The following is a 131,445-nucleotide window of genomic DNA, read 5'->3' as shown; positions in this document are numbered from 1 at the left end:
TATGAATGTAGAACAGAGATCCGCTCTGCAGACAGGAGGGATAACTTGAGGAGAGGCTGGCCATGGAAACGTGATTTCTATGCTGCTTCTGAAGCATATTTAATAAAGGACAGTAAAACCATGCAGCCTCTGAAATATCATAGCAAAATAGCCTCAGATAGTTGCCCTCTCACAGCTGCACCATCAAAGGAATTACATTTAAATGTTTTGTTTGGACTCTTCCCCCTTCCCCCCTCCCTTCCCAAATCCCTGAGCACTCACTCCCACGCACATGGAATATATAAACCATGCAGCAAGAGTGTAAGGGTCCTGTTGCGTGAGCTTTGCAATTGCAAAGAAAGAAGGTAAGAAGCTTTCACTCTACTCCAAGTCACTTTCGTTGCAATCTGAACAAAACTGTTTACTTGTTGACTTAACCAACTTTTTTCCGGAAAGTCTTGGGCATCCTGTGAAGCAGCGGTGCTTTGTTTGTAGAGGTCTGTTTGCTTTACCAGGCTGCCTGCACAGGGAACATGGAAGCAAAGGGGACCCCTTGCTAGACCCCATTGGCTGAGATCACAGTACAACATACATCCTTGCTCTATTTTTTGCAGAGTCATTTATTTCCACCTCTTCTGGTTTTTAGCTCCGTTGCTTTTTGTGTTCTTTTAAAGAGAGTATGTTGTGTGGCTTGAGAATGACAACTGGTGATGGGAGAGCGCAGAGTGCAGAAGGGAAGAGCACTTTGCAACATTAGGACAGAAATTGCAAGACCTACCAGGTATTTCTAGTAAAAGAGAGTAATGCACAATACATGACAGATATTTAAGGAGAAGATGCTGGTTGCTGGAGAGGTTCTTGGGGTAGAAAGTAAATCCAGGCTTCTCCTTTGGACAGCAGTATCTCAATTAATGTGCTTGCCCTGCGCTGCTGCTAGTTTGCAAGTGATATAACGTGGCATGTCTGCTAGGTTGGTATATTGCCTAGCAGGGTGTAGCGTGCCTTTGTTAATGTCAAATTCCTCCCATTTTGGCAGGTGATCATTTTTCTGATCACCGTGGATATGTAGGACTGTGGTTAACTGTAGAATTGGCTCAAACTGTAGGTATCGTCAAGGATTTGAATGCATTCAGATGTAAAGCCCGTGGAGTAAGGTGGTGGCTTACATATGAGTCAGCTGGGCCATTATCAGGGTTTGGCTGTGGATTAGTGCATCTCATCAGCTCAATGTTTTATATTGATAAACAACCCAGTGCTATTTTGTTGGGGTTTTTTCTCATTTTGCTTGCAGAAGACAAACCAGCTTCAAAAGGCAAAAATTCACTGTGCCTGAAGAAAGCAACAGCTCCGTAGTTCTGTAATATTAATATTGTTTAAATACCTGATTTCTCCCCTTCCATGGGGAAAAGGCAGAATTGTACCAACCAGGGCCAAATAATGAGAACCGGCATGCTTCCCTTCACCATTCACACGTACATGACTGGAATAGCTCCGCACAAGGCTAGTCTGGAGTAAAGGTTCTTTCACTCCGTAGACAAAAATTACTGTTCTCGGAATAAGTCACTTATATTCTGGGACAGAGCCTAGATTCTTCTACGGAAAAGGTTTTTTTGCTGTTGCTGCAATAGCAACAGCCACAAACAGATGTACCCAGAACCAGTTGCACCAGCCAAGCCTTCTTGCCTTGATTAGTGGGCAGAATGTGGGTGAAATGATAAGGAGCGCGTGGCAAATTGAAAATAAAACTAATGCATTGTTCTGTAATTCAGAGGCTTCACTTTCTGCATACGTGCCCTTCGTGCTGTTGTCTTTTCAGGGGAAAAACATTCTCATTCTCTTAAAATGCTGGTGGTCACTCAACCATGGTGAATGGACTTGAATCTTAAGATTTATGATCACAATCCTGTTATCTGCAGTGTCAGGATGATTATCCCAGCAGTCCTACGGGATCAACCTAAAAATTGTTGGACAAGAAAATTATTTGTCAGGAATTACAGCAAGAAGATGATTTGTTCTGAATTTGAAACAGACATAGTTATTTGCAGCTGCTCTGGCTGTTCCCCCCCATCTTTCCCATGCTGTCCAAAGAAGATGAGATACAGGTTCTTGTTTCTTCTGTCAGCATGTGGAGGCTGACTGGAAGAAACTGTTTATATTCTCACTTGTTTTCTTCATTTTACAGCTGTGAGTATGCAATAACTGCACCACATGTTAAATACAATCAAAAAATATTTTATCTTCTGTGTCCAAAGATTTAATCTCTTGTATTGGGGTGGGTATATTTAATGGAGCAGACATAAAATATTGAGAGGTCTCTTGTGTGTAGCAATCTGAAGAAAAGTGTCTCTTCACCATCAAAAGCTTAACCACTGCCTGAGTTCTAATCTCTTTAACCAAACAAAAGACAAGCCCAGCGACAACTGTGCTGCCCATTTCAGTGTAATTTCTTAAAGCCTCTGTCAACTTTCTGCAGCACTTTCTGAGCAAATAGCAACTGGCCTTCAGACCAATGCAGTATGAAAATCATGATGTTTCCCTGGCAATAGGAGGATCACTTTTATACTTTATAAAAGAATTTCATTAAGATTCTTTCTCTAAGCACCCTCTCTGCTCAACTACGCCTAGGCCTCATACTAAAAAATAATTTCAGCACTTGTACCAATTTGAGCAGCTAGCTAATTCAATGGACTTTGGGGGCTGAAAGATACTCATATATAAATGCTTTACAGATAATTTGATACAAGATCTGCTGCAGTAAATGGAAACCTCCCACTGATTTCAAATGGCTCCCAGATGAGGTGTTTGGGAAGGCCACAAGCACCACCTGTGACAGAGAAGTAATTCAAGTTGTATTGTATCAGGTTTTCTGCTTCCATCTCATTTGTTATTCTAGGCGACAGCAGTGTGTTAATTGTGCTGGGCTTCTTCTCTTGCGGACTTGTTGAATATGGCTCCTGAACGTAGGGCCTTCACCGGGCACCCAGCTGGGCCATCTGGGTGGTCAGATTTGAATTCTTGCATCTACAGTTGTAAATGGATTGTCTTTAGCATCTTCCATGAACAGCTAGGGGCAAGATTAGGGTAAGCTCTGTGAGATCTCTGGGAACTTGCTCCTCCATCCTTTGCAAGAGGTAACGGGCACAAATGAGCGTAGGAAGTTCCACCTAAACATGAGGAGGAACTTCTTTAGTTTGAGGGTGGCAGAGCACTGGAACAGGCTGCCCAGAGAGGTGGTGAAGTCTCCGTCTCTGGAGACATTCACAACCCGCCTGGACGCGTTCCTGTGCAACCTGCTGTAGGTGATCCTGCTCTGGCAGGGGGCTTGGACTAGATGATCTCCAGAGGTCCCTTCCAACCCTGTGATTCTATCATTCTATGATATTGTATTGTCAAAGAAATGCATCAGAGCAGACTCGTTTTCTGTTCATGTTGCACAGCCACTTAGGACTGTGCTGTGCTGAAGGTCACAGCCACTTGAAAATTGTTTACATAAGTCACAACCCAACCGAGTTTAAAATCTGTTAGTTGTCCTTGCATTCTTACACTCTACTGATCCTCCTAATCTGGCTATCATTTATAACCACATCTGTTTTGTGGAGTGAGGTGGAAAAGGTGAGTCAAATTCAGCAGCTGAAACAAGGTCTAGGAAACGCCCAACATCATTTAAGATTGGAAGAGACCTCAAGACAATGCCCTTGCCCAAGGTAGGATCAACTTCACCCATCACATTGCCAGAACTTTCCCTAACCCCAGATGCATCACTGACGTTCTGAAACCTCTCCAGGGAATCATTTCCAGTGCTTCAGTATCTTTACTATTAAGAAAACTCTTCCTAAAGATGCTTTTTTTTCTTGTGGTACATTAAACCAATTACTTCTCCTTCAATCCACCGTGGTCATGGAACATTGGAAAACACTGTAAGCTCCTTACTGTGTGGGAGTTGTACTGAGACCATGAACTCATCTAACAGATGCTCCAAACAGACGATTTTGCATGTTAAGTCTGCAAGCTATTTATTAATAACCTATTTCTGCTGCTTTGCCCCTTGGAACCTCTGTGCAGTAAATATTATACAAAGAAATGTTTTTCTTCTTTTCTTGACGGAGCCATGGCTTAGGTTCTTGCAAGTGTAGCAGTTCGAAAGTATTAAGGTTGGCAATGCTGCTATGATTTAATGTCCATTTGTGAGGCATCAGCCCCTCCATGGTGCATGTCATCTCTTCTGTGGCACAGCTTCCCCCAACCGGACCAAATGAGAAAGTGTTAAATGGTACTCAAACCCGCCTTGTGCCTGGAGGAGGTACACGTGGCCTCTCTTCTCCAGCTTGTGTGAGAAATTTTCAAGCCTGGAAGATCTGATGCAGTTTTGTGGTAAAGACTGGTGCTGCTTTGTTAATGGTAAGGGATCTGGGGGCTGTTGTGCTAAGATCCTGGCCCTTGTAAGAGGAAAATACTCAAAAGACCGATTGTCGCGGGCGGAGCGATTAACTTCACTTGTAAGAGAGAAGTAGTGAAATGTTTATTAACATAAAACAGAGATTTAACAAAGTTAGTAGTGAACGCGACAGTGTTTTACGAGATTCGATGCCAGGGTACACTTGATTATTTACTGCATAGAGGCCAGGGTCAGACGAGCTGTCAGGGAGACCCTCCCATGGAGTCACGAGGTTCAGAAAGGACCCCGTTGCTTTCTAAACTCCTTCTCAGAGAGGAGTCTAGGTGCGGTTGGATCCAATCCCAGTCCCAGACTTGGTCTGCTGGTGAAAAGAAGGACCTTGTTTTCTCCTACTCTTCCCCCTCTCCTTTTATCTCCAGCCAACCACATGGTCCTCCTACCTATTTTGTACCATCTCTTGTAGTTGTCAGGCTCCTTTGTAAGCCAAATAATTGGTGGACCAGTCGGTTGATTTAGTTCAGTGAAGGTCACAAAACCAGCCACGGCCAGTGCAAAAATTTAGAAGGACCAGGAGGCTGAGAAAGTAGACTGGAGATGCGCTGAAGATCTTCAGGTCGGGTGGAGCTGTGCCTGAAGGCAGAAGTTCTGTTACGGCAAAAGCAAATTTAACAGCTTGTCATGGTGAGGGAAGATCTTGCCTTCTTCCTCCTGCTGCCAGCTGTGCTTTCCCTTCCTCTCCCTTGGGCCAGCTCTGGCACACGTTGAATCAACTCATTAAGCAGGCAGAAAACCACACGGGGAGTGAAAGAGAGTTTGCATCTCGAAGGGATCTGAATCAACGCAGCAGAGGGTCAGTGTGAGGGAGGGGTGGGGGGGAGAAAGGGGAAGGTTGTACCCTCAGTCTGTGTGAGTTGAAGGTTCTGCAATATGGACAAACTGCAAGAGTCAATCCCTAGGGCGAGCGGATGCGTGAAATTGAGGGTAGCCATCTTCACTTCCCTCTGACCAAAGATGTACGGAGCTGGTTACGAACGTGAGGATAGCTCGTAGCCAGTACCCTGTCTCTGCTGGATGCTACAAAAGAAGGTAAGGACAGAAGTATATTCTGAGATTTCTCTGGTACGCTCTCCTAGCTTCCAGCTATCTGTGGCTTAAAGGCTTCCTGAGTTAGAGATCGTGCTTTTGTGTTTCATGGCCCTTGGCATACTTTGCTCCTGCAAATGTATTTCATCGTGTCTTTGAATCCATGAAAACTTTGGCATAATAATTTGAGATCCTTGGATGAAAAGAACCATAGTAATATAAGAACAGATCTAGCAGAAAACACCAGGATTTCTCCACTATGCTGAAAATTTTGTATAAACAAAAGTTTCAAGTGTTTTTCCTGAAATATGTATCTATATCTCGAAACAAAACCAAAAAAGGAAAAACCATTCAAATATTGGTAAAATCCGTGTATCTTTTGCAAAACCATTCCTTCTTTTATCTCTTCTTCCCCTTAAATAATGAGAACCTTGTTATATTTACGTCGCCCCTACCTACGCATGCCCATAGTCACAGTGACCCTGTTTCTCTTCCTGCCTTGGATGCTCGCGATGATGGGAATTCAGGAGCCGTGGCCGCTGCTAGAGGTCTATGCACCGTGGTGTGGTGCTGCTCAGAGCGCGTCTCGCTGGCATAGCTTTGAAGTGCCAGAACCAGCCAGCAGCCACCTACACCCAGACTCCCAGCACCTACCAACGCAAGGCAAAGCCAACTGATATTATCAGCAAACATTTCAGCAACTTCCCTGGCCTAGATGGGGCCCCCGGAGCCAAGACATCTCAGTGTGGCCCGCTCAGCAGGTAGGTAGCTGCTGAGGAGCTTTTCACTGTAGCCTTCCACTTTCCCACTTGCACCTTGATGGAAAATCTGTGTTACTGTATGGAATTGGACTGCAGCGATTGGCACCATTTTGCAGACATTTGGCTGTCTTAATTGTCTTTTTGCCTTCTCTCTTCAGGAAGAGAACACCTGGGTAAAATTCCCAGTCCTTGGAATGGGGGAAGCTGGCTTCAGACACGCAACTTCTGCCTTATTTTCCTTGAATAAAACAGAATAATTTAGGTCAGCAGGGACGTAAGAAAAACCATCACGTCACACTTCCTCCTCACTCAAAAGATGGATAGCTTCAACATTAGATCAGGTTGTTCAGGGACTCAGCTGGTTTAGTTTTGAGTATCTCCATGGATGGAGATATCACCATCTCTCTGGCCTCGTGTTTAATCACTCATTGTGAAGTATTTTTTTCTTAATATCTATTGGAATTTCATTGATGCAGCTTGGATCTATTGCCTCTCATCCTCTCACTAGGCACCTGTAAGAGCAGTCTGGCTTCATGTTCCCTATGATCCTCATTAGATATTGACAACAGGTGCTTTAGTCCTTTCCAACCACTGAAAAAAGGGCAGAGCTGGATAGCAGAAATGCTCCAGTCCTATCCCTCCCCTCTTTCATTTTTGGGATTGTTTTCATTGAATAGTGACTTTGCTTGGGACTTTGGGGTGGTGTTTCTTGCACTTCTTTCCTTTTTTTTGGCTCCTGCTGACATCACATTTTTTTCAGGTGAGCTATACTCTACCTGGCTTCTTATTTAGCCCCCATTACCGTGGTTTGGAAACACTATTATGACTTTATTACTACCTGCAGGGACACTGGCCATGAAATCAAGACCTGAAACAGAGCCCCTGGGTTGGGTAAGAGGTGTGAGACCTCCACAACGCTCTCCAATGCAAGAGAGAGACCGTATGTTGGAGGCTCCTGGCCATTTTTTCTGTGGTTCCAGATCTCCGTCGAATAGCTGAGCTTGAGGCCAGGATCAAGGGCACAGATAGATCTGATGAACTTTGCTGGGGTGGCACGAGAAGCTTCTGCTCCTGACTTGCCTGCTGGTTGTGCGGAAGGTCACGGCACTTGCAGCAAAGTTTGTGTGCTGACTTTCCAACCAACTTCCTGCGCAACCTCAGTTCCCGCCCGGTCCTTGGCAGTTTGTGGGAAGGCTCCGGGCTGTGACCCGAGCAGCCCAGGAGGCGGTTTCCCCCCTGCCTGCTCTCCGGCAGCTGTGCTGCCTGCCGGGAGCTGCTGGGGTGGGCAGCGGGGAGCAGCAGCGCTTTTCAGATCTGCTGGTGCTTGTCCACTGAAGCGGGTTTATCCGAATGCCCCGAAGAATCATCTCCAAAGCATTGAGATGGAGGCAGACTGCTTCTCTTCTGCAAGAAAGGGGAGCAAGTCTTGCACCAGAGGCAACGGGCTGGAGTGGAAGGCATTCGTTTCAAGTCAGGGCTTGGTCCCTGCAGGTGAATGAACAGCAGAGCTGTGCTGAGTGAGAACTCCCTGGTGTGATTTGCATTGCTTTTTTCCATGTGTTCCGTAAAACCAGAGCAAACCTGTCCATGGGCGCTCCTTACTTTGGTCTAGTTTCTCACCAGATTAAAGCAAACCGATAGCAGTCTGGTTTTAATACGGTGCAGGAGCGTCCATCCCTCCGCTCGCTCCGGGGTTTGTATTAGTTTAATGAATTGGTTACATTAGCATCTAGTTGAATGGGTGCAACTCTTTCATGTAGATGAGGCCTGCGGCTACTAGATAAACAAGAGATGAGGTGAAAGGACCTTTAAATTCTTCACAGCCCAACAGAAACCTGTATGAATGAACTGAGATCTATTTTTGTCTTTACTCTCCTACCTTTTAAAAGAAACCATGAAATGGCTGGAACAACTCTTAGCAGAAAGACGGGGCCAGGGAGTGGGTGGAGAAAAACGCCAGGAGGTTACGGGTGCAACTTTTGGAGCTGGTACCTGGGAGTGGCTCATCCCAAAGCCGGGGGAGCTGCCAGCAAGCTGCACATGTGCAGCACAGGAATGGGCGAAAAGAGGAAATACAGGGGAAGGCTGCGGGGCTAAACCCCAATCCCATTTAAAGTCGGTGGCAAAGCTCCACCGCCTAAGGTTGGCCCTTGGCCCTGAATTCATTTGTTCCGAGGGTTTGCTTGTGCAATTGTTCGTCTGTGCTGATGAGCAATAATTGCTACAGGAAGGGAAAAGTGAAGCGGAGGCAGCGGCGGCAGCACAGGAGCCGTGGAATCTGCCCCGACCCTGCCTGGACTCGGCGTTTCACTGTGTGGTTTCACTCTGCCCGTTGCTGGAGGGGAACATCCTCCCTCTGCCAATGCCACATCAAAGTGCAGCGTGTGGTACAAGATTTCAGCATCCCAGGATAGCAGACAGGAACAGCCTGAGCTGCCTGTGAAATGAACTGGGATATGGGACCGCAGCCGGACAGAGGCTCACGTTCCTTTTGAAGATGTTTGGGGAAACGTAAGATGTAATCAGTCATACGGAGCGATTCAAGGGAACTCTTACTGCACAGAGAAAATGCACGTGAGACGGTCCAATATGGGTTTTACATACCGGTGCTTCCCCAAGAAGGTGGTTAACATCAGCCCTAATTACAGATGGGGAAGCCGAAGCACAGAGGAGAGAGGACTTGCCCCATGTCGCACAGGCGGTTAGAGGCACGGCGGGGACTGCTCCCCTTGCTGCACTTCGGTCTTGTACTTCATCTATATGACAAAAATGACCTGCTGCTTTAGGCAGTAAATATTTAACTAATACAGAGGCTTCTTTTTAATACCACAGTATAACTAAAAAAAAAAAAAAAATGTAACTTGCACCACAGACCAAGGGTTGTTTTCTCTGCCAGACGTAAACAACGTGGTTCTGGTGTGGCTGGAGCAGTGTTGGTTTTGTCCTTGCAGTTCATGTTGCAATGGGGCATTTATAATGACTCTTCCTAATACGTCTGTTTTCATGAATCCAGTCATCTGGGAAACATTTCAGATAACGTTTCTTTTAAAGATAGTTGAAGAAACAAGATGAAGCATCAGGTGTCCATAGCCCTGTTAAATAATATCAGGATATAAGGTTTGTTTTTTTTGGAGCTCTTATTGAGGTCTAGCCAGTGCTGCAATTGAAACTCTTCTTAAGAAAAGGAAATCGAGCAAGGCTGGAACACTCTGAGGAGGTTAATACTAGCTCACTTTGCTGCTCTCAGTGGCTTGTACCCTTAATTTAAAGGAGATATAAATCTCATATTTGTAAATGAACAGACATCTGCAGTTGTGTTACGCTCATCCTCCTTGGTTACTCGCCTGTTGATCGGAAGCACCTAACACTTGCAGCTATTAGGGGACAATCCACAAGACAAATTCAACATGGCTCTTCGGTCTGCAAGTCAACATCCGTGCCAAGGCGTGGAGATGTCCATGGCAGCTGAACCAACTATCTGGTGGGTCCACAGACAGGAGATGCTATCTGTCTCACTCACTCACCTTCTCCAGCCTTATGAGCTTTCAGGCAAGCCCTGTAGTAATTATCCCTATCAACAAATAATGCATCAGTCAGTATTAAGACAGGGCTTGAAAGACAGGCGTTTTGCTCTTCAGTGAATGTTTTCCCAATTTTATTGGCAAATGCCAGCAATTTTTTGTCAGCGGAGTCAAAATATTCAAAGTCTCTCAATGTCTCCATTGTTTGACATAAGACTGTCCTTCCTGTCCTGCTCCGTCTCTCTCCTGAGCTCTTAGTCAGTCGTCCAAGAAAGTATTGAATCTGTCGGCCTTCTGGCTGGCCTATCCCAACTACAAACAACTTTTTTTCAGTTTTCCCTCTGTCTTGTGTAACGTGAATTATAACTGAAATAGGACACAACTAAGGCATTTGCAAAAATGGTACCGAAGACCAGAGGCTGCAGAAATTCCCCTTTCTCTGTTCAGCCCGGAGATCCCGTGACTTGACTTTAACCGTAAGTAAGTTGCTTTTCTGCAGCGCCTCCCTCCTGTGGTCCGCAATGCCCTGTAAAGGTGTTTATTTCAGAACTTCCCCAACCATATATTGGTCCCTACAGCTGGGCGATATTAGCAAATTAAAAGTTAAGGCACAGACTGGTGACAGTGGTGGCTACCCCTGACAGTAGTTTATCAAGATACGTGCTAAATTCCTTGGAGTCTATAAATGAAAATAAAGTGTCTCTTATCAAAGCAACAATGGCGATATGAAACCCTGTGTCTCGTGTCACTCAGGAGGTGAAGCTGGGTGATTTTTGGTAGCCCCAGGTCTCTGAAACGCAGTGGAAGTCTTAAATGCAGGGTCCTCTTTCTCCCATCCTGGCATTTCATCCCCATAGGTATAAATTATGCCAGTAATTTCCACCCCACATTTCTTCCCTTTCCCATAGTTAACATTTGTATTACATAAATTGCAAGGGAAAATTAGTGGAAGCTTTGTACAAGGACCTGAAAATTTAGTGTTAATGGTTATTTCTTTAGCTTGGGGCACTGAATTAGACCTTATAGACCTTCTAGCAGCCTTCTAGTTCCTGAAGGGGACCTACAGGAAAGACGGAGAGGGGCTCTGTATCAGGGAGTGTAGCGATAGGATGAGAGGTAATGGTTTTAAACTGAAAGAGGGGAGATTTAATTTAGATATTAGGAAGAAATTCTTTAGTCTGAGAGTGGTGAGACGCTGGAACAGGTTGCCCAGGGAAGTTGTGGATGCCCCATCCCTGGAAGTTTTTAAGGCAAGGCTGGATGGGGCTTTGAGCAGCCTGGTCTGGTGGGAGGTGTCCCTGCCCATGGCAGGGGGGGTTGGAACTAGATGAGCTTCAATGTCCCTTCCAACTCAAACATTTTATGATTCTACAGTTCTAAGAATTCAACAGTCCACTATGGAAGAAGTATAAGTGAGCCTCCAAGGCAGGCAGTCCAGTTTCTGCTACAGAGAGAGAAGCCCTGCAGCATTTCTCAGTACCTAGAGTTTCCTTCTTAGCAGGCTTTGGGCACAGTATTGAGCCCCCGCTGACATTTGATGGGGAGCACAACCTTTCTGGCGTGGGTTCTGTGTGCCTCGTCCATCACTGCTGACTGTTTTCAAGGTTGTTTCCCAAAGTTTCTAACTACATGACCTGCTCTTTGCTCCAGATGAAGGATGTGGGTGTAACAGGAGCCCAGCTGTCATTAGGGTCAGCTGTAGTCTGGTAGTCAGTGATGTTTCTCCTGGATGACATGACAAGATTGTTTTATGTCACCTCTAACTCCACCAGCTAGCCGGATTTCCCTATTGAGGATCCTTCTCCATCTCTAGCTGTGGTGGGCCAGTGGCACAACCTCCATGGCCTGGGAGGTTGCACAGGACAACAGCAGCTGTTTTCCACTTTCAAACCTCCATCCCATATGTGGAAGAGCTGGCGAGCTCCCATCTTTTACAAATGCCTAAGACTGCATAACTTCTAATCTTGGATATCTGGTGCATTTTCTTCTGCATATCTTCCCTTCCGCCCTCCAGCTAGCCAGACTGAACATCTGGAGTTGGGTTGGGAAGATTATCAAAGTGCAAAGGCTTAAGATTGCTCTAAACCAGGCCAGTAAGCAGGCTGGTTCCTGGTGCTTCCCCTTTTGTCTGAAAAATATCCCATCAAGTGTTTGCTGCAAATAGGAGGTAGTTACTTTTGGCCTCTAATGTGCTTCCTCATTTGGCTTTTTTTCCCAAGCTGGAATGAAAATATCAGCATTGCTTTAATTTGCACCAATAATCTTAGAAAGCAGCAAAAAGACTGGGCAGAACTGCAATTGTTTGTTCAAAATGTGTTTTCAGACTTATGGTTCTTCAGGGTAAACACCCAGAATGAGTTTTTTCTCACATTTTCTCTCCTTCTTATCTCAAGCACTGAAAACATAATTAATATATAACTAAAAAATAAAAAAATAGAATTAAACATTAACTCCTTATTAAACCTACAGCCTTCTGGTTTGCTCAGAAGAGATCTGCCCACTAAAGTAAATGTACCTGCATAGTATGTATCGCGCACATTGGCAATTAATACTAAACAGCTACACAGAAGTGTACCAGAGATTAAAAATGTAAGGTTTTGCTTATGAATTACTTAAAATCTTTACAGTCTGTTATTTACTTTTTTGCTTCTGGCAGGCTTATCCACAGCATAAACATTTGCTAGATCCAGAGATTAAGAGCAACATTTGAGTGAGGGTTCAGCACTTCACCTATGAGTCTCCAGGTTAAGTCCAGCCCAGATGATTGAAGTCCTAATGGCCACTTTAAAATATCAAACACCCTCACCGCTTGTTACTTGCAGCAGGGATCACACGCCACCTCACAGACCTGGGATCTGTCATTTTTGCCTGCTTCTGATAAAGCTTAGTGATTTCAATCCGGTATGTGAGGAGGCAAAAGCCCAGCTACTTAGTGCCAGTTCGACCCTCAGGGCTGGCTGCCTTGGGAAAGGGCATGAGAAGACGGAAACTGAGTTAGATTCCTACTGCCGGAACAACCTACAGCCGCATGGGATATCTGTTCTACTCTGATGCGGGGTAACTGTCCTGTAACACTTCAGACTCCCAGGCTTGGTGGTTCATCGCTTCCGTCAGTGAGGGTGCTGCAGTTGGTTTATTTGGCAGTATTATTAAGGATTTAGAGGAGCGGAGACAAGATCTGTTTATGATATTTCTGGGTAAAACAAAAAGGTGGGGCAGCAGGGATATTTGTGTGGGTAGAAAAATAAGACTGTATGAGCTTCCAACAGCCATGGACTGTGGGGCAAGGAGGAAGGTGACAGTCATTTGGAAAACTGCCGGCTGGAGAAAGAGTGGGGAGCTGGGTGCAGCTGCTGGGCGTCCCTGCAGAGGCTGCCAGCCTTTTAAAAAATGGGAAAATGGTGGCAGTTCCCCTTTTACCAAACACTTCATCTTCTCTGGAAAGAGAATTGTCATTTATAAATATTCATGAAAAGACCAAGGAGTCCACGCTGTCACCGCTGTCCAGCCTGGTGACTCCAGCAGAGGACAGCCACGCCATCGTATCTGAGCAACACGCAGTGCCTTCCCAATACCCCTGCCCTCTGTCACTATCAGACACGCTACAGCAGAACTCCTCACTGCTCCCCCCTCATCCTGGTTCCTGCAGGTCAGCTTCGGAGGGCAACATCTTTCTCTTTTCCTGCATGAATCCAGCAGTATTGAGGATGGAGCCAAAGGTGGTTGCAAAGAAATGCTAATTAACGTTTCCGTGCAATACTGAAACACCCTTTCCTCATTGTTTTACTGCCTTTCGCTCCCACCTCCTCCTACTTTTGTGCAGTAGGAACTGTTTTTCACTGAAGGCACCAACCAAAAATAAGCACTTTTCTCAGATACCTTGTTTTAAAACCTGTCCCAGCATGACTCAGGTTCTTCTTGCTCTTAGGAGTATGTAACCTAGTAAGGTTGACCCACTCAGTTGTTGAGGTATTCCTTTTACTATATAGAACAGAACAATCCTGCAGGAATTTCAATGGTTCTGCAGCAATTTCAACAACTCTTAGTTATAAGAAAAAAAACCCAAAACGAACAAACAGAGCAAAACAAACAAAGCAAAAATACCCCAACCCTAGAGCTCAGGATGCCAAGGTGTGCTTAGCTTCCATTTGTTCTCCAATGTGTTCTTTCCTTCTTTGTGGACCTCTTTCAAACCTCATCAAAAGGTCACCTCCCTCTCCGTGCAGTCAAATATTTCAGTGGACAGTGTTGTCTTCAGTCAGATGATGGCTCCTTTTCAAGATCCTCTGTAATAGAGCAAAAAAGCAAATCAAAATGTGAGGACCTGTGGTATCTTGCTTGTCTGGGTGATTTTGCAACTTTTACTCCTTTGCACACTTTATCTTTCCCTACTTAGTTACAGCTGAGGGGCAAAATCCATGCAATGCCCAACTACATGCAAAGGAAGCCAGTGTGATTAGAGATAGATAAAGATTACGATTCATCTCTAGACGGATCCATCTCTGGATGGATGAAGATCCTCCCTCTAATAGTAAGTATGAGATGCATTAGTGTCCTACTGGCTCTCTTTCATTTAGTAACACCATTATAAAATATTTTTTCTTTATTTCTCCATTCATCCCAGACTATTTTTCTGGCATCTGTCATTCCCTGTGGTCTTCTAACCTCCTTGTCCTCACTGCCTAAACAAACAGAAGAGACCAAGTCTTCTACGGTGTTTTTCAGTGTTTCAGAGTCGGGGTTAAACTCACAACAGAGTTTATAGTATAAGTTTTTACCCCCTGGAAAGTCCAAGGAGGTGGAAATGTTCCTTTCCTTGGTGACATCTGTGCTGCTAAATAGAACAGGAACAGGTGTTGTTTTCTGGCCCGAAGAAAAGTGGCACAGCCTGGCTACGGTGCTGTGTGGTCTTCGGTGGGCCCATGTGGTGACTTTGTAGGCCTAAGACATCACACTTTGAGGTTCAAAGTGTCAAAAGCAACACAACGGCCGTGCTGCATCCCATCAAGATGGTGTCTTCACGGTAGGAACGCGAGGGTGTGGATGTTTGGTGAGCCCTGGGGTGCAGCATGAGGAGGGGCCAGACATCCTGGAGGATGCAGAGCCTGCTGAGATAATGCTGGAGGACCATGGAGGGAGCCAGAGTTGGCTCTGGACTGTCCGTACTATCTTTTAGGAATGCCTGCTGTCCCCCAAGCCACGCCAAGCATTCCCTGGGGAGATACTTATGGGCACAGGACACAGCTATATGGGCAAAGGTACTGACAATTTAGCAGGGTGCACAATTAATAGTCCAGAGCCTGAGTTTGATTCAACTCTGGAATTAAACAGACGCGATCTGTCTTCAGTATATGTATTTTTACATCAGTCAGGCAGACTTTGTATCCCTCCACACGTTCACATGGGCTGACGCACTGGTTATTTTCTGTGTCATGGCTCTGGGTTGTCTTCATCACGTGCAATATTTTTGTTAATGGCACAGAATGACCCAGAGCACACAGCAAAACTGCTCGTCTCGGGTGTTGTGACATTTCTTTGGTCGGCTTGTGTTGAAAGAAAGGTTTGATGGGGGGGGATTTTTTCAGGTTGCTAAATATCTCCAGCTGCTCTAAAAATCACTGCAGTTGGGTCTGAAGAAATTATTGTTAAGCATTCTGCTGTGCAAGGGAAGAAAAAGGGAGGGGATGGGAAAAGTGAGATAAGGTTTGTCATTTAAACCTAAACACAGAATAGCCTCACCTTATATCTTTAAATCTGCATCAATTATAATGCCTTGTTCACTTGCAAATTTCACTTTAAGATAAAGAATCATGCCTGGTTTGTTTGCCATTCCTACAGCCAAAGACAAGCTTCACTTACTCCTCTTTTATTTTCAATGACTAAGACTGAAAGACCTAAATTACATTTCCTCCCCCCTACGGAAACCTGATGAACCAGTGTGAACCTGCACCTGAGAACCCCCGGGAACACCGAGGATTTGGCCACACAGATCGGACAGTTGGATGCTTAATTGCGTTCTGGGCACAAAGCCTGCTTGAATGTGCGTCTTTTGTTAAGTGCTTGGGAGGCCAGCACAAAAATTAGACCCCATCAAGGTGCCAGAAGGAGGAGAGTGGTGCAAAGGCTTTGCAGTGCCTGTCTCCACTGCGCTGGAGGGTGTCAAGCTGCCCATGTCAGAAGCTCTCTGAAAAATGTACCCTGAGAATCTGCCTGGAACTCATAAGCGATGCAAAGATTTGCTGGGGGTGGTAGTAGAGACCGGAATGAATAGTTATTTAAAGAGCTGATGGATAAGGTCAGTGCCGGGAGCAAAAGCAGAACGAGAGCTAAGGGAAAGAGAACCCAAGAGGACGCGAGGGGACCAGCAGAGCTTGAGCAGGGCAGCAGGAAGAGCTGAGGTGTGCTGGCAGCACGTAAGCCCTGCAAGGGAGATACTTTGAAAAAAAGGGCTCAGATAGAGATGGGGTGTGAAAAATGGGATTTCAGTCAAGACAGGGAAGTTGTATAATAGGATGAGTCCAGGAAGTGAGAATTTTGTTAGATAAAAGGGTCATGATTTTTCAGTCTGTTAAAAGATTAAATTAGCGGTGTGGCACTCACTCCAGATCTGTGATTGAACTTTCCCAGGCTTTGCAAAGTAGATGATTTGGAGCCTTTTTCTGGATGGGGGCCTCTTTACTATTCTATGCATCTGCGCATGAATTGCTATGGATGATGAAATCATCCTTGTGGCAGGAGTAAGATCTGGGCCTGCCTTGGAAGTAAAGTAGCCACTTATGTTTTCCCCCCTCCTATCATCTTGGTCACCTAGTGAAGATGCCTTGTAGTGCTGGCATACAAATGCTTCCAGCTTGCATCAGTCGTGAAAAAGCATACTTATAAACATGACATTTTAATATTTTGAGTATCAAGGCCTTTTCAATCATCTCCTCGTTATATTTTGTAGTTGCAACCCAACCAAAGCACAATAAGCCGGTATAGTTAGCGTCCAATATATCTCGCGGTGTTCACTTAGGATTTGTAACTCGGGTCTGTCCTTGGACTCTAAATCAGAACATGAGCAAAATGCATTGAATGATCCCATTAATATAAATAGCACTAAAGTTAAAAGCAAGGCTCTGTGAAAGGACTTTTGATACACTGGCTACTGTCGCCCTCGAGTCAGCAGGTGGCATTATAGAACAATCAGAAATCACCAAACCTTCGCCGCCTCCCGCTCGCAGCCCTAGACCTGAGCCTACAGGGGAATGAGCATGAAACCCGCCTGTTCAAAACACATGAAAACGCACAATGAGCTGTTGCCAATTAGGGCCGGGGCTATTGTCTGCTAAAGGTCAAGTGTTGGCCTTGCTGAAATCTTTCAACACCGGCTCCAGCGAGATTGGAATTTAATATATTTTATACAGCTGAAAAGTTGCTTGGCCCTATGCAGGGCAGAGCCAGCCTTTCCTCTCCCCTTCCCCCTTATTCCCCAGGCCGGCAATACGTGCTGGGAAACCTCGGGGAGGGAGGAACCCGGCTTTTTAATCTGCTACCACCTCCCTCCCTGTAGGTATTGTGGAAGAATTGAGCTGTTGGCAGGGCTGTAGACAAGGAGGTGGTTTGGCACCGTGGGCAAGGGGAGGGTGTTGGGACTGGGTTTGTTTTACCATCTCCCAAGAGATTTTCTTTATAACTCTGGTGGTACATGTTTTTACAGCTTACTACTTTTAGTATCTGTCACTTGAAAAGAATAGATGGTCTAGATACAGAGGAAAAAAACACGTGCAAGCAGCAACATGTAACCAACAAAAAGAAAACTTTCCCATGAAATACCCTAGTGATGCAGATGTTGCAGGGTGCTTAACGAATTGCAGGTTAGGAAAATACTCAAGACCTTCTGGCTAGCTTCTGGATCCAGAGGCTGCAGATGAGAGCCTTCAAGCTTCCTCAGGTCCGATGCCAGACGATCCATCAATCTAATGACCATGCCAAGACACCGTACCTTCCAGCAGCTGCAGCTGGCAAGGATCTCTTCCCAGACTCCGAACCAAAAATTAGAAGTCCATGTTTTTCTATAGCTCCCATGCTGTAATTGCTGCTGCACAGCGGAGCGGAGCGCGGTGGGGCTCTCGGTGGTGCAAGGGGTCTGACTTGAACAAAGGCAGAGGTGAATCCCCTCCCTCAATTCCCAGTGTACGATGAGCTTCTGATGTTGCCCCTTTTGCCCCTCCATTTGGGGGCCGGTGTTTATTAAATTGGATGGTGACTCTGCTTCCTAGGCCACAGTGATTAGCGACTGCGGTGTCCCTAAGGGCTCTGGGTTACAGTGTCCCTAAGGGCTCTGGGTTACAGTGTCCCCTTGGGACTACTAAATCCCTGCACAAGGGCTGACCTTTGTTTCCACCAGTGGCACAATTAGGATGAGCTCAGGGTGGTCCTGGAGAAGACTTCAATCGCCCTTTAACTGCTGGTGACAACAGCCACAGGCTGGCACTGGGCATTGCCCATGTACTTGTGTAGTCACCAGTGCGCTACCTGACTTTGTGAGGATGTTTTCCCATGGGCATTGGCATGGAGCTGGGCCACAGCCCAAGTTACTGGTTAAACCCACGGTTTTAACGTGCTAATCCCGGAGTCTGAACTACCTGTACCCTGCGTGTGTGTGTGTGGTCTTGAAAACTTACCAGTCTACTTGCAAAAAAAAAAAAAATTATTTATAATATTTGCCCATTTGTTGCCATGGTGATGAAGGAGTGTGGGACAAAAGAAAGATATTCCGGTTGCCCCGGGCCTGTGAACAAGAAGAATCAGAGAGAGTTGGTGAGAATGTGCTGTTAATTGTAACCAGAAACACAGTAGTCAGCCACCATCGCTGCAAAGTGTTCTTCAAACCCCCTTTCATGTCCTGCCATTGCAAAATGGCATCCTCTAAAGGATGACAAAGAACACCGACAGCTGGACCTCCATTGTACCAGGCTAGACTTGGCCCATAAATTAAGCAAACTGAAAATCTAGCCTTCCTCCCTCAAGGTATTCGTTTTCCTAACTTTATCGATAACCTGGCATGAGCAGATCTTGAATGAAATGTTATCTCGGCGCTGCCAGGACTTGCAGGGAAGCTGGAGGGGGAAGGCAGTGCTGCTGACTCCCAGAGATAACAGGTGGAATGCAACAGTCACCACTTTCCTCTGCGGTAACTTTTAGTTAAAAGCTCTCAAATGCTGCCGGACCCTTTGGCGTCCCAGCCTGCAGACCTTGCTAGATAGAGCACCTTCTTGCCAGCCTGGACAAATGACATGCAAAAGAAACCCGAGACATTTCGCAACTTCCCCGTTCTAACAGCACTGAAAAAAAAATGCATAAAACCCCTACAAAAACCCTTCCCCCATGCATTTGTAGTGATAAGGAGACACCTTGCTGCTGCCTGGGTACAGAGTATGGGCTCAGAAATTAATTGTAATTGTTGCTTCTCATTCTGTACATGCACAACATTTGGCATGAAAAGCGTCTGCATCTTCTGTAAATCCCTCTTCAATTATGTGGAAATGATGGGTTTAATTTAAACCATGGCTGCTCCTAGCTAGCTTAAAAATAAAGTAACATAAAAATAGAACCACCCAAATCAGTCATAGTATCTTGGCCCTGTTGATGTTACGTACATGTTTTTAAATTGGCTGCTATAGAGATGGAAATGTGAAGCCCACTGTCAGAGCTACCTCCTCTATAAGGTTTCAAGAGGCTGTTGGGTCCATGTGTACCTGGCTCTTCTGAAAAAATATTTTCCCTGTGTCAACCTCTGTTACTCTATTTGCAAGAACCCAGAAGATGATGCAACCTTCAGATCCAGTCTGTAATCATGAAAAAGCTAATATGCTCGGTTCATGGCCATAAAGATGCCTAAGCACAGTATTTTTGAGGCAGTATCATACAGCTCTTGCTTGGTAAAATGGATTTTTCAGGAAGTGAAAGGGCAGTGGGATAAAAATGCGCCCAAATTAAATGCGGTCTTATTGATGTAGTTTTGAATACAAAGCTGGTCAATATAAAGATCACAGGATCTGGCTTATAGTCGTCAGAGATGGAAAAATACTTATCAGATAAAGCTCTGCAAGGGCAGAATATAGTCCCTCCTAACAGAGGACTGGCTCTCATCTTTCATTTCTCCTTCTTCCATTAACTTGATCTTTGATCTCAGTTCCTGTTAGAAATAACTGTAAACAATGATGATGTTCTAGGCCATTAACCAGACATACAACACAGCAAGAACCCTGCCACTAACAGACCATCTGAAAAAAAAGACACATACAAGAGTAATGCTTAATAATAATAATAATAATAATAATAATAATAATAATAATAATTTTCAGGAAAGAAGACACAGCGTTTTCATTTCCTGCAGGATCTGTCTGTCACGTCTGAAGCTGCTAGAAATGTGGTTCACAACAGCCCTTTCAGAATCATCACGCCCAAGCATCCAAAGCCAAGCTAACATTTTAGTTTCTCAAATACAGGTGTGCAGTTTGCCTACATTAATAATTTGGTACCCATTCCACCGGCAAGTTCTTGACAGAAAAGATACTTGAATAACAGATATTACAGAAACTGACCTCATAACGGGGTGTCGTCATGATTTAAGTTTAGCCTCGATGTATGCAGAGTTTAAATCCTTAAAGCTTCCAGCTCCATACAGGTGACAAGCTGGGTAGGTCCTGGACCATGGCTAGTGCTGTGGAAGGACGGCGTTCTCACACAGACCTGCCCTGGAAATCCATCCCAGACAAGATCAGGCTGAGCCCAGGCTGATGGTGTTCAGATAAAACTGCAAAGTGCATCTTTTAATTCATAAAGTCTTCCGCTGATCTAACTGAGAAATAAACCCACATAGGTATTCTTCTTCACTGAGGAGGGAACATCAGGAAAAAGCCAACAGTTTTACTTTAAGCTTTTATAGGCTAGTAGTTTTGTATAGCATGATAGGCAATATATAAAGGAAAGATGTGTGGAACAATCAGGTTAGAGATTTAAATTGTATGTATTATGCATCCATTATTTATAGGCTTTTCCTAAAGCATTATTTGGTCCCATTCACAATCCTGAGTATTTAAAAGTTGAATGTAAAGCCTGTCACTGGAAAACATTATGCAGAGAAGGAGATCTGCTTTAAATGTACTCCTAAGTACTGTTAGAGAGCTTTTATGAATAACAGACTGCAGCACTTCCTATTGTTTTATATTTTGTCCCGTTTTAGACTTAAGAGTGATGTCATAACAGGGGGAAACTTGTCATGGACACACATTAAAACGTGAACACAAGGAGAAGACCTTTGATAACAGATTTGGATGGATAGATGGGTAATTCAATAAGGGGAGAAAATCCCGAATTAAAGACATTTTTAGAGCTACTTATATGCATGTCTTAGAAGTTCTACCTCTGTTCAGAGGCACATGCTGAACTGCAATCAAATTACTATGTCCAGCTCTGCAATTTCAATCATTCATCCCATTTATAGGGGTCTTTTTGTCTTGAATTAGGCAAAATGTGAGCCCAACAGGAAATTAAGCAACCAAGCAAAATCAGGAAATTCACTCAAGTGGCTTAGCCAGTGGAATGCCACTGCTATCTTCAAACTAAAACTCCAAAGAGACGAGGTTGAAATGCAGTCAGATTTATTTTCAAAGTGGCTAATGTGCTTTAAATTTGTACAAGGATTGGTAACCAGGAAAAAAACAGGGAGAGCCTTGCATTGCTGTTGTGAAGTTTGCTTTTAATTTTTTAGTTAAAAAATTATTTTTTTTACAAGTGGTGCATTTTTAAACATTACATATATGTATGCCTGTATGCTTTAGCATACGTATATATAATGTTTAAAAATGCATCACTTGTAAAAAAATCAGAACAGCTATCTTGATGACAAAGTTAGAGATGCTTGTTATAAATGAAGTACCCACTGGCTTTAGAACATTAAAAATGAACTGAAACAGGAAACATACACTCAGAGATTGCACTTCTTCCTCAAAAAACATATTTCATGATAGCTCTTGGGGCAGGGGGGAGGGAAATTCTTTTAGCTGTTTACCGTGGCCTCTCTGCATCTGGGATCTGCAGATCTGTATGCGGAATATTTTAACTGATTTGTGGGGAGGCAAACTGCAATTTTTGCTTCACAGAAAACACCCCACTCCACCGCCAAATGCTCGAAGCAATTTCTTGCTTGCAGATTACCGTTATTATTTATCTACGCAAAGTACCTAGGAACTCTAGTGATGGTCCAGGTCCCTGTTATGCTGGGCACTGCACCAACACAGAACAAGTATACAAGTCCTTGCCTGAAGAATTGCCAAAGGAAGGATGAGGCAAGAGGAGAGAAGCAGGCAGACACCAGAGTTACGGGAAAAGAGGGTGCGTGGTGATCAGCCTGGTTGGCAGCATCTTCAGCACACCACTGGCAGGTTTTGTCAAGCTTCTGTAGATCTCGGAGCAAAGTCAGACCTTGTGAGGGAATATGAGAAGAGATAACGACATCACCTTGCAGATAGCTAGAGCGAGCTTCTCCAAAGCCTGAAGACTGTCACAGGAGAAAGACAAGAGGTGTCCATTGGTAGTTTAATAAGACAGGGGTTCCATGGATGATCTTTATTATGGATTCTGGTGGCCCTCATTGTGTTAGATACTGTGTTTCAAACTGCAGTTTGAAATCACATACACTTTTTAAATTGTGATTTTAAATATGCATTGCTGCTTACTTAGCAATGCACTGCATTTGCCATTGATTTAAACTAAACCATGAGAGGCTTCATTAGCTTCGAGAAGAAACCATGGAACCTCTGTGGGTGCTAGGGTAGGGGCTGGAGGGTCTCACTGGTTCTTCCTGAACCCAGTACCTGTATCATAGTCTTCCTGCTCGGTTCCTTCTTTCTGGGAGTAAGGCTTTGTGCACAGCCTTTGACATACTTGTAACAATCCCGGTTCAGTGTTAAAATAGTGGCTGTAATCAAATCTCCTGTCTTTAGCTAATAGTATCAGAGATGAGGGAGAAATTATTGCTCCCCCACTTTCCTTTTCCCAACACATAGCCACCAGTGCGCGTCATCCATGCTTGTCCGTGCATAGCTGTATACAATGTAATACACTTAAAACCAGTTGGACAACTTCAACTTAATTTGGTAAAGGTTTAGAGGCCTTTTGGAGGTTGCACACAATTTATGCAAGTAGTCAACTGAATAGAAGACACCCTACAAGTGTGTCTGAAGACAAAGCCACTTAATCAGCCCCTGCAGTCTTAGACAACAGAGAACAGAGGAAAAAAAACAACAAATTTGTGAGGCTTTCACCTACCCCAACTACAGAAAAAGATTCAGTCAAGACTTGCATCTTAGTCAGTCAGCCCTGAAACACATCCAAAAGACACCAGGTTTCATCAAAACAGATTTTTTAAAATTTATTAGCTCAAATATTATCTCCACCCTTCTTCAGAGATGTTCTAGGTGTCTCATAGCTCAAAACACAGAACAGTTTAAGTGGGTACTTTGACATGATGAGGGAACCTCTCTTTCTACAGGACTGATGGATGTCTCTTGCACAGGGTTGATTAGGGGTCAGGAAGACATTTCCCTCCCAGTCAGGGGAGCAGGGACATGAAGGTTCATTTTTCTTTTTTTATCCCCTTCCGCTACAGCCAACGGCTTAGTTGACCTCCTGAATCATTTGGGCCATCGTAAAAGCCTCAGGCCATGGTGATCACTCTTGTTTTCTGCTTGTGAAACACAGGTTAGTCTCCTGAGAACTAAAATGCTTTAGTTTAATTGAAACCTTTGGGCTTAATATACGAGTATCTTTGCTAAATGTAAAGGCCTGGGGTAAGCACAGGTCACACTAGGTGATCTTATGGTGCAGTTCAGAGTGTCTGAGGGGCTCGAGAGGCAGAAGCTCTAGTGAAAGGCAGATAGAGGTGGAATAGGCTACGAAGGGCTTTGAATGGAAAGACAGGAAGAGAGTGGTTGACACAACAAAAATAAAGCCAGTGCAGCGTTAGAAGGAGGAGGCTAGTGTGGCTAAAGGACATGGCTAGACAGCCTTTGCAGCAGTGGTTTGAATGGATATGAATGAGATGAGATTGTATTAGTTGAGGAGAAAACTGAGAGAAAATTAAAAGTTCTATTTGAGTCACAATGGGCTTGATCTGTCAGTTACGTACCTGGGACAGGATTTCTGAGAGACAGGCTGCAATTTTAGTTTGAGCAGAGGAGGCAGGTCTGCGAGCATGAGTAGAAACATGGCATTTGAATTGCCTTCTGCAGGGGCAATTATCTAGAAATACAAGATGTAAAAGAAAACCCTTCAATATATGAATATACCTGATGATTAGTATGCACAAATCTATGTGAAGAATTAATGTTTAAAATCTTGGGTATATATCACTCTGCCTGGCTGAAATGCAAATGAAAATTCATCCTTAAATCCCTGTTTTGATTTGATGATTTAAATAGTTCCTTCTTTATCTAACCACAGTCAATTTAGGAATGAGACAAAATGAAATACAGATATTTCTGTTTTTCAACCACTTTTTGTTTTCCAGTAAAGTTTCATGTTTGAAAGATCTTTGTTTCCTGGAAACTGGTAAAAGATACTAAGGTCTGACATAATGCTACTGCCCACTGCACATCTTCCACCACTTCTCATCAGCAGAATAAAAGAAAATAATATCTATGTAGGTATAAACAATTCTTACGCTAACAAAGTACTTATCCAGTGTGTTTCCACAGAAAAATTAATTTTTTTCTTGCTCCCTCAGATTTCTGGATAAGTAATAACAGGTAAGTACAGAACAGGGCTAATTACTATCTCCTTAAAACAAAAAAACCCAACAAAACAAAAAAAAAACCCAAACCAAAACAAAATGAAAAAAAAAAACCAATGAAAACCAGACAAACCCCCAACTCAAAAAATGAGAAGCAGATGAAATGGCTCATACAGAAATTCTGTATTAAGGATGGTGAAACATAACCGGTGTGATATGTTGTGCAGAGCATGCTTTAAGTGCTTATGAATCAAATTTATTTCTTAGTGATCTGTCCTCGCTATACCTTGTATTGCAAATCACTAGAGGAATTTGCAAGAGTTCTATAGGCCCTGTACTGGCAGAAAAAATGGGAACTTGAGAATTCAAGCAGCCCTTCTGGCTGCAGCAGGATGCAGGTAACTGATGTGCCTTTGCTATCCCTGGCTTTTTTCAAGGAGAGAAAAGTTGGGGAAAAGTTCTGGGCTGAGAAAAGGCTCACTCAGGACGCGAATAAGCCATTTTTTTGTAAAGCAGGCAAGCATAGGGAAGGTCTAGGAAGGGAGCGCTGTATATCGCAAAAAGAACAAGGCACTTGGAAACGCATGTAGGAAGGACTGGAAACTTGAGTAGGCAGAAGATGCTTTGGCTGAACTCTTAGCAATTTAGAGTTCTCATGAGTGGGACTGTTCCTAGGGGACTGCAGTGAAAAGCAGAACAATGCTGTACTGGCTCAGCACTTGGAACTTGATTTGCCCTTTTTGAAATCCTGTGGCTAATTCATACCCTGAAAAATCAAGTGTACCCTGGCCAGATGGCTCAATTTAAGAAGAAGCAGGCAACTGCGTAGCTGGAATAGCAGGTAATGGAGGTGAAAGGCTGGATGCAGGAAAAGTCAGCTGTGTACAGGAGGCACGGGACGGAGTCACCCTTCCATGAAATCCAATAAAACCTGATCTGGTCATGATTAACTCAACATTTTCAAAATCCTTTTAAGAGTTCGCAAAGTACATAATGCCTAGCCAACTTGTAGTGGTGTATGACAGACCCCTGACTCTAATATCCCAGGATGTCAGCCCTCTGCGTGTTTCAGATTTTGATGCTGAACATGGCTTTGCTTCTCAATTCCAGCTTATTTATTTAGCATTCTTACTGCTTTATCTCATTTATAACAAGCCCTTGAAGATAAATAAGTACCTTATACAGAAAACTCACCTGTATAAGGTACTCAGAGCAGTCCGAGCAAGGTTTACATTAAAACCACAACTGATACATATAATTAGTGGCAGAACTTCCTCTTGTGCCCAGAACTCATATGCTCAGCTGTGAAACTACTAAACAGAGAGAATGGAGAAGTGTGAAAAACATTTTTGATGAGTCTCAGCCATGCTCAAACATGCCCGCAAAACACGCAGGATATCACAGGACCCCTCAATACCTCAGCGGTGTTTCTTGTACCTGCTCTGTGTTGGACTCCAAAGCCCGTCCAGTTTCTTTCTTCACCCCCTTGCACGGGGACTGCCTGGGCCTGGAGATGGAATCCACATTGTCCCCTTGCTCCTGAGGGCGAGCACAAAGTGACCCCGAGAGAAACAGGATCAGTGAAGGATTTTATTGGCTCTGGAACCTTTCTGACAGGCCTTCATAAATTTGTCTTTTAAAACAGAGGCCCCGTTTCCATTATATGTATTTTGTGGGGAAACAGATGAATGACTAACAATGACTGCTACAAGAAGACAAATACCATGATTTAGGGTAAATTTACTGGAGACTTGCTATCAATATCCCAACTCGCTTACTTGTCTTCCTTCTGTAACTTACTGTAAGAGGACCACAGTACATAGTAAATACACAACTTTTGGCTTACTAATGCTGTGCTAAGTAAAAAGTGATCAGTGTACACAGCAAAATACCTTTCAACCAATTTGAAATAGCGTTGGAAACGCTCATCTGAACCTTATGAGCAGCTGTGAACGCTACAGAGCGTCTGAACTATTTTTGCACTTCATTTCTTTAACTACATCAAATAGCTGCTGGGCTCCTTATCTACAAGCAGTATGAAAATAATAACAAAAAAAGAACTGAGTTGCATAGTCTCCTCTGTTTCCTTTCCTGATCTTAGGTGGTAATTTGCCTAAATTGGCAACAACTTAGTAGTAACACACACGTAGCGTGAAGGTCTATTTGTTGTTTTTGCGTGAGAGGCAAAGCCAGCATGTCACTCACGCCTATCTGCCTTGTTCTGACTAAGGAGGGGAAAACATTCCCTTTCTTGAATAACTGGATCTAGGAGCTAGGTGTTGGGACGGGATGCAAGAGGAACTGCTACTCCTTTATGGAAAATACATGTGAAGACGGACCAAACCAAACATACCATCTGTGTATGTAGTGAAGACTTCTCGATGCATACTCCAGTAGTTTAGGTGCATAAAATAATCCCCAGGAGGGTATCTTAGGGCAATCAGGCCATGCATCAGTTCCTCTAGGTGAAAACGTTCTCCTGAGGTTCATTCTGATTGTACTTATTTCAGCCTGTGCTTTATTGTAAAGACAGCTTTGTGTCTCTCTTGAGGACTTTTTTTTGGTCTTTTTTTTTTTTTTTTTTTTAATTTAGAAACCTGTCTACATTCATGTCTCACTGTTTTGTTGGAAACAGATGGCCCTTCCTGGAGACACACAGTTGAGTGAGCAGACACCGACCACTTTAACACGTGGTAGCATGTTTGTAATTAGATATTTAAAGTGCTAGACAATTACTATCGAACCTTGTCATGAGGGAAATTTAGGTCTGTGTTTACCAAGATCTGAATTATAAACTGGATCCCCGCCAGAGCTTTACTCTTGGGTATAAAATAAAAGAAGACGATGGTTGAATACTGAATAACATCGATTAAAGCTGCCACCTGCCCTGTCTCAGCTATGATCGCTCACTCCTATCTCCCACCCCAGGCCCTTAGTTTTTGTTGACCGTTGTATGTGATTTGACCACGGGATAAGTTTTGGGATGCAGCCAGCTGATCACAGGAGGTACCACCTCTGTAACATCACACGTTTAGAGCTCAGCATCCCACTTGTTTTTGGACTACAGACAGTTGAAGGCAGCTCCACCCCAAAAGAAGAGAGTATCAGCCATTGTCGCAATGGAAAAAATGCTGATAAAGCTGGAGAAAAGAATGGAAAGTGATAAAAGAAGTCAGGGGAGGAATCACAGGGGAGCATTACAGAAGAAGAGAAAGAAGATTGAAGAGTTATCTAATCCTTAAGATAATTTAATTACTGTGAAGTTTTTACCCTAGTTGGAAATACCGTGCCTGTGGAAGTTGAGAGCAGAAGCACTGACTGCTGTGGGAGTGTGGCTGTAGCTTCTTCCACACACCTCCCCCATCACTGTAGCCATGGCTGAAATTAAACAGCTGCAATCGAGAGGCAGTTCAGTTTCAGAAACACAAAGTTCCCCCTGGTTTTACCTTTACTTGCAGCAGAAATAGCACAGGAGGTTGGAGGAAAGTATTGTGGCGGAACTCAGAAAAACATTAATGTTTCAAAGCTATGAAAATTGTTGAACTTGTAGGTGAGGGAAAACCAGTTTTACATCAAAATTTCACACCTGAGCTGCTAAACTGCAGTGCAATACTTAGATATAATGGTTGTGAAAAATAAAATTACATTATGACTTCATTTTTTGAAAAACCTAAATTGTTAATTCTAGGTTTGGATAAGGATTTAGCAATGAAATGCTTCAGGGATAACTTGTTTTCAATGGGGAATTCTGTGTACGAAACTGATTACAGGATGGAGGCAAGTCCCTGCCAAAGATATGGGTAGGATCATGAAAGCAGATGAACTACAATTTCCCATGCACTAGAATTCACAATAAGGCCAGGAGCAAAATGAGCACAACCAGAAAGTATTTCAAGAGCCAGGACTGAACTATGGGAGAAAGCTGTGTGCTTTTCTCTGTGTACCTTTAATCGCTTGCAAGATCTTTCTAAAGAGAGGTGGGTGTTGATCTTACAGAGAAGTAGTACGCTAATTTAAATATTCATTGTATAATTTGGGAAAGATATCTTAGAAAACTATTTGAAAAGATTTCAGCCCAAGGCTTATCAAAATAAAACAAACATGCAAACTTTTTCAAGGAACTGGGTACTGCAGGGTGTAAAAGCTGAGAGGACAGTGATGAAGGACAAGCAGCAAAACCTGGTAATGCTGCCTGAATTAAAATTGGTTTTAAGTTATCAGTCTCCTAAGGTTAAAATTTGTAAGCCTGTAAAATAAGCAAGGCGCAGTAAGGATGTCCCAGGAACAGAGTTTTGATTTGGGCTCTGCATTCCAAGGTTAACTAACTCAGGTATCTACTGCAACATTTTCTTGTAATTCAGAAAAAATCTTACAGGATAATACGGCAAAGTCAGATGAAAAACTTCTGGGGCAAAGGAAAGGTGAGGGAGCGAAATACAACTCCATGCACAAACACTGAAGAACAGGTTGCAGAAGGCTGAAATAACAGATGCTTGTTAAAGGGATGAGAAGAGCTTGCTAATAGTTACCATTAATAAAAAATACCTGTACCTCAGTAATGTTAGGCCTGTAGGCAACAGTAAATCAGGGTTTGGTTTCTCATGATGTTAAGGATTATGCATCCACATAAAGCAGTCTCTGCCCTGACAAGTGTATAATGTAATTGTTGTCCAAACACATCCCACTTCCTCACTATGGTTGACTCATAACTGCTTTTGAAAAACTCCCATAGGAACATTTCTTGCAGAGTAAGAAGCAGATCTTGGGATTTGGGTTTGGGGTTGTTTTGTGTGTGTTTTGTGTTTCTTTTTTTTTTTTTCAGGGGCCTCCATTTTCAAAGACAAGAGAAGGTGGCACCAGTTCAGGTCCACTCGGGACCGCTGTGGGAGATGAAGTTGAGCATTTCCAGCAGGTTGGTCTGGAAGCTGCCAGCTGAGGGAGGCAGGGAGCAGGCAAGCAGAGGGCAGTGTAACCACACCGCTACACAGCGCGGGTCTGCAGAGCAAACTGGGAAGAACCAGCTAAGAAGGAAGGTAACTTAAGCAGCAGGGGCTGGTTAGGGCAAGCCACAGCAATGGCTTCTGGGGGAAGTCCCTGGTGCCATTGCTGCTGCCTCTGGGAGTGCCACAAGCCAGATGCCTGCACCTCAGCCGCTCTGCAGAGAGGCTCTGCCACCGCTGACATGCTGGGTGCAATCAGCTGGGCCCGGCCAGGCCTTGACAGAGGTCACCCACAGACTGACAAGGCCAAGGACCAGGCCCAGGACTAGCAGGACGTCCTTGACGGGCATTCCTGGACCCCGCTGTGGGCGAGGGGCAGCACCCCCACCCGGGCAGGCCCCAGCCGCACCGCCCTGAGGAGCGCCACCACGGCCACCCTCCATTCCCGCCCTCCTGAGGTGCCACACACACGCTCCGCCAGCCATTGCGCACGCGCCGTGCGTCCGGGTGGCGCTGCGCCCGCTCGCTGCGCCACGCGCGCGCCCGCGTCCTTCTTGCGGCTCCATCCGGGGACGCGATGACGTAATCGCCCCTCCAGGAGAAAAAGCGCAGCTTCCGCGCCCCCCCGCACGCTCCCCGGCCGGCCAATGGGAGAAGGGCGCCGCCCCCTCCGCAATGCCTCCTGGGGGATGTAGTCCGGCGCCTTCCTCCCCGCCCCACCCAGCACCACAGCGGCGCGTCCCTGCCGGCAACGGGCCCGCCCCCTGTGGGGCGGGGCCAGCGCCCCCCACCGCCCTATGGCCGAGCGGGTCAAAGTTCGGCGGGCGGGCCGGCCGGCCAATGGGAGCGGGCGGTCGCCGGGAGGGGGCGGAGCCGGCTGTGTTTTGTTCAATTGCCGTTGGGGAGCCCGGTCCACAGACGGAGGGAGGCGGCCCCGGCGGGCGCAGGTACCGGTGCGCGGTGAGGGAGGCCGGGACAGGCCGCGGGGGGGTGGGCAGCGCCCGGCGGCAGAGGGCGAGCGCAGCTGGCTGGGGGTAGCCGTTGAGGCAGTGCCGGGCGGAGCGCGGTGGGGGGCGGCCGGGCCTGCACCCCTCGGCGGAGCCCCGGCGGCCGTGGGGACCGGACAGCGCTCGGCCGGCGGTGGAGGGGGGATCTGCGGAGCGGCGGTGTCACCCCGGCGCTGCCCTTCCCCGCGGCAGCGGCCTCCTGCTGCCCCAAAGCCGCGGGCTGCTTGTCTCTTTAATTATATAGATGGATAAATAGGTATAGATATTATAATAATTATTGGTATTCAGGCGGGGGGCCGCGCTCCTTCATCCCAGCTGGAGGTAAAGGTTGCCTCCCCTTCGCTCGGCTGTTAGCTGGAGACTTCGTGTGGGAGCGAAGCGGCGGCTGCCCGCAGCCCTGCCAGGGCGAAAAACAAAAGCAAAAAAAAACCAAAAACCAACTTATTGGCATTAATAATTGCCTCTCGGGACGGGGATTGGGTTGGCTGCGCGGCGGTGCCGTGTCTCCGTGCTCCGGGCGAGGGCCCTGGCCTTGCCGGGGTGTGTGTGTGTGGGGGGACAGCGGAGGTGCCGGGCCCGGCCGGGCCCCGCGGTGTCGCCTTTGTGCCGCCGCCCCGCCGGGCACATGTGTCCGGGGGCACATTCATCCCCTGGGGCTTCCAGGCCATTCCCCACCTCGGGTGCTCAAGGGTAGGGTTACGTCAGGGGAGGTGTGCGGTTTTTCCACAATAACTCCCACTGCGATTCCTGGGTGAACAACATGATTATTTTCTCCCCCCGCCACCCTTTCTTTACCCCCTCAGTAATAAGAAAGTTGATTTCTCATTTATGGCTTATAAGTGTAAGGACCAAAAGTCTGAGACGGACAAGTGAATAGACTCTTTGTGTTATTCGGGCTTTTCTAAAGGCAGTAACGTGGCTTTGTTCTGATTATTTGGGTTATTAAACGTCATCTTGCCTGCAAGAAGGCTAAATAGACTTGTTGTTGAAATTTGGGATGCTATTTAAGGAGGTCGCCATGGGGTTGGTGAGGCAGAGAGGTTGGCAGTTGCAGACGATCCTCTGGTTTAGCGTCAGTTATCAGGACTCTTCTGGTAGAGACCTGAAAGTTAAGGCGTTTTCTCTTTAGGTAAGCGATATATCCTTCATAACCGTCCAGCAAACAGCCGTTACAGAAATGGTGCCGTGTAGTAGCACTCTTAACTTTCAGGTTGAGAGTGGCTTGGTGAGTCAGACCAGATAAGACACTGGCTTTTAATGTGCATGCCGAGTTCTAGGCCTGGGGATGAGTTGAGCCAGCTGGTCAGATCTATTTTCTGGTTCACTGTGCTTACATTAAAATTAGCTCCCGAGAACAGTTATTACAGCCTTCACTGTTTCATTGCCTCCCATTCATATGTCTGACTGCTAGAAAATATTCTCATCAAAGCCATTTTTGGCAAGAAACAGTAAGTTTGTGTATCTTGTGGCAAGCTGAAATGTTTCGGGATGTGTTCTAATTGTGAATGGTCTGTTTGCTTTGAGTCGGGCTTATGAAATCTGGAGTAGTGTTTGCCGAATAGCAAAAACTTTGCTAATGAAGCATGTGACTTGAATCTGGTTCTATCGGAGATGCAATGTACATGATCGAGCCCAAAGAGCTTGTATCCTTACAATTATTGTGCTTCTGAAAATGCCTGGAAGAATTGCACTCAGAGGCAGGACGTCAGTATGTGTAGGGTAGGGAGCTAAAACATACATTCCAAGTAGTTCTGTGTAAGCTGGTGGAACCCCTAACTAGAAAATGGGTTTACTACCCATTTATTTTGAATTTCTGGGAAATACCGTTCATGTTAATATGTCTGTTATTTTTAATCCTCCCTGGTTTTTTTTGTCAGTAACAAGATTCTATTCTTCATTATATGGAAGTATGTGCTGCCTATTAGACATAAACTTAAAATACTGATCTGCAAGATCATCCCCCTAATGATATCCTTTCAGGATGCTCCATGCTGTGGTAATCTGGCTGTCCTCTAGCGGCCTTTACCTGCCAGTGTGTAACCCATAGTTATTGTTTCTTTAACTTGAGAATTAAAGTCGATTAAATGATTGTAAAGGGATGTTTTGAATTTGGCATAGTTAACTTTCCTACTTCCTGTTGAAAAGCTGTTTTTCTGCAGGGTACTATGATTCAGAAGAATGAGGAGGCTGAAAGAAGAAATATTATTTGTATTTGCAGCCATTGTCTTGAGCTTTGGAAGTTTTAGTGTATGGTATAAAACTATATTTATGAAAATATGGTGGGCAGATAAACCAAAAGCTTAACATTACTGGGATGACTGCAATTTATTGCATGGATTGCTTTATTTTAAAATGGTATGAAGGATTTATTCTTTCCTATAGGAATTCCTTGAGAGTCTGGTAGCCATTACTGTAGCTCCCTTTTTTTAGTTCCTTCTCCCTTGCCTGTTCTTTCTCCCCCTTCCTCTGTTGCCTCCCCCCAATCTACATTCCTTTGTGTTAGCAGTGATGATGGCAGTTCTAGTCACCTCCTGTGGTTTGATAGATTATTCCCTTTAGAAACATGGTGTACTTAAAACTTTCCAAACATGATTCTTTCTTTGCATCTACGCTTTTTTTGATGCTGGGTTTGAGTTTTGTTCTAAGAATTTGTCCTTTCTGGTTGTGCTTTGAGTTTACTTAAACAGTAATAAGACGACTTGTTAAACCTTTAGAAAATATTAGTGCTTATATTGTGATTTACACTTCTTCTAGTGTGTTTTGAAGGTCATAATATAAACAGAAGTTCGTTCTTTTGCCAACAGTGAATTTCTTTCTCCCCTGCAAAACTCACAGGTTTTGTGCTGTATTTAGTTTGCTTTAAACTTTCATTTTTATTTCTGCAAAACAAACTTGTTGGACTATGTTTAGATTACTACATTCTTGAGATCTGATGTTAATGATCTTGCAGGCAAATATTCATAGGACCTTGTCTTTAGTCTTACATATTTACATATAAACTTAAATTTTGAAATATATTACGGTAGAACATGTAAGAGATTCCTGTCCATTGCGGAAGTAGCTGTAACTTTTATTCTAGATATTGTAAGTAACATAAGCTTACTGGCGGAGTGAAACTGCACACAGAAACCTGTGAAGGGCTTTATAAGCGTTCCTCAAGGAAGGGTTAATGAGCAGAAAGCAGCCCTGTTCATTACTTCCAGGGAAGAAATTCATGGCTGGGAAAACAGCTACTTAAACTCAGCATAGTGGCTGATATTCTTTTGGTAGTTGTTTTAATCTATTGACTGTGTATACCTGAGAGGTAGCCGTTTATGTTGACGACATGTTTTTTGGTGTGTCATGAAGTTTGTGTGGTTAACAAGATCTTAAGTGACAGTGAAATATTGCAATCCAGTGATGAAAGAGAATCTGTATATAAAAAAAATAATCTGTGCTTTGTTGGTGTCTCTTAACTGTAAACACTCTGCTAGGGGGATTGAGACAGTCATATTTTCAGAAAATGGTTTTCTTTGAGGATTTTCTTTGCCTCTCAAAAGGAGGCCTATAAAAAAAGGCGTATTTTTAACTCCTGTCTAGGCTGTTTTACAAACTTGTCTGTGACCCAACAGGATGTTGCTGTACTGTTGAGTATAGAAAAACCAGAAGTCGAGGTAATTGTCAGCTCTTTAATATTGCCGTTTCTACATTTTGTGCTGTTTTGGCTTCTCTGTTTGGTCAGTTTGGGAAATAATGTCATCAACAAGCTAGCAAGAAACTCCTCAGCTAACTTCTAATGTTTTGTAGTGGGCACAAATGACTTCTGAAGGCTGTGTTTTGGCTAATTTTTAGGTTGAGGTGAGGAAGTAGGCAGGGTTGTTACTAAATGCATTATCTGGGTTATGGCTCTCAGTTTACTGACAGCGCTTTTTTTTTTAAGCAAGCAGTTGAATATCATGCTTTAGAAAATATGAAATGTTTCAGTTAGGAAACTTTACAAGTTATAAAAACAAAACTAATATAATTGGCTTTCCACTGTTTGAAGTTGGTTATATTTTAGTCAAAAGCAGGCCATCACTTGTGTTTTGCTTGTTGGGTGTTCACAGTAAAATCAAGGATTCTGATTACCTAATGTTAGCATCATTGCTTGAATTTGGTGTGGCAACATTGCTTTAAGTTCCTGTGAAAATTAAACTCTAGTAAAGTACAGGGAAGAATACTGTCAATGGTATATCAAATTGCAGGCCTAGAGCTTTGAACATGTGGTGCCAGTGATGGCAATTGCTCTTCAGTGTGTCTAAGTCTGTCTGTATAGATAGAGCTAAGAGTGTGAAATAAAACAATGTTTTGCCTAGAGCTGTCATTAGGAGTGTCATTTACAAAACTGACTCAGTGTACCAAGACCTACCTACGTGTCATTCTGCGAAAGGCATTTGAGATGGAAGAAAGCGGTTTCTGCATTTGCTGAACTTTAAAATTGGGACCCAGCTGCTACAGGAAATAGTTGAAGAAATGCAGCTACCAGTGTCTGTGCCTTTACTTTTGTGCCTCATGCCGAGATCTGTGATGCTGGAAGACAGGATCTGAATTCCTTTTTTCTGAAGAATACTTGTTTCTCCTTAACACCCCCCTCAGCCAGCCAGCCTTGGCAGCTGGCTTGTTGGTTGTTGGTTAACGTGCTTAAGTTTTCTGGTTTTATGGAAGATCACATTTACAATTTGGCGATTTCTATACTGAACTTAAGGTGGGTTAACTTAAAAAATGGTGGAAAAACCTCTACTGTACTAGTAAGACCTCATACAACAAGGCTGTGGCTTCTCTTCTACTGTCGCCTCCCCTTGAGCCATGAATGGGAATAATAGGAACTTCTGTTGGTGTTATATTAACTTTAGGTCTCTAATTTGCATCTCAAATAACATTGTGAACAGCTTTAATGCCTTTGAGGGGTTTAGGAGGTTTTTTAATTTGTAGGGTAAAAGTATTTTTTTAACCTAATTGAGCAGTTCAAATTATTATTGCAGCATGTTTAATTTTTGTTCTGTGCAGTTTGTGTTTAGTGGCACTGAATCATTCCTTCAGTGCTTTTCACATGTATTGTGTTTCACCTTCTGAACTGTGGCTTTAGATTTTGTTGTGGTAAAATATTCCTCCATTTCATACAGTTACTACTTGATACTGTGTGATGTTTGTGTTCTTTATTCTACCCTCCAAAGTTTGTTTATAGGGAAAAATTCTTGTTTTAAAGGTACTGCTTCCTTTAACTCCCTCTGCTTTTCCAATGAAAAATGCACTTTTTTTGTGTCTTCCTTCAAGGTTTCTATTGATTTGATCTGTTCTGGTTTTAGAGGGATGAAAATTTACCATATTTAAGGAAGCATGCAAGTGACAAAAGCTGTCTGTCATTTGGATCTGCCAAACCCCGTTGCTTCATCAACTTCCACAGTCCAAAAGCAGCATGCGGAATATGAAAAAGGTTAAAGTTTGGAGCCTCAGGTGTGACATAGATTATGAATCAACAGAGAGTTGTAGAAACATGCTCGAGGCTGGATGGGTCTGGATCTGCTGGGTTCTGTCTCTTGCAGCTCAGCATTTCTTAGTCAACATGTAGATGGCCACTGAGGTTGAAGGTGATTTTTGTATCATGGTATGAACCATCTTTGGTTTTGTAACATAGGAAACTTCTGTTCTATGGACAGTTTGAGGGTGTGGAGGTTTTTAAGTGATGGTTTTTAAGATATCTAGGATTTATTTGTATGGCTTTATAGTTTTTTGATGAACTGACAGAATTACAATCCTAGTTTAGGAAAAAAAAGCAACCTTTTTGCTTAATTATCCCAGTTAAATAGTAGTGGCAAATAATTATTCATTATGTCCTGTTTGGAGTGGAGTGGTGTGTAAGCATGCCTCAAGACTGCTGCTGTGCTCCAGAGTGTAATTTGATGCAGTATTTAGTAAGTGAGGAGGAGAGAGCAGTAATGAAAACAGCATTCAATAACTATTTACTTGAACTGGCTAAAATATGGTATATATTTCTTCTACTGGAAAAGGGGAAAGGAGTGGGCACCTAGGACTTCATCTTTTCATTTTTTGAGTTATGAAATAGAACAACAAATTGGAAACTTGATGAGTTTGAGAAACATGAGTTACTTGGACTCTGAAGTGCCGTTGCCTGCCATAGGGGGCTACTGAAGGTTAAGATATAATAGCAGAGTTTCTAGTTAGAAGATACTGCTGGCACTGGAATGTGTGTGAAGCCTGTTCACTTCTCAGTACATATGGTAGTCCACTTGGACTTGGCTACATGTGTGCTTGCTTGTCTCATTTTCTTCCGTTAGCACTTTATCCTTACCAGACCTGTCTGGTTCAATATTTGATAAGAAATTGCTGAACTCCTGGAGGGTAAGATGGACTGTTGCTGCTCTCAATTTCATGTTTCTCAAATCAGGAAGATGGTATTTAAACAAAGCAGGCGAGTACCTGGATAAATACTTGTAGTACTGAAACTGTTACAGAGGATGAAAAAGGATAGTATTTGGTCTTTGTTGTATGCTTTTTAGGTGTCCTCTTTGTGCTTGAGCTCTTCTAAGTTAATTCTGACTTTGATTCACTTTAGATTCTGCTGTTTAGCTGTGAATGTGTAACTTACTTCAGGCATAGACTTCTCCTGACTGGCTGTAACTAATGCTGTCTGCTTCAACTCCCCATCTGTAAAATCCTGTATATCTTATTTTTTTATTTTGGGAGTATTTGGTTTGCGTGCAGCATTTTCCATCCTCGGAAAGTCGTAACCAAGCCTAAGGCTATCCTTGTAGTAAAAGGTGTGTGCATATGTTTGTGTGATGGTGCTTTGTGATGCTACGTTGATGAAATGTATTACATCACTGTTCTAGGTTGTTAGAAGGCTAAACGTGTACATCTTAAGTAATTGGCTTATGGTTTCTGCTGGTCGGAGGAGAAAAATACAGCAGGATACTGCAATAAGGATGAGACTTGCATACTGCCATGGGACATGACTGGAGTTGATCTATTTCTGTGTGAAGAAAGTATGAGGCAGGTGTGACTGTTCTTTTGCTGTGTAGTAAAACAACCTGAACATGCAAATCCTGAAGCTTTAATTTGAAACTCAGAAAAATAACTTCTATTGCAACTGAACGTTCACTGTAGGAGAAGTGAAGATATTTTAGTGGCTTGAAACTGATGTTGTCATTTAAAAAAAAAAAAGTAGGGCTGAAAGTGTAGGTTGGCTGTGAGAGTCCCCTGCCCCATAACAGTATTGCACATCTAATGTGATTCATAAAAGAAGCTGGAGCAGCTCTTACTTTCTCCTCAGTCCAGCACTTTGCCGTCCTCAGCATTAAAACTTGTTCTGAAGATGGAACCAGATATCTTCCTTACTGCAGGTCAAGCTTATGGCCTAATTCACCGGGCATGAGGAACAGCTATTCTTTTCCCTGTAGTAAGTGATCTTTTAAAAATATTTGAACTGTTCTTTGTCACGTTCCTGTTTCCTTGTGTCTTGCCCTCCACCTTGCAGCCTTGTGATACTTTTGGCCTAAATAAAACTAGTGTATTCAGTTCATCCTGAGAAGTCACGTTTTTTTCAGGTCTAATCATTCTTGTTCTTCGCTCAAGTTAGTTCACCTTGGTCTTGAGTGTGGTGCTTAAAGCCCAACTTTGTACTTCAGCTGAAGCTTTCCTGTGCTGAGTGGAGTAAAAGGACCGTTTCATGTGCTCTGGAGCTGATTCCTGTTCATGCATCCCCATATGTTTGACTTTCTTACAACAGCTTAACACTTGTTTCAGGGTCAGCTTGTTGATCCAACATAGCCCACAGCTTGTTTCTGAAGAACTCGCCTTCCTGTTTGCTCAGTTAATCCTGCCTGAGTGTATCGTTCAGCACTGAATTGTATCTTAAAACTGCAGAATAGTTTTCCAATTTGTTAGAGTTATGTGGAATTTTAATGCTGTCTTGCAGTTCTTCCTGCCTTTCTCCTTGTAACAAGCCTACTCTGCCAACAACAGATGACAGGGAAACCAAGAAATCGGTGAACTGAGCTGGGTTCCTGTTTGGTGTGTTCTGCCGTGCACCACTCATAACTGCTTGCTGGTATGGTTATCCACCAACTGTTGCATTCACTGTACAGCCTTTGCTTACCTTCCAACAGCAGGAGTCTTTAAACCTAGGTGTATGACCTCAATAAGTTCTCTTCTGTCCCTAAATTGTGTTACTCTGATGCTAAAGTGAACCTGGTAGGTGTTACTTGCCTCCTTGTTGCCTTTTAGTGTTCATAAAAGGCTTCCCTCCCTCCCCTGGGATTCTACTGGAATGTGGGGAGTTGGAGGCCAGTCACATGAATTTTGACCTTTTTCTGAAGGCAGGCCTAACTTCAGAAACTGATGCCCAAAACTTTTCTTTAAAAAAAACAACAACATGGCTTGTTCCTGTCTGTACTCAAATATAACAGATAACAGCCTTGCAAATGATTCCAGGTGTTGTGGAGTGACTGCAGTTATCTGTACTTAGGGTTGTTTAAGCTCTTGATTCTTGAGATGGAATTTCTCTTGCATTGCAAGTTAGGGATTGAAGAATAAGCCCCACTTCTTGGGGCTAACTTTTCTTTATGGTACTTTTATTGGGTTTGTATTTGGCAGTATTTGTTGATATCTCTGTGGGTGCAACTTTCTCTTTGAAACCTTAGTTCTCATGATATCTCCCCTGATGAACCTGACTCACGTAATGAATCTTGCAGTTTATAGAAATGAATCTTGCTCTGAGCCCTGTCTCTGTTAGGATTGTTTGACACAGTTCTGTAAATACTCCTCATTCTTTCTTCTCCAGCATCTCTCCCTGTAAACTTTCAAACTACTTTGCATCTCCACCTTCCAGTAATTTCCTTAGTCTTGCTCTAGTCAGTGCGCTGTTTATAGCCCTACATATGCGGCAGTTTATTCTCATAATCCAGGTATATTTGAGTGTGGTTAAAGTTTTGATGCAGTTGGCTACAAGCTGGAATAATTCGTGTTCTAACTGTTCTTTCCATTGTGTGCTCTAAGGAAACTGACATCTGTCCTTTGAAATCATGCTGTGATCTTGAATTGAGCTGAGGTTCAGAAAGTCTGATCATCCTTCTCTAAAGATGTTGAATGTTTGCTAGCTGAGGTTACTTCAGTGATCACTTTTAACCCACAATATATTGCCAAGAACGTCAAGCAGTATCTCCTGGTGTTCAGAAGTTAAAGGCAGTGTGGATGGTGAAATGTGTATTAAGTGGACCATAGGATGTTATACTTGTTTGTATTTTGATACAGAAGATGAAGTATAGCTGATTATTTAATGTTATGAAAAAATAAAAGGGCCTTTTGACATATTTGCATAAGGTGATAAAATCACTACACTTCTTCAAACTGTTAAAATATAAGTAGCTATGTGCTGTTATCCCAAAACTTTGATTTTTTTTTTTTTTTGCTGTGGAATAGTAGGACTGAGAATTATCCTCCACCACCTCCATATTATCCTTCAAGATGTATGTGGTAGCTGGCATGGATTGGGGGTGTGTGTAAAGTGGGGAATAACGCTGTGCTGCTCATGTGCAGCATTTGTGTGCACACTTGTACAGCAAGGCATATCCCAGTTCCTGCCCTCAGGTTAGATATTCAGGGTAGGATTTATTTACTTGCTTAGCTTCTAATGCCTTCAGCTGAATTAAGTGTTCCAAGCTGCTTAACAGTCAACTGAAATAGGGATTTTGTTGATAGGATGCTTTTCTTGGGCTTGTTGAGTTAGGTGCGTCCTGCTTTTGGTGATGCTGCTAGGCTGGGGGAACTGCAGCTGAGGGTGGTACAGAGGGAACTGTGTTCAGAAAGCCTCTTTCAAGGTGGGTTAATACTTGGTTGTGGGAGGTTTTTCTATATTAAGTGTGATGCTCAAATTTTAGCAATATAATCAGTTGCAAAATACCATGTATCCTTGAGACTAAACTTTATAGTCCTGTTAAATATACAGTCTTAAACCTTGGAACTGGTTCAAGGGGACCTTCCCTTCCCCTCACCCTCTTCTCAGTTTAGCAGAAGATCTGAGAGGGCCAAATAAAACCAAACCTATTTCTCAATTCTGAACCAGTTATTGAACTAATTGTTAAACTGAAATGAAGTAAATGCCTCTTGCACCTGCAGAAGAGGCTGCAGCTGTCAAAAGCTTGTTTATCACTTCATTACTTCTTGGGTCCAGGTGCTCAGCCAGTGACTTCCCTCAATGCAGTGGTTTGTTTTAGATCTTCAGCAGAAGAGATGTTACAGCTTTATGGAGACTATAGTATGCTTAACCTTTGCATGAGTGAAGATGCCAGAAACCTAGATGTAATTTCAGAGGCTTATCTTAGTGTGTTTGGATAAAGCACACTTTTCATCAGTATTGGAAGATCATTTGAAAGATTGAGAGTTTACAGGTGAAGAGCTGAAAGCACATGCTTGCATCTCCTTGACTTTATCTGATAAAACTTGACTGTTTTGTCCTTCAGCTTGGTTACCAGAAGCTGATCTTCTCAGAATGCAGTCATCTGTAAACATAATTGCCCAAGTGGGAGGACACGGATTTCCCTTCTGAACACACATGGTCCTGTTCTTGCTTGCACTGTTGTTGTCTGCAGATGTTAGATGCTTGACTTGCTAGTCAAGTGACTCACCCGCCACCATTTAAAGCTGCTAAATTTCTGTCCTGATCAGTGAAGATTAAAACTAAAGTTTCTTCCCCTTCCTCAACTTTCACTTTTTACCTGGCATTTTATGACTCTAATAAAATTGAATTATTCTGGCTTATACTAACTGAAGTGTGGTCCATAAGACTTATGTACTGATCAGCACCTTGTGTCCACCTGCTTCCCATACAGGAACATGGTTTTGCATTAAGGCTTCATAGCCTGTACTTCATGATTTGGAATCCTAGAGACTTGTATGAATCCACTTTGGCAAATGAATTGCTCCACAGAACCTGTTTTTAGAATTAATGACTCATTCATTAAACATCTGATAGTGTTGAGGTAGTACACAGTGAAAATAGTGAGCTTTTCCATGAAGCAGAAGGTCTTCTTTCAGTATTTAAAGAAAAAAACACCCCAAACACTGCTCTAGTTAAGAGTTCACTGTTTTTTCCTGTCTTAACATAGTCATCTTGTCTTACATGGTGTAGCTTTGCTTGTCTCATGAGATTTTTTTAGTTCAAGTAATTGTTATAAATGCTTTCTCTAAATACCTACTGCAATTGTGTACCCTTTGGTTGGTGTCTTGACCTAGAGGTTTCCTGAATCCAGCTGTTCAGTGTGCTGTTGAAGGTGGAATGCATAGACAAAGAAAGTAGTTATCTTACTTTTGGAATGGTCTAGTGAACTAGGAAGGCTTAAGCTGCAGAGCTCAATGGAACTAATTTTGATTGAAGTACCTTAAGTCTGGCAAGAGGGGTGTCCCTGGTGACACTTGAGGTAAGATCTGAATCAAATGCTGAAAGTACACCCAATATTGACATATGTACTGCTTTTGTCTTTGCAGTCCATTCCATTATTTTAATGGACTTTCGTGTGTGGTCTGCTTGTACTTGGAGCATTTGTGGACTGTTACTGAGGGCTCATGTATAGTAGAGCAGTATATATGTAGTGCAGATCTTTTCAGGGACTTTATCATTTGAAAACTCATGGGATGTGCAAAACAGAAGTTGGAAGCCAACAAGTAATTAAGTTGATAAGAACTGTATTTTAGCAAAGTGAGGAGCAACAACAACAAATTCTTCAAATTAGCATTTATTTTTTGTATCTGTAGTAAAATATCTGCGACCTCTTTATGTTAAAGAAAATTCTTGCTGCTTGAAAGCTGTGTGGTGTTTAGACTTTTTTTTCTGAATTCTAATGGATCACGTACCTATATGGGTGTTGTAAAACTTGAGGTCTTCCAGCGTGCCACCTCTTGAGGTGGTATCTCCTGACAGATGAATTCAAGTTGCTTGAGTAACAAATGGCAGATGGTCAGCCACGATTGAAAACGAGTTTGGACCACGAGAGAGAACTTGGTTGTCTGTTACGCACCATATCTCGTATCTGCTCAATGCATTTCCATGCTCTTTCAAGATAGATAATACAGCAGAAAGCTTTAGCTACTGCATGCAAGCCTGCATAGAAGTTTACTCTTGCGTAGCGCTTTCTGTAATTTGCTTTCTGTTTTAGACTCTTGGGTTTTATATGAAAATATATAAATGTATATTTGTCATAAACTGCTAAAATAAGGATGTGCACATACATGTGCTCACTTAGTTACAGTTACACAATGATCTTCTGGAGAGTTATAATTTTGAGACAAACACTGAAGCTTTTCTTACCCCACTAAATTGGGCATAGTACTTTGTCATGAGAGGGAAATATTACTTGTAGTCTAAAGAATTAGGACAGTAAGGCTTGGAGAGAAGTGTATTTCATGTTACTGTAAGCATTGAGACGTATGGATATTTACAGAACACTGTGAAGCACTTGAGTTCTAAATTTAGCAGTATCTGCAGTTCACCAGCTGTACTACTTACTGGAAAATATTTGGACTACCATAGGTTCCTTGTTTTTAATTTCCATAGTTGTACACAAGCTAATGTTAGGGAGACTTCCCAGTGTGCAGATTATATAGCTCATTAGATCCCTGAAATGCTGTGAAGTAGCATCTTAACACAAGTGTTGTTCACCTGGCCTGAGGCCTCCAACAAGAACATTTCACACTTGGGATCATAAAAACAAATCTACTAGCTGGGCTTTTTATTTTAAACAAGCCAACCAGATGTCTAAAACTCTTCAGAATGAACCTGAAGGCAAATAGGAGGAGGTTTATTAGCTGTGTGTGTTTTGGGAGCAGGATGTATGGAAGAGATTTGTATAATCCCTCAGCTCCAAGCCCATAGGGTTTGGTAATACAACAGTGCTTCAGAACTGATATTATTTCAGTTGGTTATGGAGGAGCCGGTTGTGTGTGGAGTAATCACTGTCACTGCCATACAAGTTAAGGGGCAGTGCTATGTGTTTTTCATCCCTTTTGTACTTTTAAAGCATGTATCTGTGCCTGTTTGACTCCCCTTTTTAAGGGCAAACACAAAGATAAGCTATAGCACTACCTACTTTATCTTAATTTTTTTCTTCCTTAACTGGTGGAGTGAAGCAAATATCTCAGTAGTAGGGCCAGTTAATCTTCATCTATGTGTCTGGGGTTTTTTTCCCCCACAAACCTTAGAGTAAAATAAAATTTTGTGGGTCTTGTATAATCTGAATCACTTCAGTGGGAGTGTGGCAGTCTTACTGTTAGATGTATGTATGTCTTCAAACACTAATATACTCTGTATAAATTATTACTTATAACTAATCTGAATTTTGTATTGTATTGGAGGCTTTGTATACTAAACAAACACTTCCATTGGGTTTTAAACAGAATATTTATAAAAACAGTATATGGAGGTGGAAATAATTTGTGTAGGACCTGAGCTCCAAGCTTTCAGTAATATCATAGACTGAAAGTTACGGTAATATTCTTAAGTGGTGATTGCTCACTAGGTTTTGTTCTGAACTACTTAAACAGGCAATAATTCTTAGTTTGAGCTAGCATATTCTTCAAATAATGACTGTTAGCACATTTAGTTCATAATTATGGCAAAAGTAAAGGTTTGGTGTTCATGTATGAAAGCCTCAGTAGACCAGACTTCCTGTTCCTCAGCATGGTACAATGTAGTCCTGTGCTTTCTGCAGTAATGCAGAGAAGAGGGAGGAAAAAGAGCCCAGGCTGCATGTTTCAAGGAGATGACGGGCCATGGGCCAATGCTGATGGCTAATTCAAATGGAACTCCAAAGATAGTAGGTGTAAATATCTTTCTGCAAAATTAATGAAATCCTTGCCTGTCACTCGAATATTGGTGGGGAAGAGAATGTAAGTAGCAAAAGCATCTTGGAAAAGCGTCTTTGTATGGGAGGCACAGCTCATCTGTTGTCCTGTCTAACAAAGGTACTTTAAAAGGATGACATCTCTGTGATGTGAATGTTAGGCCTTCCTCAAGTCTGGAAGACATGTTTAAACCTGTGAGACTGATGAGGCTTCTTACTGATATGAGCTGGCAATAATAAATCCTTTAACCTCTGGCTGGGTTGAGTTCTTAGCCCTAGTTTTCTGTGGTGATACGTTCCCTGCTTTAATTAGGTATGACCTGGAAAAGTCTCTTGAGCTTACTTCACTTTTTCTGTTGCCTTGAGAAATACACTTTATAAACTGTGACAAAGGCTTAACATTCCCTGTCTCCACCCTTCCTTCACCTTTCTGGAAGGAAACTTTTCTCTTGGTTTAAAAACAAACCCAAACCACATGAGAAAAGCAGGGTAGTATATTTATTACAGAAAACAGTTCATCATTTAACAGAGTAAAATCATCCGTTTCTAATACAAATTTTACTAAACAATTTTGGGTCTTTGTTTTGTATGTGTTTCCCAGCCAAGCTAGATGAATTCTGCATCTGAAGAATGAGAAATCTGTACACCAAAGTATTACCTTTAACCTCTTTCCAGCACATCATGTGGCTGTGAATTTTGCAAACTGGAAACCACCATCTTAAGCCAAGATCTTCTCTTTAGTTTACTTCTGGTGCTTCTGCTTGCAGGTTTTCCCCATCTCATGTGGGAGGCTTTGAACAAGGTCTGTTTTTTCAATCAGAAAACTCTGAGTACTACTTGTTCCCTTTGAGTTCAAGGGATTTGCCAAAATGTGTTGCATTTTAAGTAAAACGGAGTTCAAAGGCATGTGATGGTTGAAGCTTTGCTTCCTTCTCATAGGAGCTCTGGCATCTGAAGTGTGGGAGGTGGAGTAGAAATGAGTGTGTTAAGATGCAGACTTATTTTAGGAGTGGTTTATATTTTGTCACAGCTGTCTCAGTGACCAGTTGGTGTTAGAATGGTGATGCTTTAAGGTCAAAATAGTGAAATTATGGGCTCCATAGTGATTTTCTGCATTTTAGGCAAGGGGACCTAATATTTATTCTTGTCTGTCTCCTGGAGGCAATAACAACCCAAATCCTAGTTTTTCAACCTTAGAATGATATAGTATATAGTATAGTTTTGTCTTGCATGTTAAGTGAGGTATGTTCTTCAGCAGACAGTTCTGAGCTCCCAATATTGCTTGTGCTTCTGGAGCCTGTAGAATATCTGAGAAACTTGACTCCAGTGGCCATCAGTTAACATAAAGGATGCCTTCTAGCGTATTTTTCGTGTCTCTTTTTGCAGTTTTGTGCTGAAGTTGTGGCAACCTTAATCCAGGCTTGAACACCTCATAATACTGAGGCTTCCTTCTAATAAAAACTGGCTTATGAAAGCACTGCATGGAGAAGGCTAAAAGATTCTGGAGCTCAAGAAATATCTCTTCAGTCTTTAAAAGAAACTCTGAATTGCAAATGTTGTAACTAACTTCTTTGGCTTCATTATGAGTTCAGCATGTGTAGAGAGTGTCATTGAGCCTTACCTTATTTTGTCACATCTGAACTCCTCAAGGAGAGAAACTATTTAAACAGGATTTGCTAGATGGTTGTAAAACACTTTCTACAGAATACAAACTAGGGTTATAAACTCTACTCTTCTTTGTCCCTTTTGGTCAGAAACTGTTCTTAAACCTTTTGTAGAGGACCTCAGAAAATAAAGGGGTGCATCGAGAGAATTCCTGAAGTATAACATGCTGGAAACTGAGGTGTCCCTCTCTAGTATCTATCCCTCAAAACACTGATGGATAATCCTATAGCTGCAGGAAAATTTCTAATTAAAACTCTGATGTATTTTTAGATTTGATGTTGAATTTTGGAAGGTTGCAGAATAACCACTCTGCAGATTAGTGGTGAAGAGGATAGAGTCCAAATAATTCTCTAAATGTGTGCTATCGAGAACCTTTCTGGGCTAGAAGTTATTAATAATAGACTTATGTTACAAGGAATGCTTAGCCTCCCTGCGAACTTCTTAGCACTGTGGTAAATAATGTAGGTTTTGGAGTAGAATGTTCTCTTTCCATTTGGAAGCCGGAATTTTGCATTGCAAGAAACTAGACGTGTAGCTTTTTTCAGATGGCATGAAGTCTTAGTTTAGCAGTTCCTAAAGCTGGTCTTCCAACTTAGTCTTGCTTCAAGCATAACTAGGATGGGACAGACAATGCTCTGTTAAAACTTGATCAGTTCTGTGTGATGTTTAAATTCTGAAATGCTTCTTGGATGCTGCAGAAAGTGCCAGGAGGCAAAATATTGCAACATCTTTCATCTAGAGTTTAGTAGCAAAATCATCTAGATCTGGAGTTAGTACTGCTGGGCTGATTAGCTGCTTTGGCTTGCTGAAGCAGAGATAATGTTTTAAAGGACCTACTTATCCGAGTTGGAATTTTGACTCTAGCTAATCCTTTTCTTCTGCTGGGAGCTGGCTAAGTACATCTTTATGGGATTGTTGGTAATACGGGTTCCATGTAGCTCTCTGAGCGAAGAGTAGGAAATAACGTGAAGGAACTGAAAAAAGGGACCAGCCTTCTGTGTTCTCAGTGGGTAATTTTAGTCCCATAGGCAGAAAAAATGGAATTGCAATCATCAAGAAACACCTACATTTGTGTTATGGGGAAATCATCTAAAATCTTGTGATCTTTTCTTCTTTATCCAAGATGGAACTTCCAGAGACAGAGGAGAAATTGTTGAAGTGTTTCAAACAAATGTAAATTTTCCCAGTGAGATGAGCTGTTGCTGGAACATTTTGTCCTGCAGGATGCAGAGGAGGAGGAGTGGGTTGGAAATGAGTCTGGCTGCCTTACTTTCTTAGAGCCAAGAAGAGAATTTTTTGAATTGGCTTTATGTTCTTCATCAGGACTCTTCATCTCTTTGAAAGTAGGTTGTCAAATTGGGTGAGCCTCTGACATCCTTTAATTGACTGGGGGTTGGGTAGTCCATATTTTTAGTAGTCTTCCCAAAAAAGACCCTAGTGATGTCACTGAGAAGATCCAGAATTTGTGACACAAGCACTTTTTTTTCTATCTCCACCCTTAATTTTGGCAGAGACTTTAGCCACAAGCAGTAATGACTTGTAAACTTGTAAAGAAATAAAACCTCTCTTCCTTAGTAGTACTATAGAGATAAAATAATAAATCTTTACTTTTCTCAGACTTCAGAATGTGTCACAGAACTTTAAGTCTGAGATAATGGTGATACTGATTCCATCACAGCTCATTCTCCAATTGTGAGGAATGTTAGCTTTGGCTTGCTTTTGGAGTTTGATTTTTATATTCCATTTATGTTATTCCTTTTCATTAGTCTACCTTTCAGCAGTAAAAATAGCTTTTTTTTTTCCCTTGCCCTTATCCCAAGCTTAAGGAGATCCTAGTAAGATTAAGTGTCTCCCAGGACAGAGACTGACTAACATCTTTTGTTATGCATGTTTGTCTTGGATGGCTCAGCTTTCTCACTCTTCTACCTAACCAGGCTCCATAAAGGATGGTGTGCCAAGGGAACGATGGCCATAATCTTGTAGGACTTCATCCAACTTGGAGCTCCAAGGGCTATTATTATTATTACCTGAAGGCTTGGAGGATCTTAGTGTTTGAACTTGCACGCCTGGCTCAGCTGCTACCTGTAGAGACTTGGTGACACAGAGGTGTTTATCTTTGGGGTACGCTCACAGGTTGTATAGAAAGCAGGGCATGTATTTGCAATAGTAGGCAGAACTTGATTGTGCTAAGACCTGTTGCTGGCAGGCAGCTGAAGAAATGCAAATTCAGGAGGATCCATATTGCCCTAACAAGGATGGTCAAATGGTTCCTATTACTGAAAATCTAATAAGTTTGAAGTGCCAAGCAGTTTGAGAGGGATTCAACTTGATATGCATAACAGGCATGATAAGGAGAGACTGAAAAGAAGTTAGCTGCCTTTAACCAGCTCTGGAAAGAGAGTATGGCGGAAAAAGTATGTATAAAAAAAAATAAATATTATCTCTGGGTACATTAAATACATACCGCAGCAGAGGATCTTGAAACAAAAAAACCCAAACCCCAAAATGTGAAAATACCATGAAGAGTTTTCTGTAGTGTAAGGAACTTGTTCCTAGGAGGTATTGAGGACCAAAAGCTTGTAAATACGTATTGAAGTTTTATAATGACAACAGCCTAATGAAGCTAGAGTGACTCTTAAGAATCCCTTGTCTCCTAACAGCAAATATTAGTTGGCAAAGATGAGGGAAGCAATTCCTGGTAGAGTATAAATAGTTCAACTAGAGTGAACCAGGACTTTGGTCACTCTGAGTTAAGGTGCTGAGGCTGCAGGGGTGATTTCAGATCAGTTTGAGTTTGTTAGCTTAACTAGTCAAAGGAGTATGAATTGGAAAAGAAAAATAGGAACAAAACATGCTCAAACCATGCTTTGGAAGGGGACATCTAATTACCAATTATAGGAGAATCTGCCTGTCTCAGTGTGGGAAATTCTAATGTCAGCTGTCTGTCTTTATAGCTTTTTTATTTTATTTTTTCCCTGGAGCTGTAGCTGGACAGGTACCTTGATAAGCAGTGTCAGCGTCCCGCAGTGTGCCCACACAAGCATTTGTGTCCAGTTCATGGCAAACTGGACTAAGGAACTGATCCATCTGGAAAACAACCTTTCCCAGAAACAAAAGGAAGTGTTTTGTTTTTATCCAAATATAAAAATTGCTTGATCTAGTTCTCTCTGTAGTAGCAAAACCACTTGTGCTGGCCTATTGCTGTAGGCAACAAATAGCCAGAGAAGAAAACGTGTTGGCATGTTGGCAAAGTTGCGATGGCAGCTGAGGTATATCAAACTGTGACCTAGACGGGCTATCCTTGGTAGAAGCATGATGTTGGTAACATTTGTTACACTTAAACATTCACTATGTCATCGTTATCAAAAAGTACTGCTCAGTAGGAACAGATTTTTAGTGTAAAACAGTTATAACTGGTGACCAGAGCGTATGCCTAGCATGGTGGCTCGCTTTGGACCAGCGTTAGTCTCTTGCAGTGTGCTGAACACCTAAAGATAGCTGTAAAGCACCTTCTGGCTTTGTTTCAGAGTGGATTACTTCTGGGCAAGACTGGTCCGTAATGTGAGATAAAGCACATTAAAGGAGGATGAGAAGGGAATTCAGTACCAAAGCATGCTTCTGATCTGAACTGAAACTCCTACTCTTAGATTTGTGCTTGGTGTTGAGAAATGGAACTTCCTGATGGAAGGGAGCTGTAGAAACTGGGAGCTGACAGATGGAGGCTTGTCTGGCTAACACCACTCCTTCACCCCTGTCCCTTGTAGCCTTTAAACACATACTTTAAAAAATCTTTTCTAAATCTTTATCAATTGAGCATGTCTCATTTTTAAAAAAAAAGTATTGTTGGTAAGTGTGAGTTGCTAAAATGAGAAACTTTATTTTTAATTTCCACTTTGCTTGTGTTTCAGAACCAATTGGGTTCCATGCTGTCAGAAAGGGTGTGAATGGTTGCAGTTCTCAAGTATTACTTTCAGTATCTGGTAGGATTTAAGAAAGTGGATAACTGTACAATTCAGCTTGATTCTGAAAGTGCCATGCTTCTGTGATTTCATTTGCCTCCCCTTTATCGTTTCATACAACTGAGTGTATTGGTTCATTAACTAAAGACTAATATCCTTCTGTTCAGTCTTTCCTTATTCCAGTTTGTGTTATGCTGACTTAAAAATTCAGTGAAACATTTGAAGATTAAAAGAACTAAGTGAAACATAACTACATTATAGTTAACTGATTACAGATCAAAACCTTGTTCCTCCCCTGTCTTTGGTAGTTTATTGGATTTGCTTTTTTCCTTGAGGAGGAAAAACCACACAAATGCCTACATGGCCTTTCCAAACAGAAAAGTAATTAAGCACCTGCTGAACTTTTCAGCTAGTTCTTAGTAGTAGCCTCTTAGTTGTGGAAATCTTAATCCTTAAAATGAATCTGAAAGTCTTTGTGCCACTTACTAAGGTCCTCAGCTTCAGTATGTTTTCAGTCTGTATGTGGCCAGTTTCTGACCCCTAGTTAGCCTTTCTTTTGACTCCTATTCTGGATTTCTAGATTGAGTGTAAACTTCACCAGGTTTAAAAGGAACATTAAAATGTTTGATCATGCTACTCTAATTACTGCTCTGTTCACACAATTGCCCTTAAGCTTGCATAACATTTCATGAACCACACTTTACCTACATCGAAAAGGGTATATGCAACTTTTAGCAGTGAGTGTATGAACTTGAATGGTTTTGATATTTGACTTGGTGTAATTTCAGAACAAGATGTAGTAAATATTTCAAGTTGTTGTGTGCTTTCCTGAAAGATAGGATACATTCAGGAAAAACAAACCAGTGGAAACTCCAGATATCTGGGTAGCACTACTTGTGGTTGAGGAGCACTTGTAAGCATCCCACCTTATAGCAAATAAAAGTAGATAGGAGAATGAGGCCAAAAGATGGAGAGATAGTATGATTGTGGGACAGCTCTCAGGCTAAGGGAGGCTGTTACATAGCAAACTTCTGTGAAGGTGAAATAGTGTATGGTTAGCATATGTAAATCGTGTTTCAGGATGTACTCAAAGGCAACAGGTTTAAAAGATAATCTAATATTACCATAAACACTATTAATATCTTAGTTTTAATGGGTTTAACTTGGGTCATGGACTCAAGTGGCTTTTTTTTCTTGCTACTACTGGTTATTTAAATGGCTGATAAGCAGTAGTGTGGAAAATAGGCAATATTTTATGGAAACATTAATTTAAAATTATTATTTTCTGCTATTGCTCTTTTACTGTAGACCTTAAAACCTAGTGAATGGAAGTGACCTTCTGGTCCTAGCAGCATCAGTGTTTCTTCCCCAAGGCGCATGTTGCTTTGTTTAAATAGGGAAATACCTGTGTGTAGATCTCTTCCCATTTTTTATTTTGTAAGCAGTCACTGAATATGCTTGACCAACTTAAATCATAAGCAAGAATGGTTAACGCGTGTCACTAATGGATCATCAGCATGAGTTGAGGAAGTATGTTTTTGTTAACACAGTCGGGCAAAGTTATGGTAAAAGTTTGAGTTTGTTGAAGGTAGCGTGAAGAAATTGCAATTAATACTGATGTGGACTTGGATTTGAAAACTGGAAGTGAATTTGAGAACTGTGGTGAGCCTGAAAGACTTGATGGTAGAAGAAGGAAAATGGAGAAGCTGAAGTCCTGTGGTTTTGTTCTGGTTCTTCTTGAGAACTGGAAGAATGAGGTGGAATTGAGGAAGGCGTAGAGGTCCATTTGCCGTGGTAAAAATAACCAGCTAATAAAGACTTCTGGAAGACAGTGAGGAATGATACTGCAGCAGTTAAGGGTTTCTGATGCTTAGGGAAGAGAGAGGCAAAGAAATTATGTAGAGGATTCTTAGGATAGAAAGAGGCAGGCAGTGAATCTAGTGCTTTTGATTTGGATGACTGCTTACAGAATAAGGATATCTAAGCTTTTGTCAGCAATGCTTTTGCATGTGTGGTAATCTGTCCTGCTTACAAGTTTAAGATCTGGTGTTTGCTGACAGGTAGCAATTACATAACCTTTAAAAAAGGGGGAAAAAAACCCCCACAGGGAATATATTAAAAATAGCTGAGGGTTTGGAAAGTGGATATAGCATTTGAGCTACCCACTATTCCACTCTTCTTTTAAGAAGGGCTTAGCAATGAAACTGTATGGTAGAATGTCTTAAAACGGCAAATAGCATTCAACGTACAGGACAGTATGGTAAGCATCTGCATATTTCATATGCTGTTCTAGTATACCTGGCTAATAATTCAGTAGTAGTTTAAATGAGGGAAAATTTGTCTTTCTGCCTTAGTTAAAATCCTAGGTGGAATCAGTTTAGTAGCAGAAAATGGCCAAATAATGTGCAAATAGTAACCATATGAGTCTTGTCTCCCTTCTGAAGTTGTAGTCAATGAAATCTTAACAGGTGTATTCTTTCATGATTGGGCACATGTAATCTGAAAAGGTGGGCAGTAGCATTGGTTGCAGAGCGGTATACTTGCACAAATGAATGGTTCAAATGAGTCCAGTTACTACAACACTAATTGCGATGTACACAAGAATTTTTCTGATTTTCCTTTTTCTGCCCCAATTTTACAGAAAATCAGACATGATACACTGACAGCATTTGGAAATAAACTTTGGCAATAAGATGGAAGCATAAATCGCAAGACTTTGAACTAAAACAAGAAATGGCTCACGAGTATTGAAACAAGAGACCGAAGAGCCTCCAACACTTCCGTGTGAGCCGTGGAAAAGGAACAACTACCATGGTAACACTAATAACAGAAAAGCTGCAGAACCAGAGCCTGGATGATCTGACGTGTAAAACGTACAATATTAATCTGGTAAGTACCTCCCAAAATAACATGTAAATGTGAAATGCAAAGTAGATTAAAAGTAACTTAAAGCTACATAACAAATTCAAGAATGTAAATCAGCCAGAATTCAACCATTTAAGTTAAGACTAGTTTGCAAGGTGGATGAGAGTTGTAAGGGGGGGAAAAAGTGTAACTTCAGTGATGATCCTTCTTGAAGTGGTGCTTTCTTATTTTAATGATCTCTTTAACCTTACAGCTTCATTTTTAAATAATTAGAGAAAAGCCTGTTTTTGTCACATTATAAAGTGTTCTAATGACTGAAAAGAACTACCACAACTTCTCAGGATTCCTTTTTCCCTAACAAAGAAAGCAAGTACGGGTATGAGTTGAAGTTTTCTTCATACAACTAAGTGCTTGATGTCTGACAACAGTATTTGGTTACAAAAATCAATGACGGCCATGTAGGTAACTATCAGCTCTGGGCAGAAGAACAGGTCATCAAGTAAATACAGTCGAAAGTCAGGTTACTGACTACTATGCTGTTGTTGATGCTAGTAGATCCTTGCTTTGTGTCAGAGGCCTAGTGCTCTGAAAAGTTTTTTTTAATATTTACTGTGTTATTTGCTGCTGGTGTAATCTGTGGGCCTGTTGTGTGGTTCAAGCATGCTATTCGGACACTAAGGAATCTATTCTCTTTATCTCGCTTGCAAAATGAGATATTATCTCTACACCAGAGTGAGTAATGCAAAATAGTCTCCAGTCAGTTTTCTCCCTGAGAACCCTGACACCATATTCTTCATGTAATGCGTTAGCTTTGTTTCACTGACTTTAGTTGCAATGGTACCCTTCTGTAGATCAAACTTTAGGGTACCAATGGGAGACCAAAAAAACTACTCTGACTAAATGTCAAAGTATTGTTCAACTTTGGTTCTGCTATTTTTTAAACAGTAAAAATGCAAGCGTTGAACCTGAAGTGTGTTTGATTCCTTTAACTGTTAAGATTCTGCTTCTGTTGTAACTTGTACTCAAGTAGCTGAACTGATTCCTTCTTTACTCCACAAGCCCAAACCAGGTGAAGTGTATCCTGAACGCAGTGGACTTTGTGCACAAGCACCCGCAATTCTCATATGCAAAGTGCATGACCCTTTGTCTAATACTTTGTCCAGTAAGGATGTCTAATAGTAGAGGCTAATCAAATGTTTTTTTTAAATTATAACAGGTCCGTTTTTAGAGTTCTTCTAATAACTTAATTATTTTCATTGTCTTCACCTTAAATACATGCTGTTCTTGAAAGGTGTATGTAAGGTCTTGGAATGATGTTAACTCTCTTAAAACAGAAGTGCTTACTCAGCTTGCGTCTTGATGAAGCACTTGAGATATGCAGTTTGTAGGGGGATCTTCTGTATTCTTGAACTGTTGAGCTCATCACTTGTAATTAAACTCTGGGCCAGTGATGACCAAGTAGTGCTTGTCTCTAAACTTATAGTAGCAGCTTGTAATTTCTAGTTTGAGGCACTAAAGTTTGCATAAATTTGGAAATTAAGCTGTCCTTTCACTGATAGTCACTGTAGGTTTTGGACCAGAGACTTGTAAGAGCATAGAAGGATTTATTAGTACTTTTACACTGTGTGGAGTCTATACAGGAGTGTGCTGGCATGCTGTAATGTGGTGTAGGTTGATTGTTTTTTATTCCTGTCCTTATCTGTACTTACAATAAAGCATGAAAAAGAATAAGGGGAGTGGAAAATGGCAGATGATGTCTCATCAGTGGTTTCATCCTCACCCTTCTGCTCTTCTCCTCCTTTAATCTGTCAAGTACAAGGTTTTGTACATGCTTTAGTTATTGCCAAAAATGGGTTCTGAAAACAGGGACAGGTTCTGTTTGTACACAATGGCAGCTTGAAAAAATGTGGAAATCATGAAGGGAGGTGTGGAAATGCAGAAGCAAGTGTGAATAAAAGTGTGCAACTGGGTTACTCCCTACTAAAAAGGATTCATGGGAGCAAAAGGTGGGTTGATTAAAGTGTGAATCTAAGATGATAAAAAGCACACTTTTTCCACAAGTGAAAATAACCGCTAAATTTTAATAACAGAAAAAGACTGCTAGTGGGGATCTTGAATCTGATGTAGAGCACTTAAAGTTCTTGGCAAGAAGTTCAGGTTAGTGCTGTAGTGTCTTCTAATAGCAACAACAATTTCAAGCAATTCCAAAATGGTCTTGCCTTCACATTTTGTTACTTGTCCTGGCACAAAGTTCTGGGGGACCATGTGGTGAATCATATTGTGAGCTGATCAAGGATTAAGACTAACCTTTCTTGCCCAGGTTAATGTTAACCCTTATCAGTTTCATGATCCCTTTCACAATGCATCAGCACAAGCGCTTGTTTTGGCACAAGTGGATGAAATAGCTGGGGAAAAACTGTTTTGTAATACAGCTCATAAATGAGGGTTATGAAAGAAAGAATAGCTCTTTTAAAGCTATTCACCTTCCAGCTAACCAAGCTGGGCATAAAGACAACATGTATAGGACATAGTACGCTTCTTCATTCATGTAACCTGTATGTTTTCTGTACCTGTTGCCTGAGTATGTTCTAAAATGCTGGCTGTAGCTTCTCTTACTGCTCTGTTAAACAACATGCTAATTTTCCAAGCTGATGCAGTTTGGCCAGTGTGTGCTCGGTTATGTTGTACAATCTTGTGCTGCACCTGCCTTCAGGGGAAAAGAAAACAACCTTAAATGATTTGGTTTCCTGCTGTAGAAGCAGGAAGGTTGTCACAGGCTTTTATGTCAAGTGGGCAGTGTACCTCACAAGGTAGAGTGGTATCCCTGGTTGGTTGACTCTACCCACAACAGTGAGACGCTCTGCGAGCATATTACGGCCTTCATGAGTTGACAGCATCGTTAATCAAGTAGTTGGTCTCTATTTCCTTAAACATAGAACTCTTGAATCTTAACTTAAGAGTCTTGAGGGGTTTTCTGTATATTCTGGCTAAGCTTCTGCTTTTTTGGTATTCATGTATAACTTCATATTGGTTTGTGAAATAATAGTGTGTGAGATGTAAGATTTCAAGGTGTGATATTAAGAAGGGAATGTGAGCATCTCCAGACAAGCATTTGTGGAAGGAAGAAGCTCTATTATAAGCCCCTTTTGTGCTTATGGGTTCTCACTGAAAAAAAACCACAAAAAACAACAAAACACAACCTTGGAATTGGGATGACTTCCTTGGATGGAAAACCATGATCTGAAAGACTTGAGGACTAAGAAGTGACTTGACTTAAGTTTTTTCAAAATCTGAGGAAAAGGTCAAATGCTTGCTCCTGCCTATCTAGTCGTATTTAGAGGGTATTTGTTAGAGAGATGGAAGTCTGGCATGGCCTATTCAAACAACGAAAGTCACATCTGTACAGTGGTAGTTAAATTAGTACTTGAATAGTAAACTCTAGCTTTCAAACTCTAGCTTTCCCATGGCTTGGGAAGAATGCTGATAAATTGCAGGGTTTCAAATACACTTGGAAACTGGAGAAAATGCCTTGAAATGACCAAAATTAATTTTAAAATTACGAAGATCAAGAAGTCATTCTGAAAATAATGAGGAAGGTAGCACAAGCCGTGAAGTTTTTAATGTAGTAGATTGGAGTGCACGAGGAAGAACAGCCAGAATCACTTCTGTTACAGTTGGTTTCTGCTAGCAAAGAACAACTCTTTAAATTAGTGATGTAAATTATAATTCACTGTCAGTCTCACTTTTGTGCTGCTTCCATTTACTTAGTTTAAGACTAGATGCCTTTTTAAGCGAATATTTTAACAAAAGAACAGCTGTTAAGGCTCAGTAGACCAAGCAAAACTTGCAGCACTGTCATAAAAGTCATACCATGCTATCCTGCCCCTTTTGAATATAATGTGTCCAGATGCATAGAAGAGGTTCTACTTTTGAACAAGTATTTCAAAATAGATTCACCTTCTGGCATGAAGCAAACAATTCCAACCTTAGGTGAAACCTTTGTTTCATTGTTTTGTATCTAACTGTGCTTTTTTTTTCTGGAAAGCTCTCAAGAGGCATCAGATCATGGTATTTTTTTAACATCCATTCAAAAAGCAGTAGTTGGAAGATGGACATGCATGACATCTTGAGTCTCCTCTTTAGGAAAATGATTTGGTTGAATAACTTCGCTTTATTCTAAGGAAAATTTCCTTCACACAGAGGGTAGCATACTTCCTTGCCAAGGTTCTTAGCAATTGCAATCTTGAGTATAGTAATAAAAAAAGAATAGCTCTTCATTCAGGAAGCTTCAGGTAAATCATAGCACAGAATGAATGGGAGAGGGTAGAGCGTAGCCATTCCAGGAGAGCTGATAAACTGGTTCAGTGCTCTTTCTATCTAGTATCTAGTGGGACTTGTGCCATCTGCTGTATAGATAAAACAATCCTCCCGTCTATAAACAATTTACAGCCTCATAGAGTCTACTCAAGGTTGGACTTTCAGACATAATTAAAATACTTGGAAACGTTCTCTGGTAGTGTATTTTTAGTTTCGGTTATAGAATACAAGTATATATATAAAGGGAGATTCTTTACTTATTCTTTCCCTAGTCACCCCTTATTTCAGTGCCTTGAACTCTTACTGGAAATGGTGCAGTTTACTGTCCCTTTTCTGTGTATGTCAGGTGTGACATTCTTAGTGAGGATTTTTGGTCTCAGTCTCCAAAGAATGACCACTTTTTAGTAACTTAACAGGCTTCTGTATAAACAATCACTTAAGAGAACAAGTTTAGTTGTAATATGTCTACTTTCTCGTACAACTGAGCGCTGACTTCACTAGAAGCTGATCAGAAATAGCTATAAGGATGGGGTTGGTGAGTGTATTAGAGAACACTGCTGGTATTATCTGTAGTACAGATACTCTATGTGTATGTGATCTTTCCATGTCCCCTTTGGAAAAAAATGCTTTCAGGGCTTTGCAGCTGTCAAAGATGTAGTATAGTCTCTACCTGATACACAAGGCTTTTTGAGGTGGTTGAAGTGTATGTAGGTAATTAACTCAGGCATTCATGAAGAGGACCTTGCTAAAGATGCACTTGGCTGAAAACTGTGTAAAAAAAACCAAAAAACCAAAAAAAACCCCACAAACCCAAAAACCCCCCCCAACAACCACCCAAACCCCCCCAACAACTAAATATCAATCTAATAATTACCACATGGGATTGTCCTTGGCATCCAAGATCTTAGCCTGAGTGAACAGTCTTTTAAACATCCCCAACTATCATGCTATTATGTTATGATTAAGTCCTTCATACTGCCCTTTTCCATGTGGTTCAAGATATGTTAGCTTTAAGACTTTTTGACATGGAATTCTGTTCCAAAAGTGAATTTTCCTTAGCTATTTTCTGATAGCTGAGTAGGTTGGCATAGCCTTTCATTTGGGGAAAACTGGAGAGGGACTAATTTGCTGAAAAACCTTCTCTCTAAGTTTCTTCAATTTGTTTGTTTCCTCTTCAGAGACAGCTGAAATGTCACTATTACTGTTATCTTAATGTGCTCTTGTGTTCTGTATGATACCTTAGTAGTTGTTTAGAATATTCTGTTGATACTAGCTTTTTAAATGTGTATACTACATAACTGGCAACTGCGGTTATGAAGAGCAAACTAGTAAAAGTGACAACTGCTCCTGCTGTCAAGTTGTAGACTTCAATAGGGCTTATTAACTGTAAATCCGATGGAGAGTCAAAACTGGGGTTCTGCTGTTTACTTAAAGTAGCCTTCATTAAAAGGAAGTTTATAAATGTATCTACAGATGCAAATTAAAGTAAAAATCAAATGGCTTGTCTCATATGCAGATGTTGATTAAAATATAAGATTAAAAAATCTGCTTGCTGTCCTGTCCTTTCATCAGTCCCACTGTTTCCTACATCTAAAACAATAGCATCAAGGGAATATTACTGTAGTTTAGCATTTGTATATTATACGTGAGGCTCAAGGATATAAAGTTGTCTTTAGCACTCTGTGCGTTGCTACACAGCAAGAAAGAATAGCTTTGTGGCCTGAGGATGTTTGTTTAAAAATTGACTTTGTATCTGGAAAGGAAGTGTATGTACAATGCTATCTTCTTTGGCTATACACAAAAAACAATGTTCACATAAAGTGTGTTGCTCTCTTTTTAATGCAGTCTTCCTCTCCATCCTGAGGTGGTGATGAGGGAATAAATAATGACCCCTGGGCCCCCTTAAGCCATTTATTTATAATTCCTTTATAGGAGGCTGGATAGCAAGCTTTGTACTTTGTCTGAGAAACCTTTAAGAATGCCTTCGTAGTAATAGTTTCTAGGTGAAATTAGTTAAGAAAATGGAAAACATTCTGCATACAAAGTTGTCTTACTGTGCAGATGCTACTGATGAAGCTTAATCATAAATCCTGAAGCCCTTTAGACAGAAATCTTGTTTTAAGCATGGCTTTTACATTGTTTGAGTAGTGAACCACCACCAATAAACTGATTTCAAAAGCTGTTAGTCTGCAGAAGGTGATTTTTGTATAGGAAGGATTTTTGAATGGCTTTTGTACTTTAATAAATAAGACAACATTTTGCTACACTGATTCTAAGAAAATGTAAAATATTAGTAAAGCCTGATTTGGGCAGTGTTCATTCTGGGGACCCTCAAGAGTGTGTATATTTAATTGGGATAAAGCTAATCCTGTCTCTTAGTTCAAGCTTTTTACCCTTAAGATTGAAAATGGAAACCCAGTTGTCAGACTTATTTTCTCTCCACTGAAATGAGAATTAGAACAAAGCCTTTTCATTAACTGTGAATTATTGCTCTGAATTTTGCAGTTTATTTACGTGGAGTAATGTTGCAAGTCTTGAAAAAGTTTGATGCTTAGCAATATATCAGAAAACATTACGAATAGTTAAATGCCAGAGGTTTTATTTAGAAAGATCAGCTGTTCAGGAATTTCTTCAAGATACCCAGCAAAACCCCATCGTTTTAAAGAAGTTAAATGCACGTATAGGGAAACAGAAAACTACATGCAGTTTCCTTGAGGTGTATGCTCTTTCACACAGTTAAAACTCTTTTTCTGATTAATTTCAGTACTCATCTGAGAAGCTGAACAAAAGTGGCAGCTTGTTCCCTTTCGAAATCAACGGTAAGTTCAGTTCTTCAGAAAACCGTAGCTGTGTTTTACTGAGGTAATTGGTATAGCAAGCAGCCTTTCTTTTGTAAATAAGGTGAGGGGGATGGAGCATGCTGTTGTAGAGCCTGCTGGTTTAAGCTGGTCTTTGAACAATACTGGGAATAGCTGGTTGTTAGTTTTGTACTTGTGATCTGCTTTGCATAGTAAAAGCCCTTGTAACGCATTTTTTTTGGTTCAATATCTGCTATGGTGTAAAGCAGCACAGCAATGCTGTTTTTCATGCTAAACATCTCCTCAGGTTCCTCAGCTAGCAGAAAGCTCTCACATCTTTACACACCTTCTTACATGCTTTGCCACAAAGAATATCCAGCTTGATGCAAGCCATAAGGTGAACTCCAGTACCTTCATACATGTTACTTGCTTTTTTCCCCCTTGGTCCTATTAGAATAGGAGTAAATTGTATCTAGCAGAAAATAAAAATGCTAGTTATTGATATGTAAACTTTGTACTGCTTTATTAAGGGAAGGACTTGAAATTTTGCATGTTCTGTCGTGTCTTTAGGTGTGCAGGACTTCTATTTGCTCAGTAGGATTCCCTGTAAAATGTGAATCTTGGTTTGTGTGAGGTTTCAAAGGGAAGTGGTATTTTATTTTAAATACCATTAACATGTAAACAATTAAAACACATGTGCAACTCTTGACTTTTTTTGCAGTGAAGCTTAAACCAACTTCCCAGCCTGGGAGAAAGCTTCCTAAGGATTTTTTAAAATCAGCCTAGTCCAAGCTGGCAAACTGTCCTACAGTAGATGCAAGGAGTCTCAAACATTATCTGGATCCCATTGTGTTGGCTATTTTACTTGCATTGAATTATGGATGGTCCCTGCCTTGAAGAGCTTACATGCTTAAGGCAAAGCACAGTATGTGGTTGTACCCATCTGAAAGAATGGAGGAGGAAGGACAGAGGAATTCTAATAAAACATGTTGTTTGAATAGGCCAGCTGTCTGCACAGTTAAATGATTTTGAGACAATAGGGTGTTCTTTAAATAAGATCCAAATAAACAGGATAATCCATGACATACTTTCGGCATGGAACATGTACAACTATTTGGGTTTGCAATTTTTAAAGCTACTTGGCAAATCTTTTATCTGCTGATTACTCTAAAACTTAGTTTAGACATCCAACTATAAGAATATACCAGTATTTAATGTTTAGGCTGTATCTAGGTTCTTAGAGTAGGCGTAGGAAAGAAACTTGATATTTTAAATATTTTTTTCTTTAAAGCTGGGATAAGTGAAACTTGGCTAATTGGTTTAAATTAGCAAATTTTCTAACCAAGCATGAAGCACTGTTAACTGGCCAACAGTTTTGCTGCTTTTCAATTTGCAAATCCAAAGTCTGCTGTAGTTCTTCTTACACTTCATTGTATAATGTGGAGGAACAGCTGTAAAATGTGCAGAATGTTCTCAAAGAAATGCTTTACAAAAGAGTGAGAGGCTTCACTGGCAGACTGCTTTTAAACCAGCATTGCCACTTCAGATGAGAAGTTGTGCACTGTGGGCTGCGTCTGTATTCACAGTAAAACTTGCAGGAGGTTCTTAAGGGATACTCACTTTATTTTATGCATTGAATTAAGGCAATTTTTTCCCTACACTTTGAATATAAGCAAAAAAGGAAACGATTTGCAGTCTGATTTAACTTTATACTGTTTCTAATTTAAAGTAAAGTTTTTCACACTGCAGAATGTGAACGCCCATCTCTTTGAGACACTTCTTTAGTAAGGTATTCTTAAGAGAAGAGCGTAACAGCCAAATGAAGGACAGCAGCCTATGAAGAGATTATCCTGCTCTTCTATTTAAAAAAAAAAATATTCCCTGGTGGGTTCTCACATTACTTGTTAATCCATTTTGGTTGTACTTTAAGCCGTTCACTGTTAAAGGTTTTAATTGTGGTGTATATACTATGCACCAGGAAGCAAGTAAGGAAGCTGTCCCTCTTGCTCACAAAAACAAAGAAACTGTAGTTTTTCAATATACAGGAAGAAGAATTAACAAGGTACATACATACTGGAATGCCTGGATTGGCTCCTGAAGTACTTTGGTGGTCTTGTCTTTGGAATTTTCTACCTTTTTAAAAATGAATATCTTAACTACAGTGTGAAATTTTGATATGAGCTGGATATTTGTGGCTCATCTTTCTAAGCTTGAGTTTGATTCATGGTTTTACATTAAACTAGGTTTAAAACAAATTGTCTTTTTCCATTGCATCTTTCACCGTTATCTTTTTTTTTTTCAGAAGAGAGTCCTTGGAAAGCTTTAAATGGGGGTTGCCCAATCCAGACTGACACAACCAGGAATTCAGCATACCCTTTCCCAGTGTGCCCATTCAGCACCGGCACTGCCAGTAATGGTAGTCTGCAGTGGCAGCAGGAATCTTCCAGTACGTCTATGGTGTCAGGATGGATAAGTGAATTAAACCTTAATGAAAACTCGGGTCAACCCTTGGCCCCACCAACGAAACGCCATTGTAGGTCCCTCTCTGAGCCAGATGAGCTGGCTCGTTGTCGGTCACCATGGAAGCCTGGCAATTCAAAGGTTTGGACTCCTGTGTCAAAGAGACGGTGTAATAGTGGCGGTAGTGCTACCTTGCAACGCTGCAACAGTCATGGAAGTGCAACCTTACAGAGAAGCACAAGTATCAGTCTGCCACAAAACATACTGTCGCTAAATAATGTCTTCACTATCACCAGCTTCAACACATCACCAGTACCCAGACCTTCCTCTGCCAGCAGCGGGTTTGTGGACAGTAGTGAGGGAAGCACAAGCTCGAGTACCCGCTGGAATTCTGGAGGCCCTTGTGACTTTAACCCAAGGCGTCGCCTCTCCCTCTCCCAGGAGCACATCACCGAGACAGGAAATCTCTTGCCTTCAGCCAACAGCACTCCCACCTCCACACCTGAGCTCAGCCGGCGTCAGGGCTTGTTGAGATGCCGCTCTCAGCCTTGTGTTCTGAATGAAAAGAAAAGCCGGCTAAAGCGCAGACGGGAGGAGGACGTACGATGGAACAGACCATCGTTAGACTTTTTTAAAATGACACGGGTGAGATTTTACTTTCCTCAGTGTGTGAAGGGGGAGCTACTGCAGAAATGCTATTTCTAGATAAACTGAACTAATTTGTAGTTGTTACAGATTTGCTTGTATTTTAGTACTGATTTATTAACTTCAGCAGTACAGCAGGCTTCTTATACTTGCCAGTGCTATACCCTGTAGCAACTTACTCTACTCAAGTCTACTTGATATAAAGTACAGAGAGCTATGAAAAGACGCTTGAAGCAGAGGTCAAAGAAAAATGGCTTGTTTTTAAAATGCAAGGAAGCCATGGGGAAGGGGGGTAGACAGGGTAGCAAAAGTTATGTCACTATGTTCCCTGAGAAGAGCATGCAAGGATTTCTAAGTCATCTTGGTGCAATTCTGCTCGGTTGAGCCTCCCCTTACAGTTTGAGTCATTCAGTAAAGCTAAGTAAGAGCAGGTAAACCCCTGTATGAATGAATTAACTAAAGAAAGTGCTAATAAGCAGTCAGAAATAGGGTTCTAATATGGCAACTGCAGATGCTCCAGCTCAATGGAGGGGTGTTTTACTCTAGTTATTCAGAATTCTTCTTCCCTTCTCATATGAGTGTAAAGGTGCTGATTTAAAAAACTAGTAAACTTCAGTTCTTGCCTATACTTTGCATGTAATACAAATGCAGAGACACAGCTCAATCTTTCAAAGCTGCCGTGTGCACAGAGGCAACGACTACAGTTTAAAACTGAAGATGCTTGTGTAGTTTCTGTAGATAGAAAATAGTGTCTTACATTATGGTCAGAGAACACTTTATTCTTTTGAGAATATAAACCTACTGCCTTAGTAGATACCAGACTTAGGAGGTTTGTGTGAGTAGATCTATTATGAGTAGTGGGGAGGAGGCAGTTTGTGTAAGTAGCAATAAAAAAATGTAAGGAAAGGAAATAGTTCTGCACCAGTGCCCTTGCATTTGGTGTACTGTGCAAAAGAAAAACTGAATGGATGGGATCCTGGTTAAAATGTCCAATCCTGTAGTACCCAGGTATTAGTAGGCTTTACATAGAAATGCATGAGGAAAAATACTAGTGGAATAATGGAACTGAACTGTGTGCTGTGGGATATTCACTGAGTTAACTTTATGTCCACTAAGGTAACCTAAGTCTGTATGATGGCATCTGTCCTTCTCTTATACCTCTGTAAGGCTTATAGCTATAGCTGTACTTATAGCTTAAAGGATTCTCTTTACAAATACGACTTTTTCGATCGAGTTGTGGGGTAGATAATTGGGTGGCAAGCCATACAGAGTGACTTGCTTTCTGAGGAGGTTGGTAACCTGTTCTGTCCTAGATAGGACTAGACACTGTTCTGAGTCTTGGTTAAGATGCAAGTTTACTAGCTAGCTAATCAGATCCTCCCTGTTTCTCGTTGCTAATAGCTGCTGAGATTAGCAAACTAATCTACTCCAGAAATATTAGTGGATTTGCCTTTCAACTGCCTGTGTGGTATACTGCAGGTTTCTTATTTAAATGGAATGTAAAATTTAAAACCTGCTCCTTTCTTAGCTAGACTTGCTGCTTGCATTCTTCAAGCTCTAAAGGTGTGATGCAGTACTTTGGACTGGCAGAATTATTTCTGTTGATCAGGTGTTATACCTTCTAAATAATCCATATTGTGTGTATGGAGCAGATCTGATACAGCCCATGTCTACAGGTTTTTTTTAGCTGTTTAGATTTGCTGCTGAATTGAAGAGTATATGAGACTAATATTCAGCCAGTCTTGATCACTTTTTCATGTAAAACTTATTTTGAAATGCTGTTTTCTCGATAAGCTGAGTAGTTTATGCAACAAAGTTCATTCTACGGTGTCAAGGCCTGATAGGGTTTTTTTTCAGCTGTTTCAATAGAATCTTCCTATAAAGGTACTACTGTGTATTTAAGCAAAGGCACAAAGTATAGTTTGGAAATACATCAGCTTTCAGATGTGCTGAACTTTAATGAAAACATCTGTTTAAGAACTAGACATGTACTGAAAACACCTGAAGTAAAAATTGAATTAAGTTTTCAAGAAACGTTGGGGATTTTTAGAATGGCAGCTTGCTTACCCATTACTTAGAAGCCTTCTATTTCTTTGGTGGGAGCCTACCACCTCCCTGTGCCCCAAAGCCTGGCAGATGTATATTCTTTAAAACTTACATTGTGGTCTTAAACATTTCTCTCTAGACTTAATTAAAATTATCGCTGTGCAAAATATTATAATCTAATACTACAGAAGACCTGTTTTGAAGTGTCATACAAGGAGATGTGGATGTGTCCTACATCTGCATATAGCTCAGTGAAGATCAGGACTACGATAAGGGGAAGTTCAGTAAGACCTCTCTTTCATGTAGTTTGATGGCTCCTTATTGTTTCCAAAAATACTTTTTCTGTGATTTCAAATTCACTTCTAAGTCAGTTTATGAAAGAAAATGTGTTGAAAACAAGTTGCTTGTAAGGATTTTTATTCTAAGCTTTATTGCAAATGTTTTGATGTCCTCAAATCTTCCTAAAAAGCTAAACTTATCAAATAGTTGCTCAAAAGCAGGTCAGTAATTAGGTAGTTAGTATTGCTTGTGGAGAACTTAAGTTGGAGTTGACCCATGTTATGATCTGAAGATGCTGGGAAGGGAGAGTTCTTAACTTTACATTGTGGTGGTATGTCGGGAGCCACAACTGCAGCTCTTTCTGCCAGTGCTCTGCAGTCTGGAGAGGTCATTGTTGAAACACATGCCAGAGTTGCTCAAGATTTCTTAGCTAGGAATTCTCTCAAATCAATATTTATCAGAACTAAATGATTTATTTACTTTAACCTGAAGCAAGTGCTGTTGTATCTGAATAAAGATCTTGAATAGCTGTGGTTGGTTGAAGCATTAGAGGGAGAAGGGAATGAAAGGTGGTTTTGATTTGATTTTTTTTTCCATTTGGACACTGCTTTTTGCTGTCTGAGTTCTGGAAAATCTACTTGGTGGTTCCTGCTTCAGTCCCTACTGATTTGCTAAATAGGGGTGCTTGAAAATCAAAAGTCTGATTCTGGAAGCAAAGTTCCCATTATCATTGCTTCTTAATTTTAGAGGTCAGAGGTGAGTAAATTAAGATTATTAATCTACGCTTACAAGATGACCTTAGTTTCTGTACTTGTTCATGGCTTGTTCCTTACACTGTTGCCTCTTTAGTATTCTAATTTGTGTTTCTATTTAAAAGAAAGAAAGAAATTGAGCAGGTCTCAACACTATAAAACTTCTAACACCATAAAACTGTTTCTTTTTATATAGCTTTATTTTTATTATTTCTTCCACACACCCTCACACTTCACTGTATTCCCCTTCTGTTTTAGATTTTATGCCCTCTTGGAAAATAATATGCTGTGTCTTCAGTTTGCATGGAAAACACTACATTAATTTTCAGTAAAATGAGTAATTCACGTGTGTAGAAGTAGATTGAAATCATCAGGCAGACTGCTGCACACCACGGTTTAGCTCTCACATAGTGCTAAATTCTGAAGGTATCTTTTTCTGGACTTGAAGCTGAAAATATGAACTTGTGAAACTTCAGACCTTCTAGAATATGAAGACAGCTGTAAAAACAAGTGGAAGAGACTGTAGTAAATGATAACAAAATCTGATAGCAGTTTTCAGCCCCTAAGGACTCAAAATTACTTTCTCTGTTCAGTTATGTATGCAAGAGTAGCTGTGTAAGTTGTAGAACCGCAGAACACAGCATCTATACCAACTTGATATATATTCATAATAGCCCAAATGAGGAGCTGGCTCCAGTGAGGAGCGTCGGTCTTCCTTCACTGTGTCAGGAATCTCATCCCCCTGGTATTTCAAGATGACTGTGCATGGCAAACAGCCTCTTTGGACTTGTGCTCATCTGTAGCTAATAAGCTCTATCACAGAGGCTGCCACAGAGTAAGTGAAGGTGGCATTTAGACTGGTAACTGCAGCAGGAGGTTAGAAATGTTTCTTTACTGAAGAGTTCTTCCACCCCAGGAAACTGCTGAGCTTTTTCAAATGTTCTGCTACATGAATTACATCAGTCGATCCTGAGGTGTGACAAGTAAAGCACAGCCAAGAGGTTGCACATGTTTTTCAGTGTGTAAGCAAGTTTTATTGTGACAGTAAAATTTAATTCTGTTTCAGATCAAACGACATGCTGGAGTTTGAAGTCTTTCTGGTGTTTAACATTCTTGTGCTACTCCTCCCTCAATGCTGTGGCATGGAGTTGCCAAAAAATAAAAATATCTTGGTATCAATGCTTAAAAAAAGCAAACCCAGACTTCACTAACATGTTATCTGAAGTGGTCTTTAGTCTGTTTAAATAGTTAATGAAAAATAGCTGGCCTTATCCAAGTAAGGAGTAACTTCAGCTGTTCAGTGCTATGGTGTCTCATGTGTTATCTTGAGACTAGGTAAGACAGCACAATGAGAAGTTCTAAGGGTCTCTAAACAGTGAAAGAGCTCAGGGAGTGAAGCTGTGATTTCCTAGCACAGGGTGCTTCTGCCTTCCTAGAAAGGCTTTAAAGTTGTCTGGACTTCATATGAGCGGATTTTCTTGGTACTGAGAGATCCCAAGTGCCACATCAGGTCAGGCCAAGCTCTCTGTAGCCTGGCACCTGGCCTGACGGAGAACAGCTGATTTGAGGCACTAGGAACAATGAATGTGCAATGTGATACTTCCTCCAGCATGATGGCCTGGCTTCTGCCAGTGTGCATCTTGGGGGCTTCGAAGTGTGCATCAGTGGTTCACACTCTGGTAACTACAGATGGATCTATTTTCTGTTGATACAGGGTTAAAAAAGAGATTATCTTGGACCTCCACAATAGTTTAATTTTCATAAACTCTATTCATCATCTCCTCCAAAAACCTGAATGCTTGGTTAATTTTCTTTCTTGGAGTTTAAGGTCTTGAATCAGCAAAACACTTGGATAACTTTGATCCTTAAAGTAAATTAAGCTTAAATTGTCTCTGCTTTATGATTATTGACTTTTTGCGTCAGGTCACACTGACATAGTGGCTTTGTGGATCTATATAGCAAGAAACACTTATCATAGAAGATAGCAGCTGAGTCATAAAGACTTGTCAACTCTGGCCAAAACAGCAAGACTAGTATCACTTAGGTATGAGGATAAGCAGAGGGACTAGTTTATAGTGACTTTCCACAGCACTTTAAAAATGCGCATGAAGTAGGGATGGTGGGTGGGGGTGGATGTGTTTCCCTGAAAGGTGTGATGAAGAGTCAGTATTTGATGAATGGCAGAACACAAGGAGTGCTGTGACTAAACTTAAATCAGATAACAGCTACTTTTCCTGCAGAGACTTTCTTAGTAACTCCTGATCTCTTTTGTGGAATCTCTGCGTCCGCTTACTTGAATTTTACTTTGTGTGGGCCAGTTTGTCAGAAGCCAATGTGAATAGATACAAGGGTGTAACGTGTGATACTGGTTATTTTAGTTAAGTATCTAAACCAGGGTAACAAAACTTGTGGTTGCCATCTGAGAACTATTAGGCATTCATTTTGTTTTGTTGCTCTTTGATGTCAGTATAATGGTCAGTATGCAGACAGGTAAATGAATTAGCCATACTGTGGCATCACTAAGTTTAAGCAAAATAAGCTCAGAAGCATTCTCCTTGATTCTTCGTTGTCTAGAAAATTTCTAAGTATGCCCTGTTTAGGCATAGTTACAACAGATTTGTTCACTTTGGTTATGCTACAACAAAGTGGATTAATGTTTCCAAGCCACACAAGCAGTGTCACTGCTATAAGTAGAGTTCAAGCAAGGACATAGAAAAGGCAATATCATACACATGAGTAGTGCAGTAAAGTAGCCACTCACTTGCATTAGGCTTTCTCCCAGGCTGCTGTTTTAACATATGCAAGATAAAGTAGTGTTATCAAGAGTCCTGTACAATGCTAGCAGGGTAACATGTGAGTCAAGCCTGGACTGGCTAAAGTAGGTTAAGTACTGGCTCATGAAGTTCATTCAGATTGTGTTCTCTAAATAGTAAGCATGTTGCTTTAAATAGTTTGAGATGCTTATGTAAAGCTTGTCACTTATAGCCTCCTGTCAAAGTGGGAACAAACAGGTTATTTGAGGTAGATGTATTTTCTGCTTGTGTATACAATCAAGTCAGCAAAGGCTGTTCTCTGCCTAGCACACTATGCCTCTGTAGTGTGATTTGGGGAAGACATTTAATACAATTGCAAGTCTTAATCACTTAAGCTTTTGTGGTACTCTTGCAAAAGAAGATGTAGTACAACAGCTCTTCGACAGAATATAGGTCTGATTTATTTTTTTTTCTACCTGTGGATGGCACTTTACAATTCAGTGGTGCATTGATATGCATGACTGCTTCTCAGATTAAATAGATGGTAGATGCCCTTGCACTGTAGGGGAGTATCTTCTGCTTCAGGGCACCCTTAATGCCCTTGGCTTTTGGAATATGGTTTGTGGAAAATACAATACAAATGAACTATATGTAGCAAAGGGCTGGACTGGTGTTAATTGGGATCAATAAAATGGTAGCAAGTGTAAATATGCAACATAGTTAATTTACCAGTAGTTTCCCATTGTATAGCATTAAGAACCAAAAAGAACAGCTGTGAATGAAGTGATTGAGTCAGGGACAGAATTTTTGGTCCTTGTTCGAAAAATTAATACCTATTCATATTTTTCAAATGTGAAGTTAAAGGCTTCCCTAGAGCTAATCCTGGCCTACCTTTGCTTTGAAAAACAGTTCTGGGGTCTTTTTTTTTTTTTCTCACAATAGTAGTTTCTATAAGTGATCATAAACCAAGAAAGCAAAAGATAAGATGATTTGTATTTCAAAAAGCATGAAGTAATTTAAGTGGTCTTCTTCAGAGGAAGAGAGCTAGGTGTCAGAATTGTCCGGCTAAGTAAATAAGTGGTTAAAACCCACTTCATGTAATTCTAGGTATAACGTTAATTTATAGCTGAAAAGAAATAGTCAGCAATAGACCTCAAGGAAAATGTTTCTACTCTTTGCCTATACAATGTACCCTGATGTGCAAGAGGCCAAAGACTTCAGTATTTCCAAAGCCTTCTCTTTAAGGGCAACTTTATGATTTCAAGGACAAATATCTGAATGGAAATGGATTCCGTAAGATACTTGTAGGTCTTCTAAGCTCCAGTAGAGTGAAAACAAACTACTGCTACGCTGGCAGGATTTTCAATAATGAAATGAAAGTCAACTTCAGTCTGCTAGAGGCTGGTCTAGCTAATATATGTATTCGTTGCAAATGAGCTGAGAAGCTAAAGAATTGCCAAGATTGGGAGACCCCTCTCTTTAGAGAGGAACAGGGATGTGGAAGGTTGGAACGGTTTCCTCAGATACCCATTCTCCTCTGGCCTTTATGAAAGGGAGAGACTTTTTGAGCAAATATCAGTGATGACCAGTGACAGTCCCAGCACCACTGTCATGGGTGAAACTGCACAGATATTCTTGAACTCTTTGCACCTGTCCCTGGATAACAGATGTCTGGTAAACTTCCAAGTATTTTGACTGGGACTGTAGGTTAAATTGAATTCTTCGAAGTTGAGCAATATGCATCTACCATGTAGTGATTATGCCTCCCATATCCTCAAATTAAATGAAAAATAATGTACAGTAGTTTGAATTGAAATTTCTGTGGGTGACTATTTACATTTGGCTTACTATCAGTCTTGTAAAAACCAATTGTGGAAATTATGGGTGAGGAAAGATGTTTTTAAATCATCCTGTTTAATTCTGTTGATGCATGATTAGTTCCCACAACATATATATTTTTCTAGTATTGGATCCACTATAGCCTTTTAAATGCCTCCAGGGATGTGGTTTCCTTAGATAAAGAGCCTTTTGTGGGAAGCAAAGGCAGTTTCGCTTATGCTATAAAACTTGTTCAAACTCACTTAAGATAGTGCCATGTGTTTTTGGATCCCTTTCCTACTGACATGATAACAGATAATATTTTATGGAAATAAAGCCTTAAATTAAGCTTCTTGGTCCTCTGGTTAATGAAAACATATGTATGAGCTCTCAGTCTCTGTTTGAAAGCAACTTCTGCAGGAGTGAGAGGAGGGACAGCAGATATTTAGTGTGGTGTCTAAAGACTAGGACTCTGTGTCCAGTTATACATTTCTAATTTTTGAAAATGTTAGGAATGATTGTGCTTTTTACCTGAAAGATTTTTTATGAGTTAGACGAATTACACATGAGCAGTAGTTTTTGCTGTAAGAAATAAGTCAAGGACTTACAGCTTCTTGCAGAGCTTTCTGAGGACTTGAGTAGGACTAGCTAAAGTATTCAGTTAGTCTCCACTTCCAGTCCTTTCACTAATAGCTGTGTCTCTTAATCTAAAGCGCTTCAAAGTGCTCCAGTAAAATAGGTTAATCAAAATGACTACCTTGTAGAAAGTGATGAACCTTTTCAGTCATGTTAAGTTTTATTTACTCTTCTTTCTGAAGTGTTACACAGATGCTGCTTCCTATGTTGAAGTTCTTATGTTAAAAAAAAACAAACAAAAAAACAACCCAAAACTTCAAAAAGCGACAAAAAATAGTTCCTTAACCATATTGCATCAGAACAAAAAGCTTGTATTCTTCTGATCTGTAATGAAGACATGCATAACTAGTAAGTGGAGTTAAACTCCAAACATACTTAAAAAAAAACAACAAACCCAAACAAACCCAAAATCAAACAAAACCCAAACCAACACAACTTTATTCTGTGCTGTTATAAATCAATAGGGGGGAGGTTATATGGGGAGGTGTCTAGTTCAAATGGTGCTTTCCTTCCCAAACAAGATTTCCCAAGGGGTAAGAGCAGTAACTTGATACAGAAAAGCCAATGCTGATCGCTGACTTGAGGAAAGAGGTAGCCTCTGCTACCTTTGTGTTTCCACTGGGGGTGTGATATGTTGGGTCTGTTGAACTAGGAATTGGTGCCTGTATTTGAATTCATGTAACTTATGTAATTCATGTAACAACCTGTACTTGTTAGCATTCTCCTAAACTTCTTTGTCTCTTGCTGTGTCCATTGTTTGAACAGGAATTTGCTTAAATACTAATAGTATTTTCAGGGAGGTATTAAACTAGTTTATTATAGAGTATGCATTTGTGGCAAAAGTAGTTCACTTAAGTTTAAAGACAGCTTTTCAACCTTGTTAGAAATCCATATTTTCCAGTGGACTTCATGTTACTGTCTGACAATCAGTTATGAGCCTGGATTTTGCCATTTCAGGAGCAGTTGTATGGCTCTTTCATACTTCTAAACCTGATTCGAACTGCACATCTGTTGTGTGAAAGTAACATAAGAAGTCTCTAAAAATTTTTCTATTTCAGGAGTGACTTTCTTAACATCAGTTAAAAGGCTTATCTATAATTACATAGTCCTTATTATCACTGTGGTGTTTGAAAAATGTTGTTCACTTTCTATAAGCAAGGTTAACCCGATCCCTAACCAGAGGGGTTTTAATGTGAGTGCGTGAAAATCTTGAGTTAGTTATTAAGCATAATACCCAGATTAAAAAACAAACAAACACAAAAAACCCCAAAAAACCAAAAAGAAACAAAGCAACATAACAATACTAAGTTTTAACTTCTTCTAAGAAGTTTAAACCCTGTACTAGGTGAAATCAGAAATACTCTTGTACAAAGTTGAGTCTTTCACCAAGATGCGTGTTAGCAGCATTGCCTAAAAACCACTTTTGTGCCATGACTAACTTCAGTGGGCAGGTTGGGGAGCAAACATTGGGAGCTGTTATTGTTGATGTGAAGGTGCAGAGATTTAAGCGTGGTTTTTATTTCTTCACTGTGCTGTGATGAATTCTTGTGGAAGTTTTAAGAGCTTAGGTTCCTAAAATGAAGTAAGGTATTACATTATACTATTCTTTTAGGGGGAGGTAAACATTGTGTAAATGTTTCCAAAAATGGTCTATAAGGTAGACAGGTCAGGTTATAATTTAATTTGACAATCTCATAAGGTTTAGGATACCAAATCGTGTGTATATGCTGCGTAGCTACTGAATTGACTTCTCTTGAGCTTTTCACATAAAACTTGTGGGCTTTATCCAAGTGCATATAAGTAACGTGTAACTGAGCTCAAAATGGGGGAAAACCACTGGATTTAATTGTCAGAGACACTGCCCTGTGGGATTTACTTTTCTTTTGAAGAGTCTGTGTGAACCTTTATGCTTGCAGCGCATGCAGCTGAGAGTTTCCTGGCAGAACAATGCTAACTTAAGAGTGCAATTATTACAAAAGCAAGATGTAGGACACTGTCTGGTGGCAGACTGGGTTGATGAGTTTGGATATTCTTTGCTTGATGATACATATTGAGCCCAAAAAATTAAGCTGGGAAGGATGCCTGGTTTTCGAGGCTTTCAGTATTTCTTCTTCTACTTAAAAAATAAATTCAAAACCAAAAAACAGTGATCTCTCATAAAGTAGCACTGCTCTTTATGAGAAGTGCTTCTCATAAAGAAGAATTGCTATCTCTAATAGCAATTAATGTAATGTTTGCTGTGTCGGTTTCTTGAACTTTACAGTTCAGATAGCTATACAGTTGAATACAGCTGGGAAAAAAGGCCATCCTTAATCAAGTACAAAATGAGATGTTGAAACTACTTCTTGTCAACTTGCTCCAAATTCTTTTTGAATCTGGGATATAATTGAGACTGAGACACCCCCTGCCCAATTCAAGTGCTCATTGGGAACTTGAATTAATTTTTTGTCCAAAAATTTATATATATAAAAAAAGTTAACTGTATCTTTCCTTGTTCTGAGTTACAGGTCCTCTTTCATCACTCCCTTTTACTTTTCTTCTGTTTATTTTGTTACGTAGATGAAGATGTGCTAACTGTAAAGCACTTCATTCTCTTCACATCCACTCTTGTAATTTTAAGTTTGGGTTCTCCAAATACTTGAGTTGTTATGTTGGTATTTTAATGATTAAGCACCGTGTACAAGGCATTGGTGATAATGCATTATCTTCTCTGAAGTTGTGCTTTCCAGTGATCACCCTGTAGCACGTTAGTGTTGTGCAGTCATTTAGTCTGCTTTGAAACTATGGAGTTTTTGGTTATGGAAACCACTTCAATATTTGTTTTTCCCCTTCCTCACTCCCCTCCCCTTGCCACCCCTGTGGTTTGAGTTTTGTATGAGGAGGACTCAGAGGAAGGGAAGCTGAATTCCTTTTCCTTGTTTTCCTCTGTCAAATACAATGGTGATTACAATGCCTGCATGAAACAGGCATTACACTTTGGTAATAATGTTTTGTCTCAAAGCAGGTGAGTCATCTTCTGGCTGCCAAGCTTCAGAATATGATAGTCCTTAAGAACTTTCCATATGAGGACGCAATAACAGATTTGTGGGATGGCTAATGAGTAATAGATGATTAGTGTCCAGCTCCTGCTAAGCTTTAGTGTGTGACAGGTATTTTGCCTCTTAGTGGGATGGTTTAGAGAAACATTTTCTATACAGTTTATAATTTGATCTGATATATGAAGCCTTTAAATGCTAGCTTCTTATATGGTGGTACAAAAGCAATGTGAATCGCACTCACAGGGTTACCTGTTGGTGGTTTTTGTTCACTTAATTATTTTGAGTTTATTCTATGGTAGCAGATATTAAAGTGTAATCTCTTGAAAAATAGTCGTCGTTATAGTTTGGGAGACAAGTGGTATATTTTGCCTATATTGATGTGCATGTAACACTAGCTTCATATCTGATTTAGATGAGCAGGAGAAGTATCCTTGATATATTAAAGATTATTTGAAACTGGAAGTAGAGTTAGGGTCACCTAATTATTTTTGAGTTAATTAACTTTATGTAGCTTTAGCTTAGTTTAAAAGTATTACATATAATTACTTCAGCAAGCTAGGAGTTTCCAGTTGGCAGTATTGGGCTGCTTTTGAGTAGTCTGGAGTGCTTAATTGTTAGAGGTCACTCTTTCTGTTGAGTGGGAGAGCCTTGCCCCTAGCACTTAATGGCTCTACTCAACATGAGTGGTCTTCTGAATCCATGCTGTGTCAGTGCACCTGATGTTCATGTATAGCTCTGCAGTTGGTATAAAACTGGTAAAATTCCTTGATGGTCTTCTGTTACTGATAAAGATGTTTTGACACCAAAGCTGTTAATTTTGGTAACTTTTCTAAGGAACTGCCACTTTGAGGAGGAAGGCCTTTCAAAACAGGTGTCTAGGTGTCTTGGAGCAGGAAAGCTTTTCCTAAGAGCTCCAGAGCGCATCTGAGGCTTGTTGTGTAGTCTCAGACTTTCAGGAGCAAGTGTTGATATCAATGACAGATCCTTCAGGCAGGTCCATCAGGTGCTGTCTCAGTACCTTCAGCCTCTTCCAGGCTTGAATTTGAACTTGCTCTTAGTTTTTCTGGTGCTGTTTTAATAAACAGACCTAGGTAACTGAGACTTGTTTTACTGTGGTGTCAGGGGTGAATCTGCAGTTTGCCAAGTTGTTGGAGATACTGCAAGTCTTAAATTTGATGCTTTTACCTTTTCCTGCCATGAACAAGAATTACCTAGATAGCTAAAAAAAAAAAGAGGGAGGAGGAATTATCGTCCATCATGGGCTCCATTTCAGATGCACTGGAGCTTGAATAATCTGGTTCTTGTGTAATTCCCCTCTTTGTTATGAGGGAAAAAGCTCCTCTACTTATAGCTCTAATTGCTAATTAATGAAGTCCTTAATTTGTTAGAAATAGCTTTTTAGGTTGAGCAATACTAGAGGGGAACGCTTATTTTCAGTCTTGTACCTTAAATGATCTTGCTCTCAAGAACAGATTTAAGTTTTCTGTACTGAAATGTAACTGATAACTGTGTTCCAAACCAGAGTTGTACAGGTCATGAAGTTTAAGAAGTGGCCTTGTGTTTTTTCTAACTGTGGCAGAGCATTTCCTTGACCTAGTTATTTTTCAGACAGATTACTGTTTTTCTTACCTTGAACATTGTTGCCTGAAGGGGTTAGTCTGATGGTTTGACACGTGGTTTGGAGAGCCTCTAGTCTTTGCCTCTCTGACTGTTGAATTTGGATGCTCTTCTGCCCAGCTGTATTCTTAAAAAAAAAAAAATAAAAAAATGTAGGTACTTGAACTTGAAAAGCTCCTTCAGTAACAGGCCTTGAGAAAGAAAACCTTTCTGTAGGCATGTAAGGCTTTTTCTTTGAGGACAGATCTTACATGGTACAAACCTGAAGTATGGAACTGTTCTACTGGGAATCAACACTTTTTTTTTTGTCAAATGGCAGTTAAGCATCCTTACAAAATAATGTCTGTGTTTATTGGAAATTGGAAGGCCAGCATGATGTCTCCTGACTAATTCCACATGGTCTAAAAACTTTTTTCCCTATGAATTGTTGCCAACTTCTTTCCCCATTACTGGATCTGTGCGTGTGTGTGTCTGCATGTGCTTATGTTTTATAAGGAAGTTATGGACTATTATTTGCTGCTGTAAGTTCCCTTTCCTTTGGAGGGAGGACAGGAGAAGTAAATGTTGGAAGCAGGAGTAATTCTTCATATATTACTGTGTGAGACCAGGGCATGTGCTGAATTAAGTAGTTTACACAGCTTGCCACTCTTCAGGTTCTGCTTCTTACATATTACTGTTCTGCAAATCCCTTCTGGCTTTGCTCTTGAGTTATCTTTGCTATTCTGCCTTGCTCTGCTGCTCTCTGTTTAGGGATTTTTCAAGTTTTTTGGGCTGGTGTCAAAATCCTGTTTAGATTCCCTTGCAGAGAATAGCTGACCAGAAAACCAGCTGTGCCTCCTGGTGTTGAGCATAGCTAAAGCCTGCTCCATTTTCATCATGGCAGTAAGAAACATCCTTACCGGAAAGATCCAGTAGAATTGAGTTCTCTTTGATCCTCTTTGGTGTGGTGGCATGGCCAACAGATGGTAGTATCTGCAGTTCCTATATAAATACACAGAGCTGATCTTGTGCCACTGTAGAAGCTGCCTTATGCAGATTACTGAAATGTTCCCTGACTTGCTAGGCTTGAACTAATTGCCCTGATGTTTGACGCATGGCTCAGGTATGGCCATAGGATGGTTGAGGGCCAGATGTGAGATATCAGGTATCTGTGAAGCCATGTGAACTCCCTCAACATCCCCACCCATAGTATTTTATTTAAACTTGGTTTAAATTCCTCCTCCTGGACACTACTGTTGTAACAAAAGGGTTATCCTTCCAGTATCCAAATCAGCTCAAATGGGATTATTTCTATTGAAATGTGATCATCACTTACTGAAACTGCACTCGTTATGGCTTGTACTTGTACTTTTCAGTAAACCCATTTTCACAATGACTCTGGTTCTGAATCTTAAACATTACCATATTAAATTGTAACCCACTTAGCGTAGTTCTGGCTTTTTCTGTCTTAGTGCATATTCAAAAAATATGAAGACCTCTGGGGAGCCGTCATGCAAGTCTCATAAGTAGGATGTTTGGCGCAGTCAGCAACCAGATCATGGTGGCAAAAGGGTAAAAACTTCACAGAAGTTTTGTTCCCAAACAGAATTTGGGGATATCATTTTTTTTTCCCTTTACCACTGTCAGCAGTTTGACAGTCTGGAAGTTAATGCCTTAAAGCTATGGGTTAAAAAAAGCATACTTTTGTACTTCAGGAGGGGTTACTAGCATTTCAGGGGGGAAGGAAGGAATCTGTTCTCTGCAGACTTTTTAGTTTACACTCTAGATCTATTAATAGCTCTCAATGCCTGTCTCTTCCAATTATTATTTCCCCAAGCAGCACTACTTGTAAAACTGATATTCTTGAGATGGCCTTTGGTTTCATATGTCTCTTTAAGCATAAATAGTATTTCCTCTTCAGGTAAGAGTCTACATGCTGGATCTTCTACCTTGGGAGTTCCTCATGCACCTGTGAAATAGCTTCAGTTCAGACTCTTGTTCTCCTGAGCAGTGGCGAAAGCACTTGCCAGTCATACAAAGCAAAAATCAATGAACTGACACATTCACTCCAACTAATAGTGGCAATTTGAGGTGTTTCTCTGTCCCAGTCACAGAGCACCACAGTAACTTGTGGGAGTAGCAGGAACTGTGACCTAAATAGGAAAGAGATTCAAACTAGTGCTACAATATATTGTCTGCAGAGCATAACAAGTGACAGGTTTGGGACACTTTGAATTTCTCTTCTATTTATTTTTTTTGTAAAGACCTTTTTTGCTTTGATAATTTACAGGAAATATTGCAAACAGTACTGCTTGGCTGCTTTAGCTGTTGTCATACTCACTATTTCTTCCCCCCACCCCCGTTGTGGTAAAGTCCTTCCCTTATTACGAAACAGATTTCATATTGTGCCTTCCGTGGGGGATCATTTGATCTACATCCATTCAAAGTGGGGGTCACGTCCAGTTTTGTGATGATAATATAATTTGTAATGCATCTTAGTAGTTTTACCTTTAAGTTCGAGAAGAAATAACTTGATCCTTGAAGTTCATGCTGGGAAACTTGTAAAACGGAGGATTACAGAGAAGGAAATGAAGAGGAATGGCAGGATGTTGAAATGCATTTTTAGGAACAGTCATATTTGTAATAACCTCTAATCTGTAAGAGCAAACCTCAGTAGAACTGTTAGCAAACTATGAATGCTGTTAACTCCCTCTCAATTAAAGCTCCTTCCCCTTCTGCACATCAATTCTAGATCTAGATATTTAAATTCTTTAATGTGATTCATACCTGCTTGAATTTTACCCCCCCGTCTGAAAAGGCTTTGTGTACATAGAGTAAGGCATAAGATGATATGATTCCCTAACAAGTAAGGTAAAGGACCTGAGTATCACTAATTCAGTTAAGTTTTGGGTTTTTAAAAAAAATATATTGTAGTGTCTGGTTTTTTTACTTCTCCAATTTAAATTATAGGTGTTAGAAGCCTGAAAACCAATAAGCAAGATATTTGGGACTGTTTCTCAGAGTTGAGCATGTGTGAATGACTGTTAGTGATGCCTTTTCTCCACTGGTATTTTCTGGTTTTAATGTGTGTGTTGTTTCCTTTAGGAAGCTTGTTGATCTACTAAACAATAGTTCTAGTTATTTCATTTATTAGCTTTCTCTTCTTGCTGTACTCCATACAGCTGAACGAAACTTGGGACATGTTCCTCTATAAATGTTTCCATTCTTTTTTTTCCCAAAAGAAATCTTGCCTAGGAGCAGTAGTCTGTCATAAAGGCTGTATAAATGTTGTTTCCTTCTTATTTTACTATATTTAAGATACAACTCTCAGAACATTATATTTTGTACTAGGCTGCTTTCACCCTTCACTAACCAACTTGTGTTCAAAATATTTTTATGATCTCTTTAAATACATTCTGAGATTTATGATAAGCTTGTTCTTGTGTAACAGTCCCCACCCCACTAGTTTCTCTTCCGCAGCCTTCTTGGTTAGGCTTAAATGCTGTAGAAACATCAAAATATACAAAAAGTAATAGCTGTCAGATGTATAGCCAAGTTTAAGTCTGTTCAAAGAGATTACAGTGGTTTCTAGGCTTCAACTTACTGCAAAAGGCAAGTGAATAAAGCAGAAGGTGATGTGTCTTGTTTTCCTTTAAGGTTAGCATGTGAGCACCAGCTAACATGGGTTTTAACTGAAACTAAATTTTGTTCTTTGTTCCCAACATGGTTGGCTTCTATTAGAAAACCGGCATGAAGAACAAGGTTAAGGGGTCACTCTCACAAACTTATTCATAGCTGGTTATATCACTTGTCCTTGTGTGAGTGCGTTCTGGAGCTGGTTCTTTACTCTGCCTTTCCAGTTGACCGCTCTAGAGGACACATGTTTAGAGAACAGTTGCTGTTGTCTGTTCTTTTCCTCATGCTAAGTATACCAGGCTCCTCTAAAGTAGCCTTCCTCTGAACCTTTCCCGCTTCCATCTCCTTGAAACACGGCAGTTTTTTTCCTGCTTTGAGGCTGCTTTTGCTGTATTCTGTCTCCTTTTACGGCTGTATTGTGTTGGTGACTAGTCACTTGTTTTTCTTGTCCTGCTCTGACCCTTCCAGCTGATGAATTCCTCATGATGAAGTTTGATAGTGTGACTTTGTGCTTTTCTATAAATGTGCCCATGATATCATTTCAATCAAGTTCTTGAATATTCCAGCCTTCCCTTATGTGGCTGATGCCACTCAACTTTAACTAGTGTAGCGCGTTAGTGTAATGTACTCTTTTGGGCATTTTTTTCCCTTTTAACGAGTCTTCAGATGCATTGTCTATAGATGGCCGTTTCCATCTTTGTGCAGTGGTTTTGTGTGTTGATTAGGTCTCACTTTTATATGAGGTTATTGTTTTGCTGTACTAAGTCTGGCAAAACTAATGTATGATGTTTTAGCTGGTCATTGAGGTAGATAGCATAAGAGTTGAGAGCAGGTTTGCATGCCATACTTCAGGTAAACGTGCCAGTAATGTTAAGTACATAAAACTAGTAGAGCTATAGTTCTTATAGGTCCATCTGATCATGATGACCATGGAATGGATGTTGAAGAGACTATTTAAAAAACAATTATTTTCCTCTGGACATGTTTTTCGATATACTTTTGTAGTGTAAGCAATTGAGCTTTAATGCTTAGTTTATTTTTTGTAGGCAGCTCAAGTTTGTTGCTACTAGGGTTTTTAATACGGACTATATCTTGACTTTTTATGCCAAGCTGTATGTCATAGCGTGGTTTTGAAGAACTAACCCTTTTCCTTTTGGGATAAGGCGTAACTTCAAGACTAGTTGTGTCATGCTGTTGTTATGGACCCCCTTGGATTGAAGTCCGGTCACTTAGCTGCCTTGCTTATGGAAAAGTGTTTTAATCTGCTTCATTATGTCAACAAGGGTAAGTAGAATATGTTAAGAGTTGCAACTAATTGCTGTGCTGCCTGGGGAGTGTGATCCCTTCAGCTCTAAAGGGCTGAAGATGTGCCAGGGCTGAGGTTTTTCTCTGGAACGGTGTTCTGGTTTAGGTCTATTTCTTTGGACAGCAGAAATGGGCATGTGCAAGAAAACCAAACTAGTATTAGTAATTCAGATACAGTTCAGAGGCTTTTTCAAACTCTTTCAAGTCTCCACCCAAGAAACTTCCTGTGAGATCAGTACACACAGAAAGAAGATAAAGGAGGTCCTTGATTTTAGCTGGATTAGTGCAGAAAACTCATCTTTTGTGGAGTCTTTGATGTTCAGAAAGACTTTTTTAATTCAGCATGGTATATAAACATATTAGAGAAAATAACTTGCTTCAAACTTGTATCTGTAAGACTGCTTGAGTGGGCTGCTGTGGATTTTTGGCGAAAGAATAAAATTGGTTTACAACAAATGCAGCTGCAGACCTGATATGAAATGAGTTTTTGTTGCTAAAATTATAAGGATGAAGACTTGTGTGTATATGTGTGGAGGGGAGCTTCCATTTTTAAAATAAGAAGGGCTTAAGTTTGCAAAAAGCAAGGGGAATCTCTTCAGTATTGTGGAAGAATTATCTGGGAGTAGACCGTATCAAGAAGGCCTCTGAAGTTTTGGGGGCTTCTTTGGTGTGGTGGAAGGGAGAGAGCGGCAGGAAGGACACCCAGTCCTAGCGTGCAGTCCATTGGTTAGGATTTCGAGTGTTTCTGAAATCCATGTGGGGATTTCCCAGTAGTCAGGTGCTCAGAAGCAAAGAATGAAATAATTTTTGTTAAATTAAAAATTTCTTCATGGCAGAACTCACTATGGTCATTTCCAAGCAAGTCTATATAAAAGAAAATGAAGAGGAGTAAACGAGATTAAAGTTCTTTCAAATCTTGCTAGTTGCTTCCTATCTAGGTGTTGGGAATCGTCCGCTGTTCTGTGCAAGCAGAGACCAAAAACCAAGTTATTTCAACAAGCTTTTCATTAGGTCCTGGAGTATTTGGTTTTCTTAGTAGTTCAGTAATTCTCTAACCTGATGCCTTTTAGTGTGTGTGTAGCAGAAGGAGCTGGTTTTGAACTTGCTTGTTAGAGATTAAGATTAAAGGTGTTGGTTTGGGGTGAAAAATACTGCTTGTATTTGGGCAACAGAGGGTGAAGTTAGGACTCATATGTGTTGTTTTGGTACCAGGAGGTGTTGCAGCTTTTTTTTCTAGGTGACTAGCTGTTGTCATGGTTATAGTTTCTCTGTGCTGTTCCCAGTACTGGAGATCGCACCATAGATTTTGAGGTTGCTTTGCCACGTGAATGCATCTGCTACGTTGTGTATCTGACTTGCAGGAAAATACTTTGATCAGGCATCACCTGTCTAGTTTAAAATGCAATTAAATAGTTCAAGTAAATATTTGCATTAACTAGCAAATAGGATGGTACCTTGGAGATTAGGTCTGTTTTAATAATGAAGTGATGGAGAGCAAAATGCAGCTCGTGAACAGGACTACTTAACGCTGAAGTCCAGTAGAAAGTGGCCTGAGATGAAATATAATTTCTAGTAGAAGTCATCAACAGGATAAGTAGATACATCTTTCTGTATTAAACTTAATTTTGCTAGGTCAAAAGATGTATCTTGCTGACAGTGGTTTTTTATAAACCTGTAATGACTAAACTGGTACTTTGATTTGTAGCAGTAAAACAGCAAAAATGTGACAAGCTTGTCTTAGCCCAAGCTTTTTGGAGTCTAAACTGCAGCACCCTGTATGAAACAAGTCTAGGTAACTTTCCATTTGGGTTTTTTTTTAAGTTGCAGGACTGGTACGACCCACTTCATCCACCGAACAGCCTTTAAGAATCTTGAACTTGCAGTAATTAAAAAATTAACTTTGCTCATTTCAGTGCTCTTTGAAATGACTGTTCCGTCAATGTGGACGCTTGTTTAGTAGTACTTCCAGATTTTTAACTGCCTTCACATAGCTTTGAGAAAAAAGCCAAGACATTCTAAGTTGTTAAGATGGAGCTGGTACTGCTTGCTCCAGCTGCATACTAAGCAGCCAGCACTGGGGTTCTGTGTGCTAACAACTCCACTATTAACGTGGCAAGCTTGTAAACTTCAGCCAAATGTCTTAAGTACTCAAGTGCTCAAATTCATATATAAAAACTGTTAAACTGATCTCAACTAAAACATAATTTCAATTAATATTTTGTTAAATGTAACTAAAGCATTTTAGAGCTAATCTTTGTGCCAGTTAATTTTATTTTTTTGGTCCAAAATTCTTTCTTCTGGGCATTACAAAGAAGGATCATAGGGGAAGCGAAAATGCAGAATACTTCAGAAACGGGGAAAGGAGAAAGGATCAATTTATTTCACTTTTTGCAGCTTCTTGAACAAACTTGTCTTCCTCTGACCTAGGACCATTGCTTCCAGCTGCATGAAAGCCACAAACTTACCTGAACTGATGAGTTTAATCGAATTGTGTTTAATTAATGCAAGGTATACAGGACAATTTGACAAAGGATATGTTTAGACTGTCAAACATCTTTCTCCTGTAGTAGGAAAACACCCTCTGGTTTTAATTTGAAAACAGCATTAACATTCTTTCATGCGAATGGTTTTGCAGTATCACCAAAGGAAACTTGGTCTTTAAAAATGATTTTTTTTCCCTAATCATACTGTCAGTTTGACAGCCCATTATTTTAAGTGGACAGGTTGTAGCAAGGTCCCACATATATACAAATGAGTTGAGGCTTGCTTATGTAGCACAGTTACTAAGTGAGGAGGGGTATGAGTTTTGAAGGACGATGACTATATAGAATGCCTGAATGCAAACACTGTTCTCTTAGTGCCTTTATCTAGTTCAACCATTTTGATCAGTCCTTCCTCTGAAGGTGCAAACCCTTAGTAATGTCCATTTTCCTCTAAAAATGGAGAAGGAGCATGGGGGGAGCAAAAAAAAAGGGTCCTTTGCTCACATCAGTAGAATGCTTGATAGTGAAGTATCTCTAGCACAAAAGTGGGTCTGTTTGTTTTCATGATTCAACAGGATAAAATGTTGAGTTATGTTTTGGAGGCCTGTTGAAAATTTTTAACTTCTTTCAGTATTTGCAGTACCCCAGCGCTCCAGGTATCATTACATTGTTTGCCTTGATGAGAGGTATCAGAGTGCTGAGATTTTACATGTGGAATTTTTTGTGTGTAATTGCCTTTTTGTGTAACTGCCTTCATGAGTAAAAAGGATTAGATTTTCTTTTATTTCCTAAAGGACACGATTCAATAGGAAAAGAACATGCTGTACATATCAGTGTAAGAGGAAGGAAGAATGGTAGACCTTGCACTTCAGTAGATAATCAGGTCTGCATCAGTACTGGGGCCTGGCTCAGCGTGTCCCCTCTTCTGGATGGTCTATCACTGAAGTCATTGGTATCTGCTGCAGGTTGTCGGTGTGAGTCTCTCTCCATCCACCTTGTTCTTACCCAGGAAGGATATAAGTCGCAGGAAGCTCCAATACCACACTCATTAATGTTTGTTTCTAGCTTCTGGCCTGCTAAAGAAACTGCCTTGCCTCAGCTGAGCCTGAACAATAAAACTAGAAGGCATACAGCGTACATGGTCCCTTTTCTCATGCTAGAGGTAGACTAGTTTGTCACAACTCAAAAACACCATATATGATTGCTTGGGCCATGAAATGCACTTACATATTTCATGAATACAGATTTTAATAAAGAGCCTTTAAGACCAGGGTTGAGCAAGTTAAGCCCTGCAGAGGTACTGTCCTTCTGGGAAAGGGTTTTGTAGATTCCAGGTATTCTTCAGGCTAGGTTGTTGATACTGTATGAAGCTGCTTTTTTTTTTTTTTCCCCCCTTCATCTAGTTATATTTTAACTATCTCAGCTTTCAGTTCTGTTTTAATCTGATCAGTATGCACTTTGGCTGTCTTCTAGATTAACGCACCTTAACAGTAAGAAGCAGGAGACCTTTGCGATCTTTGCAGTATTCAAACAGAAATACTGTGGTGTGTATTGTTTAACGAGAGTAAAACTTTTCTGAACTTCAGCTAATGCTGGGCAACTTCAGCTAGTGTGTTAAAACTTGTCCTTTTAAAAAGATGCACGTTTTAAGGATATTTAGATTGAAATAGGTTACAAATAATTAAGTGATATGAAGTAGTGTTACGATGTACAAGTAGTGTGAAAGATCTTAAACAAGATCTCGTAACGCGTATGACAGGTGCCTTGTGGCTTAACTGTCATGTCCTATTTTGTAGAGTTTCAAGGTTACTTGTAACTGCTATAGTGTGTGCTTAGAGTGGCAGAAATCGTATGTGCTTGAAGCATAGTCAACATAGAGCCTCACTGGAAATTCTTCATTAGTGCATAATAGTAAAATCAATCCAGTGTCTGAGACTCCTGATGTGCTCTAAATCTTTAAAATGCAAACTTAGTGTGTAGGTTTTCTCTTCCCTCCTTTCAGCTTTTAGTTAGAGTTTACTTTTGCATAATAGCTTGCCTAAGCAGTTTTTTTTGAGAATGTTATTCACTACTTGTTTTAAGGATACTTATCTGAATCAAGATGCGGACTTCAAGATTTCAAAGTGATAATATACTGCTGTAAGTGCTCAATGCATAGTGTTCATTGTGTTAGTGATTTAAAAATACTATTTGGGTAGGGTAGCCCTTGTAACTTGGACATGTGTTACTATAGAACCACAAGTCATTTTAAGCTGAACTTCCAGGGCTTGTTAAATTTCCGTGTCCCAGAGAAAAAAAAAAATTGCTTTTTTAAATCTTGTAAAGCTCACGTAGTTGGCACAGGAAGGTGTATTTTCAGGGCATGCAGGCGTGCATTTGGGTTGGTAAATGGCTCTTAAGCTTGTTAAATTTAAGTACTTTGTACTCGTGTACTAGGTCAGGTGAGTACGAATGGTTTAATGGGACTTAATATGATACAGAAATTCTTAACTCTGCAGTGGAGTGTGTTTAACTTCTAGACTTGCCTCAAATTTATAACTAAAAAAATATATACACTTTATGTTGAAAAATACTATCTTCTACTATTTGTATTCTAAAATAACTGAATTCCTTCTGCTGTACCCTGTCCTAGGGAGAGGACACACCTCCTGGAGAGTTCAAATAGCCCTGTGGAGAAGTAAGAATTTTCTGTCCCCTCTGTTACTGAGCCCAAGCTACTTTAATGGTAGAAAGCGTAGGCTCTAGGTACTTTAGTGATTAATTCTCTGAAGTGGCTTGAGTACAGTGGAAACAACTCAATTGATACCAATCTTTTGAGGAGCCATTAAATTCTTCATTGAGATCGAAACTATTTGGTTGCTACCTTATCCCTGGGGAAAAAAGTGGTTCCAAACTCAGGCTAACGTACCTCTTCACTGTGGTGTGTGAGCTTTGTGGGAGGTGTCCTCTCCCTGGAAGAGTGGGCAGCAGAAGGAATTCAGTTGTTTTAAGATAAATGAAATCCTCAAGCCGTCAGCGTACCTGGATGTCGAGTGTAATGCTTTTGTTGCATCTTGTAGTGATGCAGTCTGATTCAAAAACAATTTGGTTAAACTTTAGGGTGTGTTTAGATCTAGTAAGAATGTCATACTCTTGACTGTCTAAGGGGGGGTAGCAGGAATCCTTATGTAAATACATACTTGCAGTACCTGAAGCATGCATCCACTTCTTAATAACTAAAGACTTTGAATCCCACCTTTAGCTTGAGTACAGTATAATACAAACTTGTTCAAATGGCCTCCAAACATTTGTAGTAGACATAAGCCAGTGTGTTCTTGTGAAAATACAGCAACTGGAGAAAACAGTGAACTGTTGGAAATGGTCAAAGAAGTTTGTGTACATGTCATGCTCCTCGCAGATGCATTTTATCAAGGGTGATTCCACTCCAAATTAGGAGTTAACACTGAACAAGTTATTTTAAGTATTCTAACTAGCTTCAAGACAGACAGTCATTTGTTTGTAGCTGTTTAAAGAGCACATATATATGTATTTGTGCTTTTGTGTGTATATATAAATATAAATAGGCTTTTCTGTACCTTTCCCCTGTGCTCTGCTTTTGGAGGCCTTGACATGGAAACATGTTGTTGAGTGGTGATCATCATAAGGACTGAAGTAACATTGTTCAAAATGCTAAGTAGTGATAACAAGCTTATTAAGGTTAAAAACCACTTCTATTGTACGACTTTTTAAAGTCACATTCTTAGCTAAAACTACCTTGATGCTTTTCGAGCATTATTTTTAAAATGAAGTGTTGAAGCTAAACTTCACTTACAGATTATGATGATTATTATTAATTATCATCATCATCTTATCCTTAACTAGGATAAATTGCAAATCTCCTAATGGTTTCTGATTTTTGCCAGTATGTAATTTGATACAGCTATAACCAGGTGTAGGTCACTCTAACATAGGCTTGTTATGTAAGAATATGGGGGGAGAAAAGGTTTCAGCATTGGAGTTGTGGATCACATTTGCTTAGACCACTTCCAGGCACTGGGGTGGAAGGGAGAGATTACTGTATGGATTTGAATATAAATGGAGTTTGTACAGACTCTTCTGACTTGCAGCAGTTCCCTTCACTGGCATCCAGCCATCTCTCAAAAGGGTATGGGCTTGAGAGTTAATCACAAAGTCCTTTCTTTGTGATCACTGATTTTTAAGGACAGATAACTGTCATCTTTCCACTGCCATCTGGTGTGTAAGGGAAGGGTGGACAGGCAGATCCTAGCAAGCCTCATCCTGGCTCTTTTTGCCATCATCTTCTCCAGTTGCGTTCTGAGACTGTAATTCATGTGTCCCTCTAGCCCTGTCTTAATGCAGAATCATACTCAATAAGCTTATGTGCTACCTAGTAAGGTGTAAACTTTGTAAAAGGAGTAAGGTAGACTACACCTTCCGAATCTGTGTACAAGTGCATGGTTATATTTAGGACTGATACTGAGCACAAAAGTGAAGCATCCTTGCCCACAGGAAAGTTAGATGCTTCAGTACAATGCTTGCACTGAACTGCAATTTGAACACTTCCAGTTCCTCCAATTACATTCCCGGTTAATCACCAGTATTAATTTGTTCTTATGTTGTAATGTATTTGAAGGTTATGCAACAGCCTTAGGGAACTGAACTACGAGTTGCAAGCTTAGTTTTTTTACTCTTAAACATACTTGGCAATAGCTCTTAAATTTACTGCGACAGTTACTGTATGTGTTGGCTTTTGTCCATGTGCTTTATATGGCTGCTGAAAGTAATGCAGACTTTGATTCTCTCCTTTGAACGTTTTTTATTGAACTCCTCTCAGTTGAGGCAGACTGTCCTTTGAAATGTGTCCTGTCAAAGTAGCACAGATCTGGAGCTTTTTCCCCTTGAGAGGGACAGACCACTCGGCACATCAGTTGGTCGCAGCCACTGAGCTTTGTCTGGCAGATGGGGCGCAGTGGTTGCTGCTAGGGCGTATGGAGATGGTTCTCACCAGGACCAGACTTCAGCATCCTGGCTCTGATCCTGGGAATGGCCTGACTCTGTATCACGCAGCCAAGAAGCCCTTCCGTCGACCTGGCTGTTCATTGCACTTGCTGTTAAAAGTGCTGTGCCGTGCTTTTTTCCACTGGAAAAAGTGGGAGAGTGAAAGGAAGCATCCCAAAGGCTGCTACTTCCTTCACGCTCTAAAATTACTGTCACACGATGCCAGTGCCAAGCAAGTGTTACATTAATCAATAATATTGATTGCCTGAAAATTTCAAAGTCCTCAGGACTCTTTATTGGAACTCATGAAAATGGCTGCATGTTCATCTGTTATGCATTTGTAGAATTTAATTGTGAACTATGTGCTATATGCTGGGACTTACTCCTGGTTTTTGCTGCATGTCTTCTACTTCCCAGGAATGCTCCACTTGTGCTGCAAGCCTTAGTAAACCAGCTTGCAACCCTTACTGCTACTGCCCTTTGCAAAGGGTAAGAACTCCATGAGCTCATATTGTAGATGAGTTTTCTGCCGTAGATTTCTTAATTGACACGATTAACAGTAATGCTTTCAGATACTTGTGCTACTATTTTGGGTAAAAAGGAAACTTTCTTGAGTCAGGAGGTTACAACGAATATCTTGCTATCAAATGCATTTCTGAGAACTTAATCAGTGTGCGAGTACCTAAAGCCTTGCTTCACTCAGAGTTCGAGGAACTGGCAACTTCGCTCTGTCCCTCTTGTCATGCTGCGGAGGCCACCAGTGTCATGTCCTATACTAAAAGCAGAATATAAATGTAAGTCTGAAGAGGTAATTTGAGGTTTGGGGGAGCTTTTGACCGGGTGGCAGCTGCTGCTTGAAACACCTCATCTCTTAGAGGCAAGGTGCCTGCAGCAGCTGCCTATGCTTCATGTCTCCCCTTCTTAACAGCAGCCTGGCAGAATGTACTTGTGACAAAATATCTATGGGTTTAATGAGGGTGAAACTTGGCAACTATTGCCCAGAAAAGCACAGCCAGGAGTGTGAACCCTTTTCAGATGGCTTAATGCAGTTAATGATTAGTTGTTTCTTTCCAGATAGTAACCTTTGTGGGAAACACATTGCCCCTTGCATTAAAAAAAAATCTGCTCAGTTTTGTAACTGAAGACAGCATATACTGTTGCATCAGCCCAAGACCATCCTTAGTCAGCAATTTTGATTTCCAAAACATGATTAGGAGGATTGCTGTGCAATAAATATTCAACACAATCCTTACTTGTGCTTTGGTTTAGGCTCTGAATTCTTTTAAATGGGCAAAGAAGTGGGAACTGGGTAAAAGTATGCTCTTGCCTAAGCAAGGGAACAAACTTAGAAAAACAGATGGTGCTAAAAATAGTTTATTACCAAGGTCTAAATATGGCTCTGATTTTTTTCCTTATAAATAATGCAGCTATAAATCGTGCTAGATATCGATAAGTATTGAAGTAACTCCAAGCTGCTGAGTGTTACAGAACCTTTTGGCTGCTTTCCAAGCTTGGTGTTATCCGCCATTCATAGGATCAGCGTTTAATTCCTTAAGGGGGGGAAACCTGAAGAATTCATCCTCTTTGAATGGAAACGTAGACGCAGGGAGCTTGAATGAGTAGCCACAGGCTAAGGCATCCCATTGCAGTGGAAGGGGAGCCGTGCTTGATGAGTTCCTGCTAGGTCGCAGCCAGGATGAATCTCCTTTCTTTTCCGAAACGCATGAACAATCAAAGGCTCCTTTTTTATCTATTGTTGCCATGGAGGGCGTCCATTTAAAGTTCAAATTCCAGTAGGCTGGGCTGGGAGATGATAGGCAAGCATCAAAAGTGAGCTGAAGACAAGCCAGCACTTTGTCCTGTGACAGGACAGACCGGCCTGGGCGTACTTGATTTTGAATGGATGCCTGGAAGTTTTTTGGAATAGTGAATGAAACACTACTGAGGTAGCAGGAGCAGAGAGCATCTGGCGTTTTGCTTTCTTTGCATCAGCAGAGTGGGTCACAATGTGAAATTAGGCCTGAAATGGCATGTAATGAAGTGAGCCCTTGTGCTGGAGGTTCCCTGTGCTCTGACAGTGAGGGAGTATAAGCCTTGAGGATACTGAGGGAAAGGAAATCTCATTAAGGATAGAGCTGGGTTTTTTCTCCCCTCTTTTGTAAATGGTGTTCTGTAACAAATGTATTGCTAATAGCTGGAGCTTCTTAGAGCTGGTCAGGACTGTGGTGCTCTATCAGACCTTTGTATGTTTATGGTACTTTTCTGTAAGCAGTGTGCTAATAAGAGGAGGAGGCAGTTTAATATCTGCTGCAGATTTGCTTTTCCCTTCTAGCAAGTTCCTGTATGTACAAGTAAGTATTTGTTGTTGAAAGAGCTAATGAGGACCAGACCAGCTGCATTTGACATTATGAGAAAAGAGGCCATCTATTAACTCACAAGCCAGGTTTCAGCCAGCTGTGGGTATTTTCTCTTTTAATTATTGCTTAGCCTGTCATAAAATTGGATTACGCTGAAATTATTGGTGATGTTGTCTGGAATACAATACAATATTGAGTTAAGAGCTATGGTTCAGTGTTATATATATGGTACTTACAGTTAATGTGCCTAAGCTGCACCAGAGGGTTTAAAGAGAGGTGAGAGCGCTTTTCTCAGGTTTTACCCATCTGGGTTTTGGCAGGTGGCAGGGGATTAGGTTTTTTCCTTGCTCTAAATTGCAAGAGATGGTATCTAGCAGAAGAGTTGAGTAGTGTTTAGTCATTGATGTGAAAAGTTTTTTCCAGATCTCTCTTGGCAAAAGATGAAATCCCAATTTAATTTTTTTTAAATTTATTAGAAAAATAGTTTTCTCTTTAACTTAGGGTAATTTTGGGAGAAGGGGTTCTCTTTAATACTCACTGTTCTTCTAATGACATGATACTCAAACTAATAGATTAGTGCATCTTTATAGTACCAGACTGGAAGAAAACTTTCCATTCTGAAACTAGGCTTCGGTCATCCATACTCTGAGTATTACCTGTTGTGAAACTTCCCTTGCTTTTTGGCAGTCACTTTCTGACTTGATGCATTGTCTTCTGAGACCTAAACCAAGTTGATTCACCTGAGATTTTCTCTACAGAGAGGTTTATTAAAACCACTTTGGGAAGGCTTAAGTTTAACTGTCACTTTGTCTTTTGTTAGTCTTGCATTGCATACATCAGTTCCTGCTGCTTGTATATATACTACTACCTAGGTGTGATAAAAGCAAAACAGATGTCTCGAGCATGTGAAAATGAACTGATTTGAATTTATCTATATTGATTAGCGATGTCAATTTGTTCTTCCATTAGGCTGGGAAATATTGACTTGTTTACATGTTCTTTTTCAAGTATATACAAACTGAAGAGAAGCTTGTGGGGTTTTTAAGTTGTTGTTAGACACAACTTTTAATGGAGTTCTAAGCAGATGTTTTCTGCATAAGTGATCTGGGAGGTGATGCTTTGGTGTTAAGGTTAGCCTGCAGATAATCAAATAGCCGATCTGTTCATATACTTGAAAGTACTCAGTTCTTTATATGCTGATGATGACACATGCTTCTGCAATAAAACTTAAGTATTACCAGAAACCGAATTTTAAATAAATGAGACTTCTGATGAGTTTCCTGATTTCAGTTTTCATTATAGTAGTAACCATGTGACTAAAACTTAAAAGGTCTTTATGGTATGCTAGGAAGCTTGCAAGTTGTGGTAGTATAAACAAATTTGAGTCTTTAAAACAAAGTGTGTGTAATACTTAAATGTATACCTTTTTGAATGTTACAGCCTTTTCATGTGAACTCTGATTTTAGTACAAAATAGAGGAAAACTGAAGTTGGCCATACAGTGAGAAGTTGAGCTTAGTTTTAGTGTTACTGCAGTGCGTTAGAATTTTGAATGTGGGCTGTCTTACACAGAAGTTGCTTATAGTTTTCCTCTCTTCTGACTTGGTATGATGTATTTTACAACGTGTATTGTTTTTCAGTGTAGCTGAAGGATAAAGGACCACATACGTCGTTTCCTGACTTAACTGTTTTAAAAAAAAAAACCATATTGAGTATCAACTGCTGAAGTGTTGTCAGCTTTGGTATTTGAACCAATAAACAAATTTGTTCAAATTGTATCTACTAAATGTAAGTTTTAGCACAAGTTGACTCAATATTACAAAATCCATAGCAGGCTTGCCACTTGATGTCACGAGCACTTCCTGAGCCCTGTAATTTCAGAAATGTTCAAAATGATCCAAAATCAGGTACTAAGCTAGAAAAACGTGGTACAGGTATTTGAGATTGAAGGTGAACAGTGCTAATTCTGTTCTTGCTAAACAAATGTGTTGTTTTCGACTTGTCTCTGGAAATAATTAGTGGCGAGAGTCCACCTACGCTTTGAATTAATGCTCCTACAAGAATTGATTGTTAAATTATGGTTTTTGCCATTGAGTTGAGCAAAAGATTCGTAACAGCACTCGCGCTTCATCTGCCTATGCATATACCCATGTGTGCCTGTGTGCACTTGTATAACAAGGTCTTAAGGCTTTGTTTTGGAAAAGTATTTCTGTAGTGGAAAATTGGTCTGAAGAAGGGGGAACTGTTCCCAAGCTGAGGTTGTGTTTCCCTTTCTCTCCCATCCCCCCTCCCTGGCAGAGGTGAACTTTATGGCCCAATTATAGAATCCCTTAAAATGCTAGTTATGATGGAGTGCCAGCATAACCCAATAATATAGGTGAGGCTGATGTCTGTCAGTAACTAATGAGGGCAGCCTCAGAATCAGGACTTGGAGTTTACTTCTCTAATTTCTTATAAATTTGACCCATCATATCAACTTAATACTTGTCCTGAGGATAAATATAAAAAAAGACACTAGAATTTTAAGAGAAGTTGGTACATGGGTGTACTCTGCAAAAATCAGTGCATATGTGATTCAGTTGTGAAAGTAATTGTTTGCAGCTCATAGCAAAGTCATGAAGGAATAAGACCTTGGCTAAACTGCTCAGGAATAGAAGTTCTCTATAAAAATAGATGACACATAAATGGCAGGAAATGAAGCCAATATGGTCATGTTTTGAAACCTCAAGGGTCAGATCCTGTCCTGTGTTACACTAGTGCATAATCGGTCAAACTTAAACCCTGTTACTTGAGAACAGAGTTTGGCATGGTAAAGTGAACTTCAAAATGTGACTATGAGGAGTTTTGTAGAAGCACAGCTACAGCTTTTTCTGTTATTGTTTGAATGCATCTAGTTAGAAATCTAATTTGGAGGTAACTTTTCTGTTAATGGTGTTTCAGAGCTGATTATAGTAAGTAAGTCTTAATTCGTCTGTCAGAGGCATAATACATTAGCAGGAATAATGCATTTTGGCTACCCAGGGTGGTCTTTGTTTTTTGGATCCTGAATCCCCAAGTATATTGAGAGATGATATTGCAAGCAATCATAATATTGTTAAGCGGTTTTCTTGTGCTGTTCAGGGATATCAATGTTCTGAGCAACTGTGAAGTAGTTCATGTTTGTGTGAAGGGATGTGCATGTAGCTCGTGGTACTGATGTGAATGTCCTTCCTTATTTCCTATTTTAAAATGCAGAAAACTAGATGCATCTTTCTAAAATCTGTATGAATTAGATATCATTTAAACTAAGTCTCTATAAAATAATTTTTAATATTAAGCTGGTAATACACACTTTAAGCTGTTTCTTGTTTCCAGGGTCTGTGTTTCTTTTCTAAAAGGAAAGGTAAAAGTTCTTGAATCGGAAAAGATGGAACAACTCTGGCAAAACGTGAATCACTTCTGTTGGGAGAGAGCATGTGCTTACACTGTTTCCCTTTGTGCCCTCCTACTACAAAACCAGATGTGTTCATCATCCCTGCATGAATGCAAATGGCGCAGCTGTTTATTCGTCACACCATCACTCACTAAGGCAGTTGGGTGATGTGAATTTGCCAGATTGAAGCCTCCTGAGCTTGTGCAGCTCAAGCACTATAGAAGCCCAATTCCACATCATCCAGCTCTTCAGCTTATCCATAGGGTGGATAGATCCACCATCTATATTAGAGATGTGCTTAGGATCAAGCAGGGAGTAGAAAAAAACTAGATAGTTGCAAAGACAGTTGTTTCCCTTAAGACAGAGCAATTGCTTTGCTCCTGCATAAGACCCCAGACTGCAGCTGCTGCCTAAGCAAGAGCAGGGCTGAACCCATCTCACCAGCCACTATTCCTGCTGCTTTGATGCCTTTTTGAGTCTTTTCGCTGTGGTGCTTCTTTCCCTTTGAGGAAACCTCTGTTCTAATGCATTGGTGCATTTCAGGTGAACACTGCTGCTGTATCTAGTTGTTGTCTTAGTTGGTTTAATCTTCTTTCTCCCCGGCCAAAGTCTTCTACTGTGTTATTCAGCTGAACAAAGCAAATGTCATTGTGTTCCACTTTGTTTGACACTATATCGATTATCAGCCAGTTCAGAACAGTTAAATTCCCTGTGTGAGCCTCTTCTGGTTTAGCTAATGGAATAATTCATAGCATCTGTAGGTATTTATGCTTGCTAACTAGTACTAAGAATAATTGAAACTTTTTTACCTAATTACATGCAGGTGAAATAGTTAGGCCTGATGTTTGTAGAATGTAATTCCACATACTCATAATAAAAGATTGCATGACTTTTACCTTTCCTGTTTCAGCAAGTATAAAGTTGCAGTTCACAAAATCACCAAATTAGAAAATGTAAGATGCCAACTTAATTAAAATTCCATACTATAAACTATTTAAAATGCAGTTTAATGTTGGCCTGGGTTTTATATAAGGGGACCATTGCCATATATGTTCACCTGCTTCATGTTAGTATTGCTGTTGAATCATATTCTTGCCTGTTTTACATTAAATACTGCATTAACTCACTTAGGTTCCAATTTGTCTTTTAAAAACAAACAAACAAGTTAAACCCTGTGATGAATGGTCCTGGGCCTGGAGAAACTGCTAAACTCCAGTACCTGAGTTTCCTGCACTAAACTGCCCTTATCCCAAAATGTAATTTAGAAAGGAATGAAGAATAAACAGCAGTAGTGTTTGTCTGCTTAGATTCAGTTTAGAGATGAACACCTTTAGACTGACCACCTATTCTGTAATCTGCTTAAATTCCTTAGTTTGTCACTTGATGTTGAATTTAATTGAACACATGTGCACACTGAGTGTGTGTGGGGGTAAAGTAATAGCTCTGAGGGGGCCTGGGGATTTTCTCCTCAGTTGTTTAGATGATCTTCGCAAACACCTACAAGGAAAAGATGCGGGCAGGATATTTAGTTTGAATGTGAATTTTGATTTCATTTGTGGAGTGCCTATCACGAATAATTTTTATGTCTGACTGCGGCAAGGGGGAAGCAGGGGTTCAGGTTGAACTTAATCCCTGGTAGTTGTAATCCCTGCTGTATATGGGATCAGCCTTCCCTGTCTGTGACTTCACGTGTCACCATTTGGAATTTGGTGTGATAGCAATGATTTTAATGGGGTTTTACAAAGTTTCCTAGCAAAACAGGTAAGCTGCTGCACAGGTCTGAAGACTGCAGAGCATGAGTCTGTTCCCAAAATCTCCCCACCAGTGCAGGTGACAAATGTGTGTGGACTGCAATGGTGCTCAGGCAGAGAACTGGACTCCCAGTTCTGCGCTGCTCCCCCCCCCCCGCCCAAAGTCTTTCTGCATTTTGTTCTTCTCATTTGTAGATTAACTGTTCCACTGGTTTGTCAGTTATTCTTGCATATGTGAGTATAATTAGACAAATTTAGCATTTCACTGACATATTTCTATTTCATTAAGCCATAGTATTTTTTCAATTAATAGCACTAAATAAAAAGCCAAATTAAATCACAAGTTCTTACAGGTCATAAACAAAACTTAGAAGGATACTGTGGCACAATTTAGAATATAAGCATAAAAATCTAGGCCAATAAATAGATCAACTTTCATGGTAGACTACACCAGAAAGCTGTGTGCTTAAATCTAGAACAGTCTGGGTAGTGGAAGATGAAAGGCTGTTACTTCATGATGCTGTTTAGCATCTGATGTGAGATGAGTTGATGTCAGTTTACTTCTCTTCCTGGGCACCTACATCTAAAAAATTAAAATAACCTTTGAAGATACAGCAGAGACAAAGTACTGAACAACTTTCATTTCAAGTCATAGCCATATTGCTGCATGTCAGCTTGTATTGATTTTTAACTAGGTCTTTGGCTTTGCAAATGGGGTTTACCTTATTTGACTACAAGAACTGCAGCAGTAATTTTACCTCTGTAAGGAATGGTTATTATAGTTAAGTATCCTATTACATGGCAAAATGGTAGAGGTTATTTGCCCTTTCTCATTCATATCCAGTGTTCTGTGCTTTTTCTGTTTCCAATAGATGATGAAATAACCATTGCATCTTTTAATATAAATATACATGCCAAATTTCCAGGAAAATTAGTGATAACTGCAGAGCTGCAAAAAGTGAATGGCATGTTTGGTTCTCGAAGTGAATTTGATCAGAGATTAGATTTTGCCCATGAAGATGTCAGGAATTTTCTAGGGATTTGATTCTGTTTCCACGAAATATATAAATAGAAATGTGTTTGTTAACTATTTGGTTTGGAGCTCAATGCAAGGAAAAAAAAAAACCCCACAACTTTTCTTTTGGTTTGTTTCAAATGCATAGTTTAAAAATTCGCAATGGTTTTTGACCTGCAGTATTTTTTAGAGACTTGAATTTAAAAACTTAATGTATTTCTACAGTTTTGATTTCTCATTTGAGCAGGGAGAAAAATTCTTTCCCATTTTAATTTTGTTTTTTGGCTTTTAGAGTGTATTAGCAAGCTTCAAGCATATAATATGATGAATACTCTATTGTTTTCCTCCTGTCAGCACTACTTCATACCGATGAAGCAGTATTTCTTCTCAGCAGCAAGCTTCTTAAAGCTAAGGTTATCTGTGAATGAACACTGAAGTGTTCACAAAATGCTCAGTGCTATTCCAGACAGAAAAGTTAGAGTCAAATGTCAAGAGCTTTACTCTGCAGAAAGGTTAATAGTTTGTTACATAAGCACTGCCTTTTTCTTACTATTTTTCACTTTATGCATAGTAAAAATGCAGGGATTAGGACTGTGGTGGGATATCTTTAATCTATAGAACCAGCTGAGATTTCTAATTATTTACAGTAAACACTGTACATGTCTCCAACTTGGAATTGTCGCAGGTAATAATATTAATGCAGGTAACTAGATGCGTGAATGGAAAATGCAGTTTACAGACACTGTTTGCATCTATTTGTGGTCAGATGTGTGATGTCAGTCAGGTGGTGGTGTGTTCAGAAGGCAGTTTTCAACATGATGCAATGAGCTGTTGAAGACTAGTCTCTTGTGACAGTTTGTTCTTATAATTTAAAGTCCTTCCTTAAATCTCCCTCCTAGCTTCATTAAATGAAGGGTTGTCAGTGTAATGAATTTGTAGCATGGTTGGACTTCATTATTGCTGAGTCTAAACTGTAACCTCTTAGGGATAGGTAAGTGTCTGAGACACAAACACATCATGCTGTATGTGGTGCTTCTGATCTAAAAGCTCACTGTGGCATAAGTTACCAACAGTAAAGGCATTTGGTTTTGAGCCAGTCTGACTAATCTATAGGAAACATTAGTCCAGGAAGTGACATAAGGACCCGTGTAGCCCTCAAAGGGAAATGCTGCCCATCTAACTTGCTCCTTCTCCATCGACTGGCTAGGTACAGGGAAGCAATAGAAGCAGCCATGTGTTGCTCCTTGCCTCTTCAGTGTGTAACAATTGGATTGGTTGCTGATATTCCAGGGTCTCCTAATAATAAGGACTCACATCTTTCATATCCTTGGTAGAGACCTTAACAGTCAAACCCTGTGTGCTGGTATCTCTTAAGCAGCATCTCTTGTGTTGTGCAGTCATAGGCAAAAGTTTCAGGATGGGGCAGAAAGCAAGCCAGAGAGCTAGTCTAATTAGTCTGATGAATTCCCTCTCTTCTTAAGCCTATGGCTTCAGGGAGCAGCTCATCCTGTTGCGATGAGTAGTGCTGAGAAGCAGTAGGGTGGGCTTGGGGCTTCTGGTGGTTTCAGGCTTCCTCTGCTCCTCGCTTTGTGCCAGCTGCTGCAGCTGCACCTCTTCAGAGCAGCTGTATCTTCCACCCCCATTCAAAACTGAGGGGGGAAAAGTGGGTGGACTCAGTGTATGATGGGGGCATGGGGAAGACGCATGAGAACTGCTGCTCCCATTATACGCTAGGTTTTCATGTGCATAAGTGACTTATTTTTTCCCTTGACTACTGTAGCAAATGCTCTAGTTTTGTTAGTAAAACAAAACCAACCTTTTTATTGCTTTTTATATTTGGAAGGTGATGTATTATGGGTTTCTGAACTGGAGGTTTAGTAAAGAGTACAGACATTAGTTTCCTTTCAAGCTACTCTGGGCCTTTCTTGTTTGCTTTGTATGGCAAGGGTCTAGAGAGATTTCTTTTATTTCCTTCCCCGCCATTGTTTTCCGTACAAAGTGGTTTTTTTCTTAATATTCAGACATTTTATCGCCTCACTTCTTTTAAAACTCTGAGTTTCTTTTTTCTTTCTTTTTTTTTCTTCTCCATCACACAAAAGAATACTTTTAGCTGATTGAGTTCTATCCATTGCCAACTGTGGACTCTTTTGTCTTGTTAGTCCAGCATCCTTTATAAAAGGAGGACCATTGAGCAAGTACTCGCAGGCTCCCCACTGAGCACAATTGTGCTTGAAAGGTGTGGTACTGTACCAGTGTAACATGTAGAGCTGCAGTTTAGAGGGCTTGAATGCATTGCAATTTCTACCTTGTGCTTTGTGAAAGAAGTGGGATTGTGCTGTGAGATAATAAATCCACCTATTTTTAGTTTGGTGGGGTTGTGACAAGTGGGTGAACAAAGAACCAGTTGAATGCACTTGCTGTTGTGTTGAAACGGGCTAAAAGTTCCCATTCAAGTGGTTTCAGTGCAGTACAGCTAACAGGCAATTTTCCATTTATGTACACAAACCTTCTAGAAAGACAGCTGTGTGGTTGGATTAATTTCTAGCAGTAAATTGAATAAAAGATATTTTGAAGGAGGACTCGGGAATTCCTTTCTAAAACACTGAAAGCAGAACTTTCAAAGCTTTCCTTTATTTGATCCCTTTCCTTCCCAGTGCCTACTATAAGACTTACAGAACTGAAAATATTGTCCCCTATATGGACATACACAACAGGAAATGTGTGCCATTTCAAAGCAACGATATAGAATATCCTTTAACATTTTCTACTTCAAAAATATACTGGTTTACTTTTAAGTAAATATGAGAGAAATTCACACCTCTTAGTCATAAAAAGGAGCTCAGATGTTTGTACTTGAATAAGCTGTAAGTGAGCTATGTAGAAATGTTTTGAAAACAGGAATGTATTTTATACCAAAACTGTTTTCATAAGGGAGTGAAATATGGAAATAGAAAGCTTTTTGATCATGCAGGTCATCAATTTTGTTGATGCTAGTCACATGCAAAATTGGATGTGGGTTTTAACCATGGCTAACAGACTTTGGTAAATTACTCCTGACAGAACTGTGGTCAACAGTCTCTCTTTTTGTGTTTTTGTTTTGTGTTTTTTTTTCCTGAAAGTTGATCTTTGGATGCAGGTCTTGGGAGTTGCATAAATCAACTCCTGAATCAAGTCTTGTGTGAAACTAGATTATCCCTTAGAGAACCTTTTGGCCTGAAACATGTGACTTGATATGATCTAATGTATATTATAACATATCAAAGTTGTCTGAGCAAGAGGAGAGGGCAATACAGGCATAACAAACCTCTGATTGATGGTGAAGAGCATCCAACTGAAGTGTTTTCATCTGGTGCAGGCTCAGGGAATACTGCTGCAAGGGTCTTACCTATGGAGAGATACCAGCATCCCGTACCAGTACTGCTCTTCACTCCTCTGCCTAGTTGTGCTGTGATTGAGCTCCAAAACTCAAGTAGTTTGCTTTTTTCATTTATGCAAGCTTTCCCTCAAACTTTCTATGTAGATTTGATGAAGGGATCTCCAAGGAACTGCATGAACTTGCAGAGTGACAGTGGGCTTTCGTCTGCAAGGTGTTCCATGTCTAACATTGACCCTAAGGGGTCAGGCAAATCGGTTCACCTCAGTGAGGTTTCCTCACTCTCCTTCATCCAGTTGTATACAGGCAAGGATGACTCATTTGCATTTCTTATGAACTTGTGAAGTTTTGTTTAAAAACCACCCAGAGATATTGGTAAGCTGCTTGTGTGGCTGCTGATGTGCAGTGGTGAAGTCAAAAGACTATCCAGTGCTCTAGAAGAGCATCTGGAATATAGCATACTGGGAGTACTGCAATGTTCCTATTTCATCTGAATATATCAACAAATCTAAACTACTTAAGAAACAACAAATTGAGGCAAGAAGCTGAAAATGGGTGTGAAAGCTGGTCTTGTTCCCCGTGGATGGATCTACTTGTAATAAAACAATTGTGTATGTGAGACTGGAGTCACTTAACCAGTAAGATACAGAAAGCCTCCAGTTTATTCTCCTGGCTCTTGCCACCTCTGAGAGAAGCCCTGACTATTTCACCCTCCTCTTGCTGTGTGCTTGTATGAGGCAGAATTTAGAAGTTTCTCACCTATTAAAATCTTAAGTTCTGCTGTCTGTATAGCTCTGTGTTTTTTCTTAAATGTTGTTTTTGGATGCAGTCAGTGGTCCCTTACAGTTATGTGAGGAGCTTAGGCATTTTATTCCTTTATCTGAGGGACAGAGGTAGCAAGTTTACTGGAGTTTTCTTTTTCCTTTGTCTAAATAAAGGTGAGTGCCCCTCTGTTTTTAATATGTCTTTAATTCAAACAGAATTGCTGAAATTCCTGAGCTCTTGTTCAAATGGTACCCAAATGTAAGATGAGCTAAGCTGACTCTGGAGCAAGACGCTTCCAATTGAAGCTTGGTTTTCTCCTGTTTTGAGGTTCCCAAATGTGCCAATTGCTTTGGGGACCCTTGTTGTCTCTGAGGTGAGGCCTGAGGGCTCATTGTCTGCATGCTTGGGAACTTTGAGAAATTAGTTGTTGACTAGGCTGCAGTGCAGCTGTCTGACCTAAATGCTGATGTTACCGAATGCTATGCTCTGCATTCACCAGAAAGCTAATACATCAAACTTGGTGTTTGTAGTTTCTCATTTAGGTGATTAAAGCTTGGTTTTATGTTCTTTCTCCATAAAAAAAGTTTTTCTCACTAATGGGAATCTACATAGGCAAAATATCTGCACAAGCCCAGATTACCTTGTAAGTAAAGGCTGTTTTCCTGCCCCTTGTTGTTTTCAGGATTTAATAATATGTGGCACTCTAATTTTGAGTACATACTTTTGATCCATTCAAAAATTTAAGGAATTTATTCTGCTCCTCCTGTACAGTCATGGTTAATATACTAATGTATTTTTTTAATTGCAGACTTTAAAGAATTCCAAAAGTCTTTGCTCCCTTGACTATGAAGATGATGACGATGACACACAAATGAAGACAATTGTTTCATCCCCATGTGACTCAAATGATCTTATGAACATCATCACCCCCGGTTCCAGTCCGATGAAAGAACAGCTGGATGAAGTAAGGCATCATGGGTCATGCCAAGGTAGCTTCAAAACAAGGGATTACAAGAAAGCAGCTGCAGTATGTGAAAGCGATGAGGACACGAGTGATTGTGAGAGCACCGAAGAAGGCATCTTTCCTCTAGACTGTGGGGACTTGGACCTAGAGCAGATTGAAAACAACTGAGACTCAAAGTTGTGTGCTAGAATCAGAGTTGTTCTAAATTAAAATGATAGAGGATTACCTTTGCCATGCATAATCCATGTCCCTGAATCTCTGTATTGCCTATCTTGGGCCTGTGTTAGAAGAAATGTTTCAGGTGGGGGAAAAACGTGAACCATTGTTACCTGTTTAGTCTATTGATCAATATGTGGATGACAACAAAAAAAAAAAAGTAGGAGGTTAAATGTTATTTTGAACGTTAAGGAATAATTTTGATTAAAAAATTTCCTAACAGATATTTTGCATTTTTATGGCTTTTACAGTTCTGGAGAAAAAGCATCTCTATTTTGAAATGAATTTTCAGAAGGGCATTCTATAAAACTAAATCTGTCTACAGTGATTCTGGTGCGGGTATATGTTGCTTTTGTTAAAGAGCTTAATGTGAAAAGTGAATTGCATAACGAAATTGGTAATAAACCTTCAGATAGAACTCTTAAATACTTGGTTGACAACTGGTCCAAAATACTTAACTGCCATCTTCGACAGTGTCTGGTTGAAAAAACTTCATAACATGTACAAATGTTCTTTTCATACATTCAGGACTTTTTGATCAAAATATGGTAGTGACCTTAAAGGTTAACATTTTCCATGATTTTACTACTTGAATTGTTTTCTAGCCTGAAGCAATGCTAATTTAGGTGGGATAAAACTGCGAGTAGCTGCCCACCTACTTGGTCATTATGTTTTCTGTGGTTCAAAAGAATGTACAACAAGAGCACTTGAACTTTTAGACAGGGACTTTGTAATGATCAATTCCCCAGGAGGTGATCCCTTCAGCAATACTAGAAGGAAAATAGTCCTTGACTTAAATAAAATGACATTTTGCTTTGCACTTGTGTCTGCTTATGAATTTCACTGGTGGAAAACGCGTAGCCTGTGGCAGATTCTGTAATAATGGTGCTTATGTGCAAAACTGGGTGGAGGGAGAGGGCAGATTTCTGGTCATCTGAAAAGAAAGTGATGTCAAGTTAGTCTGGGGAGCTGGGGAGTAACTCGTGCCGGATCCCAAAAGTGTGTCTCAGTGATTACATACACTGTGATCATCTCAAATGTAATATTGTATTCATTGCAGACTATTGCAACACACACTTGTTTTGTTAGTTGAGCTCCAATAAGGATTTTCCTGAACAAGGGGGAAATTAATCTCAAAATGGTTTTAAACTGGATAAAAATGGGGAAGCTCAGGTTATGTCGCAGTGCATTGTGTTAGTCTGCTTAAACGAGCCGACTCCTACTGTAACTTGTGCCATAAACCCAAAATCCAGCAATGTATTTTAAGTCAGCTAATGGAATGTGATTAGGAAGAAGTATGTATTTTGAAAGAAAATAAATATTAGAAAGAAGTAAATATCTTCAGGCATATGGCAAAGGCTCCAGCCTTATGATTAGGGTCAGCCTTTGATCATAAAGAGAATTGGCCTTTAATTACTGAACCAGCTTACATAATGCTATCTATACAAAATTTTAAAAGTTTAGGTACCCAGTAAGAAGTTCTAAACTCTTTTTTTTTTTTCTTGCTTTTATGACTCCTACTGTGCATACAACTACAGGTGGTAATGATCTGTGATATTGATACTGGGTTACTGCACCTCACGTAGTGAGGTGCAAAAACACTGCAAAGACTTACTGGCTTCTTTGATACGGTAATATATATTGTGTGGGAGAAAGTTGAAGCTTCTCACTGTTGACAGAAATCATTCTCCTTTTTCTAGATGAGTAAATAAAGGAGTTGCTCGTGGAGCAAAGGCTTCAGTTCCTTCAGAAGCTCCTGTTCTCGCCACCTGTGTCTTACTCCACAGATATTTTCTCTGGTGTAGTACAGGACATACAGATAGCGGCATGCACATGCACAAAGCTATTTGAGATAATCTTACACAACTGAGGATCACAATTCTTGCTGCTGCTTCAAGAAATAGCTACTTCAAGAAGTAGCAAGTGAGGTACAGCCAGTTCCCCTCGTGGGTAGGTGGGCAATGCGCTGTAGTGCGGGCATCGGTCGTCGTGGGTAGTGGAACAACCCAGCTCCCCCCTGGACTGCAATTACTAGTTGCAGAACTACATTCCTCTTTGTGTATTCCTCTTAATTGAGTGATAGAGGTAAGTAAAATTGAATCAACTTTAATACAGGATTGTAGCAAAGGCCAATAGTACAACTGGGATCACTTAAAAGCTAATCTGCCTATTTGAAAGCACTCTAGTTAAAAGCGTAATGGCATGGAATGAGAAGGCTAATGTGGCAATCCATTTGGCTCTTCCTCCCCCAAGGAAGACAAGCTCCTGGAAGAAGTAGAAGAAGAGTAAAAGGAGATAAGATGTGCTTTGCCAAGAAGGAACAAGAACTGAAGCTATTAATAAGATGGTGATAGAGTAAAGGCAAAAGTAGCAGACCGGATAATATTTATTCTAGCTCTGAAATATGGTCTGGCTGTGATCTTGATGAATTGACTTCTCTAGCTGCAAAGGTAAGCACCTTCTGTAGGTGTCCTGTTTTCAATCAGCACAAAGCCACATTCCTACCCACACACTTAGGGTAGGAAGGGCTTTCCCAAGTGAACGTACAGATGCAGGTGCTTATGGTAACACAGGACTTGGTCTCCTGGTAAGCCAGCTGTTTAAATAGCCCTTTTGTGGACACAAACAGAAAGGAGTGGGTTTAGATACTGAAGAACAGGTCTCCTGAAAATGGGGAGTAGTAATTATCTAGTTTAGGCTCTTATTAGTGGGTGACAGGAAAATAAGTAGTTGAACAGCTGTGCAGTAACACTGGTAAATGAAGAAATCTGCTGAAAGGAATCTGTGCACTTTGTCTACGGATGCTAATGTAATCCCCCCTGAGAACTAAGAGTGAAAGGAATTATTGCTTAAAACTTACTTCAGATGGGGCAGGCTTTGGCTTTGCGTCCCCCGCAAGATCTGTAAGTCCTACTCTGAAAGAAATTTTGCAGATGACAAATTTGGCACCCTTGCTGCACCTGGTTATAGGATAAAAATCTGTCGTGGCTGTTGGGCAAATACAGATGGTGGTTTGCCAAAAAAAAAAAAAAAAAAAGAGGGAAAGCATGGTTTCAGAGATTGAATTGTATTTGGAAGTGGGCTGAACGAGGCTGTAAGCAGCTCTGCGCTGGGAGTGGTTTCCTTCTGTCTTGCACCCAGCGTCAGAACGGAAGGCGGTACTGCATGGGGTTGTGGGAGTTGCTCTGGGTCACTTATCTTTCATTTTTATTAGCAACCTGGCTAACAAAAGTAGTACGCGCGTTAAATTTGCAGTCAACAGGAAGCTGGACAGATGTGAAAGATAAGATAGCATTAGAATTCAAAGTCATCTTGGCAACATGTAGAAATGGTTGCGACCAGGAGGAGATGGTGGGGGAAGACAAGATCCTTTTCAGCAAGGTACTAAATATAGACGGGGTTAAACAACTGCACAATAGTCACGCCGGCTATTTAGCATTATTTCAAGTAAGGGATCTGGCAGTTTGTCCTGCTGGTGGTAGAACGGCAAGCTTCAGGCTAAAGTTCACAAATGGCGATGTATTTGGTGAGACTCAAAATAATCCTGTGCTTCACAGGAGCACCTGTAAGCATGCAACTTGAGAGCCTGCACTTAAGAGTGGAGAGTGGCATAACTGAGATCTTGAAAATGTGGGAAAACGCGCTTGTGAGGATGCGGTGAAAGAACTGAGCTTGAAATCATACGGGAGACTGAGCTTAAATTGCAGCTAGGATGCGTGATGGTTTCTTCTAAGGCCAAATATAAAAAAAAAAAAGGACAGGGAATCGCTGAACAGATGTGCGGGGAGATGGTAGTAGCTCTTCCACAAACGGAGATCTGTTAAGAGCAAGCATCTGTCAGGAGCCGTAGCTACATCTCAGCTTGCTTTGGGGCAGGGGAAAAGGCTGGCTGACTTCCCACAGTCCTTTCACGTCCCATTTTCCTTCGGATCTGGGCGACTTGTATCTACAAGCAAGCCTAAAAGTAACAACTGAAATAACTGCTGGAGGAAGAGGAGTTGAGAATAGCGTGGCAAGGCAAGCGCCCTGGAGCAGAGGTAGGAGCTCCCAGCACACGCTTCAGCTGTAATCTGTAGATCCTATTCAGAGTTGGGCCCCTATGTTGCACGCTTGGGCTAAATCATCTTTCTGAAAAACATCAAAATGTATTTGTCTGCACACAAGCCCATTCTGGTGGGGAGGTGCCTACTGAATTTACATTCGCTTTCAAATGGTAGGTAAAGATGCTGATTACCCGCTGGTGCAAAGCTAGCCTCTGCAGAACCTCTCAAAACACACGGGTTTGTTGGAAAGCCCTCGGTTGGTGGTTGGCAGGCGCCGGAATGATTTTTCTCAATCTGTTCCCTGTGTTTATTTTGCAAGCTTCACAATGTTCGTTTTTAAAAGCTCTGGAGTATAGATCAGTGTGCTTGCACAGTGAGCTTTCGTAGCAAGGCTCATCCTCTCGTTAGAAATCATCCAGTGCTGCTCAGCGGATCACCTGGGATGTCTTCTTCAAGGGCTTGTCCTTAAAAGAGGTGACCTGGCTGGGTGGCACGTGTTGTGTGTGCTCACCCTGCAAAGGACCTGGTCCAGGAGCTGTGGGCTGCCACTTCTACCGCGTCTCTCTACCTTTTCCTCAGCGTTATAAAGGGACAAGCGTCAAATAGTTGGGATCTGGGGCCCTGCTGCTGTGGCTGCTTATCCTTGGACCCCTTGGTGGAGCTTGTTAGTTGTTTAACGCACACAAAATACGGTTTTAGAGGAGCATTGCTGCCATATGCTCAGCAGCCCATTCTGGTGTGTTTTCAAAGTGAGCTTTGACATCAGTTGTTTTGGAGTTTGTGTGTAATTAACATCATCCAAGTTACTGCTCCCACCACCATCTGGCCAGCACAATAGTCACTGGTATGCCCAAAGCTGGTATTTACTAGGGGAAAATGGGGGTGCTTTCGCTATCTGCAGCGTCTCAGACCCATCCAGCAGTACCGCTTCTGTGGGGTTTTTGCTACTGCAGAATGACTTAGAGATCTATGCTGTGAGCGATTTGAACTAGGGAAATATTGCATGAACTCTACGAGACAAGCTTAAAACTTCCTTAGCGCAGCATTCCACTTCTTAGACTCTTTAAAACTCAAGTCACAAGATGAAATGTTTTATGATGTCTCAGTTTGGTCAAAGAGCTGTGGTGTCCCCGTTCAGGTAAACTCATCTGATGTGAGCGACGATGGGAACTTAAAGTGAGGGCTCAAAACTTGTGTCCCGCTTTCCAGAACAGACTTGGCTGAACTCCTCCCTGCAGCAGCGTGAGCTGAGAACGGATCCCCGGAGCGCTCAGCTGTGGGCTGGGGTGATGTTCAACTGCCCCAGCTGCCTTTTTTTTTTTTTTTCCTTTGCTCTTCCTTGCTTCATCTTACAACTGCTCCGCGTCGGGTGGGGGTCTGAGACCCCGTCTGAATGAGTTTCTGGAAGCGCCAGAGCTGTGGCTCGTGGCTGGGGTGGCTACAGCAAGGGGAAGGGCAGTGCTGTGGCCCCTGTGACGTGCAGCAGCAGTGGGATCGCTCATCAACACGCAGGGCTGCTCGCGTCTCAGGGAAGCGGATATTCCTCGAAATCCATTCCCATACAATTCTTAGGTAGAAGAGGAGGGAGATCTTGGAAAAAGAGAAACGGAGGATGGCCCTGTACTGTCTGCAGCTTTAGCTTTTTTTGCAGCTAATGAGGCTGCGGTCCAGCACACGACGACATGATTGTGCCGTGTGACCCTGCTTCATCCTCCCGATGGCTCTTTCCACGCACTGAAGGAGACGTGTTCCTGTGGAAGACGGAGCACATCGCCACATGAATGGAGGATCTTTCATAATGCGGAAAGGAAAGGTGCACGAGAGCGAATTACGAGTGCGTAGGCAGCTTTACATCTGCCATTTGCTAATTCTGAGGGACTTAGCAATTTTCATCTCCCTCTAACACACAGTTTTAAAAACACTATGTGATACAACTCCTCCACTGAAAAAAAGTAGGAAAATATATTAATTGTCCAGTCTGGGTCATCAGCATTGTCATGATCGCAAGACCCACAACAAAGTCACTCACTGTGCAAGCTAACAGCCTGCTACTTTGCTTATTGCCTGATAACATAGATCCACCAGAGGGGAACTGAGATGCATGTTTTGCAGATGTCTTCATAGCGTTTTACTTACCAAGAAAGCAATGTCCGTGCCTAGGGAGCACGGCTTTTGCTCTGGATTTTTTAAGTCTGGCTATTGCAAGATGATCTAGTTCTGGTTTTCCCCTCTGACTCATTAGCATCCCTAATGCCTCCCCATCCCCATCAAGCTGCTCTGCCCTCCTTGCTGCTCAGTGACATCCATCGTCCTCTCTCAGCTTGGAAAATCATGTCCAGAGATGGTTTGTCGGAAGGGTTTGGGTGGTGTGTGGGTTATCCGGGCAGCAGCAGGCAGCTGGGATGGCAGGCGCGTGCCCAGCGCTTATGAAATGTTTAGAGAGTTGAGATGCTGATCTCTCAAATCTCAAATAAGAGTTTATAACCGGTGTGGTTTTGAGCTCTTAAAACAAGGTCAAAATTGGATGAAATTTTACAGGAATCACAAATGCTGATTTGTGACACTAGCTTTGTGACGATCACAATAACCCTGACAAAGTCCCTATAGATGCTAAGGTCACTTAGCTAGATGATTGGTGGTTTGTTTTGGGGTTTTGTGTTGTTTTTTGTTTGGTTGTTTTTTGTTGGGGTTTTTTTGTGGTTTTTTTTTTTTTTAATTGAGAAAAGCGAAGTATTTTTTTCCCTTATCTTTGTATGAAAAATGTTGAACTAATTTAGCTTTTTTTTTTAATGAATGGAAGGAATCAACCCAAAGCAAATACCTGAGATAGAGGAACTTCAGCTTGAACACCTTAAAGCCATTGGAAACAAGTCTAAAATCAGGATCTTGTAATGGAAAATGTTGGGTGACCTGATCTTGGGAGCTCTTCTCCATCATGTAGGGCAAGGTGAGTGTGTCTGCCTTGCCTGTCCACTGTGAATGTTCTGCTTTCAAATGTCGTCATATTGGTGTCCGTCTAGGGCAAATGAGAAAATGGGGACAGAAAAAAAGAGTGAAAAACCACAGAAATCAACAGAACAAGAGACATTTGTATAGAAAAAAAAATATCTAATATAGGAGACCATTATTTAAAGGCATTTCTGTCAGTCTACCTTAGAGCTAGTGGGAACAGCTGGGCTAGTCTTTAGGCACCAGGCTCTTTGAGTTCTCACCAAGAAGTTTCCTAAAACCATCGCTCTTCAGGAAAAAAATAATGTGATTTTAACCCATAAGCAGGAAAGGACCGGGGCTGTAAGACTTGTATGTGCATACATAAAGCTATCTGGACCTCGAACTCCTGAAGATGTGTGTATCTTGCCTAGTAAGAGCTGTTCAGAACGGTAGCAGTGACCCTAGAGGCTCTCAGCCAGGAAAGGAGCAACTCCTAAATATATATATTTATTTTTTTCCCCCTAGCCAATTTGTCTAATGCTGCATTTTCGCACACTCCAGTGTTCAGTGCAACACCTGTTCCTAAATCCACTTTCAAATGGTACCATCCAACCTCGTTTCCCTGCATTTCTTTAAACTTCTCTCTCCCTAAGGGCTCTGCCCCAAAGGATCTGTTTTCATTTTCTTTCCCGGGACGCATGTATTCCCGAGCAAACCGAACTGCTGGAGAGGGGCTGAACTGGGAGCACTTTGAGTGCCGCTGCAGCTCCCCAGCACGGGAGATGCGGGAGTGGGGGGAAAAGCTTGAATATGCAAGCGGAGCGAGCCAGACGTGGGGACAAAAGGGTGATATAATCCATTTTGCCAATGGCCAGCTGTTCGGCTGCGGGGCTGCCCCGCTCCCCCCATGGATAGTTATGCAAATGGAGCGGGGGGCACAAGAAGGCAGCTGGGCCACCGGCCGAAGCAGTAAGCTGGCCTTTGTAACGTGGGCTTGCTCGTTAGCCGGGCCGTTGCGTGTACACGTGATGCTTTGGGAAGGGGCTTGCTGTTTGCCAGCCGAAAACTTACCTTCGGCCCAACAATGCACAAAAGCTCCAAGATGTTTAAGGAGGGGGGGAATGCTGGATCCCCAAGGTCAGTGCAAATGGTGTTTCTAATGCAGCCTGGATAACTCCCCTGGCCCGTGGCCCTGCTTCTCTTCCCTCCCACCCTCATCTCTTTAGTGCAACGAGGAAGGTTTTGTCTGAAACTGGGCACGGAGGTATAAAAAAAAAAACCTGTGATGTTTCCACAAGCCTCCAGGCTCTGCCACAGCAGGCTGGCTGGTCCCGTGTTGTTGCCCCCATTTTAATCCCTCTGACAAATGCGCTGGGGTTCGTGGGGTGGGTGGTGTACCCACCTCTCTTTATTGCCCTGGTGTCAGATTTGTTCTGCAATGGGGTGGAAAGCTCCAGCTTCGCCCCTTGTTTGGGAGAGGACTGTGTGGGTCGCGACGCAGCCGATGCTGGCTGGCTTCAGCCCGGCTCCCACAGGGGATGTAGGGGTTTCCAGCACGGGGCCGCTGCATCCCATTGCTGGGCTACAGAATGGGGTCTCAGGTTTGGAGGTGCACGCTGGGGAGCGAGGGCTGGGTGCCCCCAGCCAGGGACTGGAGCAGCCCTGGGCATCGGGCGCATCTGTAGGGATGGGATGGGACATCGACCTGCGTGTCTGTCCTGGCTCCGCAGTGCCCGTGGTGGGGAGGGCTGTGGCAGAGCTGCGATCTGGCGTCCCACAGCATCGCTGGGGCAGGGACTGACGGCCCTGGGCTGGGCTGAGATAGGGTCAAGATGCCCCACAGACATTTTAAGAAAGACACCTGCCCCTTCCCTCCTCCCTGCCTGTCCCCAGAGCTTTCCCAGCCACACAGGGCTGAGCGTCAGGAGGACAGCAGGAGTGACCCCTGTGAAATGAGGAGGACCATGGGGTGCTGTGGTAGGAAACTGGGCAAGAGCGATGCGCTGCTGCGTGCTGGCGCTGTAACCCAGTGGTCGTGCTGGTCTCTCTTTAACCCCGTCTGCTGTGCTCTGGCCCCGCTGTGGCTTGCTGGCTCCCCGCCAGTTGTTGGGGAGATGTCGTCTGAGTCTCTCATCCTTCGCCAAACACGCATCGGTGCCTGGGAGGGCTCCCCTTGGAAGCCAATGGCAAAATTTCCCCGGAGCTGCACGCTGTGGGTGGATGCGCCGCACCAGCACCTCTCACCTTGCCATCGCACCTGCGCGGTTGCGAAACACATGGCTCCCGTAAAAGCTGTTCCTGGAAAGCACACTGTGCCTCTCCGCTGCCATCAAAACCCCAATGCACGGTGCTAAGGGTGGCCCAAGGGCGGGATGCAGGGATGCTCTGCCCTCGCTGCAGCCGGGGCACTGGACACACGGATTCCCTGCATCCTTCTTTTCGACAGAGGTGGGAGCGGGGCTGGAAAAATATGAATGGTAATTGACCTGGCTGAAGGCTGAGCATCGTTTCAGGGGCTGGGAGTTCAGGGCGTGCTGAAATCCACCCCTGCAAGCTTTGAACTGCAAGTAGTCATGTAAATTGTTGGGCTCTTGAATGTTTAACTGCATTGTTTGGACAGGGGGAGTCGGGACAGACTGACAGACCCCCAAAACAGGGTTTGTGGGGACCTGGGGGAAAGCTGCTCGTCATGGTGAGACGTTTGCCGGGGAGGAAGGTTGTCTTGGACAGGCAGGTTGGTAGATGGGTGTCCAGAGCCAAAGGAAAACAGTGGATCGTGGATAGAAAGAACAGAAGAGAGCTGCCCTTTAAGAGGTTGCACCAGGTTTGAGCGCTGTAACCCACAGAGGAATTGACTGCATTTGGCAGCAGTATCGGCTGCGTATAGCAACACTTTTAAGTGTGCGGTGGGTGTTATTCTCCCATATTCTTCCCATCCTAAATGCTTCAGTAACTTGATACATCTATCGGATCCTCTCAGCCCTCTCCTGTTTATGCCCTGGAGCCGCTGTTGGGGGGGAAACCCCATCGGTGTCTGCAGGGAAGAGGTCTTTTCCCCAGAAAGACCCCTTTGCAACTTCTCAGGTGTTTGAAACCAGACTTAGTCTCCATTTCTCACTCTCTCACCAGAAAATCGGTGCTTCTCTTGGTGTTAATTCTTGCAAATAACTTTTACTGTCTAATTTTAATGCCTTTTGCAAGTAGCCCATCTAAATATTCAACTGATTCCTGTGGAGATAGTTCAGGCTATTGGGAAAATAATGTGCCTTCCTAGGATGTCTTTACTGTCTGCTAGAAGCTGTTCAATGTTTTCGGTAAAATGTGTTTAGAATCACAATTAGTTCTCTCTTCCTGCCCCCCGCCTTTGTAGGTGGTTAAGTGATTAGATGAAGGAAATTCATGACCATAATATGTCCTGGCCTAGACACTCCATGCAGCAGCCTGCACTTTACAGACTGGTAGCAATTCAGCCTCCTGGCCATCATTTTTTGCAGCAGGGATAGAAATACCTTTATTTCACCGACAATGGGACTGCCGGGATGATTCTGGGCTGTGGATAGCACGGGAAGACTTCCTCCAAGAAGCCACGCTTTCCCGATTACACCCGCTCAGACACTACAATATCAATGCACACAGTTTCCGCTCCTTTCTTGTATGCTCTGGGGTCTGTGCTCTATGAAATCATTGGGGCTACACCTTAAAACCGACGAGGGAGCCTGTGGTGGAGCTGGGGATGGACACAAGTCTCCCTCCCACGTTGCTGCTCTGCTGCGTGGTCCTGGAGAAGCTGGTCCTTGGGGCTCTTCACATCAGACATGTTCTCTCACCTGGTTTTCCCAGCAGGACCCACGTGCTAAAACACCCTGTGCGTCTTGGTTGACGCTACTTTCTATAACGGCGACGCAGCGCACCCCCAAATGGATTTTCTGCACCGTTTTGTAGCCTGGTTTTTGGGGGGTTTTTTTGTTTGTTTTTTTTTTAATTTTCCCGCTGCGGCTGGGGGCTGACGAGGTCTGTCCTCTTTATTACGCCTGCTCGGCCTCAGCCGGGCAGGGATTTCAGTTGGAGCAGTTTAACGAACCTCGGCGCTGGCCTCATTGTGCTGCATTGTTTTTGTGGGTGTCTGCACCTTTCAAGCCAGCTCCAATTAGAAGAGAGCTGGGGGCGGCGGAGAAGAGAGGTTGAAAGAAAGGAAGTAAATAGAGGCAAAATGATTCAGCTTTCAGCAAATCTGCAGCCTGTTTGTCAGCCAGATGGAGCCACGTAGTGGATGGCTTTGCTGCAGCCTGGCCCCCGAGCAGGTGGGTATTTTGGAAACGATGAGCAGTTTGCCCCTCTAATTTGCGGCCGCGCAGCTTACACCGGACATATGTTGATTACAACTCGACTCAGCTCCTGCTGTTGCAGGAATCACAGCGCGTTCGCCTTTCCCCACCGGCTTTAAAAAGAAATTGCTGGAATGAAAACAAAGAGGAAAAGTTACAGACACTTGTTGCGCTGGAGTGGGAAGGACAAACGAGGGTTCAGAACCACCCGGGCACCATTTCGCTTAAGTACTAATTGCTGAGTGCCTTTCATTAAGAGACCATCGTGGTTGTCCCAGCAGCGTTTTGAATGTATATGCAGATGGGCAGATGGTCCTTTGCTGTAGTACAGGCAGGCGCATCTAGTGTTACAGATGGATTATTACGTTGATTCATTGCTAAAAGAAAAACTTGTCTCACAATGGGGCATTCGTTTGAGCACGGTTCCTTCTCGAGCTTATGTTTCTCCTCAGTATTGCCAGCTTTCGCTCCATGAAACAAAGTTTTCAATCAGCAAGTCTAGTGTTTCCCCTTCTGTGCTGCAGAGAGAGAATGAAAAAAGTTAAAGAGCCTGTCTAAGAGTAAAATGGTCCTTTTAGGAACCTAGAAGGTGCTTTATAACTTCAACTGCCGTTGGGCAGGGAGGGCAACTTTTGTAAGTGGTGTTTACCCTGCATCTTTCTAACCTGTGCTGAACTGTGATCCTTCCTAGGTCAAGTCCTCCAACATCACTGGGTTAGGAGGAAGATCTGGGACAGACACATCGTGTTGTCCTCATGGAAGAGGAATCAGTCTGAAGCTCAAGGTAACTTGCCCAGAAGATATTTTAGCTTCAGGCAGTGGCATAGCTATTGGATTGATAGATATGGGTCAAAATGATCCACCCTTGTGGTGGTGGGATGAATATGGTACTTCCACAATGAATACTGAGAAGGCGTGTTTGTAAAGACTGCATGGTATCTTGCCTAGTTATTTAAAAGGATACATTGTGCAGTGCGGGGGCAGAGGCAATGTGAGGCCTGCCCTGTCCCAGGTCTGAGAGGAACAAGACAAAGAAGCAAGTGGATGGTTGGATTGTGGCACACCATGGCTCTCCTTGGGCTGGTGCCAAAACCAGCTTCTGGCTCCTCCCACGGTAATCTTCCTGGGCTGCACATTTTGTCACAGTCTTGTCAAAGGTAATTCTTTTCCCCGGGACATCTCCATGGGACGCTGGAGCCATGGCGGGAGGAAAGTCAAGCAACAGGCTCTAGAACCACTTGTCACCAGCTGCGTTGCAGTTGTGACAAGAATAGCAGTCTTGTTTCACCCTGTTCCCAAAAAAAAGGAGGGAGGGAAAAGAAATCTCATTTTCTGCTTGACCCTTATATCTTGATGCTGAATTTGTATCCATTAGAGAAACTCATCTCCTGCTCGTTATCTATCCAGCCTTTGTAACATGGTGTTGTCATCCCGAGCAGAGCTCTACCAGAGGTTTGGCCACCAAGAGAAAAATAAATAGAAGATGAACTTGCAGATATGAAATCTGGAGCTACATCTGCTGCTAACAAGGTTATTCTAAAGCTGGCTGGCGTTGCCCGCTTTAATAATGAAGCAGCAGCAGAAGGTCCCAAGAGTGAGAACAGAAATTGCCCCACAGCTGAGATATGTGCCACTGCGGTTGTGTCAGCCTCCAGAAACAATCTGGCCTGAGATCACACCTTTCTTTCCCTCTTCACAAGGTGTGGTTTAACACAGTCATTGCCCCAGGGAGGTCTGGGGAGTTAAAAAATGCTCTGATCAATGGCTTTTCTCCAAATAAAGGGGGGAGTTGTGTGCTAAATGCTGAAAATGAACCTCAAGTGATGGCTTAGTTTTGCCAGTTGTTACCTGGGCGGATGTGCCCTCCACCCAGGCTTGATGCAGGATTTCTGGGTTTCAGATGTGTCTGGACAGTCAGTAAACACCCAAGTGTCTGGTTCACAGCTTGACCCAGTGATACCTGCTTGAAATTTGGGTCCTAACGGTCCCCTCCCGTACCTCTGCATGGGCCTTGGTGGTGGTCTGTAGGGATGGGAGTTCCTGGGGACTCCAACCTGTGATGAAAGCCTGCAGATAAGGGGAATCTCCAATGAATAAGCAGAACACTTACCTGCGGTTGCAGAACAGACAACCATGGAAGCCAGCAGGATTTGGGATAAGCACACATATAAAATACTGGGAAAAAAAACTTACTTAACAAGAAGTAGCGTTACACAATACAGGGAATGGGATAATGTCCTTAAACCAGAAAATGACCTTTTGGTTTTAGTTTCTGAATGATATGGGCCGGCATTATGCAACAGTTGACCTGTCTGTAAAACAGGGGAGTTGATATTTACCGATGTCCTCAGGACGCGAGTCATCGATTAATATTTGCGAGACGGTTGGAGGACTTTGGATGAGTGGCTTTGCAGGTACAAAGATACGCGTTACAGCCTCCTCACCGTCAGAAAATGCAGCAGCGAGTGCCTCTACGTCTCTGCCCACAACCACACGTGCCCACAAACGGCTTTCCTAAAAGAACGGTGTGGTTTCAAATGGGCGAGAAACACAATTCATTGTTAATTAGTTAGCCTTACCCTAAAATGCCTTACGCCTGGGAGACTTTGTGGTCACGCTACGGATGCATTTGTCATATTCAAAGCAGGAAATGGTTTCTGCACTGGACATACGGGGCTAGGCTGGATGACTGCTGTGCATCTTCTTGGCCTCGGTTTCAGTGAATCTGTGTATCCTATCAGAGCATGAAAATGTATTTGCTTCAATATGCCAGCTATAAGTAACAACACTAACTTCGGCGGTCCCCACCTCCTCCAGCTGTCTGATGCTACCGGTGTGACGTTATTCCCCGAGCTCCGTGGGAGGCTGTGAAGAGCAGCGATTCTGTAGACAAAGGAACCTGTCTGGGGCAAGGTTTGGTAGAAGGTCTCTGCCTTCAGCAGCTCCCGCTGCGGCTTTTATGACCTGATTTTTCAAAGAGCCTCTAAGTTCTGGGGAAAAACCAGGCCTTTTATTTGGTGTGCCTAAATGGGATTTGAACTAGTCTTTGAAAACCTGGCCCAAATATTTCTTCTATAATTAAAAAAGGGGAAAATTCTACTTCTTAGAGTTATAATTGTCAAGGAAATTCTGGTGTCTTTGTTATCTGAGGCATAGCCCTTGAGACTTCTCACATCTACATTTTGCTGAGAGGCAGTATCTTCCCATATGGCTCAGGAAAACAAGGCAGTCAAAGCAAAGACTGAGGGAATCACAGGACAGCAGTGGTAATATCTTCTGCAGAGCTTATAGTGATCTCATTGCTTTGCCCTCTGATTTAGTTGACTGTTTTTTGAAAAAGATAGAGTGAATAAATCAGGATTTGAGGGGGGGAAACAAGCAGCCCATCAGTTTGAGAAAAAAAGGCAGGAAAACCAGCTGTTGCTAGAATCTTGTTCAGTGCTTTCTCTGTAGGAAGGAGACCCCCAGCTCTCTGCAAAGGATGGGCTTGAGCTCGCAACAAGCTGGGACGTCTCTGTGAAGGTGGGAGAGAGCACTGGGGCTCCGCTGCCTTTGAAACCACCTTTGTGTGAGCAAGAACTGGAGCTTTCCTGCAAAAAAGGTAGGTCAGTGTTTCACAGAGAGAGCTGCTGAGAGCAAGTGGTTTGCAGCTAAACTAGGAGATGAGTAAGTAGGTGTTGAAATTGCCTTATACGTATCCAGGTCAGGATGCGAAAAGGGGAGATATTTTCTCCTCTGCTGCCTTGTAAGATCCAGAAGCATCATCTGCAAAGCAGCGGTTATGGTCATGTTTGGTAGGGTCCCATCCACCCTGGCTGAGGTCTCTTTTCCTCTAGGTGATTCACACCATCTATAGCTGCCATCCTGCTTTCCTCCTTGCAGAATCCCGGTTTCCAAGCTGTCGGCCCCATTGCATAAAGGAAGACGCTGGCTCAGTGCGTTAAGACCATGCTGAACATTTATAATGTAGAATAAAAAAAGTAAAGGTGAAATGTGCAGCCCAGGGCTCCCGGTTCTTTCTTGTGTGCTCCTGGGAATGGAATTTTTGTCCATTGGACTCGAGCTGCTCTAAAAAGCACAGAACAAAAGCTGATCTTAAAAGTGATCCGCAAAGGAATAAATGGCAGGCTCACTCTTTGTTATTCATGTATGGTGCTCAAAGAGCACTTGAAATGGTTGGGATTTTCTGCTGAACATTTTCTTTTTTTTAATTCTGCTTGGGTTTTGGGGGGTTTGGGTATTTGTTTTAGCTGTGGCTCAGGCATATGTCCCTCCTGAAAAACATTATGGCTGGGCTGGGAAACCCATGTATTAGTGACGTCAGGGGGCACATGTGAGTGAAATGGGCATAAATGGGAAAAGCTGGATGGTTGTGGGGTGATACTCTCCAAGAGGCAGCCTGGCTTTTGTCTCTTACTTCATTTTATTCCTGCCTGCCCCGTGCTCTGTGCCATGCAATTTACGCACTGAATCATGCTCAGCAGCCGTATTCACAAGCTGGCATAAATTTATTTTCGTCTGCTGGCCAATTACACCAACTGCCTCAACTGTTGTTTATTTTCTTCTGTTGCATCCTCTTGAGTTACTGTTAACAGTGTCCCTTTTGAGAAGAGATGAGCTTTTTGGCAGGGGGGCCTGTCGGCCTGCCAAACTAATGGACCATATCTGTTATCTAACTAGTTGTAAAGGCTCCAGTTTCAGGACAGCTTGCAGTTGCTGTGGCCACCTGTAGTGCATTGGCAGGGGTGGAGACCACTGCCCATGTGAGACGTGTCACCCCATCTCAAGAGTGTCCTTTGGCACCAACCTGCTGTCTGGGGCACACTTATGGGTTTTGCCTTGGAGAACAACTGCCCTTCTGTGGCTGAGAGTCTCGCCTCCCTGGGGCCGGGTGGCACGAGTCCGTCTGTGCCAGGGGAGCCTCGCTGCCCACGTAGGGGACCAGGAGGTCCCCTGCACACAGCTGCTCTGGAGGCTGCTCCTCTGGCAAGAGAGGGACCTGATCACAGGGAGGTTGTGGGAGGGAAGAGCCCTGCAAGGCGACAACCCCTGGACTCCCAGGGCTGGGGAAGAGATTAAATTAAATGAGGAATTAAACAGCCTAAAATCCAGATTAAGGTAAAGATGTTTTTCATGCAGTGCAACAATAACTCTGTCCTGTTTTGAGTAGCACCTTTGTGTACCAGTGGTGCCAGCAAGGGTGGGGTCCTACCTTTGAAGGATGCTTTGGGGGTGCAGCACTTGCACCCTGCAGGATCTCCTGCAAATCCTTCTCTTAGCTTTGTAGGACACGCTGGGTTTTGGCCAACAAAGGCTATTTGTGCCTTGTCTGCATGCAAACCTGGGTCAGACCCCGCTCACATCACCCCTGGCTTGCAAAATACTTCAGCTGTCTGAAAATGGGTCTGTCACTTTACTGTCTCTCTGGTGCCATTTGCTCTGTTTGCTGTGGGTTGTTTACTGCCTGCCTTGGAGACTCATCTGGGAATTGGAAAGCTGAGCTGTCTCCTTTCTTTCCCGACAGCCGGGGTGTCCCTGTGCCAGCAGACGTGGCAGGGTGCTGGAGGACTACAGCCTCCCTGAGCCACAGCTACAGCCAAAGGGACACTGCGCTGAGACCATGTGCAGATGCTGGACCTGGGAGGGGGCTTCAGACCACAGCCTGCCTTTGCAGGGCTCTAATTTGGGAGGAAAGCATTGTCTTGCTGGTCAACAGAGCATCTTTGAACTGTGCTTGCTCACCCACGCACTCCTTGTTGCGCCACGGGGGTGGTTTGTGCGTTCACCTTTTACACTGGGGGCCTCAGAAGGGCTTTTCCTGGGCATGGCAATGAGAATGTTTTAGCCAGTTATTTTGAACAGAAGCGTTCTGGACAAGGAAAAGGTTCCCTCAGCTTCACCTGGGGAAAAGCCTTTGCTTCCCTCATGGGTGATGGCTGTTGCTGAGGCTGTGGGAACAAGGCTAGGGCTGGTCCTCGGGGTCTCAACTCTGCAGGTTCGTGCAGCAGCAGCTTTGCTGGTAAGCGGGGAGATGGGGTCTGTGCCATGGCCCATTTCCATTTCCTTTGGGTGAAATCTTTTTTCTACCTTTTTCTCCCCCCCCCAAGCTATTTGACCTTTTGTTCACCACCCTGAGGTCCCTGTGAAGAGCACTGGTGCACAGGTGCAAGTTATCTGTGCATCATCCTTTGCAGCATCATTGATGGATCAAATCCTGACTTGCCCCTGTAGAGAAGGAACAGCTTTGCACTTTCTCCCGAATTTTCTCCCATACCCTGAGAGAGGGAGGATAGACATAAGGTTTAGTGGCCAGGTCCTCTTCTCTCCAGAGGCTCTTGGCTTTTCTCTCACAGGTGGGCAGCCCAGATAGGTCCTACCTAAGACACTGACGACAGTCATGGCTGTTTGCCCATCTGCTCTGCCCAGTGTCTGGTGTTACAGCGACAGGGGACAACAGAGCTACTCCACCAGGGGTTCCTTGTTGGGAGGTGGGGCTGTGGCCCCTTACTCCATGGGGGGACACAGTCCAGCCTGCGGGGGGAAGTGTTACTCAAGCCCAGTGTCTTGCATGGGGCAGTGCTGCTGGCAGGGCAAGGATGTGGATCTTGGTGGCCAGTTGGGCTGGTATCCTCTGCACTGAATGAGGGGGGACCATCTTCCTCAAAGAACTTCATTATGCCAGGCCTGGAGGGGTGGGTAGGGAGACACCACAGGCAAGTGATTTGGTTAACGTGTGGATCTCCTCGCAGAACCTCCAGATCCCTGCACGTGCTCCAAAGTCTGCACTTGTGCTCGTAAGCCAAGTCATCACGAGCAGATTTGCCTATTTTGAGGGCAGAGTGACTCTTGGGCTTGCAAACCAAGATTTGGTTCCTATTAACAGAAGATCTAAACCCAGAACCCAACGGGCATGCCTTTTCTGCAGGAACAAGGGCTCGGCAAGTGCCGCAGCAAACGCTACCTCCTTGCAAATGCAAATGGGACAGGGGAAAAGTCTTCCCATAACTACTTGGCAGCACGCCTGAGGTTTATAGGCTAAAAGCATTCACGTGTGAATGCAACAAGCAAACACGGCAGCCTTGAGGTGTGAGATCTTTGTTCCCTTCGAGTCACTTTCACGAGAAACCCTGCGTGATCCCATGGCAAAATCGCCCCATTTCTAGGTGTGCTGTTGACTCGACGACGTTCATAACTCCACTGGACTAGTGGGTTCCCTGCATCCTTTTAACTGGCAGCTTTTCAGTGTGCATTTGCCTTCACTTTGAAGGCTGTGACAAAAAGCAGCTCTCTGTATGCCTCCTCCGAGAGGTTTTGCTATCTGCTCCCCAGCAAGTGTCAGGACGTGCAGGCAAAGACGGGCCTCGCGTTGCCAAGTTTGGAGTCATTTCCTCCTCCCAAGTGCTCGAGGCTGTCTGGAGCAGAGGTTGTACTTGAGGCTCATCTGTAGCCCTCAGCAAACTTTTCATAAACAGGAAAGAGCCCCGGGGAGGACAAGAAGACAGAAATCAGTCCTGCTCTGATCTTTTGTTCTTCCCCTCCCCTTTTGTCTTAAAACTAACAATGCGTCGCTTGATTTGCTGCACTGAGAGCTGCCAGATGGAAGTAAAACTCCTTTCTCCATGAGCGCGTGGCGGTCCTCGGCAAGGCCTGCGGCGCGCTGCTCACTGCACAGCCATGGCCAGACCTTGGTTGCAGCTGAGGAAATGCCACCTACTGGACCCGCTCCCTGATTGCAGCAGACATGCTTGCAAAAAGACTGTGTGTAAGAGAGGAAAGTAGGTACAACCACAGCCTGGGAGAGGGCTCCTCCAGCCATCCCAAGGTACAGGGGTGGTACCATAATTCTCAAGAGTTTACCACAGCAAGTTCAGCAGAGATTAATTAGGGGGAACCTAAAGGTGCTAGTAAGTGACAAGGACCTTCGCTCTGCAGCTGGGACATGTTCTCTTTCCCAGGCTTTCCAGCCTGGAAGAGCAGAGGGAACCCTACCAGAGGGGTTAGACAGCAACCAAGGCGTTACCTCAGCCCTGTGTCACTTTTTGTTTTGTTTCCTTCTGTAATGCCACTGCTGTGAAGGGGAGGGAAGCCTTTTGTTTATCAAATGTTCTATCCAGATTTTCACTGCAGCCCACCCCCCCACATGCTGGCAGCTTCCCTGAGTGCCAGAAGGCAGTCGGGAAATCTTTCCAAGCTAACGAGGCTTGTCCTGCTCTGAGGGGGCAACGGACCAGGGACTCTATGGCAGAATGCAGCTCTCTCAAAGTAGATCCCTTCAAAACTGGAGAAAAGGGCTGGTCCTCTCCTGTGAGATCTGTTCCTGGCCCTTCAAGGCTACTGAAAACATAGACAGATGAGGAAATGAGTGGTGCAATGCAGTTTGTCCTGGAGACAGGAGGCATAGTCTAATGATAAGGTTACCCAATGGGAGCAAGAAGTAGGAGCCAGCTCTCTGCTGAGTGCCTGAATTACCAAGTCTCATTTCTCTCCACCTGGCATCTTCCTAGCCCCATGAGCCTTTCCTTTGTGGCTACCTGTTGGGCCAACTTCAACAGGACATGCCTTGATCCAGCAGTGCCAGTACCCTTGTGCTCAACACACCTTCCTGCTACATGGGGATTCGAATCTTTTCCAGGTAGAGGAGGAACTCTGGTTTCTCACATCCCAGGTGAGCTCCTGCCAGTGAGCAATACCGCAAAATGAAGCTTCCAGCAGCTGTTTTCAGGTACAGTGATGCCTCAGCTGGCTTTCTGTAACTCACCTTTGTCACTTGGGGCTGCACCCACAGAGGATCCTGACTCCTCCTTGGCAGCTAGAGTACCACTGAAACCATCATGGGAGCTTCCTTCCAAGACTCTTTTCTTCCACTCTTCCCCAAGACCCCAAAGGGGTTTGTGAGGGTTTGGATCCATTACACGTCTGCAAGGCACTTGGCTGTAGAGAGCCACATCATGAGGTTATTATACACTGTGTGTGCCTCAGTGGGGGTGAGGTGGTTAATGACTAACTTGTAAAGCTGCTCAGTGCATGGGTGAACTGAGTAGGTGTTCTCAGAAACAGCTGTGCCAGTTTCCCCTGTCAGGATGGGCTTGGGTGCTGGCCAACTTTCCTGTCACTCTCTCTGTTTGCAAAGCTTTGCGGGGTTGAGTTTTGGTTTCTGAAACCCGTCAGGCACAAATGATGAAACTCAAAAGCAGCATTTCTTGGTTTTGCAGGACTCTATACCAGTGCTTTGTTATTCTGTAAGACGCTGAAGTCATAGTACTACTGCCAAGAAGCTCCGATCTGTGACTTATACATTGATTACACCAGGAGGAGAAGCCCAAATCCATTTGGATGATCCTCATCATACCAAGAGCTCAAGGGTCTGTATCTAGTGCCTGGAAAGCTGGGCTTGAGTATGGGTGGGAGCTAACTTGGCCATTTTGTCATTCTAGCTTTTAATCTCCTACATCATAAATTTTCCAGTGTATTTATCACTTTGCATGAAAATCTTTCTAGACAGGACTGTCCACCAAATATTAATATGTTCAGCTGTCACAAAAAAGTTCTGAGGCCGAGACGTGCAGAAAGTTCTTTTTGATCCAAGGGGCAGACTGCTTTTCTCTCACTGGTCTCATGACCTGGGAGCAGTAACAGGCGAGTCAGGCTTTGTGTACCAGCCCCAATTTGGCACATGCAATATAGCATCCTGTCCACCGCTCTTGGTGCCCAGACCTTGTCCTCTAGGCTGCTGAACGTGTCGCATCCCCGACACTGATATTTCTGGAGAGAGCAGAGACTCCTAGAATGATTTGTTCCCTTACAAAACTGGAAATAGGAGTTTCCACCCACTCATACTATTTATAAGTAAATAGTAACAGCATTAAACTGGAACCCCTGCTGTTCCTGACACCACTCAAAGACTATGTGGTTGTTACAGTCCCATCATGGGGCCTGCGGGTGTGAAAGACGCAGCTTGTTTTGAACCGTTTCCCGTTTATTCTTACTGAACCTGAGCACCTGTGAGCCAGAGGTCTGTCTCTTGCTTTGCTTCCTTCTCTCAGTCTACCTCTGCAGACTAAAATGGGGGGGTTTCTGGTAGACCTTGTCACATACGTGTAGTTTGGCCATCTCAAAATGAAATACCTGCTTGGCCTCAGGCTCCTAATTTCCCATCCTCAGCACACGTTATAGGTGGCATCTGGGTTCACCGGTATGAATTGTGAATAGTCATGCTCTTTGCAAGGGCCAGGGGAAACTAAACCTAGAAATGGAGAAGCCTATTTCTGGGCCTATCCCTCCGTCAGCTCTTTTCAAGCTGAAAAGTTGATGCAGTCACTTGGCACACAGATGCTGCTGCAGGTCTCTGATCAACGTTGCCCTCCACGTTACCTGTTGTAGTTTTGCTGTTGAGAAATATTGACCAGGGCTGTCTAAAATTTCCAAAATTTGAGGGTGTGCAATGGACTTTTTATTTTGTTCTCTGTCTTCTTCTAATAACTCCTATCACTCTCTTTTTCAAAGCTATTGAGCTGGAATTTTCAGACAATTATTCACAATTACTTCAGTCCTTTTCCTACGCATGGCTAGGATGATTTTTACCACATACATTAATCTGTGCTAATTGACACTGACTTTTAACTGCGGTTTCATTGCCTGGTTACTCAGTGTCATGAGATCCTCTCACAATTACTCACATTCAGGCTTAGATCTGAAAATCCTGGATAACTTTTAGTACTTGATCATTGGTCATTTCATTGCTCATCCCTTTTTCAGATCACTATGATTGCACGAAACAGCTGAAATTTCAGCACAAGTTACAAGGTGTTGGGGGACTTTCCAGAAACTCTTCTTCTGTTATATATGTCAGAATGTGCATATATACAAAATATGCACACATACATACGTACGCTTATACATGTGTGCATACTTATTGTTACTTATGCCTAGTTTTAACTTCCTATGTTTTAATCTGATGTGAGTTTATGATAATCCATGAAAATAATTTCTTTAGAGCCTTTACCAGCTGTCAATACTTTTCAAAACCCAAGTGCAGTGAATCAACCAAACTACTCTGGCCCTCATGCCTGGCAATCCTTCAGAAATATCTAACAGATTTTTGAGGTATGACTTACCTTTACAAAAGCTATGCTGATTTCTATTGATTGATTCATTGGTCCATTGATCTACCTCTTTACAGAATCATAGACACGCTGGTTGAAAGGGACCTCTGGAGGTCTCTAGTTCAACCGGCCATTCAAAGCAGGGCTGCTGCCAACAGTAAGTCAGGCCAGCTCAGCCTTTGTCTGACCAAGTTTGAAAACCTCCAAGGGCGGAGTTTCTACTCCCTCTTAAGTTACAGGTCCCAAAGCTGCCAGTCTGAGCCTCCTGGGCTGCAACTTGGGAACCTCTTCTGCTACCCTTTCTTATTGTCCCTTGCTCTACCCTCTACCACTGGCAAGAGGAGTGTGGTTCCATTATTTATTGCTCTTCTTCCAGTGCTTTGAGTTTGGGAACACTCCATCCTTGAAGATATTCAAAACTGGAGCAGACAGCACTGAAAGTGACCCTATTTCAAGCAGGGGTTGGAGTAAGCATCTCCAGAGGTCCCTTGCAACCTAAATTATTCCATGATTTTGCAATTAGGCTGGACTCTAATAGTAGGTTTCTCCGCAAGGGACATCAGTCCAAGGTGACATATTAGGAGGTGTCATCTACTAAAGCACAATTCTGGCATCCCAGGTATTTTTTGGAAATTTTCCAGGCAGGTATACTTGAGAATCCTTGGCATGTTGGAGAAACGTGAACAAATCAGCACAGGAAGTGGTTTTCAAGCATTTCCTCCATGTGTTTGGTTGGTGTTTCTGGGATGTGCCAGTCTTGAGAAAGGGGCTGTGAATTGACGTTCTGCCATTCTCCTATCTTGGGTTGTCAGCCCATTTTTGGATCCAGTGCTTGTTATAATAGAAAGGTGACTGGAAAACAAAGCTCACGTCAGCCCTTATCAGCAGAACATTCTCTTGAAGATAAAGAGCTGGAAGGCAGCATGGTAGGAGCGGTGAATCATATCAGAGCCAGCAGCAAAACACTTAAATGCTGAAATAATTCAGCATCTGCTCAGAGCAAGAACCATCCATATGAAAGACACTAATCTGTCATAGACTTCAAGGCTGGAAGGGATTATGATGCTCTTTCAGTCTGACCTCCTACATGATTCAGACCATAAGATAGCATTTTGCATCAAGCTCATAGCTTCCAAATGAGCTTGAAAAAGGCATCCACTCTTGACTCTCTCTGTTTTGGGGAGATCATGGTAAGGTTATCCTCACAGCTAGGAAAAATACTGTCTATCTCAGTGCTTTATTTCAGCTTTCACCCACTGGGATTTGTGATGATGGTAGTTTTGTTGGGTTTTTTTTGTTTGTTTGTTTTTTTTCTGGACTAAGCATTCTTCTACTGTCAGGAGAAGTTTAGTTTCCAAGAACAAGTTTGACTAACTTTGTCACCTTTTTCAATACCTTCAGTGGACCCAGAAGAACTATTTCTGGCTGGGTAGTAGGTATTTCAGATAACCTTGACCTTATCTTGTTTCTGCTAACAGTGATCCTCTGTAAAACAGAGATAATACTACTGCCCTCCCTCTCACAGGTGTTGGCTGGAAAAAAAAAGACCATTAACATTTCTCAAATGCTATAGTGGGAGGCAAATATGAAGTCAGTCAGAGATCAGAGGCTGGATATCGCATTCCAAAATATGGTTTAGTGCAGCAATCTTATCTACTGGAAACCAAGTCTTCTGATATTGCCAGAAGATATGGTCTGCATTTTCATATATGGATATTGGTGTTCTGAATCAAAAGACATCATCTGAAAGCATTTGTGTACCGCAATAACTGGATACACATGAAAGAGAGAAGGTATTTGGGGACAGTATGGATTAATTGTTTCCCTTGGAAGGGGCCTTGGGATAAGCAATGTAGACCTTGTTAAGAGTATTTCTCATGGGAAAAGACTTATAAAGGTGTAAAAGCAGAAGCTGGTCTATTTGAGTCTGTTCATCTGTTTACTCTAGATGGGGCTTTTACTTGTAATGGAGCCAGTGGTCTCAGCTATCAGCCGAGCCATTTACAGTCAAAGGCTAGACCAAAATAGCTTCCAGGTCCTTCTGATTTTCTATTTTTGTCAATGATCTACTTAAATGCTGACTACATCCCATTTAGGACACTCAGATCAATCTAATTGGCTAAGCATCAGTTAGCTGCACAGTGGCGGAGGAGTGGGTCGTCTCTCTATATTTAAAATGAATGTATACGTGATGACCTTGTGTGGATGGCTACAGGCACGCCTGGCATGGCCAACTGCAGAGTCATGGCTGAGGACTGAGGAAGATGCTTCATCTGAGTACGAGGCTGGTGTCTCGTTGTGCTCAAGACGCAAAGTGCTATCCACATAGGGATGAGTCAAGAAAGTGGATGCTTTCCCTCCATTGCCTCCCATGCTGGAGTCAGCTTGTCTGCTGAGAGGTCACCAGGGCTGGATTCAGCTTTCCTGGTGATGGGGAATGACTCGGTGGTGTGGGAGTGCTCTCAGCCACTTGTCATGGAACGTCTCTGCTCCGCTCAGCTATGACCTTCTCCTGAAGGCCCAGGGAAGTTCTCCCCTCTGTCCTCTGTCTTCTGTTATTTATAAGTGATGTAAGTGGCTTTATTTATCTAGTGCCCCAAACACATGTGGTGCTGAGCTGGTACTTGTACTTGACCAACCGCCCAGAAATCCATCCATATTTTCATATGCAGGGACTGAAAGGCTAACGCAACTGTCCCTCTCTGCTACCCTGTTGACAAGTTATCATAAGCAGAGCTGTCTCCAAGTCTGTATGACAGAAATCATTTGTCCTCAGTGGAAAAAAGAAATACTGACAAGAAATCTGAGCCTTCTTCCAGAATATTCTGGAGTGAAAGCTTTGGTCACATGCCTTGTGTAGCTGCTCTAGATCATTTGCAGGTTCACAGAGAGCGGTCCTGCATTAACCTGCAAAGCAGAAATGCAGAACAGGTTGGGCCTAGCTTTCAGAGGGATCACTCTGCACACTTGCCTGTGTGGTGCCAAAGTGTCTCACCTTCTGATTTTCAAATCCTGGATACCACGCAGGAGACGATTTTTGAAAATCCCCTTCACCTTGTTGTTTATGAGGCTACAAAGACTGTAAAGAAAACAAATGAAAAAAGGAAACATCCTCTCTTCTCTAACTATTTTTAAATGTAAGCAGCTAAAACCGATGAGTCCAAGGACGGAGTCATCAGTGGGGAAAGGACTGGGCCAATTGCGTGTTTGGGAGCTGTTGGGCACATCAGGGCGGTTGTGCTCGGTGGCATTGGCTGCTCACAGCCTTGGCTTTGTTTAGAGAGCACATGCAGTCTGTATGGGGCTATTTAAAAATAACCCAAACTCAAGATCACAGGACCAGACACAAGAAAGTCCTGGTGGTTTTGCCACAGCTTCGAGGTCAGGCCATAACTGACCATGGCAAAACCAACAAATTCTTTAATGTTGTTATGTATTACTTCAATTAATTAAACACTAGGAAACCCAAGTTATAGCCCAGGTCTTTTCTGGGGTAGTAATTACAAAAACCGCTTTGGTAAGATTATATGTAGCTAGAATGGGTTGTTGGTGGGTTTTCTTTTTTTTTTTTTTTTTTTCCCTCTTTCCTTTTATTTTTCCTTTTTTAGTAATTTTTTTTTTCCAGTGAAAAAGGTTTTGTAAATTATTATTTCCTTCCAGAAATTTTTGAAGAAAAAATAAAAGGGCCTGGCATTTTCCCCACCCACACCTCTTGGATTTCTTTCAGAAATGCTACGATCATGACGATATTTTGGCTTTGACAAATGGGAAACTTTTGGATGCCAGTGTGGAATATAGGTGTGTTTTGTCTCTTCCTCCTGCTGAGGACATGCCCAGTTGTTTTTTTGTGCTAATGGTGTTGTTCCTGTTTTGGGCTTTTCTGGTATCCTGTTAGCAATACACCACAGAATGTTTTAACTAACAATGTTAGTTACAGGGAGTATGCAAACGTATTGTTTCTCAGGCTCCTAAAAGCTCTACTTCTAATGCATGGCAAAAGAAATATATTAAATGGATAATAACCCCCAATCTAAGCAGTATGCAAACTAAACACCAGGTGCTTACTTTACAGCAGTAACTTTCCTGGTGTTACCCTACACGTCATTCCAACGGCATTAGTGCAGTTGAAAAGGAATGGAAATTTCAGTTTTATTTGATTATATGATATGGGGAAAACTCGTGTGGCATCGCTGGTTTGAATTTAATAGCATGGGCTCGGTTGATTGGGTGTTTCATTGCTCTTTGCTGACCTGTTGTGCAGCTGAGGACACAGGAGCTCTGAGCAGCCGTTTCCTCCATCTCCCCCCTCTCAGAGAAAGGAAAAGCATTTGCCAAGGTGATCTGCTCCCAGAAAAAATTGCATTTGTGAACATAGCCTGTCTTTGGGAAGAGCTATGGTTCAAACGCAACCCTTATTTTTAGTGGAGAAGGTCCGTTGCCCCATGCTACATGAGAGCTGGACAGCATGTAGATCCTTATGCTTCCTGTGGACTCTGGGTGCACCGCACCAGGAACTTTATTGCATTTTTCCGTCTTTTCCCATGCAGTGGCGGCTGGGTGCCCCTGACACCCCTGCTGCCCCTGAGGCCATGGGAAGTTCTGGAGGGACGGGTGGTCACCAGGTGAACAGGCTGCAAATAAATAAATAAATGCCTGGGGGGTGTATCAGGTTCAGGTCGGCTTGTGTGACAGGGAAGAACACGGCATGCAGAATGGACGGGAACAGATTTTGTTTAAATTTAGCAGCAGCGTTGTCATTGGAATAGGCTGATGAGAACTTGGCACCTAACTCCTCACCTCGTACTGCTCCCCCCAGTAGGGTTGTCGGCCTTCAAAGAGAACATTGCTGGTGCGTAGCCTGGGCAAGCACCCTTTAAATAACCTGTTCCTTTCTGTGGACTATTTTGCTGAGCCATTCTGGTTTCTTAGCATCCACACCAGCCTTCGTGTGCTAGCGCTCCAGTCCGTGGAGGGGTTTCAGTCCCACAGCAGGAGCAGGTGGACTGTGAACTGGTGTGAACTTCCCCATCAGACCACCATCACCTGCATTTTTGGGGTCTGTGCCATGACCCCTCTCCCACCCCATGGTCCAGGTAGCAGATGCATCTGGTTGGGCTGATCTGCCATCTCTTGAAGACGATACTTCCAGGTACCACGAGACCACTCTATGATGCCCAGGAGCCAGCACCTTCTTCCTCTTCTCCTCGCTCTCTCCCAGCCCTCTCCCTGCACAGGGTGAGTGGGATCTGGGTTTGTTGTCACCAACTGCTCATCATCTCAGCACCACTTCTAGGCTTGTCCCTCCCATGCCAAGCCCCACTGTTTGTCTTCTGGGATGTGATGCCTCCAAGCTGCCCTAGTGCAACCTTGGGTCAGGGGACACTGGCACAAGATTTTGGCATCTGGCGACCCCAGGTCTCCCATGACTACCTCCTTAAATGAATCCCATGCAGCTCTGTGAACTTTCTTAACTCAGCAAGTGAGGGAGCCTACTGGAAACTGGGCTGCCATCAGCTTCCTGTCTGTATGGATATTGTAGATCTGTATTTTGCCTGATATTTTGCCAGAAAGTTACCAAGGAAATTGTATGCCTTTCTCCAAAGCTGGGAGAGTCCCATGCTTATTGACAGGTCCTGCTAGACTGCTGGGAAGCCAGCAAAGAGAAAAACCTTATGCCCTATCCATCCTTCCCATCCCAGAGGAAATAGCCCTGTGCATTTTCTTATGTTGGCACATGATAAACACCAGTGCTGTCCTGTTTTCTAGTTGCGTCTTGATCCTCTCACTTTCCACCATGAAGATGCCACTGCTGTCCCTGTCACCGCCTTCTGGTCCTTTGAACCTGCTGAACATGGCTGGTGTTCCCATTGCTGGGATGGGGACAGGGCTGTCCACTTCATGTAGCCCTACAGAAAGCACGTGCTGGCTACAGTGGAAGGGAGCAATGGATGTCACTGGGGAGGAGTGCTGCAGACTCCGTCAGCTCATCAGGGCTCATTTCAATGCTGCTGTGTTTGCTTTATTTTGGGCAGCAGAGTTAATGACCCCTTAAATGAGTATTTACAGCTGCCTTTTTTCAGCTTAATTGGAAAAAAAAAAAAAAGTATTTTCAAAAAGTTGAGTGCCCCTGTTTCATGAAGCAACAACCTGGCTTTTTCCCTCTTTGCTTCCAGATTACAACCACCAGGAGCAATGTTTGTTTTCTACCCTCAGGATTCAATTGCAGAGTGTGTTAAGCACCCTGAAGAAAGAACCCTTGCTCAGTGTCCATGCTGCTTAGCTCAGGTCAGCAGCATTTGTAGTAGAGATGGCCTTTGAATGTCCCTAGTGCTGCAGGTATCTTTGGACCCTCTTCCAGAGATGGAAGAAGAAAGCTTTGTCTCTCCTTTCTGTGCTTAGATGAAATCAAAATGGTGCACTGAAAAATCCAGAGGAGCTTCTGGACAGAAGTTTTTGGAAGTCTAATGCTGAAAATATGAAACTTTAGACCAGCGTTTTTCTGCATACTGCAACAGCCAGGAACTATGTCCCCACTGAGGCTGTAGAACCGAACACTAGTAAACTGTGTGTTATAGGAGCTGTGGGAGCTGGGGATGTTGCTATGCTCACATTTTAAAGTCTTTTTCCCTATCCTCCTCCCTGCACAAGAAACTAGCCCAGGCTGTCTGGGGAGAAGACCTCTGTCAAGCACTCTCATTGACAAAATAAAGCCCCCTGCACTGAGATTAGGAGGAACTTTCTGGTCGTGGGAACCTTTAGACAAGGATATATGAGCCTCCCCCTCCTGCCCTGGCGGTGACCCCAGC

General features: G+C 42.1%; 1 protein-coding gene across 2 annotated transcripts; it reads left to right on the top strand.

Annotated features, from left to right (window-relative positions):
• The first annotated feature begins 30,307 nt into the window (after nucleotides 1–30,307).
• On the top strand, nucleotides 30,308–103,058 carry FAM53A (family with sequence similarity 53 member A). Of its 2 annotated transcripts, none has more exons than XM_074587357.1 (5): nucleotides 30,308–30,406; nucleotides 52,603–52,850; nucleotides 59,908–59,962; nucleotides 62,244–63,046; nucleotides 101,867–103,058. In XM_074587357.1, the coding sequence occupies exons 2-5, from the start codon at nucleotides 52,773–52,775 to the stop codon at nucleotides 102,188–102,190; spliced, it is 1,260 nt and encodes a 419-aa protein (XP_074443458.1). In that variant the 5' UTR covers nucleotides 30,308–30,406; nucleotides 52,603–52,772; the 3' UTR covers nucleotides 102,191–103,058. The 2 variants fall into 2 exon arrangements, with proteins under 2 accessions (XP_074443458.1, XP_074443459.1); XM_074587358.1 differs by having other exon boundaries at nucleotides 30,317–30,406; nucleotides 62,247–63,046.
• The last annotated feature ends 28,387 nt before the right edge of the window (nucleotides 103,059–131,445 follow it).

Source organism: Larus michahellis, chromosome 5, assembly GCF_964199755.1.
Source record: "Larus michahellis chromosome 5, bLarMic1.1, whole genome shotgun sequence".
Taxonomy (NCBI): domain Eukaryota; kingdom Metazoa; phylum Chordata; class Aves; order Charadriiformes; family Laridae; genus Larus; species Larus michahellis.
This window is presented reverse-complemented; position numbering and strand designations above follow the sequence as displayed.

Bases quoted from the DNA above. Each gene is read 5' to 3' on its own strand.
- FAM53A (XM_074587357.1), top strand. From the start codon at position 52,773: ATGGTAACACTAATAACAGAAAAGCTGCAGAACCAGAGCCTGGATGAT. The intron at 52,851-59,907 runs GTAAGTACCTCC...GATTAATTTCAG, and splicing joins AAACGTACAATATTAATCTG to TACTCATCTGAGAAGCTGAA. The intron at 63,047-101,866 runs GTGAGATTTTAC...TTTTAATTGCAG, and splicing joins ACTTTTTTAAAATGACACGG to ACTTTAAAGAATTCCAAAAG.